The following is a 131,710-nucleotide window of genomic DNA, read 5'->3' as shown; positions in this document are numbered from 1 at the left end:
CCCGCGGAAGGGGCGGTGGCGGCGGCGGCGGGGCTCGAGGCGTTCGCGGCGGGGAGCGGCCGCCGTGGGGGGGTTCCGGTGTGGCAGAGGTGGCGGCGCGCCCGGGAGTGCTGGGAGTCCCCGCGGTGCCCTGTGAGGCGGTGCCTGGGCCCCGCTCTCCACGCGCTCAGCCCCTTCCCGCCTTCCCGCCCGGGGAAGGTTCTGCGCCGGGGTGCGGAGCGGAGGGCGCCGTCCCCGCGGGTCCGTCTGCCGCTCGCTGTGCGTCTCCACAAGGCGGAGAGCCGCGCCCCTCAGCACCGGGCGGCTCTGAGCGGGCGGCAGCGCGGCGTGCCCGGGGCTGGGATACCCGCAGGTTCGGGAGCCCTGGGAGCTCTGCGTGCGTCTGCCCTCCGCGGGGTTTCCTTTCAGCGGTGCTTCCCTTCAGGGCTCCCCCTGAGGACTCGAAAAGCGCCGGTTCTTTGCTCTGCCCTCAGCGCTGCGCTGCGGTGAGGAGCTGCCACGAGAGGCGGTGCGGCCGGTGCGCTCTGTGACTCACGGCTGTGCGGGAGGCTCACGCGTGTTTCATTGTTGTACAATTAAAGAACGCGTCTCTGGGGAGGGGAAGCGTGGAACCTCGGCTTCTCACCGAGGCGATTCACACGCGAGGCGCGGGAGCAGATGTAGCGTTAGCGCAGGAGCCGAGTCAGATCCTGTGCTGCACTGAGTCATGGCGCTGGAGGCGGGTCGGCGCATTGTTAGGAGGCTGTTGTAGAAGAAATGATACTTGTAAGTTTTTAGGAGCGACGGGAGCAGTTTCTTATTTGTGCGTAGGAAGGAACTGAGTCAAATACGACTTGAGAATGTTAATGCTGAGCGTTTATCTCAGTGCTCTTGGAATCTGAGGTCGGGGCCCGCAGTTCTCCACTGAAAACCTACCGGGTTACAGCTGGACTGTGGTTTTCCAAAAGCCCCGAGGTCTCACACCGACATCATTAAGTGTATTTGGGAAGATGTGGATACATAGTTTTAAAAAGCACACTATTCTTATCGATAATCACCTTTCACAGTTTTTGATATCCCTCTCTTTAAGCATAAACAATTCACATGGGCATCTTTTCAATAACATAGTTTCTCAGTTCAGTTTATGAAACCAAACTTGCTACAGAGGTGCAAAGCCTGGAATCAATCACCTGGAAATGGAAAATTCTGTGAAAAATGAATATGATGACAAGCATGACAGTCACACTCAATTATCTGAAAATTGAGTCACGTTTTTACAAATAAATGACCTTTGGATGGCTGTTTGAAAATTGCATGTTGGATAAAATTGTTAACGTGGTGCGGAGGAGGAAGGGGTGCACAGCTGGCAGCAGGTTGTGCAGCTCTGCAGTTAGCAGGTATTAAGGCTGAAATGAGTGCCTCCAAAGGAATGGCAAATAGCTCCTCTCAAAGAGATGTTCAGATGGATAAAGCCTCGGTTAGAAAGAGCAACTCGAGAGAAATATTTCTGTATTGGGATTCTGGAATCAAATCTGGTCAAGAACATAAAGGGAATATTTGCTTTAGAAGGTGGGGGTTCCCTGGAGCTGGCTGTCTCCACGGGGTGCTTTGCAGCACTCATACTTCAGTTACTTGCTGGGGACACGTGGAAGAAGTCAGCAACCTAGAGAGCTGTTGGCTGAAGCTCTGTTTGATTTATCAGAGAGCTCTGCATTAAAGAATCTCTGTTATTTGGACATACTTTAATGCTGTACTGCTCTGCATGAGTCACTTTCTGGATTTTGTTTACATGCTGTCTTCTCTAGTATGAAAATGTTTAGACTGTTAAAAAGTGCTTGGATAGTTCCGTGGTTTCTGTTCATGTCTGATTTGTTTATTAGGTGTAAGTATTGCTTCCATGTTCGTTAAGTATTAGCATTTAGAAGTACAAACCCAAAACTTTGTTTTGAAAGGAATGCTTCCTAGTGTTTGCTGCATTTGGACATTCACAGCAATGGAACGTGTAGGGCTGTGGGCTGACTCACTTCATTCCTGCACAGAGCTTCGTAGCTTTAAAACTACATGGCTGGCAAGATGTGAAGTGTGTGCAATTACTTTGACCTCTGCACCAGAATTGGTCTTTGCAAACGCTAATTTTTATGTGCACAGAAATTATTCTCTTAAAATTTGGTCTACCTGTTCTATTGACTTTTAGCTGATGAGGTTTAGAAATGTCGCTGAATTGATATTCTGCACCTGTGTGGTTTTGTGCTCAGAGGAAGTGAGGATGTGGAGATCTTGCTGCTAGAATCCATTTCCACACCTCTGATATGAATCTCCCACATCATTTGACTTTGGAAAATTATTTAACCAACTATTATAATTCTTTCCTGTACCTTGAGGAAGAAGAGGCTCACGCAGTTGGGAAGATGAAGTTGGCTTTGGAAATCCACCCCAATGCTCTGGCGTACTCCATGACCACGCTGGGTGCCGGAATGATGAACAGTATCTTTAATTTCTACTACGTCAAGCTTTTCCTAAACCGATACAGAATTTCAGAAGTAGCATTTCATCAAGCACAGGTACTGTACAATGGATATGTTGGTTTCATGGTGTGTTTGCATCTGTGATATTGTAACAATGGTGAAGTTTTTTGGTTTGTTTTGTGGTGGCATTTTTTTACTTATTAATTCCTTTTGAATGCAAAGCAAGTGGTTATGCAGTACTTCCTTTTAAGTTTTGATATTGCATATGCAAGAATATGTACAAATGAAACACTGTTTACAATCTGCAGACAAAAATCTCAAACTTTGATTGCTGGGAAGATTAACTTGAAGTAATCTTTTAAACTAATCTTGCATCTTAGCTCCAGAGGTACATTTATGGATTGTTCAAGTACTTAAATACTGCCCCAGTTCTGCAAGTCCTTAGCTAGGTGTGCAGCTCCTGCTGTAAATTCCAGCAGGCAACAAGCTGGCTCATGTTCTGCATCACTTGCAATGAGTGTGCAAGGTGTGCAAGGTGGGAGCTGTCAGAGGAGTGAGGTTGTAGCCATGGGGGTTCACCAAGCATTGGGCACTGCCTACTTACGCTTTCTTTTTTTATTCTATTTCATAATCACTGTAAACCTTTAAATACTTTTGATAATTTGGTCCCAAGTCTGTTTTTGCTCTTTCTTTTATTCTTCAAGTAGAGATTCTTTAAGTAGATATGGTGTTTATTACTTCTTGCCTGTATAACCTCTGCAGAAAACTCACACTGCTAAGTTGTGTTCTGTTTGTCCCAGGTTGTATTTATGATATGGAACGCCATTAATGATCCACTTTTTGGCTATATTCAAGACAACTCCCAGTTGCCATGCTGCTCCAGACGCCAGTTTTCAATTCTGTACGGAGCTCCGTTATACGCGTTAGCCTTTTTGCTTCCTTGGTTCCCTTGGAGACATTATGAAGAAGGTGACTGGCTGAGTGGGCTCCACCTCATTGTCGCATTGTGTGCTTTTGATGGTTTGCTCACCTTTGTGCTGCTCGCACAGTGCGCGCTCTTTGCAGAAATTTCAACAAGACATGAAAGCAGGCTTCAGCTTATAAAATACAACCAAGTAGCAACATTGATTGGGTCAACAAGCGTTCTCTTTTGTGGCCTGATATCAGATAATATGGAAAATTTTGCTTATTTTCAGGCTTTCGCTGTTTTGATTGCAGTGTTAGCAACAGCTTGTATGTATTACACAGGCAAATACAGTACCAGCCAGTATGAGCAGAGAGGAGTTCTTGCCGAGAGTGCTGATCGAGGAAATGGTGACAGAGCTCTCTCCTGGTCCTCGGTGATCTCATTGACCAAACAGATTATGACAGAGAAAAACTTTTTGTTTTTTGTTACTATGAACTTCTTCCAAGTTTTCCACTTAGCCTTCTGCAACAATTTTATGATGATCTTTGCGGATAATCTCATTCCTCAGGATGTCCTTTCTTCTTCTGTAAGAAGCATCATGTATGGAGCAGGCTTCATTTGTCCTCAGGTAGGCAGGATCACGTTTTGAATTTCAGAATACAAGAATGTGGTGTTTTGTCTGTCCTCGTTAGATTAAGGTATCTGTTTACACTGCTTGTTGAAAAAATGCTGTACCCTACATGAACGATTGGCCATACTGAGAAGCAAATCCAGTTCACCAAAGCTCTAAAAGAAAATGCCCATGGGTACAGTCTAACCAGGTGGAAGGCTGGGTTAGTGAGAAGGGACAAGCAGGCAGGCCAGTAGAAAATCATTTTACAGGAAGGTGAAATATGAGCATGCAGCAAGTCCTACAGGATTCATAACAACTAAGTGTAACTGAAGAAAAACGTGGCCAAGATAGAAAGTTTCTGTAAGCAAAAATGTAGAATTCGGAGTACTTTTCTCTTTGATTTTGATTTGCAATGTACGATTAAAGAATGATCTCTTCTTTGGTAAGTTTTTCAAACAAACTGCAGAAGGCACTGGAAAAGTTATTAGGTACTAACAGCACTACTGAAATATGTATCTCTGTCACAGGAACAGAACAAAACTCGCTGCTTTTGGGGGATAATACATTCCCATTTGTTTTTTTGTTTGCTGTCTTTGTCAGCTGTGTACACTGGGTATGGGGAAAGATGGTTTCATGACTCCAGCAGGGATGGGAGTAGGAGGAATTAAAGGTAAAAGAAAGGAGAACCCAAACCAGTCGTAATGTGTGAGCAAAAGAAAACAGCAAAAATGTGTCCCACAGAGTGCAAACACTCTTGTCTGCAGCGAATAAAAAAATTGGTTGTTTCTTCCCTTCTAATATCTTGCAGTGGATTTTTAAAACTTTCCTTGTGTTTACTGCTGGATTTCCCAAAAGCTGAGAATGTAGACTTGCAGCACAGGTACCGATGGCACTGGGAATTTCTGAAAATGAATGTTCTTTAAGTTGTAATGCTTTTCTGTAGGGAGAACTTAGGAGAAGGAGCAATTGCAATTCACAGTTCTATTTCAGTTACCTTTTTGGCTGTTGCACGTGTAACACAGAGTCCCTGACTTTTTTCTCTCAGGATCTTACGCATACCTTTTCTGTTCTATAAACTGAATATTAATCATCCCAACTGTAATCTTTGCCACAGGTTTTAGAGTGTTTTGGTTTTTTGTTTTTTTTTTTTGCTCAAACAAGTACAAACTTCAAAAGTAAATCAGAAACTTCAGAAGTAAGGAAAGATGAAATGCACTCAAGATATAGCAGTCATCAGTTGCTGAAATGATTGTGACCGTGTGAAGCAAACAATCTTTCAGAAGATGCATTTCTCTCTGCTCCCCAGACGCTTTGTCTCGACGGTCACTGAACCGTAGCATGTGCTGTGACCTTATTTCTCTCAGGTTTTGTCCCTTTGAGTTCAAGATATAATAAGAGAATTCTCTGGTGGCAATGTCCTGAGCTTCACTTACTGGCAGAGCACCCAGCCCGTGTAAAACAAAGCACCTTCTTACAGACTGCTCCAGAGGTCTGTGCTGCGATGGGCTGCAGCTTCTGTCTTAGGTTCCTTGCAGCAGCGGGTGCAAAGAGTACAACCTGCCTTTCAGGGTCAGCCTGTTGCTGAAACAAATCTAAATGTAAAGCATTACTAAGTTACTGTTTTTCATAGAAACATGCTGTTTTAGAAATGTGCAGGTAATAAGGGATTTCTAAATGGTGCTTCCTGGGACAGGGCCATTCTCAGTTACAGAGAGAAGATCGTGTTTCTTACAGTAACACACTTAACATCTTAGAATGCATCGTGTAAGCACAATTCTGCAAACACCAGAGATCAGCAGGGGGATGGTATGTTTAGTTTCCTACAATCAGATCTTCTTACTATACCAACTTCCCAGATTTGTTTTCCCTCTCTGTTAATGTGGGCATTCAATAATAGTTAGCAATGTGGGGAGCAGTACTTTCCTGGGGATGTGACAGTTCTTACCTAGCTGGAGTGGCAGGACCGTTCATACCTGGTAAAGCTCACAGAGAATGATCCACTAGATATTTCCCTTTGTTCAATTCTTGTGTTTTTGTTTGGTTTGTTCTTTTTAGGGAGCTTTTTTCCTTCTCCTTTGATATGTAGTAATGATTTATTTGTGTCTTTCTGTCCTTGACAGGTCTCCTAATGCTGAAACACTGTACAGTGTCTTTGCCTCATATATTTGTATTTCTTTTCAGTGCCTTGTTCTTCTCAGTCATGCTTCGTTGAAGAAGTTTGGTTACTACAGAATCATCTTGTTTTCCTTTTACTTTGAAGGAGTAGCTGCTGCTGTCATGTTTGTTCTAGGACCAGGACATTACTATCTCTTGGCATTTTATCTCACAACAAACATGTAAGTAAGTACCTTTCTTTTTTTCATACATACCAGTTAAATAATTTCAACAGAGTGGACACCTGTTTCTGTAGCATAAAGATTTTAACACTGCTTTTTTTTTTTCTTTCTGGTCTGTTTCATCTGTCAGGAAACTGAAAACTTCTCTCAGCTTTCACTTCAGCTTTTAATTTCTTCTTAAAATCCAACCAAAGAAAAAACAAAGCAACACAAAAAACCCAAACCCATGAAAAGTAACTCAGTTTTGCAGCCAAATCCCTCCAGCTATATCTCTGTTTTAACATGAGACAAATTCAGATTCAAGAGAAGCAGAACCACTTTTCAACCACAGAGACAGAGATCTCAGTAGAGAAACTCTTCAGACAGTTTGCTGGAGAGCCTCAGACCTCATTTGGTACTGAATGAACCCTTGTGGGTTGCACTGCAGAACAAGTACCAATGAGTCAAGTACCCATTAGATAACCAGTACTAAGTTGCATTTTCAGTGATAGTGGGGAAGTATGATACCAAGAAATAGAAGTTGCGTTGAGGAAGTACATTATTACATATGCAAAAATTTAATTAAAAAAGAAAAAGATCAGTTCATTTTTCTCTCTGTGTTTCCTGTTACACTGCTGCATTTCTACATGTTCTTTCCTACCCTTTTTTTTTTCCCCGTTTTCATTCTCATTTTCAGTATTTCATGGGCTACTGTAACACTGAGCTGTGTGGCCAATAAATTGCATTTCATTGCCTGCGTACTTTAAATGATGAAGATATATTTGGATTTCCCCAGGAAAATCTTATAAGGTACCTAAAGGCTGTTTAAAGTGCTAATTGTTCATAGCCTCTTGTAAGTGCAAGCTAATCACAGCCAAAATGTAACGAAATGAAGAAATTCTATTATTTGAATACAGTTTCAGTTCAGCAGTTTTACTAAGATCAGATTTGTGTATGTGTGAACATACATACATACATATATATGTATGCAAAATGTGAATGTGTGTAGGAATACATATAAGTTTTTTTTTTTTTTACTGTTCTCATTGTACTTTGTAGTTTGTCTTACATCTGATCTTTCCAATCCTCTCCAGTTGTTCAGACTTCAACAGGAAATTTGCAGTTTTTCTTTCTTCTTTAGTGTTTCTTTTCTTCATGTCATTTTAAATAATGGTTGGTGATAACATCAAGCAAGTATTTATGACTTTTTTCATCAGTGTCCAGGAAAAAAAAAAAAGGGGTGAAAAAAACCCTTTTAAGTATGCCTATTGATTTCTAATTCACAATTAAGAGCAGATCTAACAGTGCTTTCAGTTTGTTTCAAGACACATTGCCGAGTTTTAGTGTCAGCTTTGTGTGTTTCAGGTCTATGAGTGTGGTTGGGTGTGGTTGGGTGTGTGTGCCTGCGTGTCGGATTAGGCATCAATTACCATTTTTTATTATGAAAATGTATTTTTTTTAATTTTAAATGTTTTGTCTTCCTTTAGGGTAATTGTACAAGCTTCGTTTAGTTTGTTCAATTTGCCTTTGGCAGATATTGTTGATGCAGATTTAATCAAGCACAAGCGAAGGTATGTCAGTCTCAACTGTTTTTCTTGAAAGATGCTGTGTGTTTGCCATGCTACTCTTCAGTAAATTGGATTATGTCAGAGTAGAGGCAGTAAGTGATTGGGTGCTTGTCACAGAAGTGCATCCTGTGAGAACAGCATAAGACAAATAGGGAACTTGAATGAAGTTTCCTGCAGTTATTTCAGCAGAGTAACTTGAACAATTTATTAGGCCATTTCTAGTTTTAACTGCACTGCTGTGTACTCCAAGTTCTTCATGGTTTTTTTTTTTGTGTGTTTATTCACATCAACTTAAATTGAATTATTTTGTAATCCAGTGCATCCGTTGTCACCTTTCTGACACAGAAAAGAGTTTAGAAGGTTTAACCTGTGCTACTCATGGTGCAAATTCCAAAGTCTAAGTGGCTGCTGTTATCTCTCTGAAAAGAAATCCAAGATAAAACCTGCAGAGACCTTGCATACGACAACTGATAGATCTCTGGGATTTATATCAGAGTGCAAATAACTTCCTGCTGGTTCCATCAATGATTGTATTAGTGCAGATTCAATCTCGGTGAAAGGGTATTAAAGGACTTCACCCTCAAAGGTGAGAACTGGAGCACTTCCTTTCTTGGCCTCACAAGCGTATTCTTAAAGTGTAACTAATTTTCCGTGCACTGTTCAGGTTAGTTTTGTTTCAGAGCCAACAGCTGAACTTGAGTGCAAGTCATTTCAGAACTGGGGCCAAGATGTATGGAGCCCAGAGGTTTTTTACCTTCTATTTCCACAGAAAATGAGATTTCATTATGATAGCTGGTCTGTGCATGAAATGTATGAAATACAGCAGCAGTGTATGAAAGACAAAGCTAGCGTTTGCATATTAACAGGATTTAAAGTATCACTGCTGTGATGTGTATTTTTATTTTCTGAAATGTCTAGATCACCGCTTTCCTCTATGGTTTTTGGTACCAATGCTTTATTTACCAAGCCTGCCCAGTCCTTGGCTCCAATGCTTGTGGTTACAATACTGAATCAATTTGGTTATGAGAGCTTGAATAATGAAGTTGCTCAGCCTGATCCAAGGTGAGTTCAAAAGGGATACCTTAAATCAGAGAAACTAAATGGAAATAATCCTGTCATATAAAAAACACATTAATCTGCTGTTAGTTTTCATCAGCTGCACTTCAAAAACAGTTTACTGTGTGGTATTTTTTTGTTGTTAGGTAGAAATAGAAATGTTTTCTAGTTTGTTGGTTTTGTTTGTTTTTAAGAATAAACCTATCAAGCAATACATTTGAGGATACCTACCTAATTTTTGTGTGTGGGGGGGGGAAGGATACGTTGCAATATTTAACCACTTTTGGTTCTCTGTGAAAAATAAAAAGAAATGTTTGAGATTACCCAATGCTTCTTATTAAGATAGATGCAGTCCTGGCTGCTGTATTTTGTTATCTCATAAGTCTATTTCCTTACATGTATAATCTTAATAGGGTTGCAGCTTTTTTTTTTATTATTATTATTTGAGAGAAAGCAGTTTAATCACTGGAGGGAGGGAATTTCCATGAAGAAGGAGTATCATTTTGACTTCAATACTACTTACCATTCTAATGCTAATGATTTCATTGCTTTCCCTAGAGACCTTAATGCGGAGCATAAAGCTGTGGTTGCTAGCTAACACATTATAAATGCATGGGCTTTTATAAAAACAAATTATCAGGGTTTACACTAAAAAGGTCATAGGCTTTTATGACCAACAAGAAGAAGTGACAACATAAAGAATAACTGGAGTCAGGACTAAAAGGCAAAAATCAGCCTGATCGGGATTTGCTTGAAAGAACAGCACAGATATCCTAGGAACTATAGAGCTTCTCTAAATTCTGTGTACAACGTTTAAAAAATACATAGCAGACAATTGTATACATACTTCTGTGGAGGTAGGCCTTCAAGGAGAAGAGGCTGATTTTGTGTCCTCTAATGCTGGGAAAATGTTTTATATTTGAGGAATTTTCCAAAATGAAAAAAGAGGAGGAAAGTACAGCATAAAAGGACAACAGGTGGTCTTCTGAAAAGCATCCTGACATAAAGAAGGCTTAAGTTTAAGACTATGCCTGAGAACAGTTCCCTTGATTTTAATTCTGTAGATAGCCAGCCAGAGAGAAGTTGTGAAGAGGACACGAATCTCATTATAATGTCAAATTAGATTACTGATTTTTGCAGAAGAGCAAAAGATGTGACTGAGTGGATGTTGGATTGTGAGAGGGCTGAATATATTAATCTGGAAGGTTCAGAGAAGTTCAGATTTGAAGCATGAAAACTGCAGATCTGATCCAACTTAATCAGAGGAATGATGCCTTAGTGGATAGATTCAAAATCGCAGTGTTCTAATTTTTTGCCCAGTAAGTAGAGTCTGGGCTACAAGAACAATACATTTATTGAACACAGAGTCGAAATACTTTCAATGCTCACTCTCTGAAATCTGTATTTTCCATTGAGTGATGTTGAAATTGATTTATTTAATTGCAAGGTACAAAGCTGAGATTCAGAGAACACCACAAATATGCTGTCTGTCTATCATCATACCTATCCCCTCAAAAACGATTTCTTAGGCATGAAGCAGTCTGCATGCATTCTCTGTATATATCAGTGCATACATGCACATCAGCCCTGAACTCCAAATTTGGCTGTCCCAGTTTGGTCTCAGTAATTGGACTTTTCTACCAGCTAGTTCACAAATCCTGTAACCTCTCTGGGGAAGAATAAATGAAAATATTACAAAATATGACTTTCTGGGCTGGTCGTTATATGCTCACTTATCCAAGCATTCCAGAGACCTCGTCTGTTCTACTCTTCCTCCGTATTGAAACCTTTCAGCTGACCGTCAGCATTGCCTCCTTCGTACTTACCTGTGCCAGTATTCAGTTCTGCCTCACTGGCAGTACCTTAGACATCAGAAATGCCTTCTTCCTTAGGAGGAATCCAGTTCTGTGATTTTGAATGCATTATACATTAATATATTAATTATGCCACATTCTTAGGGGATGCTGTAGCTCCACATAAGTTAAGCATTTTGTAGTGGAAGCCAGCTTCAGAATTATTTTTGCTTTTGTTTTTTAATGTGATATCCTTAAAGTTTGAGGAACAGTTGGTAGACAGAGTGGCTGTTGTTGCCTGTTTGTTTTGTACTTTTACTTCATCATGGTAACATCAAATACTACCTGTCTCCTATGATTGATTTTTTTACTTATTATGTTTTGTTATGCAATTGAAAAGATATGTAGTTTCAAAACGCCCTCTTCTGGAGAGCTACTACAACAGCAGTTAACTTCTACAAACCTGCTTTTCAGCTTGTCCTTCAGTGAAGGGCTCTTAGCGGCACTTTGTTGATGCATTTGTATTGAATTGCTGGACTGCATCGCTTTCTGTTCAGACCGAGGGAAGCCTAGGGATAGACTGTGTGTTTTATTCCTGCATGTGCAAAGAATGACTGAAGATGGAAAACTTCATTAGGTACTGGTACAACTCATTACTGTGACAAAACGTGAGCTCTGCTCTTGATTTATCCCAACCCCTTAATGAAGTAGTTTTCCCATTCGTTATTTTCTCTAGATATTTGTCATAACTTGAGGTTTTAACACAGTTGATGTTATTATTTTCATAAACCAGTATTGTTCCACTGAAACCAGATCAAGATTGCATTTGTGGAAGTCAGTAATTTGGCAGACGTTCTTTCTTTGTTTGTTCTTTCCATGTTTTGTGTAAACATGGAAGAATTTAGTGTTTTAGTGTGTAGAACAGGCAAAGTGCAAACCCCACCACGCTGTTAACTGTGTCTGAGTTCTGTCTTCAACTTCAAATGGGTAAGAAATTTGTCTAAGGCATCCCGGCCAGCGCTGCTGGTATCAGTAACCATTGGCAGTTGTGATGGTGGTGCGCATGAGGCGGCCCTTCTTTATTTGTGCTGAAAATGCAATTGAATTCAGGCCAGTAAACAACTTCCAAGTGGTAAATTGCTGTCGCTGTGGACCAGTGACCTGCTAGTTAACAGTTTGCAATTCTTAAATGTGATTGCCCAAGTGATCATGTTGTTCATCTGAGAGCCTGTGGTTTTTGTTTCCTTACAGAGCATTAGCATGTATGTGATTTGGGATAAATTGTGATCAGTGTGGGTGTGGGCATGTATGTACTGAGGAATAAATCTAGGCTGTGTTGGGGTTACGTTGGAGATAGCGAGCATTCTTCTGTTAAATACAGTGAGAGATGAGTTCCTTCTTTTATGATTTAGATAAACTCTTAGATTTTATTCAAAACCCTGCTCCATTTTACAAGACTTTTGTTCACAAATTTCAAGGTTTTCTGCATCATGTCCATAGCTCTTCTGGGCCTCCAATCCTTATACCTGAATGCTAAGAAAAAAGCAAATAACAAAAACTGATCTTCTGAAAGATAATTTAGGTCCTATTTCTCAGCCTGAGTTGACTTTCCTGATATTTAAGTAAAAATTAAAATTCAGTAATGAACAGAATGTCAGTAGATAATTCTAGTTACTAGATGAATGCCAGAATGTGTGCTTTAAGATGTCAGAAACCGTACTGGATAACACAGGAAAAGTTATCATATTCTCCTTTTTGATTCATAGTTAATGATGCTTTTATTCCTTAAGATTTAGATCAAGAAATACCATTTATTCAGGAAAATGAATGAGAATCTGTGTATTATGTTAGTGGCTTCCATTATCTTGTAAAAATTTATTTCAAAACAATGAGATGAAATTAATTTTTCTATTTCAAGCAATTACACCATACCTGAGCATTAATCAGAACTCCCACCTTGCATTCAGCAGCTGTGGTAACATACTATGTAGATAGCTAGTAGTTCAGATGTGAAATAGTTCATATTAAAATATTTGTTTCTACTACAGTTTTTCTTTCTCTTCCAGAACATTCAGTGTCACTAAACCTTTTCTGATGCTCTGTTCTATAATTGAATCACATTGCTTTAAATTATTTTCTGTATTAAATAACACAGATGTGTAGTAAAGTAGTTATCTCATTTCCTCTCAGCAATTATGAGAGAAGTAAACACTATAAAATATATATCTGTATGTAGAATCAGAAAATATACTGGAAATATATTTGATATCTGAGATATTTCCTCTATTTAGAATTGATTGTTCACAGTAATGTGTATGTGAATATTTAAGATAAATGATTTAAAATAGTTTGTTATGAAATGACCGTAGAAATCAATTGTTTATCTTCTTCATCTTGAAAGCTGTGTTTTCATGTTTTTCACCAGCCTGTTTTTAGGTCTTCATGACGCCATGTTCTATTTGATCTGTCTGGTTCCACTTTGCATTGCAGTCGTACAGATCCTGACGTGGACTCCCTTTTCAATCCAGAATAGTCACATGGCAGCTGCACACTAATATTTAACTGTTGGTCATTAAATCATCTGATGAACCACACCACAAAGGACTTAGCATATTTTAAATGTGAAAAAGCAAGATTGCCTTCAGTAGACTGTCAGACCAAATACAGTTTGAGCCACTTCAATGATATTGCACCCTTCTCTGTAATGAATGTAACAATCCACGTTCAGCCTTAATGATGAGCCTATATAGAGGGGTTTTTGAGTTGAGTTATTTAAATGTATTGTGCTTTGTCCATAATTACTACTAAGGTCATTTTTGGTATATACTGGTCACTGTTACCTGCTTTGAAGAACGGATATGGCAGATCAGGTGAGGGAATCCCAACTCAGCACTTGGAATTTGAGGGATGTATGTTCTTAACCTGACTGAAAGGTGGAGGATGAATTCTGTCGTACCTGATAAAATGTCAGCTCTCTGAGGTTAGACCATAAGAGCCCAGAGGGACATCCCTCAGGGATGGCAGAGAGATGAAGAAAAAGATGGAGCTGGTGTCCTGCTGACCAGTGTCGACTCAAATCTGCCAGCTGCTACAGGAAGAGGTCCTATAAAAAATCTCTGTAAAACTAAATTAGAAAAAGATTAGAATGTTATTCAATTAGGTGTTATGGAAAAGACTCCATACTTCCTCTTGGCTTTCAAAATGTCTGCACTTGGTGGCAGGTAGATGTAGTTCCTGGCTTTTTGAATGGGAAAATTGTTTTGAGGTGCAGCGTTGTTAGCTTATAAAAAACATCACTGTGGAAAGAAGAACATATGGATATAGCAGTGTTCACTTAGTTGGTTCAAATCCTAGTACACACATTAAGTCAAACTCTATCTACTTAGTAGTTTTAGATTGGCAAATTTGTTTGTGCTCACTGTTGAATTTAATGAATTAATGATTCGTCCAGTTGATGTTAATTTCTGATTTAGCCTTACAAAAATGTCTTCAGGCAAGTTTTTGAATTGATCCTGTGATTTTTCTAGAATAAAGGTTTTTATACAATTTCAGGAACACTGAATCCTATCTCTGTTTCACACATGCAGTCCTAATACTCTTGCTATGAGGGCAGGAGAAAGAAAGCGTATTTAATCACACCCATAATCAGTCTAAAAAAGAAGTGAATAACCAGCTTTAATTGAGGTGGAAGTCTTACTATATGAAATAGTGATAGAAAGTTGACAGTATTTTATGATTGACATAATTTGTTCTCCATTTCTCTGTCATTCATTAAAATTTGTTATCCTTTGCTAAACAACATGATTGTTTTTGGCCATGAATCAAGTAAAGGATGATCAAATTCAAAAGCTCAGTGTCTTTTAACAGCTGGTTTGCCTGCTTTCTCTCCCTGTTAGCTCCTAGTATCTGAGTTTGAAGTCTTACTGCTGGAAAAATGCCACCATTTATTCTTGATAGTTTAACAGTGTTTAAAATAGCTTCATAATGATAATGGAAATGTTAAGTATGTATGAGATAGAATAGGAAGTGTTTTGATAACTTCAGAGAATGGGAAGTGTGATGCTTTAATCTCATTGCTTCATAGAGTTTCTTTATAAATTCTGAGAATTTTGATCTTAATAGAGAATATGACACAATAATACACAATAGTACAGTAATATAATATTTATTGAAAATTGATAAGTAAAGGTGTCTATCAGATTTAAAGTGATATTGTTTAATAGTAAGAAATGTTACTATGTGATTAGTTATCATCTGGAAAAAAGTAAATGACATCAAAGAGTATTTAGGTAGGAAAAAAAACAGATTCTTTTTTTTGTGGAGTTTACAGCTGGCTCTGTTCTTGTTTTGTACAAAATGTCCTTTTTAATATCCTGCTGTGACTTTGAAACTGCTCAGTAATTCATGAATACATTAGGTTGATATGGCTAGTGGGATGTTTACATTAGAGTACAGTTGTGTATCTTAATCGGAGCTGTCAGGAAAGACAAGAAGGAAGGGAGGGAACAGTTAAGATAAGCCACATCTCCACAGATAATTATGAGCTCTATCCTATCAGCTCAGGAAGAAGGTTTTGTAAAGGAACATACAACCAAGACTGGGGGAGTCTCAGTCATGTCCAGCCTAAAGAGTTGGATGGACCTGCAGACACCAGGAGGCATTTGTGAAAGAACTGGATTTCCTAGCTTACCTTATCTAAAATCCTTTCTCCTAAAGGCATCAATTTTGATTCTCTTACAGCCCACTTTCTAGCAGTCGCTTTCTTACTTGTAATAGTAATAGAAGATGAAGTTGTTATATTTCTGTGCTCAATTGGGAAAATTGCAGATTTATGTCCTGGAATACTTAAGACTGCCTTAAAAACACTCCCTTCTTAGGTAGGTATTCAAAACCTCTGGGTATGTTTTGGACCTTTTGCAGCCCAAGTATTAAATCAGCTATAGAAATACTACCTAAAAAGTTAAGGAAAAAGGAGAAATGATTATTTTAAAAAAAAATCCTCCCCAAGCATGCTCATTGCTTTGAATGATGTATACATACATAATGAGTAGTTTTCTTAGATTGTCCAGCAATTGATGCAGGGTACAGTTCCACCAGCAGATGTGCAAATAACAAATCAGAATTACTACCTAAATGTGTGCAAATAGTGCTTTCCTTATGGCCTGTCAAGAGAAAAATATGCTTATGGTCCAGCTACTGCAGCAGAATATTAATGACAAATGTAACCCCGAGCAGGAAGCTTGAAATGTCTTATTAAAACATACCCAGTTTCTGTATTAACAATACAAAGGTAAAAGCTAGTGTATCTCTTATTCAGTATGAAACTAATTATCTGTATTTTACATGTGATAAAATGTTTCCTTGTCACCAACATGTAATTAACCTAAAGTAATCTTATGTATTTATTTACACACTGCAAGTAGATGTCTGTTAAATCTAGTAGATTCCAGTAGATTCAAGTCGATGCTGTAAGCAAGCAGCAAATTTAGCGTTTTTCACCTTGGATTTTGATTATAAAGCTGTTTTATTCCTGGAGGAAAAAATAAGTTGATTTCCAAGGCTGGATTTGATCAGTTCTTGATCAGAGGGTCTCCCAGGCGGTAGATGCTGTGTCCTGTGCTGGTTTGACTTCCCACGTCTTTCTATCAGGATATGAGGATGGTGGACTTTCAAACTGGATCTGAAGGAAAGAGATTGCTTTCTTTAGTGGTTGTTAAGAAACATTCTTCTGAGGGGCTAGAAGCAATAGCCCCGATGCAATCAGATGGAATTCACAGATGGAATCTCAACTAATGAGAGAGGCTTTGTCTCGCTTTGCACTTATTTTCAGCTGGATGTGGTATTCCTCACTATCTTAGTACAAATAACCTAAGTTTGTTCAAACATAAGTGAGAAGAGTGGTGTGACATGTAACCAAACCTACAGGAACTGGGGCTTTTGTTCCGCTAATACGGTAAGAGATGATGGCCTTAAGTTGCACCGGAGATGGTTGAGGTTGGATGTTAGGAAAAATCTCAGGAGCAGTGAGGCACTGGCACGGGCTGCACAGGGAGACACGGTCACCATCCCTGGAAGTGTTCAAGAACAGCGGGGATGTGACACTGAGGTCAGTGGCAGGGTGCAGATGGTTTGGGTTGGACTCGGCCATCTTAGAGGTCTTTTCCGACAGGAGTGAATCGGTGATTTAAGGCCTGCAATGCGAACCCCGCTTTTTTCCCCTCAGCTCCTTCCCGCCTCAGCGCCTCGAGCTCCGGCTGCTCCGCGCGGGCACACGCGGGTGTGAGGGCGGGGCGGGGCCACGCACGTGCGCGCCCGAGGGAGGCGGTGCGAGCCTCGGGGAGGGACCGCCACCTTTGTGGGAGCGGCGCGGATCGAACGCCGCCATTCGCCGCTCTGCGGTTCGACAGCGGCGCCCCGCCCGTCCCGCGATCGGCGAGAGAAAGGGACGGAGCGGGTGCGCGCCGGGCCTCGGCGTGTCGCAGCGAAGCGGTCCGGCCGGGCCCCGCCGCCGCGGCGCCGCGTTCCGCCCTGAGGTGTGCGAACGGGCCCCGGCGGGGCGCCGAGCTCGGCGGGCTGCGCGCCGCCGCTGCCGTGGAGAGGGGAGGCGGCCGCGGGAGGGGGTGACTGCGCGCCCCGTCCCCCGATGAGACTGTGGCCGTGCTGGCTGGGCTGCTACACCCTGCTCCTGTGGGCGCTGAGGAGGAGGATGTGGGCCGGCCCCGCCAGGTACCTGCGGAGCCCTCTATCCAGGTCCCTCTACGCGAATATGATGGGCAGCCACGGCCCGCCGGGCGCCGGGGAAAACCACCAGGTACGGCCGAGCGGCCTCCGCTTGCCCTGCCCCGCCCTCCCCGCCCCTCCGCTCCCCCTCCTCGCGCCCGCCGGGCCCTGCAGGAGCGGGGCAGCGCCGCGGGAGGCGGCGGGCGGGGGCCGGGCGGCCCGAGGTACCGGGGCGGGGAGCGGCCCTGTGCCGGCCGAGGGGCCGCGGGCCCGAGCGAGACAAAGAGCGGCGGCGGCCGCGTCCTCCCGGCGAGAAAGTTGACGTGCGCTCCTCGGGTGAGAGGCGGCGGGCGCGGGGGGAAGGGCGGCCGGAGAAAGCCGTGTCGGCGTCCCGGGGCCGCGGCGGCGCGGCCAGGACTGCCGGCCTGCCTGAGCCGCCGTGCCGCTCGTGTCCCGCTGAGCGAACGCAGCCTGGGCGAAGTCTGCGCGGTGCGGTGGATGCGGTGGAGTTGCGGTCGCGCGGGCGCCGTGTCAGTGCCGGCGTGTCGTGAAGGAAGGACGTTCCTGTGGGTGCGAAAAGCGACAAAGCGCGCGGAAGCCTCGAGCGGCGGTAGGTGACAAAGTGGAGTTTGCAGGGTGACAGAACTGCAGTGAAAGGCCAGCGCTGTGTTTGGCGGCGCGGGCACGGCGAAGGGAGCCTGCGGGGGAGTCGGAGCCACGCCGAGGCCGTTCGGTGGCTCTGAGGTGGGATTGCTTTTCAGATATGGTCGGGTCTGTGCTACGGTTTGCTGAAATGCTATCGAAAATCCGGCAGGAGTTCAGGAGGGCAGTAACTCGTGCAGAGCTGAAGGAAGGTGTTTTATCTAAGTCAAATATGTATAGCTGAGCTGATGAAGAAGATGTGATGTAAGTACTCGAGGGTTGCTCGTACATGCTAGTTTTTCGGGCTGATCCATTACTGGAGGGTTTTCGTGCTCTGAGTGGGCAATGACAGCCAGAGCCCTGCTGCCGGTGAGCCTGGTACTGGGGTGAGGGAGCTCAGCTGCGTTTGGGTCATTCAGTGGGTGGAATGACAGAAACTGAGGCTGGGCTTACAGAAGGAACCTTCTTTCTGCTGAACAAAGAAAACTTGCAAATGTTTCCTGTTTAAAAACTGTACTGGAAAGATAAGTAGATCAAGAAAACATGCTGTGAAGGCAGTGGTGTCACTCACAGGTAGATTGTCAGCAGCCTCTGCTTCCACTTCACTGGATTTGGTTTTCAACTTTATTGTACTGATCATGTGGTAAGCTTAGTAAGACTTAGGGTTACAGACCTGGCATTATTCATGAGTTGGGGTTGCGTGTTGAGGGCCTTGGAACAGGGCCCCCTCAGCAGTTTCACCGCAGTTTCATTTTGTTAGTTTTATGTAAGTTAGTTTAAAAATATATGTTCTTGTTTTCTTTCAGTATTAGGCAGTAGTAAGTTTTATTGTGTGACTTAAAACTTCTCTCAGATTTCTTTGATATGCTGTAGTTTTTCTACCGTTGTGCTGTACCAGATTGATGTGCTTTCTGTTACGAAACTTGTGGCATTAAAAGAACTGTTGAGGAATTGGGCATGGAGGAATACAAAAGCAAGTTCTATTTTGAGGAATTAGTTCCAGAATTAAGCTGTTTTTCACCACTTATTTTATTTGAATTTTGGATGGATTTTGTTTTTTTTCTCTGTAATTTGGAATCACTTCTAATACTCATAGGCATTATATAGTTATAGGTGTTTTAGCCAGTACTGTTATTTGCAAGTTTAACCGTGAAGGAATTGGGCATTGTTCACAGCCTTCTAAATTCTGGAAATAACTCTTCTCACAGTTGTCACCATTGTTTTGCCAATGGTTATATTAATATACATCAGTGTTCAGGAGTCTTGGGGACAGGAATTGTAGGGCAGTTGGTTTCTGTGCTTGATCCTGAAACTGTCAGTAATAGAGGTCAGTGCAGAACCAAGGTGTGTGAGTTCAGGTACTGCAAATGGGCATTCATACCTCCTAAGAATTAAAGTCCGTGTTTCCCACAGCTTTGGTACTGGGATGCATTTCCTTCTCCATTGAAAATGGCAATGTGAGGAACTGCTCTGCACCTGCAGCAGCCTCAAATAACTGCTGGAGCTGACACTCATCACAGCCTGCTCCTCAGCTCCATGAATCTGTCCTCTCCTGCCATCTGCAGATGGATGGGCAAAGTATGCTGGCTTGAGTGCTTTTTCACTGTTTGCTATTTCTTTTTGGGAGTCCCTAATCTGTGCTGCAGTGAGAAAAGACCCAAACCGGTAGATAGCAGTGCTGAGGATCCTTGTGCCAGGCTCTGCAATGCAGTGTGGGTTTGAGAGGAAAAGATGACGTGTGCTTGGAAGTACTGCTGAGTACTGCTGTCAGAAGCTTAGCCAGAGTGCAAGTAGTTCGGAATAGACTTAAGCTGGAGTATATTTGCTCCTCTGCTGGAAGCTCTTGAAACACCTTGCTGCACTGACGCTGTTTGGTGGAGCCTCTGTTAATGAATCCAGCCCCACGGACCTGTTACAGCTGTCTGCTTCCCTCTGCTTGCCAGCACTGTTACTGTGGAGCAGCAGGATACTGAAAGGAGAGTCCTGCACCCTTATCATTCGTGTTACTGTAGTGACTGGAAATTGCACTGTGCTGCTCAACACTGTAAACATGCAGTAACTGACTGTTCTCTGTCATACTGCAAACGTGAAGGGACCATGATGTATTCTTCATAGCGTGGCTCCAGACAGTGCTTTAGGTGAGAATCATTGTGAGGTTACCCCAGCCAGCCATGTGCTGCCCTTAGCACTGCACTTTTAGAAGTTTCTGATGAAAATCTACACACCTTTTTAGCATACCTGTGACTTTTTATCTGCACCATAAACACAGGCAGACAGATTAGGAAGCATTACTGTGAGGTTTAAGGGGGTGATAAGTTTGTATAGGACTGGTTGTTACCAGGTAACTCAGGTTGAAAGTAACCATGAGCCTACTTTTTACTCAGGCTTTGTGTTCTGCAAATAAGAAGGTATAGAACTGTCTTTGAGCTGATGATTTCTTAGATGTGAGAACCTGATTATTTTATTAGTAGAGATAACGGGGGTAAGCCTTATTGACAAAATGGTTGTGAAAGGCTTGTGGACGTTCTTGCTGGCACTAGTAAGTGAAGTGTAGGCCAGTAGTGCAAAATGACAGATGAGCACCTCTTCAAAGTATTGATGGGATTCTCTATCTCTTCCTGGGAAAAATATTTCAAATGCACCTCCTGATATCTTTCCAGGGAATACAGTGACAAATTAGGAGCAGCGACAGAAAACAACCCTGCCCCACTTCATACTGTTTTACCGGTGTGGTGCTGTTCCATAGCGAAGTCGTTTTACAAAATTCTTTAAAGTACCATGTAGTGATTAGGATAAAATTTTAAGTGTTATTTATAGAGTCGTCTGTTCGCACTTGATTGCGGTTTGTATCTGAGTTAATTAATCCTGAAGCCTGTTTAAAAGTCTTGAAGGAAAGCTAAATTTTTATATTTATAGAAACTGATAATAGCTCTCTTTGTTTTAATTTCTTTTTAACGATTCTATTTTTATATTGCTGAACTTTTTAATGATCCTTTGTCTCTTTCTCTAGTGGTATGTCTGCAACACAGAACAGTTGTCTGAATCCCTTCAGCCTATTTTTGTGCAGAGTTACCTTGACCAAGGAACGCAGATCTTCTTAAACAACAGCATTGAAAAATCAGGCTGGCTGTTTATCCAGCTCTATCACTCTTTTGTGTCCTCAATTTTTAGCCTTTTTATGTCTAGAACATCTATCAATGGGTAAGTGAAAAGTCAATCTTAGGTAAACTGCATACGTTTTGGATGTAGGTTTTTCAGGTGTTCAGCCCTACTTCTTGACCTGTCGGCTTTCCTTAAGGTTCTACGCTTTTCCCTTTGTCAGACTAACGTCTGCAAAGCCCTACTGTGCTCTTCCCCTAAACCTCTTAATTAAACAACACCATTTCCAGTATGAGCAAGGCAGAGGGAGTGTTAGCAATTAGTCAGGAGAGAGGCAGAGTATTCTAATTGTATTTTGTAATCATTACTTAATTTTCTTCTGATTATCCTCTTAAATAAGAGAGTATTTTCTTTGTGCTAGATGATGTCCTCCTCTCTGCTTTTTTTCCCTTCTCCTTGCCCTTTATCTGCTGCCGTATCTCTAGCATTTCCCATTGTGGTTGTCCTCATTGAAGGTGGCTGTGTCCAGTTAGTTCTGCATTGCAACTAAGGCTTATGGACATACCTGATGCAAAATTAGGCAGATTTCTAAACGATGCTGAAGTTGCTGATTGAAGTCTTGTAACACTTGCATGGAATGGGATTTTATCCTCTGTCTTATCCGTTAAAACTTAATTTCATCATGGTTTGCGTAGAAGCCATACATGAACAGGTAGCTTCTGGTGTGGTGCGTTTGGCTGATGAACGTCAGTGAGGTGGGAAAGGAGAATTTTGCAAAGCATCACTCTCCTGGTCGCACTACATTGATCTCTCTGTGATTGGCTGTGGGAGAGGTTAGCTGGTCGTGGCTGCTTTCATGTTTTACCCCCAAGAAGTCAAAGTTTCTATTCACTCACTTCTCTTTTGCTCAGACGTGTGTAACAGCTTAGCACTTTTGACTCTATCAACAATGCATTTTGTTGCATTTGTCCCATTTCTCCACCATCCCCACATCTTTACATATTTCAGAACAGTCTGATTTGAGGACAGTAGCTGGCTACTAGGGCTAGGAAAATAATCTTTCTTTTCTAACCAGATGTCTCTGAGCTTCCTGTGGTGTTTTTAGTACTGGTGGGCTTATATAAAGGTTCCTTTGGCCTTCTCATGGTGTTTCTCTTGCCTTTTTTTTTCCCCCAAAGGCTCTTCAGTGCTTTGAGTAATTCCTCATAGTGCTGTTCTGCATAATAACCATGAGCCAGTTAGACAGTGTAGACTGATATGTGTGCTGCAAAGGGATTCTGCATAGATTGGTTGTATTCTGTTTGATTTTTTAATATGTTTAATATCCTACTTCAGTTTCTTCTACATACCTGTGCAGCCTGGTGGTGTTTGTTTTTAATAGTCTCTCTAGACCTCTTATTTTTCAGATTTTTTATTTTTCGTCCTTTTTATCTGTTTACCTTTTTTCCTCTTGATCATAAGATTTCTGTTCATTTTCTTTCTTAAATTTAACCTCCTATCCAACATGAGTTTAAATAATATATATTTTTTACTACCTGTAATCTGTCATTGACCCGTTCTTTTTTCCTCTGCTTGCTCTCCTAACTCTTTCATCTTCTGAATTCTGCTATGGCAGCAGCAATCTGTCACTGTGTAGCCTTCAGTCAGTTCTGGGTGTGTGTGCCGTTGCCGTGATCCATAAAGAATCCAGATGTCACCTCTACCCAATGCCTTACTGAGTCACCTATTTGCCGTTTGACGGCTGGTCGTGTTAAATGCAGGGTCTGCAGATAGCAGCAAAAGCTATTGTAACACACAATTAAGAAGTCTTTTCTTTTGCCACTCCAGCAGTGTTATCCCCATGCTTTCTTTAAATCTCTTCCCTGCCATCCCTCCTAATTCCAAATCCTGTTCCTTATTCTCTGTGCATGCTTCCGTCTGCAGTTGTTTTGCTGTCTCCTTTGCTCTGCCTTCTTTCTCCTTTTTAGGTAGGTGGGAGCGATTCAGATCTGCAAACATGACAAATAAGGCTTAGTCTTTATCTTCCCCCTCCCTGCTTTTTTGTATGCGATCATTTTCTTGCTCTGCAGCCTGCAAGCTCTTCTTTTCCTGATCAAATCCCTCCTGAAGTCTTAGCCACTAAAACTGCATGTAGCTGTGTTTGTGTGATCTCTGACGAGTAGAAGGCAAGTTGAAATGAATTTGTAAATTTCTCTGAGCAGTGACCTTATCTATTTGGTGTGACTGATTGCTGCCCAAGCACATTTTAAATTACTTCGTTGTCCTTCCTGCTCAAGCTTGTATGAAATTGAATGTTTCTCATCTTTACCTTGCAGGCTGCTGGGAAGGGGCTCAATGTTTGTGTTTTCCCCAGAACAATTTCAAAGACTGCTTAAAATAAATCCAGAATGGAAATCCCACAGACTTCTTGATTTAGGAGCTGGAGATGGAGAGGTTACTAAAGTCATGAGTCCTCACTTTGAAGAAATCTATGCCACTGAGTTGTCTGAAACTATGATATGGCAGCTTCAGAAGAAAAAATACAGGTATTGTTCTGGATGCTCCCTACGTTGTTTATATCAGACATTACTGCAAAATAGTCTTTGTAATATTTTATAAACATCCAGTATTTTCAGTCAATTTTTCTATTGTTTGATCTTTATGGAAAGGATTGAACTATACAAAAGCAAGAAAGCAAACACATCTGATGTTCCTTGTTACCAGGGCTTTTGTTATGCAAATGTCCCCTGTTACCAGTTAAGACAAAATTGGCAGCACTGTTTTGAAGTCTGTTTTTTCATAGTTTGTGTAAATTGCTTTAAACAAGACAATTAGACAAAATCTGGATACTGATGAATGAACAGTTCAAAATTGCGAGAGGAAGTGATGGACAGCAAAGCAAAGTTATAGACACAGATTGTTCAGGTATCTGTACCTAATCATCCAAAGTTATGATTGTAGACTGCTTTGTAAAGAATCTTGTATTATACTTAGCTCTCAGCATTAAGATTGATCAGTTCTTAGTAACAAAAACCTCATCACTGTCAGAACTTAGTTGTGCTCTGGTCACAATGGCTGCAAGTTCTTGTAGGCAGCAGATCTGGTCTGGTTGAATAATGGTTAGTATCCCTAAACTTCAACACGAAGAATGAAGGAACTGTGGATTTCTTTTCTATACCTGTCCAAAAGTGGACAGTTAATAGCAACTGGGTTTGCACACTGCTCAGTCAGGGTGGTTAAAATGCTGCAAACCATTAATCACATTTCAGCTTTGTTGTTACTTGAGAAGTAGTTCAGTTTTAATTTAGGACACCAGACTTTAATAATAATAGCTTGATGTTTACATGGCAGTATGAAGGTGTGGTGAATATATAGGCATGCCTATCATTGAGTAGTTTTCTATTCCATAAGACTAGAATAAAGCAACTGCTTTTCCTCACTGCCTGGTTGGCTGACCTTTCTGTGCTACCAGCACAATAATTGGGAATTTTTGTCCTCGGTTGATTCCCTCTGAATGTGGTTCTTTATCTCTTTCTCTCTCTGTAGGGTGCTTGGTATAAATGAATGGCAGAACACAGGATTTCAGTATGATGTTATCAGCTGTTTGAATTTGCTGGATCGCTGTGATCAGCCACTGACTGTATTAAAAGATATTAGAAGTGTCCTGGAGCCAACTAGAGGCAGAGTCATTCTAGCATTAGTTCTGCCTTTTCATCCGTATGTGGAAAACGGTAAGTACATGGATAGTAGCTATTTAGGCAACTAGAAGCTTTTGGAGGTTGCAATATTCTGAATTAGATGTTTTTAAAATAAGTGACATGTTTTTATTTGACTTACTTATAAATAACTTGTAGTGTGCTTGTTGAGAAGTGTGAAATGATAGGTAAATAGGACACATGAGGTAAGAGCCGTTTTCTTAATTCCCCAGCATACATTGTTGGCACCAACAAAAAGCTCAGATATTGAAGTCACATATCCTGTTCTGCAGGTTGCCACATTTGAGCTGTGTTGGAGCAACATGGGAAAACTGATCTCTGATTAGGGCCCTCTGCTGCTGTCACATAGGTAACCCCAGTTGTCTCTAGCAACCGTTGAACAAATCCATCAGAACTGTCTGTAGTATTGAGTAGAGCAGCTTACCTCAAATTGTTTCAAGCATTCCAGATGAACTACATGTAAAAATTCCTAGGGAGATAATGTTTGCTGTCCAATATGAGCTCTTGGAGTAAAATACAGACCATGTACTAATGGGAAATACCAACCATTATTAGTAGTGTACTGATAACTGGAATAAGAAGTAAAATTTGTTGCTGACATTCCATTATTTCCTGTAGTTGCATTTTAAAGAAATGCTTGAGAGTCGTTTTAGATGAATCTTTCTCTGTGACTGCACATCAGAAGAGGCTAGAAGCTTCTTTAAGGTGCCTGTGATTGTGGGGATTCAACTCGAGGCACGCTAAAGGAGGTTTGAGTTCTAAAGGCTGGTGTTCATCAGTCATTCTTTGGACATTGGATGTCCATGACTAGTAAGAATTGTCAGAAGTATATGTGCTCCCAGAAAGTACAGAGCTAATAATGTTAGCATTTTGGAAATCATAAATCAAAACAAATCTATTTTTCTTTATGCCATTAACACTGGGAAAGGAGGGGGATTGAGACAGGCAAAGGAAAAAAAAAAGTCTAAAAACAATGTAATTTGAAAAACTGCTTAAAGCATAGTATTTGAGCATGTAGTTTGGTAGGCGTTCTAAAAAGGAGTATGCCTTAAATGAGATAGGAGTTTGACTTATGCATCTGTATGATATTTTCAAGGAGATTTGGTTGCAGCTGTGTTCCTATAACGTAGGACTGTTTCATTTCCTCTCTTTAGAATCATAGGATCATAGAATTGTTCAGGTTGGAAAAGACCTTAAAGATCGTCGAGTCCAACCACAACCTAACCATATTACCCCAACTAACAACCCTCCACTAAATCATGTCCCTGAGCAACTTAAAATTATTTTAAATTCCAAGTAACAGCATTGTCTCACTAGACTTCCATGAATGTATTAGAAGCAGAAATCGAGGAGTGATTTGTGTTTGTGTGCCTTCATAACTGTTGTCATTGTGTTTTGCAATCACTGTTGCGCCCAGTATCTACTCTTCTGCGTGTTGTTGGGTAACCACGGTAGACCACATGTAACTTCCTCACTCACCAGGAGGTAGATAAATTAAGGAAGAAAAAAATACTCCAAGTCCATTTATAATCCATCATTATATGCCTGCAGCATACTGGGAATAGAGTAGGATATTAAATTTGGAAATCCTGAGAGACTAGAAACCTCTTCTCTGGTTGCTGATCTTAGAGTGGATTTCAACTTTGAACGAGAACAGCTAAGATAGCCTGTAAACTGAAGGCAAACTTTGGTTTATTCTGGCAACTTGTAAATGATTAGTCAGAATTCTCAGCTAGTGCAGTGATGGTGTTTTGTGGCTGTCTGTGACCTGCAGCATGTGACATATTAACTTTATATGCCATTATCATTTCCAGCGTTCCAGTTGGTAAAAATCGACTGAAACTTCAAAACATCTTTACTTTGTTTACCTCAGTTGTGGATATGGGCCTATATAAACATTTCTGGACAGTGCAAGTTACTAAATGCACAAGTTATTGGCTTTCCAACTTAAGATCTATTCAGCTATAGCCTAAAGAAACAGTGAAGAGCCATTCTGTGTTCATCACATACAAAAGATTTTAGATTCCAGTATTTTCATTGTTGTTCTACAAAATGATACCTTAAATGTCACATGTGTATGTAAGCTTTATAATAAGAAAAAAAATTGTATGGATCTTGGATTGCTCCTTGTATCAGCTAATTTAAAAGTTTGGACCTGCTTGGGGAGATTTCTGAATTTTGAAGTGGGGAACGAATGGACAGGGATGGGTCAGGTAGGGACCAGTTTTGAGAGTTGGAGATATGAAACATATCTGGGTTGCTACACTTAGTGTAGTTTGACAAGCAGTTGCAGAAACTGACAATGCGAAGCCTGCCCAAAGAGAACAAAGCGAGGTAGAGTGGGAGGTAACATTTTTTTCTGTGCTGTTTCTGGAATTACAGTGACACCTAGAGTCTGCAGTTGCTAAGTCATAAATGCAGCTCTTCGCAGAAGTTTTATTTTCCACATGTAGAACAAGTAATGCACTTCCTGCTCACGTATAAATTTGTCACATAAGCGGTATGAATCATATGGGATCATAACAAAACATGCTCTTGTGTGACTAGTCTAACTTAGTAATTTTGGTAGGTATCCCATTGGGTGATTATAAAATGCTTGTATTTCCTAATACAGACATTGCATTTGTGTAAAGTCAGTTCTAAATAATAGACTAGAATGGTTTAAGTTTCTCCAAAATAAAAATGTTGAACTCACCACCAAAGTTCAGAAAAGAATCAACACTATCAGCCTGGGATTGTGAAATGTTCTTGTTGAACACATTAGTTTTTATTTGATTGCTTCATAGGGATAAGAAGAGGAAGGTGCATTTTTCATTTTCCTGAAGCATTTGGTATTAAGTAGATCTGGAAACACAGTGCTGTGCTAGGTGGGGCCTTGCTTTGTCTGATCTGTCAGTTCTCATGTCACTGAAATGAGAAGTAGCACTTCAGTCCTTGCTTCATTTAAATGACAGATGCAGTTGTTCCTGAGCAGGAGGTATGCCTGGCATCAGCAGGTCACTTCTGCAGGTGCTGATTTTGTACATTAGCTGGTTAGTAACTTCTGTGCCCTTCTGTGTTCATGCCAGCATCTGTTGTGAGCAAAGGTTGGCACTCCGGATAATCCTGACTTTGGATAGTAGTGCTGGAGGAAAGGAGCTGTGTTGCTGGTGATTGATGTTCAAGTTGCTAGAGCAGCCTTTTCACAGTGACTGCCATCTTCCTTTCTTAGGTAGGCTAGGGGATGTTCCCATCCCAAATGAGCTTTAGCATGATAGTATGTGCATTTATGTTATCTGTTGTGAGTTTTTTTTCCTGCTTGCCTACCTACAGAATACATCTGCTTTGCTGTGGAAGCTGCTGTAAGACTCAGTAATTTTTCATTTGTCTATCCACTATAACTACCACACCAATATGAATGAAGACTGAACGTCACTGTGTAATGAGTTTATTTTGTTGCTGTTGATTCATGTACATCTTACACAAATGCACAATTCACATATAAGAAATGCATTGACATTCATGTAAAAATGTGTAGAATTAAATTTGAATTGAAAGGGAAGTTTTTTTGAAGCATTAGCAGTTCTCTTCTAAAAGATGAAGCCTTCTCCCGCTGTTTTTGTTCTTGTGGAATGGGAAGTAATGTGTAGCAGACATAATGTTGGTTTTGATGATCTCTTCAGCACTCTCAAAGAACACTGCCCTGTACACTTTGCTCCTTGCGTTTTAAAGGAAAGTAAGTCTGTGACAAAGCTTCACTTCTTCATCAGCCACTTCAGTTGCATCAAACATATCCAACAAATTGGAAACGCAGCAGATACTCATCTGTTCTGATAAACAGTGTCATCCTCCAAATGATCCTAGGGAAAAATGTATAAGTGTTTACCTACTGATGCAAATGATTTTGGCTTTTTTTAAATGCAGAACTTCCTTTTAGAGGTAAATTCCACCCTTTACTGTTTCAGCAAACTCCTTCCCTCCCTGTTTATCAAGTCACCTATCTGGCTGTATGGTACCTACAGGTTTCTAAACGTTTCTTTTTCCTCTTGCCTTCTCTTACTCCTCAGAGAGCACAGAGGCATTAAGACATATCCTGTATTTTCACTGTGTTCATGTCTGACACTCAAACCAAGGATTAAGTCAGCAGGGACTTGAAGTCTTTAAAGGATAATCACAGAGGAAATCAATTAGGGTGGTACAGAGGTAAAGTGAAAATGTTTAGAGGAGAAGTGCTTGACTTGCTGTTCTATTCCCTTTTTCTTTTGCATCACATCTCTGAAATAGCTCAGTGTAAGCTTAGAATAGGGAAGAATTTATAATGTTTCTCAAGAGAAGCTGATTTTTTTTTTTTTTTTGAAGGATCATTTTGAAGCCTTTTTTTTGCTTGCGAGTACATGTGGCTTCTGAAATTGCCTTCTATATCTTCGACGACATGCAAAACTTTTTTGCTGTATTGCCATTCAAGACTTAGTGCTGGAAATTTGGAATGATGAAGTAAGTTGTGTGGCTTTATCCAGTGGTACTGACTGCTTAATTTAGGCTACATGCTGAATTGAGAGAAACATCTGTAAGAATGTTACAGAGGTGTTTTGAAACAATTTTCTTATGGTTCTGTCATTGAACCACCCTGGCCTGAGGGCACAAGAGGAACTACAAATGAAATGTTTTCAAGAATGAGCCCTAATGAATTTGTTTCATCAGAGTCCAGAACAACTTGCTGGAGCAACTTCTTGGCAGAACACAAGCCTACAGAGGCTTCATTGTTAAATGCACATGTATGTGCATGCATAGATACATATGTGTAAGTACATATTATATATATATATAAAAATACAAAAGCTTGTGTATGTCTGTTTTTCCCACGTAGATAAAACTTACAGGCTGCTGGCAGTGCTCAGCATAACGCTGCTTTTGAAGTTCTTGGGCTATTGCTCGAAAAATTTTTCGGCCACTAGTGATTTTCTGTAAAGGATTTAAAACATGTTAGGTTAGTGCTACAGTTGAGTGCTACAGCTGGGAGAAGCATCTTTTGCTGCATTTTTACAGTTGTGATTATTTTCCCAATGTATGTATTTGGGAAAGTTACTAAATAACGCTCTAGGAGCTTACAGCAGCTCAAGGAGTTTAAATTAGATTAATACCACATCTCTTAACATATGTACCTTCTTTAATGGATATTTAAATAGCAAGTATGGCTTTTTATTACTCTCTAAAGTATAGGTAAAGCAGACGGTGATGACGTACACAGTTCTCTGTTCTCTGCCCTTCATTCCCACTTCTGTTTAGCAGCTTTCTTTTTAACTGGAAGGAGAGGGAATAAAAAATGATTAAAACAAGGGGATGATTTAGCAACAAGTGAAGTAGCACAATAATGAAGTATTGCCTTATTATGGTGAGAATATATAAAAGTCAACTTAATAGATTTGCTTATGTGACGTTGAAAAAATCAAGAGTTTTCAAACATATACGGCCTTTTTTGGTTTCTGTAGTAGATGATGTAAATATTTTGTGTACAACAGAACCTGCCCGAAGCACGGCCAAGTTGTCAGAAGTAAGATAGCAGCTTTTCTCCTAGTGAAAAAGACGATTGATTTTTTTCCCCTATAGTATTCAGGGAACAAAACAACAACAAGCTTCCTGTCTTTGTCTTTTGGCTTTATCTTTAGGCTGTCACTACAGCCAGGAGCCATGCTGTACCTCAGACAGCTGTAAAGTCCATATTCACATGTCGTGCTCCTATATGCATCGGTTTTACCAATGTCTGTGTTTGCACAATGGATGAAGACAATTTCTTTATACAAGTCAAGTCAGTTTACTAACGGTTAGCTCACAAATACGTTGGCATTGAATTTAAATTATTTTGCTTCTAGTGGAAGCCAATCCAGAGAGTTAATGACTTGTGGTAATTTCTAGCTCTACTTTTTGTGTGTGCATTAATAAATAGTCTCCCACCTGCTGATTAAAACACTCAGTATAATTTTAGCCTTTTTTTTTTTTTTTTTTTTTTTTGAATTTAAAGCATTTCATTTAAAAAAGAAAATGTGATTGCTATTGCAGACAGATGTGTGCAACATATGAACTTCATTCAACCAACCACATTGCTGTAACTACAGATGTTATGGAAGCCGCGAATTCGTTCTCCTTGTGGAGGTGCTGGGACTGCTTAAAGTTCAATCACAAAATCGGTTTGAGCCTACCTTGTGGGCTGCAAGGATTGTGAATGCAGTAATGCTGTATAGCAGCAGTAACGTTGAGATGATGATCATGGAGTTGAACTCTTCAGTGTCGTGCCTCTCTGCTTAGTTAGAAGTGAGTGTTAGAGTAACAAACAGTTTTTATGAGTCAAGTAATTTCCTTATAACTCTGCATATCAGCCCCCTTCCTCCGCAGAATTAAAAAACTTAATGTAATTTTTTAAAACTAATTTCCGATCTTAATTTCTTAGTATGATCACCTGCAAGGGCAGTGGAGACTTGTTATTTCTGATTATAAACACTGCCTTAGGGGATAGAGAATAAAACCCAGTATTCTGCTGTAATTAAAGAACATCTGAATGAAAGCATTTAGGCCTTTGTTTAGAAATAAAACTAGGCTGGGGAAGGAAGGATAGAGGGAAAAATAATAATCCTGCTAGTTTTCTTTTATTTAACCATGTAAAATTGAAGTGTAATGAATGAAGTCACATCATCTTTTAACTAGATGGCAAACATTGCAGAGGTATAGGACTAAAACTTTTGGCTCGAGCTGGCACTGTGAATCCCCAGTCCTGAAACCCTGTTCTCTGTTGGATGTATTTTCAATAAATGTCAGTTTCTCTACTTCTCACTTGCTACATCCTTTCTAGTAGCCATCCAAGTTTTGATGTAGGAGGGTACACAGTATGGCAAGGTAGCAAATTTCTTCCTATAGTGGAATTCTGGAGTCATTTGCATCATGTGACAGAACAGTCTAGTAAGCAAATGACACTGAGGTGCTTATTTGTAGAATCCCTCTGTAGCCTCACAATTAGTATTAAGTCATACTCCTCTGACGTTTTGGTTGGTATTTCTATCTTAAATGCTATTTTAAGCATCTAAATAGAGTATTTAGGAAAGAAAATGTACTTCTTTTGACCGCGCTTCTTTAGGAATGAATAATGAACTGACCTCTTTTTGTCAGTACTGTTCCATCTCCTGTTTGCTTAGAATGGGGTGAGCCTGAATCTGCAAATGCTATCCCACAGAAATAAAGAGCACTGTCGTTTACAGTCAGGTTGTTGATTTGAAGCCAGTAGTTATTTTCTGATGATGTATGCACTTGGAACTTCTGGCGATTCGTGCATTCAGGAGTGCACAGATCCTCATGTCTGTTAGTAAAAAAGCGAAACCATAGAACTTGAGGCTGAGATGGGGAGCATCCGTGGGCAGAGAAAGCACACGTTAGGAGCGCAGTGTGCGCTGAGTGTTCGGCTTCCTGGAACCTGGGCTGTGTTACAGTGACATGGCAGTTACCTGTAGCACCTGTTGAGAATAAACAGCCACGTGAGTGACAGTGAGATAGCAAAGCATCATTTAAAAGAAACAAAAGAGCTGCTTATGGTTCATGCAGAGAGGTGGGTGGGAATGGAGAAAAATGCGTTTCAGACTTTGAATGTTTAGGATGGGTAGATGGGGTGGGTGACTTACACATAGATACTCAGTGATGTATTTCACCAAGGGTTTCTCTTTCTTCTCCCACATCTGGGAGTCCAGTGAGACTGCCTGATGGAGGCAGCAGAAATATCAGAAACTAAGACATTTAAAACTTAGCACTTTTGTAACATTGGGAGGAATTCTTAATAATTCCTAGGCATTATTCCACTTCATTGCTCATACTGACTCTGGGTTTCTAGGGATAACAATATTGCTTGTTAGTTCTGGCATTTAAGAATATGCGTAGAGAAAACAGGAAGATTAATCAGGGAGAATTCTAATTAAGGAACTGAAATGTTAGGCTTAATATGACTGGTCTGGCAGATTTACTTTTGTTTTAAAGTTCAATAAAAACTTGAAACATTATTTAAATAATTTAGGTATATCTCATTTTATTCACATTGCTTAATTATTTTAAAAATGGAATTGAGCTTAGGCAGTGAACATGAAAATAGCTTAGCAGCATCCTCTCCTGTGCTCTAGAAAGTAACAAATTAGAATAAACTGATGTTTGTCTTAATGAGTGTGCTGATACGCCATCTGTTAGGCTCTACTGTGTACAGTCAGCACAGTCCCTTCATCATTTCTCTCACTGAATATTTTATGGACCAGATTCAAGCAGATTTGGTGTCTGGAATGAAATGAAATTCTGTCAAATCAACATCAGGGCCACTCCATCGCAGCTGCAGCAATCTGAACACTGTAGTGTAAGTCGTCAGTTACATTCTGCGTGGTGAAGAACGCTGTGCTCCAGCAGTTATCATCTCCTTTTACAGCTCGCTTTTGTGCTCTGGCCTTACAGGGCAGAACTCCATAGTTTCAGTAGCCAGGCTGCCTAAACCCTCCTCCCAAACAAACAGTGGCACTGAAGCCATGCTGCTGCTGCTGGAGCATTCCTTGCAGGGGAGTACAGTAGGATTTGACTCAAAAAATCATAGATTACAGAAGCATTTCAGACTTTGAAAGAAAAGATATTTGTAAAGAGTTATTTTTTTTGGAAGTTGCATGAATATGGAAGAAATCAACTCTTAGCAGAGCATTTTACTATACTTCCAGCTATGTTGCAGATCATAGCCACAACATTTTTAATCCTGTATATTCGGTTACATGAGAAGGTAGAAAGAAGCTGAGAAAAAAAGAAGTCTTACCAATACTGTACAGAATCCAGTCAAGTGCCAGCACCAGCAATTTTTGGAATTTGTTGACAGATGCCATTTCTTGTATCTTTCTGAAAAGTATTCTGCTCGAAGGAAGAGGAACTTAGGAAATATCTGGAGTTGCAGAACACTCTGAGTCACAAGATTTAGAACTTCCTGTTTAGAAGGGGCTTTACTGCTGCGTTTAGCAAACATGCTAAATGTACAGCACACACCAGAAAATGTTTCCACATTACTTTGAAAGTGAGTGAACGCTTCGAACTGAGAGTTCTGCCTGTAGTACTTCAGATTTATTCATTGTATAAAGCAAGTAAAACATTTTTCAGCGTAATACATGTATTCAGTTTCTTATTTTTATGTGGCCTTAAACTATCTTTGTTACGTCAGCTTGTAAGTCTCCATTCCACAACAAATTCTGTCGCCATTCCTTATCTAACCAGCAAAATAGTTTACCACTGAAAACTGCTCAGCAAATCATGATTTTTCAACGTGCTATCTCTGTGTATGTAATTACTTGATGGTAATTTTGTGGCCAAACTGCAGGCATAAAGAAAAAAATACAGTGCTGGAAAAGATCTTTGTTAAATTGCCCGTCTGTCCATGGCTGCTGAACACCAGTCTCAGTGATGGAGGGTCCTTTTCAGTTTTAGTTTTGGAGCTGCTTGTTCTTCTGAAAAACCTTAAATTGATCTATGGCTTGTCAACCTTGTATTTGAATGAATGGACTGCAGTCTATGCAGTGTAATTTCTGAAAGAAAACACAACACACAATTAAGTTTACTTTGTAACTGAAACAAAACTTGTTTTCTTTTCTCAGTAGGTGGCAAGTGGGAAAAACCCTCAGAAGTTTTGGAAATCAAAGGGCATACTTGGGAAGAACAGGTTAATAGCCTGCCAGAAGTGTTCGGTAAAGCTGGTTTTGCCATAGAGGCTTTCACCAGACTGCCATACCTATGTGAAGGTGATATGTATAATGACTACTATGTACTAGATGATGCTGTCTTTGTCCTGAAGCCGGTGTAAGCGTACATGAAGTGAATCTCCAGAATCAAAGCCAAGAAGCAGCCTCTGAAAGAGAGATTTGATCTGCGGTTCCGTGAAGGGAGGGAATCTGTGGGATTGCCATGATAACTAAGTACTATGTAAGAATTTTAATGGCCAAAATACTAATGTATTTCTTTGTAGTGTGATTAGGAAAATTTTGTTTTTAATTTTGAAATGGAGACTTCGGATGAGAATTTCTTTTTTTATCAGCTCTTAAACCAACAATGCATTCTGCAGCCCAGCAGTAACAGGGGATATTTTTTAAATTCTTACCTGCAACAGGGATCAGAACCAAACAGAAGCAATAGTTCTAGTGAGGAATCTGATACAACACAAATTGTTGTTCAAGAAATCACTTGAAATCTGGCAATAAAGTTATCCATTTATTTCAAACCTTGCTGATTATAAACTGTTTAAATGGATATTCTTCCATGCTAAGTTACTTTCTCACTTACTGTCATTCTTCACGTTTTTATTCATGCTAATAAACTTTTTTGAGATGACTTTTTGCATTAACTTTTGTGTTCATTTTTGTAACCATAGTCATGCTTGTTCACAGCAGCAGCTTTTTGCATTCAGAATTGAGCTTGCAGTGGCAACACAACCTTGAGTTCATTAAAACAGTATTTAAGTATTGCTTAAAGGGATAACAGTCCACAAAAAACTGTATCACTTTTGGTTGGGTTTCTTTCATGTTCTTCGCAGTGCCTCATAAATACTCATTGCTTTTGCATATGCCATTTTCCAGCTAAAGAGGTTGTGGTAGAGCTTGCCAGAACTACACTTTAAACTGATGGATTTGATAATAAACTTTCAAAGTGAATTGTTCCCATAAGTTTAAAGAATTTGCAGGCACTTTCTTGCAGGCGTTTTCTAAGTCAAACTGCCTCTGAGCCTTTGACCTCAGGGGACCCAATTTCAAAGGTTTAAATAGCTTGGAACTTTTTTTTTTTTTCCTCCAGGAACACAAAGTATTTGTTTTAACATGCCTTCTTTTTAAAACCCCCTTAAAATGGCTAGTTTCTGGCAGCTGGGATAAAACCTTCCTTTAAAACTACAAACGGCAACACCAGGAAGCAGTACAGAAGTGGCAGGCCTATGTCTTGTCTTGCTTGGGATGTAAGTGTTGTAAGACAGCAGGGAAACTTCAGCATGTAGATCAGCTGGTAAGTGAAGCAAGAACTGACTTATCTTTTGCTTTTCAAGTATCAACAAGATATTTATTTAGCAGTTGGTGATCTCATGCCAGGTATGATGTTTCAGCTTGTCTTTTTAAATTTATCTTTGACTTCCTTTTCCTGATGTTTAGTGATTTCTCTTGCAAAGTTAATAGCCTTTTATTCTTAGTCTTTGTGAAAGATTAAGTGTTCTGTATTAAGGGGTGAGAGCTTTCACTGGTGGGGTTTTTTTTTCCAGCAGTAATTCAGGCTCAGCATTATTCTGATTTCAGCATCTGTTACTGAATTTCAGCACAGCATGCAGTGAAACTTCTCTGTTGGAAAAATGAATTCTATATGCTTTAGAATGAATCCTTTCCTTTCCTTTTACTTTATTCAGACCTATTTAGTAATGGGAAAATAGGTTCTTGTGCAATGAATTTAGCTTCATTTAGCAAATTCTTAAATGGTTAAATGGCACTTGAAAGTTTTGCTCTCACAGGTTATAATCACATGGGAGACTATGCATATCTTTCATATCTTTTAGTTTTGTAATTTAAAACAATTGTTTGTAATAGCTTTGGGATATTTTGAGTCAGAAGATACAATGTAAAAGTATTTTTATTGCCTATTTTGTTTTCTCAATTTAAACAAGTATTGTGCAAAACTGAAGCACTGAAATGTGAGTGGTGACAGGGAAAATCTGTAACCAGAGTAAGATTAAAGTCTAAAGGACTGAGCCTTGCAGGAGTCAGTGTTGCTCTTCAGACGGCCATAAGTACTCCCAGTTTTTGGGAGCGTTGGAAGCTCTGTGACAACTTCCTTGTTTACTAACTGTCAAGGTATCTTGAGACACTTGTCACACACACACACTTGTGTGGTCGTGTTAGCTTTGTTGTTAAAACGACACGCAATATAGCTAAAGTTAAAGCACCACAAATATATTGAGCGTAGATACTAATCACAGCACTGCAATCCTGTTCTTAATATTCTCTGATAGTTTTGCCTTGTTTTCTTTCTGTAATGTAGCTGTTAAGTACACAGTCACACAACAGAATAAGAATGCTTAGTAGCTTTGTCCTGTAGAGATAATAACCTAGGCAGAAAATATGCTCTGTTTTAAGGTAAATCCAAAGTATTTTATGCATTTGGTACTTATCCTCAGAAACCCCCTTAGACCTGTTGTGCAGAGCATCCCTGAGGGATGGTACCTATACCCCTACTTTTCAGGGACTTCTTTGTGTTCTATGACCTCATGAGCCTATTAATGTGCAGCAAAATGCTTCCACATCCCATGCAAAGAAACCATTTTGAGTTCAGTTGTCATTTAAATTCCCTGAAATTATTTGAGATTTCATCCAAGGGGACAAGTGTGGCCAGTTTAATGTCCTGATACTTTATCCCTGGATTTTCTGTTCCTCTGCTATCCCTGTCCTGCTGTGAGGATGGTGATGTGTAAGTCAATTCTTAGTGATACAATGAGCAGTACTTTGCCTTGGAGAATAATTGAACTGTCTGTTCTGTCAGGGTAGCACTGGATGTGTTGCATCACAGGAGAAAAGACACAGTGCAAAAGCATGGTTTAGTCGGGAGCTTTCAGCAGAAATCTGGCAGAGATTCATCTTACAGAAGCCACAGCCCCCTTGGCTGGATGGCCCCAGGTACAGTCAGTTCCAGCTCTGCTGCCAGGAGCTCAGCATGGGGAGGTGGGAGGTACTGGGCCATACCAGCCTGTCCCAGTTTGTTGTCCTCATACATCCTATTGAAAACTCTCCATCTCAGGATAAGACGCCTCTGCTGCCTGCTGTAGGAGTCTCTCACCCTCTTGAGTTCCCACAGCAGGACCTTTCCCCTCCCCTCTGAAGGCTGGCTAGGCACCTGTAGCTGTAGGGCAGTCCCTGCCCTCCTCTCAGGGGTCCTGGCTGCCACCGCCAGCTCCTTACACTGTGGTGTGTGGGGAAGGAGACATGGCAGAAGCAGGTAAAGCGCTTGGCTGTCCCCACTGGTGCTACAAGAACTCAGCAACTCTCTTCTCTGCCCTCCCCTTTCTTCCCTCCTTCCTTCTGCAGCCTGAACCCCCTGAGTGTTCCCACGTTGGGGCTTTTTTGTGGAGATACTGAGAGCTTGGCTGCGAGGGGGAGAAAAGGCACTCGTGCATGAGGTTATCAGCAAGACTTCTGATTATGAGGTTAGTTTTCTGGTTATCAGGCTTCAGATAAGGTACTGGCTGCATCGAAGAGGTGGGTGATAAAGTGTCTAGGATTTCTTGACATGTAAGAGCGTGTGTTTTGGGAGCGAGAGCAGGAGCAATCTGCAAGCTCCTCATAACCTGAGAGCCCAGCAAGAGATGACTTGGAGACCTGCTCATAGTGCGTGCTGCCACACTGCAAAGAAAACTCTGCAGAGGGATGCTGGGTGGAAGCTGAAGAGCTACAGGCTGATTCAGGGTTGCCTAAAAGCTCCAGCGAACTTCTGCAAATGGACTGGTTTCAGCGACAAAGGAAATACTTAATCTCACAGATTCTTATCAAGCGGGGCTATTTCTCTGCAAATCCTTTATGCTCCTGCTACTTGTCCACAGCAATTAGTCAGGATAGAAGAGAACTTCTCTTAGCATTTAATCTCCTTATATATTAATTTGGTATGCCTTAATTAAAATACTCTCTGTGATCAAAGTGAATGAGTTGGAATAAAAAAGTCAGGATTGACATTGACAGCATGATTTAAACCGTGCAGAGTAATCAGACCTTACTGCAAAATTAATAGGGCAATAGCAGAAACAAACACAAGAAAGTTCATTGTCTGAGAAACCAGATACATCTGAATGAGAGAGATGTAGTACAGCACTCCCAGAGGAGTAGTTGAAAAGGTCTTCAGTGTGTGCAAAGAAAGGATGGGGCCTGGCTTCCTAAAGCACAGCGTTTCGGTGTGTTGTCATCCATCACTTTGAGTCACTCCTGTTACAAGGCTGGAGTTATGTATTTGCATTAGGCTGAGATATTGCTAGAGGCTGTTGACAGGTGTTCTTGTAAAACAGTACCTAGCAGATAGGTGAGACTGAACAGTCTGCAAAAAGTGTTTCTAATTATCAAATGTTCAAATCTGTAATTCAATCCAGGGAAAGTAAAACAACGGTGGGGGGAAGGGGAGTGTTGAAGCACAGATCCAAATTCAGCAACAAAAAGAAATGGGGAAAGTAAGCACGGTGCAGTTAAGCCCTTGAAATGAAGGAAAGGGAGAGCTCCTCCCCCCTGCCTGGGGCACCCTGCACTGATGCTGAAGGCCAGGCCCAGTGCAGGGCAGGGCAGAGCTGCAGTGGTCGTGCAGGCAACTCCATGAGCTAAAGAAGGCTGAAAGACTGGTTGGAGTTTCATTTTTCAGTCTATTTCTTTTCTGTTTCATCCGAGCTTAAAAGTTCAGTTTTTTGTTTGTTTGTTATTGCTAAATGGCATTTAAGTCATATTTAGTTGGAATGTGGCTTACCAAAGTGCAGCAAGGAAGGAAAAAGTATTTACTGAAGAGGGGGGAAAACAATTCCTGGCTGCACACACACCTGGTGGACTTGTATTTGCATAAAGTGTGTCTCCAGCCTGGAAAAAGATCTAAATTGAAAGCTTGGGAGCAAGCACTTGCAGATTATTCTGATCTCAGCCTGCACTTGGTAGCTTAGACTGGCTCTGACTTACAGCAATGGAACTTTGGGGCGAATGCTGCCTTTTGACTGCTCTTTTTATTTTCTTTTTCAATCCAAATATCTTCTGAATCTAATAAACACTAGAAGAAATGCTCAGACTTCTGAAGATGTGTTTCTTATTGATATTAATGAATCCTGCTGAGATTACTCACAGTCAGAATTCTGAAGGTAAGACTAGAAATCCTATGTCAGGAATGTATTCTGTGTGATGGAGAAAACTGTGTTAGTAAGTAGATTCAAAGTAGATTCAGTGCTGTTTAGTAAGTAGGAGGCTATTCTCTGCTCTCATGGCCTCAGGGACTATACCAAAGAATTTAGACAGAATTACTTATTATTTAATAGCTTTTTATTTTCAGCGTCCTTCTATAAGTACATTTAATCAAAGCTGCAGTAAATGTGTGACTGTAAATTATAAGTGTGTATATAGTTGTGGTAGCTGCATGAGAGACATTTTTGTACAGCAACTGAATGGTAAAATGTCCATCACCTTCTAGTAACATGATGATCTTTTACAGATTTGCCTCCACTATTACACAAAGCTGCGGTTAGTATTTTTACTTGGTCTCTCTAATAACATTTATAACATAATCTAAAAATAACTGATCACACATCTTTATTTTTTTTCTGAAGGAGGAAGTAGTGACTGGGAAATACCTAAATGGTAATGTGCAAAATTGTTCCCATTTACGTTGCTAAAAGGAATTAAAACTCGGTATCTCGCTGTAACTCTTTCCGTTCCATTTTTTACATGTAGCTCTCCTCGATGTACTTCATTTTCAGAGGTAATGTATTACTCTCACCATCTTGATTTTCAGTATCATCGTGCACTTCACGTCTGATCTGTTTCATTTCCACAAAAGCTGAAACATTATGAAATTGCTACATGCTTACTTTGGTCTAGATCTGCTGTGAGGAATATTTTGTCCTAATGAAGAAAAAGCTGTTTTTTCATGATAAAGCAAAAGGCAAGCATAGGTTGAGGCTGAGAATCTGAATGCATGCTACAGTTTTCAAAAACCTTGATAATTAACTTAGTTCATGTATTTCAGAATGGCTTCTTACTGGTGCAGTTCTAGTGTGCAGTCAGTTTCCAGTCCTGCTTCACCCTCCATCCGTCCCTCTTCCTCCAGCTCTTGGTGACTTTGTAATTATTGCCAATTTTGTCTAAATATGGAAGAGAATAAAAGCCTCAATTCCACCCTGGTGTATTTTGAGAAAATCTGGCTGTGTAAAGAAGAAACACTGGCATTAATAACTCTGCTGGGGAAAAGGCAGTAAAAATTAGTCCTCATCCTTACTTTGGATAAGCAGATCAGAAGAGGTATTACGAGGAGCCACCACACAGCTCATCTCATGCCTGGCAGCATGTCAGAAAATTGATATTATTAGGGAGGGGAAATGGATTTAGAAAAAAAACCCCAACACATTACTAATAGATTTCTAACTATTCATTGCATTCAATATGTTGGCTGTTAATCTGGTTAGGCCAAGATTACTTGTGTCGTTTAGTTGTTACTGATAGTGTTTGCTTCTCTTACTGTCTTGACTAAATCAGCTATTTTATATGCTATATTATTTTGCTGGCACTTTTGGTCCTGTTTTCTCTTGCAGTTCTAATGTATGGACAGCAGATATGGTTACAAAAGTCATGGCATATTTCCATGCCCGAGAGGTTAAGTTTACTCTTCGCAGCCTCCAGGTTTGTGTCATTTAAAATGCACTGGCATTTTTATTTAAAAAGGAATTAAAATAAGCTACTCAGTTCCGTAACCAAAGTTAAGTTGTCAATAAGAGAAGTAATTAATAGCTCTGCAGTGTAGCAGAGAGGTAGGAAAGATGAATACCTTTTTTTTTTTTTTTTTTTTTCCCTTAAAGATTGCAACATTATGCAAGGATTAAACAATAAGGTGCTTTTGTATTTCTTCTGATGGTAAGCAAAAATTTGGCGTTTCCTGTTTGTTCCTGAACTGAGTATAGGCACGCGCTTTTTCGCCATAAAATGGGAGAGTGTTTCAAGATTTTGACTGTGGCTGTAGTTTGCATTACTGCAGATGGAATGAGAGGCTCCAGAGCATCCTAAAAAAATGCTTTCATCTTATAAGGCTCCTCTGAGATAGCTTTTTAAAATTGTCACTGGGGAGGTAACATAGAAAAAAGCTGGTTTCCTTTACCCTATGCCATGATGACTGGTGAGGAGTCAAATCCAACAACCTCACCAACTGAAGTGGAACTGCAGCCACTAACCCAAATCTAGAGTCCTCCCTGCATGCACTCTGAGAGCATCTAACATGTGACCCACAGCCCTGCAGTTCCTCAAACCCCTTTTTGCTGCCACACTCTTCCAAATCTGCATGAGAGTGACCCTACTTCTTTCTGTTTGCTCTCAGTGTCTTTAGAATTCTTTTGCACAGATGAGTTTTATTAACATTTTAAGGCTGTAATCAGCCCTGAACTCCCTGGATAACAAAGACCTAACTGTGTTAATAGGTGGTGGTGGCAATGCAAAGGCAACAAAGCAGTGTCAACTTAAATTCCTAACCAATTCTGAAATAATTCTGGTGGGAATTAGAAGGGATTTTCTCCAGTCTAGTGCTAATGAACCTGTTTTCTGTTGCTATGCTAGAATTCCCCTTGGAGTTTTAAAACAGGCATGAGGTTGTTAGCTGCTAATGCAGTTTGATGTGAGAAAGGGTAGTTTTGCTTTATGACCTGGTGCAGACTTCGCCTCCTGTCTAATTGCACATTTCCTTCCTTTTTTAAGTAATAATTTTATGCCCACAGTACCTGATGTTTAGAGCTCTTCAAAGAGCTTATTTGTGCAGCTCTGCCATGAAACAGGAAAACATTAGTATATTTGTTTTTATGAAGGGAAAAACAGAGGTATTTTTGTTACATGTCTCACTGAAGAGAACTTGCTCATGATACCAGTCATAGGCTTTAAAAGCTATTGTCTTCCATCATTGTACTTAGATTATTTTTGTTGCCATTTTGTTTTGATTGTAGTTATTCTGGTCACTGACAACATGGGCAGAACAGAAAGCTGAACGCTTGTCCCTCCTTATGTGGAGATTTTCAGAGAGTAAAAGATGCATCTAGTGGGTACCGTGAATTTTATGTATATAATGCATATTTTTTTAATACTTCAGACGTCCACACAGAGTTACTTGAAGAACCTTTTATACCAGCCCAGGCAGCTGCTGTCTGCATTTCAACAACTTGATCAACAGCAGTTCCAGACTGCAATGAAGTATCTTTTCAACAGCAGAAAGGACTATCTTGTAAGTCTCTGCATGAGAAATAGAGCTGTTCCCAAAACTTAGATAAAAGGAAAAGGACCAGACTTGGGCTCTCACCATGCACGTTGTGCTGTTACTTGGCTGGCTTGGAGCAGATTGCAGGAGCCCCTTTCGGGGGGTCGGTGTCTAAAGGTTGGGTGTCAGCCCCAAGTCTGGATTTTCTGTCTACTCACTGGAGAAAGACGTGTGTCCAGAGAACAGTTCTGTGAGGTGGGTAGGAACACTTGTTCTCTTTGAGTTTCTGTTTCTTCACGTTGGCAAGAAAGAGGCAAGATGACTGAAGAAGGTGAAATTAATTATCCTGTTCAAGCACCATACAAGCAAATAATTAGGCAATTTGGAGGAGAAGCAGCATGATGTTTTTTCTTCCCTTTGTGCTGTGTTTATGGGTGACCCACCTTATATGTTTCACTCAAATCCAGCGAGTGCCACTCAATGGGGATGTATCCTGGTGCATGACAGCACTTTGCATCCTCCCTGCAGGCTTCCAGCATGTGCATCACTGCAGGGTGCAGATTAACCTGGAACAAAGGCAGAGCATTTCCCCAGCCATGTGAGGTAACTGCCCAGGACAAACTCTGGACAATGCAGAGAGCACTTCTCGAGGAACAGCGGTGCAGCTTCTGTTGCTGAAGCACACCAGATGGGTGTATAGCCTGTACTGGGAGGAGGAGCATAGAGCATAAGCCCTGTCAATAAGCGGTGAATTTTGTCTTCTCAAGTGATGGATGTAGTTCTTCTGAGAGGGGTAATAATTACAATAACAAATAACCAGGCCTGGGACTATCAGCTCTGACCTTGCTGTCCTAGGGACATTGACATCTGAGAAGGAACAACCAATGCTCTGTCCCCTGCCAGACTGGCTTTTACCTGCGCTTGTTTCTTTGATGTTGCCTGGTGTCTTGAAGGGGGTGTTTGTAATAACAGCTGACGAAATACTGCATGGGAAAAGATCCATTCTAGAGTTGCCTACATTCTAAATTACATATGAAATAATACTCATTCTATTCCAGCATCTGTTCATTTTTCCAAGTAACTAACTCCTTCGTGAGAGTACGTGCTGTAACTTGAGCCATTTGGCTTTTTCTGTTTTTCATTTTGATTTTGTATAAAGATTCAAGCTGGTCTGTAGCCAACATCAAACAGGAATTATCTGGAGAAACACAACCAGGCAGTGTTTTGCAGCTATTTTTCATGAGAATAGCACCATATTGTTTGTGGGGTGCTTTCATAAGGCTTCAAAATGAACAGTTTATGGAATTAATCAGAAAAGACATTATTTTAACCCTGTGTTGTTTGCAGGAAATTGGAAATGTTATCCTTGATTGGGAAAAGACTCGGGAGAGAATTTTCCAAATTCCAGGAGTGAACAGAACCTTGTTTCTTATAACACTGGAGAAATGCTTTCTGGCTCTGAGGGCTATGGACTGTGTAGATATCCTAAGCCAGATTTTGCGAATGTCAGCGGTGAATTATCTCCAACCTGATGTCGTTGGGAGTCTCCCAAATGATTTGCAGGAAGATGCTTTCAGAAACTTGTGAGCCATTTATTTTCCAGTCATCACAATTAGTACTATGTAGCATTTCTTCTGGATATGTACACTTAGAATAAGATTACTATTCTCACTAGTAGATTACTGGTCTCACTGTTTTATCAGCTGTAGCTTTCCTCTTTTATCTTGCTGTTTCTAAAAACGTTTGTCCATGTGTCTTTTGGGTGTTTTTTTCTTTGCTTATTCATTAGTGAATTAATATGCCACTGTGTCACTTAGATCAACTGTATTTAAGGACCTCTATGACAAAACCTCAGCAAATACACAGAAAGCTCTGTATGGCTGGATGAAGGAGATTCTACAAAAACCCTATAACAGAAGTGGTATGTTATGCATTACCTGTTCTTCTTGCTTATCATAAGAGAAAAACAGTCAACAAAAGACTTGTCTCTTGTACTGTGTTGTTTCTCATGTTTAACACAGGACTGTTATGAGTAGCTCTCTGCAATGCCTTTGCTGTGGACTACAATAAGCTTAGATTTGTTAATCACAGCAAATAGCTCCCCAGAGATGCTTGTTCACCTCTTCTGCTCAGAGTTGTACTCAAAGCCTCTGTTCCCAAATTCCTTCTCTAAGATTTAAATAGGATATGTACTGTTTACTTCTGAACTCCTGCTGAGACTAGAATAGACCTGTCTGAGAGCCTATTATTTAAAGAAAAAAAAAGCCAATCCAATTGTATGCATTTTCCTATGTCTGTTTGCCTGACTAATATATCTTACATGCCACACTGGGACAGTGCAGGGGATGCTCCACGAGAGGGCTGTAATGCCAACATATCAAAGCCACATCTGCTTCTCACTGAACATCCCACCGTATATTCTTCCTGTTCCTCTGGAAGTGAAAGGCAAAGTGCCCCCTCATTTCAGTGTAGCAACATCTGGCTCCTGGGACCACAACTACTTCAAAATATCTGCATAACGTGTAAAGTCATAGAGGGGAAAATCACCACTCTGCTGTGATGCATTCTGTCATGGGCAGGACTCACCTGATGGTGCTCAGCAATCCTGGGAAGATCCCACAGCATCAGGCGTCATGCCTGGAACATCAGTGAGCCCTCAATTAATGAAAGATCACCCAGCTCAGGAGGGACTGGGAGCTGCCAGCCTCTCTTCTGTTGCTCTTTCACGTGCAAAGCAGTGCAGGTGTGGGGAAGATATGATATCATGCTGAGTAGTCAAGTTAGGACACTTTGGGAAAACACTGTCTTTCTAGCTCATATTACCATATTATTGTATTATTACCATATTATTAATATTATTATCATGTTGTGGTCTGTAAATACTTTATTTATTTACTCAGGGATCCTGATTTCATTTAAAATACTTTTTGAGAATGTTACCAGATAAATGACATTTATTAAATATTAGGCAGTATTTTGCATTTTTGCTAACCTTTTTCCATACGAGTATATGAATAATTATTAATTTTCTGCATTATTGGTGTTGCATATTACAGAACTAAGTGGTATTATCAGTAATAATATGTAAGATACATCAAGAGTTACAAAATATTATGCCTTCCTGATTTGAATACAAATAATATATTTGATCAGGAAAACCTAAGTTTAAAAAATGTTGCTTCATACTTAATACTATTCGTATAATTTTGCCAGTCCTGTACTTAATCCATTTCGCTTCTACAACATAAAAGATTAATTGTCTTCATATGAGAAAATTTGAGACATTTGCAATACTATTTCAGTTTCATTAAAAAGTGAATGAGTTCTTAAAAATGTGGTGCTAAGAGCTAGCTAATGGAGGGAAGCTGACTGTCTGCAAAGGATTTTTCTGATTTGCAGCTATTTTGTGATCGTTTACCAATAGTAACATAGTGGGCATGATAGTGTTGGAAAACAACAACTTTCCAAACATTGTAGTAACTGTCTATTTGTTGAAAACAGATTTCAATGAATCAGCTTCATGGGTCAGTGCAGAAAACTTATGGATTTTAGGAAGATACATGGTCCATCTGCCTTTGGAAGAAATTCTGAAAATTAGTCTCAGTGAAGTAAGTAGAAGAGTGTCATTGGATGTATCACCGTCAAATGATGTCATCTACAAAAGGTGTCAACAAAATGCAAACTTAAACGTGAAAGAGGAATTTATGTATTTTTAATTTCTTAAAGATGACGTGAATTTAAATTCATTGTCAACCAATTATTCCTCTCTTACGTAATTCAGAAGGACTGATCAGTGATATTTTTCTGTAGTTATTTTTCTTTATCAGGCTTCTGTGATTTGTATTGAAAGGACCAATGATAGAAGACCCTCAAATTATTTGACAGTTCAGCAGTGTTACCTTCAAAAATACTGTATTATCCAAATCTTCTTTCTTTCTGTAAAGCATACATTGAGTCAATTAATTTATAGTGTCAAACGTTTTATTAGATGCAGTCATTCCCTAATCCTGATGAATGACTTTGTTTGCACTGATCAGATAAGACTATTCATTAGCTACGACAATGCAACAAAGCAGTTGGACACAGTGTATGATATCACACCAGAGCTTGCACAAGCCTTCCTGGACAGAATAAACTCGTCGGGATTTGATGTGAGAAACACTTCAACTGTCTACAGGCAAGACTGATGGTTTTTTTCTTGCTGTGTATGGGGAGAATGAATAGATAAGGAGAGAACTGAGGAGAATCTAAGCAGTGAGTAGCTGATGAGATTGTTGATCTGGCATAGCTTTTTTCTTCCAGCAGAAAAATACAGGCTGAAATCCAGCCCTGGTTAGCAACAGTGAAGAACTGCTGCTTTATGAATTTTGGAGGTGTGCCTAATTAGCTGATGCTTCGTCTCTGGCTCTGTAGTGAGAAGTTGTCAGTAGTAAGAGGACTACAGCAGTGTGTGTGGGACTCAATCAAAGCTCCATCAAGCTGTACAGTACAGCAGCTAAACAAACTGGGAGAGCAGGACACAAACCCTGTTAGCTGTTTGAATTACAGAAAAGAGAAGTGTGTTGTACAAATCACATTATGGTTAGGACTTAAGGAAAAAATTTAGCTCATGTCAATCAGGGCTGCAGGAGGTGTCCAGCTGATAATGTCGCCAGAGTGGTCACAAAGTGGAGAGGTCTAAAACCCATCCTGCTGTCTTCTTTACAGGTAGTCTTGCACAGCAGAGATGAGTTATGGTTAGGAGCTTGTGACTTGATGTGTGCAAGCGGAAACCTGCACTTGTAGGGCTGTCAAATCAGCACTGAACTGACTGACTTTAACAATTAAATATATATATGTGTGTGTATATATATATATATATATATATATGCATCTTGCTTTTATTCATAAATATGTAGTGAGCAAGAGCTACCTGCAGGAAAGTACTGTGTTCTACATTTACATTTACACTGTCATGTAAGTGGATGTATTTAGTCCTGAGACACCACTGTCTGGAGTTATTTGTACTTTCCTCAGAGAATGCTTCAGAGTTTTAAACTAATGAAGAATGTGGCTTTGGAGCTTCTGTCATTATTGCAATGTAACTCATTGACTTCTGTGAAGTACTGTTGATTGCTGGGGATGTAAGTGACAGAATTATGCCCACACTCTAGATTTCAATGTTAAAAATCTTAAAAGTGATTTTACCACTCATGAAAGGTGCCAGATTCTAATCAGTGAGAGAAATACCATGCTCCATAATCCTTAATATATTCAATTTTCACAACACGCTTACTTTATATTACTCATTTTAACCACTCTGACTGTTTAAATGCATTTTTACTTTTAAGAAGTAGCATTATTCATTGCTGCTAATCCCAGAGGAGATGAAGAGCTCTTGGTGGTTATGGAATAATGCATCAGGAGGTAATTATTTGGTATAAAAGTGCAGTTATAGATGTTTCTTTGATTTGTCTGTTAGTTTGATGACATCCCAAGAATTTAGATGGGCTGCTAAAGTGGTAGGTAATTATATCATTATCATAAGCTGGTTGTTGCTGAGGGACTAAAGGAACTAAAAGCAGAGGTTATGCACACAGCAGATTTTTACCATCTTTGTGATGGTGCTGCATGCCACACCTTTGCTGTGCTGGCACAACTGAGACAGTGAGCCACAGTACTGCTCTGAATTCAGCCAAGGCCCTGCTGTAGGGATACAGAACTGTTTGATGGGAAATGCAGCAGGCTTTGTTTAAGCCTGAAACTACAGAGAGACTATAATGCAATGCTCTTGCTGCTGCTCCACCATATTAATGTGACAAGTGAAATCCAAGCAGGATTTGAAATGGAGAACAAAATACTTGCTAAACCTGGATAAGAACTCAGGGAGCCGCTTCAAGACTTCCTAATAGGCCTCTATCCTTTTCCAGGCAGAGATAACTGCCAGTTCTGCCAAAGGCAGTGGAATCTGGTAGCTGGGAAAATCCAGGCGTGGTCAAATGGAACTGTGAAACTTAATTTTTTTTACAGCACAATCAATCTGAGTGGAGTTCAGATGAATACAGAGAATATTGTATGTCCTCATTTCCAAATTTAAGGCCATGTGGAGTTTTAGACCTGCTGCTTTAAAGCATTAATGACAAACAGATCACTCAAGTTTTGAGTACATAGGGTATACCATCCTGTACTTCACTTTCTTGGGAGTGACAGCTGTTATCTCAGAAGCCAGCTAATGTATTTCTTCCATATAGGCTAGGTTTGTTGGTTTGCTTTTATGATGACATGGAACAGATGGATGCCGCTGTGGCCCGGGCTTTACTTCATCAGATGATTAAATGCAATCAATTAAAAGGTTTCCAGGCCAAGGTTCAGAAGGTGGGTACTGTGCTCATACTTCCTCTTACTGTGTTGTCAGGATTGGGAAAGGACTTTCTTCTTGAATTCAGAAAGATAAGAATGAAATATTACTTGGATCTAAGAAATAATGAAATAGTTCTTGAGTGTATAATGCAAAATATAAAAGCTTTTTTTTTTTTCCTCGCTGTACTCATGCTTTTCTTGTTCTGTTTCTTCCATATTTCTTTGACATTGTTGTTCTACTTTGGGATTTTAATGAAGTGTGTGGTCACTAATTGCTTGCCAGTGTCTATTCCAAAAACTCCAGTTGAAGTTTTGGGTGGTAATTGGAAATTGGTTCTTGGCAGATTTGTTTCCCATCTGTTTATTTTTTGTTTGTTTGCTTTAGCTTAAATCTCAGCTCCTGAATATCGCCATGCAGAACCAGACATTGAACGATACCCTTGGATCGCTGTCAGATGCTGTGGTTGGGCTGACTTCAGGCCAGCTGGAATCTTTGTCACCTGAAGCAGTGCATAATGCTATTGCAACACTAAACCAAGTCTCTGGGTGGGCAAGAAGTCAAGTTATGATTTTATCCAATAAATATCTCTCTTATGGAAAGGTACCTCTGATACAGCCTTCTTATCTTCTGTTTTTGAAAGCAGAGTGGCTTTTTCCTCCCAGTAACTGTAAATTCTGAAAAGTTTAGGGCTGGTATGAGACTGCTAGAACTGTTAGTGGTCTGAAAAATTTGTTTAAATCAAAGAAAACCATTCCTGAAGTCAAATAATACTCTGGTAGTTGGGAGAATGCATATTTGCAATTGGCAATTGTATATGTTATTTTGTTTGTATCACTGCCCCACACAGCAGAATTTGCATAATCCCAATCTAGATATTCTAACATACTGCAATGAGTCAGGGTCCTCTCTGAGATTTCCAGAAAAAGGAACCTCAGGGAACAAATGGGACAGTTTCCCCAGAACTGTCTTGTCTGAATCGAAAGACGTCTGCAGCAAGTGCATCTCTGGGCAAGAAAAAGTATTAAGTACTCAAAAAAAAATCGTTTTGGTTCAGTAATGTTTGATTTTAAATAAGTATTTTATGCACAATCCAGAAGACTTTGTTTGCTCTGTTATCTCTGCAGGTTTTATCATTTTATAATGTTAGCCAAATGGGTGCACTGGTGACTGGTATTAGCACTGAGTCATTCTACAGAATGAACCCGAAAGAGCTTTCTCAGGTCATTCGAGGCACAACATCCCAGTACTCATCAGACTTATCTCCTGCACAACAGCAGGGGATCCTCAGGAAGGTAATTACAAACTGCAGTGTGTACCAGATTGGTTCTGCACAAAAGCACAATAACCAGATATGTGGAGTGTGATTTAAAATGTTACTGAGACTTGGAATAAGCTCAATGGTCAATATTTCTAGTGTTTTGTTGGGGGTTTTTTTAGTACTAAGTGTGTTCTGAAGGCTCTGTCTAGCTTACTTCCAAGGCTTTTTTAAATCCTGACATGTTTTTCTTTTGTACTCTCTTATTACACAGAATAGAAAGACAAATCCTGTAAATCTAAGCATCAGTTCTGAAGTGTCATGTATTTGTCTCTCACACTTTTTAGATAGCTTCATCTACAGATTTTTCTTCACTGGTCACAGATATACAAGGAGCTTTCTTTAGAGAAATATCTCTTTCTGATTTATGGAAGGAGAATGGATATAATTCTTCAATGATGAAAGAAAAAGAGCTAAGAAGCAGCCAGGTAAAAAGAAAAAAACAATAACAATGAATTTTCCATTCCACTGCAATTTAGTATGATGGGAGAACAGGAAAAGTGTTGTAGTACATATGTGTTGAAAGAAAAGAGGCAGAAGAAAGGAACTGCCCCAAACATGTTTTCATGTAAGCAGCCAGCAGTCACTTAGAGCCAAGGCAGGTTTCTGAGACAATGTTGTGAAAAGGAAAGTGTTAATGTGCACAGTTTAGACATCTTCAAGATTCTGACTGATGCATTAAGTTTCTTTCCAGTACTGTGTACCAGATGCCTGCATGCACAGCCAGTCCTTCGGCTCTGTCCAGATATGGAAGGTTAGACAACGTGACCTCCAGAGCTCTCTTCAAACCTTCATTATTCCACGGCCATGTGCCAGGAATGTGTTTAACATCATCCCACAGTGCAGGTCACTGATGTGAAGAGTAGGTTCACCACTGGGTACCAAACCTTGTGGTTGACCATTCTGGACACCGCTAAGGTCTTTAGATAGCATAACCTGATAGCATTACCTGATAGCATTAACCATACAGAAACCTTGCAATGGTGGTTGTATCTTTCGGCTGTGTTACTGAAGTTTTACTTTAAATGTGGTGGCTTTTATTTCAGGCCTTGTATCTGTATGAGTTACTGTCTAAGAAAAGTTCTTCTGTTGACCTCCTAAGGTATGGATAATAGTCTAGTTCTGCTACCAGAGCAACTTTAAGGTAAACTTCATGTGGCTCTTTTGTACTATTTTGTTTGTTTATTTATTTAAGTTTTGATAGCCTTTAGATTACAAAAAAAGAGAGGTAGTCATAGAAACTAAACCTTTGGTTGTGGGGAGTAAGGACTACATTCTGCTAAAAATACTGAAAAGATTGAACTTTGCTTTCCCTATCAGTACAGGACAGCTTCTGAAAGGAGTGACTTGTCAGCTGATTGAAAGTATGGGCACAGACTATTTTTTAAACCATTTTGAAGTCTTCGAAAATAATCTTCATCTGCTTTCCCCATATCAGGTAAAACCTGAAAAAGATTTTGTGTGCATAAGGGTACTCAATATCCAGACTGCAAGTAAACTGGAATTTGATCTTTTGTCAGATTTTTTTCCAAATCTTGTACATGTGAACTTGTCTGTTAACATATTTCGTTTAAATCTTGTATGCATTAATTTGTTCGTTATCATACTTCATTTTGGCAATTTCATTTGGTACTTAAGAATTGCAAGAAGTTTTTACAGTCATTCCAACTTGCTAATCTATAAGTAATCTTTTTGGACATATATAAATAGCTTTTGGGAAAATACTGGCACTCTCATCTGCCCAAACATAGAATGCTTCATCTCTGATTTCTGCAGAAGGTAAACTCGAAACGTCTGAAGATAACACACACAGTTTTCTGTATGCTAATTTACAAGCTGTATTTCCGTTTTTCCTCAAAAATAACAAATACTTAAGATCTTAATTTTTTTTGCTTTTAGGTTAATTGTTTGGCTTGGAAGTTTTGGAAAGTCTCCAACACATCTATTCCTCCCTTCTTCTTCTTGGTGCTTCCGTAAGTTGCATCTTACTGTATCTTAAGTTCCCACATCTGTAGCAGTACGTTTTGAGTTGTTCTTCTGAGCACTTCTTTTATAAACTACAATTTATAATTTTTGAAGTTCAGACTCGTCTCTGAGGTTTTCTGTCTCCACAGATGTTATGGGTGTGGATATTGGCATCTGATGGTCAGGTTTGCATTCTGAGACCATTCTAATTCTTTTGCAGGATTGAGTACCTGGAGTACATTTCAGGCCCTCTGTGTGTCCCATTCATTGAAAGCCTTGGGAAGACTGAGATGGATCTCTTGAGTCCAAGCTTTCACAAAAAAGAAGCTGTGCTGCAGAAAGTGCAGGAATGCTTGGTAGGCACAGTTATGTGAGTCAATGGTGGAGGGGGAGCTGCACAGAACCTGCTGAAAATTCCAAACTCAGTGAGAGTGGCTGATTAGTTTTCTCTTTGTTTATTGTCATACGGTGAATCACAAAGTCATACTGCCTGCTTGTAGTCTCCAGGGTACACAGGGATGCTCACGGTCTCCTGTAGATAGACATCAGATGGAGACAGTGGCTCTCCTGCTCTGTATTGGTGCAGTGAAACTGTAGCTGATGGCCCTGGCAGGCCAATAGGCAGTAACACAGCGTGGCAATTTCTTCACCATCACAAGCAGCAGCAATTTAAGACTGTAGCATCACTTAAAGGAACTCTGAAAATCTTCATGTTTCAACAGAGATGCTTTTCTTGCTTAGGATGAACTGTGTTTACTTCTTTGTACAGGGTTCCAAATTAGGTTTGCTGCCTAGAAATACTGGAAAAAATGCACATGTAATTTAAATATTTTAAAGAAATATTTTAAAATAACTCACTGGAAATACCAGTAGAGCTGAATCCTAATACTCAGTTATTGTCTTTGTTTAAAGTACAGCAAACAATGTGTGGTTTTCTGGATTGTACTTACCTATAGGCAGTGATATGCAGTTTTACCAAGCTCCTAATTTATTCCTAACAGAAGCCTGGTGTCTGTAAGAGTTCAAAGATCCCTGTTATGCCAGAGCTATGTTGCTTTTGAAACAGTTCTGCAGTGAGAGTTCATGTATTTTTCATGTAGATCAAAATAATGCCTCTGTCTGTAATTTGGTCTGAAGAAGAGAAGGCTCAGATGGGATCTTACCAATATAAGATTACAGGAGCACAAACTGAAATACAGGAAATTCCAAGTAAATATAAAGGCTTTTGTTACTGTGAGGGTGTTTGATCACTGGGACAGGTTGCTCACGGGAGTCTCCATGCTTGGAGATGTGCAAAACCCAGTGAGGCCACAGGCAACTGGCTGTAGCTGGTCTGCACTGAGCTCAGGGTTTGGACCAGGCAATCTCTAGAGCTCATCCAGAATCAGCCATCCTGTGGTTCTGCTTGCACTTACTGCTGCACTGCACTTCATACAGAGATGTCAGTTACCGTTTGCCTAAGTTTTTTTGACTTTCCTGTTTGTATTCTTATATTTTCTTCATGCACTGTTTTGATTTTGTTGTTTTCTGCCTAAGGAAACATTTTTCTTTGCCTCTGTGCATTACAAAGTATTCTCAGGAAATGTCTTTGACCACAGTGAAGTGGATGGAACAGCCTGACCCTGCCAACCCATTTGTAGCTGCAATTATTCCCTCTTGCTCCAACAACTGCCACTCCTTCAGAGCTGCATGTGGCAGAGGCAGTTGTACCAGGAAGACTTTGTGATTTCTGCTCATTTTTTTTTAAGGAAAGCTACTTTTTGATGCAGCTTTGAGTATTCATGTCCTTGTGCACATGAACCAGCCCTGCAATCCCTTGTCTTTTGGCTAGAGAAACTCTGCGGAGTGAAGTTTTGTGGTAACAAGAGCTTGTGGCCCCACAGGGCCATGGGAGGACTCTCCTGGCAGGCAGAACTGCACTGATTCTGCACTTGCTTAATGCTCACCTGGAGCCTGTGGCAGGCATTTTACATTATTTTTTATGTGTGGTTCAATATGAAATAAAAAATGCACTAGAGCTTAACAAATGTGTACTAAATATCACCAGTTGTGGTAAGAGCAAGAAGTATAATATGGCTTCAACAGAAACTGTAGATTAAGTTGCTGATGCAGACTATAGAGTCTTTGTTCTTTAAGGGGTCACCAAGCTTAAATGTGTTGTGATGCAGCTGAGTGATACAGGACAAAGAGCCAAGATTAGCTCAGTCAACAAAGTAAATTCTTGTTTCAGAATGGCTCCATTGCTGATGAATATGATGTTGACCTACTTGGAAATCTAATCTGCCACTTACCTCCAGCTTTCCTGCATGGCAGAATGTCCCTGAAGGCAATGGCAACAGCCCTTCATCAATTCAAACTCTGCCGACAGCTCAGCCACGAACAGAAAACTGAAATTAAATACAAGCTCCTCGAGTTATATGGGTAAGGTATTAGGTGGAGTACCTTGCTTCTGCTGACTGTTAAGGCAGTGCTCTCTGTTCACGAGAATGACATTTCTGTTTAAGTGTGTAATGTGATAACTGCAGAACGAACTACAGCCCAAGGGACATCCTGGATAAGTTAAACCCCGGAGGAAAAAAGAGAGAAAGCATAATGGTTGAGGAAAGGCACGCAGTAAGAACCTCTGGTGTGGTAAGAGTTGGGGGTGACTGGTGAAGTATGGCACAGGGAGCTGAAGAATTCTCACACTTGCGCACTGGTTTGAGAAGAAAAAGATGATTGCAGGCACCTGTGGCAATTGAAGAGCGCCAGAGGAAGAAGCAGGGGGATATATTGAAACAACAGAGGAAAGAGTGTGTTAGACATTGTTAATGACTCAGATTAGGAGGCTGGTTTGAACTACATTGCTGTATCACTCATGCAAAATGCAAAGCTGTCCTCTGGCAAGAATGTAAAGTTTCTCTTTTGCATGCTCTCTTAGAGATATCTTGCTTCTGAAGGCTAAGACTAACCACTTAGTTTCTAAGCATCCCTTTAGTCCCAAAGTCTGTCACTGGTGCTTCCAGTAATTTTAGTTGCTCGTTCAGCTTCCTCCTAGTTGTCAGGATTTTTCTGGTGATGTTGTCGCTGTATTTTCCAACAGATGCTGTCCCTGCATCAATCTTGATACAGATTCATTTGAATGAATGAAGTATTATTGAGCACAATGTATCATTATTCATTTCATTATTAAAATAATAAATGTTTAGTCAAATGTTCTCGTAGCAGGGCAATAAATGCAACAAAGTTTTCCAAGAGAACACAGACTTCTAACAGGCTGGTTACACTACTACCTTCTGCAGAATTTTCCATGCTGAAAATTATTTATCCAAGTGCTGTCTTAAGTTGACCCCCAAACAGGTTGGCTAACATTTGTGTCAAACAGCCCAAATACACACAGTGCAACATATATTTTGAAACACCCTGCATCACTCAGAACTGAACTTCTTAGCTATTCCTCTGAATAATTTTGCATGTTATTTCAGGAGGCATAGTACCTATCATAGAAAGGATTTCTAATACAAAAATGGCTTAGATGTCATTAGACCTGGCTCTCCAAGGTGTTAGAGCCTCCTTCATCTGCTCTTGGATCTTACAGATGAAGGAGATAGCTCTGACAGCTGGACAGGGAGATAATAAGGTACTTATTTAACTTTTCAGTGTCATCACCTGTTTCTTGTTTCCTGATTTGCTTAGTGAATTTGATCTCTATAGAATGACAGGGAAACTGTCCACTTTTCCTAAGTGTTCATGGGCCTGTTTTTTGGAAATGTTGAACACCCCAGCTCCCATTTTCATCAGGGAAAGCTACAGTTGCCCAACAGCAATGAAAAAAGTGCCTGTAAACGTGCAAATGCTTCAGTATTGCAATATATTTTTTGTTTGTAGTTTTGCTTTGGTTTTGTTTTAACTTAGAGAAGCAAGTACTCGCAAGTGTTGCCTGCCTATTAGGCAAGGTGATCCTTAGGATAAGGTACTTGGAAAAAGGATGGTTTCAGTTTTGGTTATGATGGTTCTTATTTGGATTCCATTTAGCAGAATATTATTGCAGTATGAATCTGATAGAAAATGGAAAATTTTAATTGCTCTGAAAAGAACTGTTTCTCCTTGCTTGGACACTGTAATGTTAAGAATGTTACAAACATTGAGGGCAAAGCAGTGTTTGAAGGCTTTCTCTGTATGTCCTGAGAATTCCACTAATGCTCCACATGTCTGAGAGACATGAGAAAATGCAGTCTGATGTTACAGAATCATAGAATGGTTTAAGTTGGAAGGGACTTTTAAGATCATCCAGTTCCCTGCTATAGGCAGGGATACCTCCCACTAGACCAGGTTGCTCAATATGCATGAATCATCACACTGGTGCAGGATCATCTGTCTTTGCTATATGATAAAGTATAAGAAAAACTCTGAAGTTTCAGTGCAATTTTGATTGCAAGCATTCTTCATTAATAAAATTTTCAAAAATATTTTTTCAGCTCTCCAAAGAACTGGACAGCTGAAACGACATTAGATGTTGGACCATTCATAGCTCAGTTGTCAAAAGGAGAACTAACTGTCCTTGCTGAAAAGGTATGTTCTTATTTTAATGTTTAAATGTATTAAACATTATGTTTGAATTTGGATTTATGAATGCAAGAACAGCCTAGATCATGTAACCTGAATGTTAAACTAGGTAAATAATTATTCTGGCAAGTAACCATGCTTTTATCCACTTCCTTGTTTCTGACTTCATCAGAATTTCTGAGGTTTCTTCTCTATTGTAGGCAATTATTTGCACATATACAGTGATAATTGCACACTGTCATGTAGAAAAAAACATGCTGTGTTTAAAATCATGCAGACACAAATATTTTTAGAACTGTACTCTGTGTAGCATTATTTCCCCCATTCCTCTGCCTTTCAACTAGAAAAGTTATGTTTCTTACCTGTTAATAATGTTGGCTCGTGTTGATCAGATCAGCATTTACTCCTGCAGCCCTTTGCCCAAAGGCCAGTTTAGCACACATAACAACAACTAATAGCCTCAGCACTGTGCATTGTAGTTTCTTTGCCCTCCTTAGTTCATATAATCTTACAAGTTTTTATATATAAGGGTAAACTATACTGGGTGAGGAATTCATTATTCTGCAGAAATATGTGAGCACAGTCATCAACTTTTTCTCAGGAATTAATGCTTATAATTGACAAATAGAATAGGACTCATAACTGAAAGGGAAGTGTCCAGCAGGGCAGAGAAGAGATACCAAAGCATCACAAAACCCTAAAGAAGATGCTCAATTTTTATATTTATTTGACAAATTTGAAACAAAGAAAATAAAGTATTTTCCATGTTGCACATTACAGACAGAGGAGTTTGTTGCTAGTCAGTCAGCAGTCAGGCTGCACAGATGTCACCAGAATCAGAGGGCATGGTAGAGGGGGAATCTCTCAGAATTTACTTTGGTTTTAAACACCTGCTGTTGACCTTTCAGTTAACCTTGCTAAACGTCTGCATAAAGAGGAAGGAGGCTGAGCTGTTGCTAACCTCCATTTTGCTGAGGTCTGCACAAATCTCTCTCCAAAATTATTTCTTTTAAAAAAAGGAAAGATATCTTTTTCTTTTTTTCCTTTTGAAGTTTCCAGATATTGTTTTGCGAATAGCAAAGACAATTGGGCCACTTTCTTCAGCTGAAGAGCTTCTATCAACTGTATTTGAATCTGTCTTCAATGCCACTGCCAGCATGGAACCACATCTCAGCACACCAGGTGGGTTTTACCTGGTGTCTGTGCAGAGTCAAAGTGCCAGGTTTGCAGTTCAAACTGACTTTTTGTTTTGCTTTGATCATCTTATGCATTCCAAGGACAATGAAAATGAAAGCAAGCACTCAGTAATTTAGCAGTCTGCTTGCATAAACGGTGAGTCTTTGCTCTGTTGCCCACAGTCAACTGACCAATTGCTGAAACACTTGATTTCAGTACTGCGTTGCAAGATTCAGTATCTCTTGGAATGTTTGTACTTACACTAAAGAAAAGATTATTTGAATTGATTGTTTTTGTTGATTTTTACCTTTTTTTTTGGCTTCTTTGTAATCTAAATGAAGCTCTTTGAATTGAAAAGCTGTGGAGGTGACAAGTTACTGTTGTGCCAAAAGATTACACACAGTTAATCCTTTGCCAGACATAAGCATATGTTGACTCAGCTGTTCTGAAATCTAACGTTGATTGTGGCACTCTGTTTTGTTATAATCTAAAATTTATTAAAAATCAATCTACTAGAATCTCTGGTGATAAATGGATCATTTTCTTTGTGGAAGGTTCATACGTTGATTATATTCTGTTGCAATCATTCCTTCCCATATCTTAAATTCACCCAGGCAGAATTTTTAGGCCATGTCATCTTGTGCTGTGGAGAACGACCTTGCTGTTGGGGAAGCTTCTGCAAGCGCTGATTAGCACTCAGCATCCAGCAGTTTCAGGGAGGCTGGTACTGACTGCCTTTGAAAACCTACCCATCAGTTCTGCCTAATGGTGCAAGTCCAAGCTCTCACCAGGCCCCTGTGCCATGGAAGTCCTCCCAGTTATATAGCAGCAACTCTGGATGATGGCTGTGACATCCCTTACAATTCTGCATTCATATACAGGAGATAGTGTTCTACAGAGCTGTATTTTTACATGGGCTGACAAAACCATGACCTCTATTGAGCAGAGGAATCATTACAAATTATCATGCTCTAAAAAAGCAGGATCAAGCTGACAGAGTATCAGAGCCCAGCTATATGGATCAATTTCACACTACTCTGAAGAAGTAAACTATCAAATCATTAATTATTAAGACAGTTATGTCCTTACAGATGTTTCTCTAGAACTTGGTCACAACACCACCAATCCCAAATACTCTAATCAAGCTCATGTCCAGTACAATTGCAGAGCTGTCTCATCTGCACTGTAAGGCCAATATAAACATGCCAGTGAAGCTTATGGCCTTTGTCAAAGGATGACAGGGTTCCAAGGCTGCTCACTCTGCACTCAGAGTGTGCTGGTGCAGCTGGGAATGGGCCTGGAATATGGAAAATGAGGGAATTGTTTGTGCTGGTCCAACAAGAAATATTTCTGCTCTTCAAGAATGGTGTTGAAGTTCTGTTACCAAGCATAATCTCCACACAGCTCACATTATAGTTTCAGTAAGGAATGAAGTTTTATGGCTGGTTTCTAAATTACTAAGAAATGCAGTATTAGGAGAATGGCTCGAGGATAACATGGATGCTCTGCGTGATGCCAGCCTGCTATTTAACATCTCCTCCTGGTTGTGAGCAAATAGTAATAACAGTAATAATTGCTAGTGACATTTCATACATCTGTGCCTACACCAAGGGAAAAACAAAGGTGACGTTTAAGGCAAATTGGAGGATATGAGGCAAAATTCAGGAACTGTATGTTTGAGATGCTACCAGAAAGCAGCAGCAGTAGTGGAAAAAGAATTCAGGTTGCTTAACCCACAGCACTGAGATATTATAATGTTATCTATGTAATATATTCTTCATCAAACTAAATATAATTATGTAGAGCAGAAGAAAGAATGAAGAAGCATCAGAAACAGGAAGCAAAGCCAGGACTCTACTTAGTATTTCCCTCTGTAACTGTGCCAATATAACTGGTGCACTGCAAATAATAAAATCAATGTTTTGTTTTTCCAAGAACAAAAAATCATCAACAAAAGTTTTCATAACTTGGGGAAAGGAATTGTAGTGGACAGTATTTACATGAGAAAAGCTGACCTTTTGCAGAAGGAGAAAGTGAAACAATGCAGCTTCACACTGAAGGGCACGTACAGGGAGAGCAGAATGTCAGCTGGTACAGTGCATACTGAACAACGTTTTCGCTTGCTCAACAGATTCAGTCTTTTCAATGTTCTACCCACTACTGCAGCTTCCCTTGATGCAAATAAATCCCTCCTCTGCCTGCTTTCATAGTACAAATCTACTCTATGCATCCTCACTTCAATTTATTTATCTGGGGGAGCTTAGCTCTGACACAGCATCTGTGGAATTCTTGCATTTTACTGGTAATGGCCATATAATCTCTACATATCTTCAGGTTTGGTTTAGATAATCGTTTAATAAGGTTTTCCTAAATTAGTGCCAGGAGAGAGAGAGCAGTAAGCAAGCACTTAGGACTCTAACTTCTATTTTCCATCAAAAGGAGAGGTAGATTACACCAAGAAGGACCAGGATTTGTTAAAACGCACTGTGGAAAATCTCTCATTTGATCATGCATGGGCCGGAAGTTGCCCATAAATTACATCTTTAATTGCAGGTCATCTGTCCAAACCGTTCCGCTGTAAGCGAGGCACCCTCTCTCGTTCCTGACATTTTAACAACTCGCTTGACATGGAGAACAAGCACCGTGCTTCTCTGACACATCCAGTTGCTCTCTCCACTTGTTTAAATGTCAGGCAAGTTTACAAGCTGTATATCTATCTCTGTCAGGGTACTTCAGCATGAAGGGATCTCTTGTGTCCAACAGTTTCCTGCTGAACTGGATTCAGAAACAAACTGGTTGAATGCAGAGGAGTTCGTTCAGCTGCGATCTATAAATGTATTTTAATTTTTCTGAGCAGCATTGGAGCTGGATGGAGACTTCCACTGAGGCCATCTCAGTGATCTGAGTTTGATTCCTTTAGGCAACTGGTCTTGAAAAACACTTGGAAGACCTCGTCTGCTCTCAGCATTGTATGCCTTCAGATTTTAGTTTTATTGTAGCATCCTGTATTGTAACAGTTCTGAAATACACACTACTTTTCTTTTTCAGCCTGCACTGCCTTTGAAGGACAAAGAATGTAGTTGAATCTCACAAACTGGGCAAATTATAGTTTTATGTCCAAGATATCAAGGATGCAAATACTTAAGGAAATTATTTAATTGTGAGATAATTAACATTACATTGGTTGCAGTTAATCAGTAGTCCATAAGCCTCTTAACTCTTGAATCTTCCTATTCAATTTCTTTATTTTGGTCTCTTTGAAAAATACTCCTACTATTTGACTTTCTATTTTCCTCAGATTGCCTGGGAACCAGAGCCCCTTCTTCAGATGAAATTATTAAGTTAGCAGAAGCAAATGTCTATTGGTCAGCTCAGGAGCTGAAATGCATGGATGCAGGGACTTTTGACAAAAATGTGGAACTTCTTGGGACTGTCTCTGGTTTTAACAACTCCCAACTTATGGCCCTGAAGGAAAAAGCCAAGCAGGTAACTATTTTGCATGTAAAAGAAAATTTAATCCATAATTTATCTTTCTGCTACTGAACTACACAGTTCTAAAGTAACTGTGCTACGGTGATGTCCCTACCTCAGGAATATCTGTTGCTCATTAGAAAAATAACATGAGAAGATTATTGCTTTGTTTTAAAGTCAAGAGGCAAGTTGTTTTGAGCTACTGGCTGCAGTTTTGCTTTTCAGTATCTTTTCAGTTGATTGCTTCTCACTTTTCTTTTATAAATGAAAAAAACCTGCAATCTGTGCTGTAGGTTGTTGGTTAGCCCTGCTGAGAATTCAGCTGAGAACGTCCAAGCATCTACGTTCATGTTAAATACAGTTTACAGTGTAATAAAACCAAACTGACTGAAAGAGAGGATACTTTGGTGGGTAAGCAACAGGTCTCTGCCCTGGGCCTTTGGCATGTGTGGTGACAGTGGAGCGTGCCAGAGCACAGGACAGGGTTGGGTGCAGCCACCACTGTATCCTGTGTCAGGGGCAAAGCACCAGCAGTGTGTGGGCTCTGTGCAGTGCTGACTTGGGCTCCTAGAAGCCAGACCTCACCCACTGCTGAGACTGGTGATCCATTCCTCCTGGAGGTCACCTGCTTTTTCTGCTTGCTTGTATTGTTCCAAAATAGACTTACGTTTCAGCCAGGAAAAGCCTTAGGATGCAGTCGTACCTACTGTGTTGGCTTCAGAAGAATGAGAGATGAAGAGGTTAGCATGCCCAGGCTGTCTTCAGCTTCATGTCACAAGTATCTGATGGAAGTTGTCTCCTCTCTGCCTCCATCTCTCCCTGGCTAGCTTTTCCTGAATCCCATTCTGTCAAAATGATACAATGTTTTAGAAGTCATTTTTAGGTTCTGCTGGATTGTTCTGACAGAACAAGGTTAGGAAGTGTCTACAAGTGCAGTTAGCTGCAAGTAGGACAAGTGCAGATGCTTGGAGGTCTGAAGACTGTGCCAAAGCAGGGCAGCACATCTTTAAAACTCCCAAATTACAGGTGTGTGAAGAAAAGGGGCACTGGCCAGGTGTCTGACTAACTCTGCAGCTGTGTCTCTGCTGTGACAGGACAGCAGCTCACTGCATCAAATACATTTGTCTGTCTGCCTCCCTCTGTCAACACAGAGGCATGTGGGTGGGAAAAGGAAAAATAAAAATAATTCTAGAGGATAATAAAACTAATGCTCATCTGAGATGGTAGAAACTGAACTATTTTACAGAGTGCAGCATAATAGTGTGATTACAGAGTGTTATCTGCTCTAGAGAAATTGTCAACAAGGTTGATATGCTCCTATACTCAACTCAAAGATCCACAGATCTCTAGTGCTCTGAATTTTGTATATTTGGTCTTTGTGAGTGCTGGCGAGACAGAATGCTGCTAGACAAGGACAGACTCTGTATTAATCTGTCAGATGCAACACGCTATTACAGTCAACACCAAGCATGAGAAATCAGTACAGGCAAAGGAGCTACAGCTCTTTGAAATTATTTGCAGAAGATGCTGTTATATTATTAACTAGTTTCTATGATTAAAGGTTTGATTAAGCCAGATTTAATTTCTCCTAAATTGATTTATTTCTCCTAAATTGATTTATTTCCTCTAAAATAAACTGCGTTCTACTCATGGCCACAAACTAATTCAAAAATTCTAGTTATCAGATTGGGTCTTAATGGAAGTAAGCAGCTTAACTCACTTGGAAGTGGAAGGTCTCCAGGCTCCGTGATAGTAACAGATGTATGGTTTTGTAGTCTCTAGGTGAATGAGGACAAAGGGGAGGTTCAGTTTTCATCACTGTGTTATTTATACCATTATGTCTGAGATTGCTTCAGCAATGCTATAATAGCAATGCAGATAATGCTATTTATGAAACTGCTCAGATTCTGTATTTTATGACCTATATCAGGAAACAGGCACACAACATTTTTAACTGTATGTGTTTCGTGTATCTTCTAAGCTAGACAATTAGTAGCATTAAAACGGAGGTAATGCTTTTAGCTGTGTCTTTTCTTTGGAGAAGACTGAAATTTCCCAGACTTGGGCTATTTTTGTTTCTTTATGACTCTATAAAACTGACATAAAAGATCTAGTGGATACTCAGTCAGAAGGTGAGGGTCTGGCAAAGACTGTCTTAAACAAATCCTTACCTTGAGAGTCATAGTTGAGACAGAACCTCGACAGTCCTGGGGCATCTCCCGGGTGTGTGGTGGCACAAAGAGCACACAGCCCCCAGCTCTGGGGGAGAGCATCTTATTCCAGAGATCTGGCCCTTTGTGTTCTGTGAGATGTAAAGCAAACACCAGTCCTCTGAAAATGGAAAAAATATTTGCATGGAGTGGTCAGCTCAGCCCAGGACTGTGCTTTTACATTCGTTTCTCTATCTGGAGTTGTTTGCACAATCTCATATGAGAAAACTCTCCTGCGCTGACTGACATCATGCAAAGATGCTCAGGTATCTGATACCTCTTTTTTTCCCCAGCATATTGCTGTCTTGTTCAAATTACTTCCATCAGCCAAAAGGCACTGTCTTTTCTCCACAAAGGCAATTGGCCACATCCTAAGAGATACTGACCACTGACTCCCATCTTCTGTAATTTCCAGCTAAATGCAGTCAATCGTTCTGAGCTCTGCAGGTTTAGCTCTTGATGGCCATTCATTATTCCTTATTCAGGCAGATCTCCTGAAATTACAACTTTCTTGGGGCTGGCCTGTGATAGCTTTTGAATCTGTACTGTAACTGTGCAACAAATAAAGCTAGAAGAGGAACTCATCAATACAAGTACATTGATTTTGGTATTTTAGATAAACTAACCATTATTACTTCAGTACCCACCTTCACAATATCCAATCTCTGCCTTTTGTGTGTGAAGAAACACATATCAGGTATTGGGACTTTTAAAAAGGAGTGTTTGAGGAATGGTGTACCTAGAGAAAGAGTCACAATGATCTAACAGATGTTTTAAATCAATGAATCTGTTCTAAAGGTTTGGGGGTCGCTGCTAGGCTGGAAGAGCTACCATATTGTTTCTCTGGGGCGTATAGCACTGGCACTCACTGAAAATGAAATTGAAGAGCTAGATTTACATTCAATTGACACCATTTCTGTCCTCAGTCAACAAGCAGAATGGACTCTTGCCCAGGTAAGCGTGTTACTGAATTTACCTCTGAATATATCCTTTGGGATTGAAGGCCTGGGATTGCCTAGGAAACCAATACAGCAACCCCTACCACTGCCTGCTGGCTGCCTTCAGCTGAGGCCACCACAAATAATAGCTGGTAGGTCAGCACTGACGTCTGCCTGGCCAATGAAATGTCCAAGAGGATGTAAATTGCTATTAATTGCAATAATTGTGGTCAAACAGTATTAATTCCAGTGGTGGCCAGTATTCCTTAGTTCTTGCCCAGCAAGTAATAAAAGAGGTCAGCAGCTCCTCTCACACTGGTCCCTGAAGAGATGCTGCTGGTAGGAAGATACAGGCCTTTCCTCACTGAGAGTAATCACTGAAGAGATAGTGTACAGCCCAGCCCTAGCATTCACTGAAACCTAGGCTGATAGCAGGTATGCCACTTGGATGCTATGTTCCTTTCATCTTCCTTTCTTTGAATAACTTCTGATTACATCAGGAGATTTTCATATTAAATTGAAAGAAAGTGACAGTTAAATAAGGCAAGACAACCTGATATTAGAAAGCCTAAATAATTCATATTAATCCCATTAATTAATTTGCATTTCTTTCTAGCAATTTAACTGAATTTGGCAGCTCTGTCAGGCACTTCAGTGCCCATTTCTTGTAGGGAGATAGTCACTTGTGACCAAGAGAAGACATACTGAATTCTTTTAACTTGCTTGCATTTGGGAAATGGCCATATAAACGCTCTGCTTAAGTGCCTCAAATAGGTGTTGCCAGTGCTCCTTCTGAAGGCCATGACAGAGCTCTTATTAATTATATTGGAAGGCTCGGGATTATATATAGGCCCTTTGTAACACTCTGTAGCTTCCAGTTAGCTGCTGCTGGTAACAAAATCTTCAATTATATTTACTCCATTCACACCTTTTATCTTCATATTTCTGCAGGCAAGATCTATTTTGCAAAGTTTTCTAGAAGATTCTGGGCAAACAATGAGTACACTAAAAAGCTTTGATTTAGTTGGATTGGGAGCTATTCTCTGTGCTCTGAACTCCACCGAAATCATGTCCATAAGGACTGCTGAATTCAGGTACAGCATTTGAAACATAACAGAATTGTTAGTATCTCTATTGATAAAATGCAAACTTGTTTTCCTTGAAGATTCATAGAGCCTAAAGGGCTCTTTTTGTTTGCATTCTAAATGCTTTAAGGAAGGCAGTAGCTGTTACAGAAAGCATACAGTGGCTGTTTAAAACAGAGTCATTTTAAATTTCCTCTGCCATTTGTATCCCACCACTCAAGTAATGCACTCAGAGACCTGGCAACCTACTGTAGGGAACCTGCTTTAGCAGGGGGTTGGGCTAGATGATCTCCAGAGGTCCCTTCCAAACTATGATTTTGTGAAACCTGGGTTTTTGCTCCAGGCGTTCAACATTTGCTTGCAATGTTTGTACATATATTTTAACTCAGGAATGGGTTTACATTCTTGCTACTGCAGACTGTATTCCAGGCACTTTTAGTACTGCATGCAATTGCAGCATTTCACATTAACCTTGTCTTTTGCAGTGCTGCTGTCGCAAGAATTGGCCTCTTGCTGTGTAGCACCCCTGTTCTGAGGCAGTTTAAGAAGATAACAGAGTCTGTGTTTGGAACTGCGACCAGCTGGAATGGCTCTGTGTTACAGGAAATTGGTACTATAGCAGGTAACAAATTTCAGACTGCAGATGGTGATAGTTGTGAGGCAGTGTTATTAAGTGTTGAGTGAAAGGTTCGTGTAGCGGTGTGTTTTTCAAGACTGGCAAAAGGAATTTTTTTCCAGAGAGGAGTCACCTGCTGGGATGGGCATTCAGCAATTAGCACTAAGGAAAAGTTTGTGGTAGTCTCCATAAGGTGCCTCCTGCTGCACTTTTTTTAAAGCCTTCCAGTGATTTCAGTTAATGCTCCCTAAGTCTTCCTGTTTTAGAGGAGACTATGAAGAAACATTCTCTAACGACACTGCTTATGACTTCATAGATTTTTCTCAGATCTCCCCTCAGCTGTCTCTTTTACAACCACAAGAGTTATTTAGTGGTCCTTCAGTTAGAGTACGCTCCATACCAGTGGCTAAGGACTTGTGATGTTTGAACACAGTGTAAGAAACAACAAGATTAAGAACCAGTATTCCTCAATGAAACATATGGAAGAAATACATTTATTAGATATTTTGCACAAGTGTTACCCTAAAAGTCAATCTAATAAAAAAAAACTGTATTATCTTTGCAGGTGGTTTGAATGAGGATGAATTAAAAGCTTTTGATAAAAACCTGATGCCATATTTCCAGCCAATAGCAGTAAGAAGTATGCCTGCTGAAATTTTCCAAGTAAGAGCTTTATTAGTGAAGAAGTAATTGAATTTTTATTGTTTTAACTCTGGTGTAAATAAACTGCAGCACTGGTTTGGGGTTTCAGTAAGAATTTTTTCTATGGTTTGAGAGACAGTCAGGAATCTAAAACATTAACTTTAAACTGTGTTATCTGTACTTGGGATGAGCATAAAACATGTTAAGCAAGCTTTGTTTTTTCCTCAGAATGCGTATCAGAGAAAAAGCAAAGACCTGGGGTCAGAAAGCACAGAAGGGACTCTCTTTCTTTTTACACTGTATTCAAATCTGAGTTTTCTTCTCTGTTTATTAGCATTTGTAGAGATGCTATCACAACTACAGATTTCTGTGCTGACTTAGGTAAGAGCCTTTTTATTATCCTGAAATCTGGCAACATTTCCCTGTGTTAGCTCTGAGGAACAGATTGTACAAGCAGATACAGATCAGAAAGGAATTACATCTAATTACAACCATTCTGAATGTGGACCAGAAATTAGAATGTGGATCTCGAGGTCATTGGCCCAGACTTTATTTGACTCAGTGACAAGATTAATGTTCTGCCTAGTCTGGTCTCTTTCAGATGCTCAGTCAAATGAAGTATTTATGGCCAGATGAGCTAAACAGATAGTTAACTGTGTCAGGATCCATAAATGAGAATAATTCCCTGAACAGTTACTGTTTTGCACAGTACCACTGACAGTTTAGATAAGCTTGAGATGCTCTTTGCCAAACTGTCTGAAAAACAGGCGAAGGTGAAGGTCTATGGCACCCTCTAGAATTTCTTGCGAAGAGCATACTTTCCTGTTAGTAAGAGTGGGAATAATGATACAAAATGTGCTTAAAAAACAACAGGGGATCTTCCCAGAACATTTTGCTGTATTTGAAAGACTCAGAGCAGAATTTGTTTACGTAGCTTTTATGCTATTGTAGAGCTACATATATTATTCAGGTTTTGATTTTTGAAAAACTACATTGTATAATGGACCTTAATTTAGTTTAAAAGTGGCTCATCTCAGCATCTCTGGATGACAGACATTTACATGAGTTTATGAGGTTTAAAGGAGCATATCGTTTGCTAGACAATGAAAAATTAGGAAGGGTTTGTGCTGTGGTCTGACCTACCTGGAAGGGGAAAATATAATCCCTTGTAAACTAGAACCTGGATGCAGAACTGTTGCTGCAGAGATGGCATGTTGTGCAGGAGGGCTGCAATTCTTGGGGCTGCAGATTGTTAGCTGGAATCGAAGCAATCCAGCATGGCCAATGCATGGCAGGTTAATTTCTGTGTAACATAATTATTACAAGATTATAATTTCCATATTCATTTTTAAATACAAACTTGTATGTCCAAACTTGGAGGATTTGCAGTCTAAGAAAGGAAACAATCATGAGATTAAAACATATTATTTTTCAACTCACTGCTTTCTCTACTGATACCTCCAATCAAGGGTTAAATACAGATGAAGAGAGGTTGCTTGGGTCCAGGTGTAAGAGGAAAAACACGAAAACACAAGATGAGGCACAGTGTCATTTGTCTTTGCACAAGTCAGAAAAGTGACTGGACAATGAAACTCCTTTAACATACTGAAGCGGTGTCCAATCAAGTGTTATCAAAGAAAGCTTCTCAAGCTGTTACAGCCGAGCAGCAAATGCCCAGTGAAATAAATTAACAAAGAGCTTTTTCTAAGCTTTATTGAGTTTTTTCCTGTAGAAATACAATGTTGAAGGCTATTTCTCCTCATTCCTTACCTGTCTGTAATTGGAGGTCTAAATGATTTTTTCTGGCTTTTTCACTCCCAGGCATTGTCACCAAAACAAATAGCAAACCTGGGCCCTGAAAATGCTGCTATGGTTACAGAATCACAGCGTGAGCATCTGAGTGCATCACAGCTCCAGAGCCTTCAGCTGGCACTGGATGGAGCCAGGACCAACAGCCCCGAGGCACCCACCACGGCTTGCATACCGCTGTCGAGGCGACCCCCAGCTCCAGGTGGTGAGTACAGCCACTTCCCACTCTGCTTAGAGGGGAGGGTGCTGGTGCACCAGTGCAACGTGCATCTCAGCACCCACCAGGATCACACCCGTATTGTGAGGGAGGGCTAGAGTGAATTCTGTAATCAGCTTTAACTCCTACCACCAATCATGTGCCTGACCAAGAGGAATTACAAGGATGCTACTGGATTTACCCACAGCATAATGAAGGAAAACTGTCAGCTGGCTAGTGGATGACACTGTGCTAAGCACTAGCTTGTGTAAAACAGGCTGAAACAGTGAGCTTTCCCCAGTCCTTCTTTCCCATGTTCTTTGCCTTAAAAGTTTAGAGCGGGGCTCTGGTTGGCTGAGCTGCAAATGGGAAAGGAAGTGGCACTGGGGTGGATCAGCACCTTTATCCAAATTGGACCTAGGGCCCTGCTTTCCCCCTGCTGTTCCCATCCTGTTTGGAAAGAAAGCCTAGGCTCCAGTGGTTTAACTTACTACTTCTTCATATTACAAATCATACTGGAGACAAGTTATGCTGGTGAGTATATATGGATGTTTTACAGTTAGTGATAGCTCACATACAGTCAAGCCAGCGTTGAGAGATTATCACTATCAGACAGCAAATATTATTCCTTCCACTGCTACAAGCAAGAGATAAGATGTTGAACAAAAAAGAGGAATGCTGAGGTGCTAAAGGAGACTAAATTGCTACCATGCCCTTGCTGAAATTGAAGCAGATCTTACTGGAAGCAGCTGACCTGTGCTGCCAGCCCACATCTCTCATGCACGTGGCACAATTTTCCTGTAGATATGCCACAGGGAGGAGTTTCCTGGGCAAAGATCACCTGAGTTCTTGAGTTTCTCATTCATTATTCTTGCTATACCTATTATTCCATACTACCCCTATGAAATGTTTCTCTTTGGAGCCATGCATGGAAGTTGAACATTCCAAATGTTGTCATCTTTTGAGCTGCTAAATGTAAACAGGAGGACTGAAATGCTGTAATTTGCTATACCTCTTCGGGCTGGCTTAGGTAGGATAGCACTAGTCTGAAGTATGTTGTGAAAGTAAAGCATGAAGCGTTCTGCTTTTCAGGTGCTCCCTGTCTGAGCAGCTTCAGCATCTGGTTGTGTGCTTTGTTCACACTTGCACGTGCCTTTCTGAATCCATGAGTGTTAAGCTTATGGTAAGTTATGTTTTCAGTTGGAGGGATCTTTATAAGAGAGACTTATATCACGTGTAACAGTAATGGCTTAGCAGTAACATGGGAGGGTGAAGGACTGAGACCCCCTTTCTGCTTTGAAAATGGAGGTAGCAATTTCTGAATAACTGATTAGTATTCCAGAGGTGTCTTGTAACTCTTAGCCAATCTCAGACTCTAATCAAGAGTAAAGCACCTTATCTTATCTTTACTATAAGGCCAGCCTTAACAAAAGTATATTTAAAATTCCATGTAACACCAATCAATTTGTGCATTTTTTTAGAGCATGTTGTTTGTATTAATCTGTATTTTGCTTGTTCCAGTCCACTGATAAGATTGTATTCCACAAGTGCTGTGATAACCTCCAGGTGAATGAATGTTGCCATTGAATTTTATTGAATTTCATAATTTTAACATAATAAGATTTAACAAGAGCACTGATGGGATTAAGGTAAAAATGCTAGTTAAGCAAACTAAATGCTCTAGTATTCCACTCAGTGTTTAAGGCTGCAAATCAAGGTATGTCAAAAAAATACAATATTTTTCTTTGCTTTTTGATTTTTAGTGTTCTGGAGATTATGAAAAGGAGGTGCTGAAGATCTGCAGCTTAGCACAAAGAGCAGAATGAAGAGGCGCTCAGATGCCTGAGTGCAACCTGGTTAATTTCTTAAAAGCAACACCTTCATCTGGCATCATGATGTGAAGTATCTCCTTTGCTTTACCATTAACAAGTAAGATGGAATCCCTCCAAATACTTCAGAACAAATTTCAAAATTGCAAATGCCTTATATGTGTCATGAGAAAGTTATTGGAAGATAAGCGTATATGTTAGAGAGGAGCCTGAATGACACAGAGGATGGGCAGCTGATGTATTTTATCCCAGTCCTTTTTATTCTGGTTTATTTGGTCATGCTATTTCAATCCATCTGTTGCATTTTGTTCCTATAGTTTGTAGCCTCAGGACAGAGGCTCTTTCTGTGTGGCAAATTAGAAGCCACGCTAAAAGCTACTGCTGTTGCAATAAAATAATTTCATTTCTGGGACAGTAGTTTAAATCCTGCTCAGCTAAGAAGTAGTCCTGTGATCTTATTTAAGCATTTTTAATAAATGTATTCCCCACAGCTGCATGTATACAACACAGGATTGTTACCACAGAGGGCAGTGCAATACTGTTTGTATTTGATGTGACAAAATGCACCATGGAAAGCTTATTATTTTCATCACAAGATGACCCTCCAGTTTGGTCAGGGTTGAAGGATACAGCTAGAAACTATAGGAGAAAACTGTTCACTGAGACTATGTACTACTAGGACTGTCAATCCAGCACTTTCCACAAGGTTTGTAATAATTTATCGTAACTATGAATCACATATAGTTGTATGTCTAATGCCTTTCATGTCAGATATGAGTATTTTAAACTATGGAAAAACAGATAAATTAAAAATTCGCTGCATGTAAATATACATCGTTGTGTTCGTCAGCATGGTTTTATGCCAAGAATTCATGGTACCATCTTCCATTTTGCCATTGCAAAAGTCCTTATTCTGGAATTGAAGAAAGGCATTGATCACTCTTAAAAGTTCAGCTTCTCCATTTAGGGCTGCGCTGTAGTAAATGTCTTTCAGACTTGTATTTGAATTTCTTTATGGCAAACATCAAATCTAGCTTCTTTGCACTGAAAGCAGATTTGAAAAGTTGCTACAGCTGGGGAAGTGATAAGAATAAGGCAGGAGAGAAGCAGCTGCAGCTTCTTGCTGGGGAAGGGTGAGCTTTTGCTGTTGCTGGGAGTAACAGCTCCCACCACAGGCCCAGGTGGTCTGTAACTCCTGCAGCAGCAGCAGGAGCCAACCTGATTTTCAAGACTCTGTTATTGGCAAAGGAAGCAGTGAGAGCATTGCCATTTTTCACCCCTTCTCGTTCCATCTTCCTCTTTAGCAATCTGCTGCTTTAGGAACTGCCTTTGCCTATCTCTAACCCTAAAAAATGTGACATGATGTTGAACAGTACTACATGCATTGCATTTATGAGCAAAGAACTACTATTGCTGCAAGTTGCCTTGCAACTTTTTCTCTAGCACTAATGATAAAATATCAGCTTTTTCCCCACTGCATTTCCTTTTCTGCATGTAAACAATAGATTGTGGCCTTTCCTTAAATAGAAAGAAATCCCAGCAAATACATGCAAGCACCCACTAAAGCAAAAAACGCTTTGACGGATCAAATGTATTATACTTATCTGTATTCTCATCTTAAATCGTCCTGCCTCATTGAAATGTGAAAGCACTAAAAGGTTGTTTGGTTTCCATAAATTACTTGGCTTGAATTTTGTGTACACTTCTGTGAAGATGCAGGAGAAATATTGTCATAGTCAAGAAGAGACAGCATTTCCAGTTCACTGTGAAGATACGTGACTGCCCCATACCAAGTGCTTCAAAAATCCATATGAGCTGAAAATACTCTTCTGTCAACGTACCTGGGAGTGATTCTGTCTGCAGTTATGTGAGTCGAGAGTTGAGCTTTTAATTGGAGCAGGAACGAGCTCTTTGTTTTGTGCCATCTGTGCCGTAATTTCTTCCAAGCACAAGCGCTTTGGAATAGCTGAACTCCTTGCCTGTCTCAGGATCATCACCACCCAGTTTGTTTTCCCATAACACAGCTTTCAGTCCCATCCTGTTTGACTGGGATCTTGTTAGAAGTCCCATTCTATCTCCCCACCTTGAAACAGATGTGGCCATGCCTTCCGCGTGTGCCAGCTGAAATGTGTGGGGATATGGGAGAGATCCCACTAACTCAAAGAACTCTTGTTTCACGACTCAGGAATAAGCAAGGAATTAACCATTACTTGGAGTGAGTCACATGAATAGATAATTCCATAGCACTGATCACAGGGCATGTGCTGGTATTTTGGCTCTTACCATGTTGTCGTTGTTGTAAATGATAATTTGAAGAGTCATAACTCATTCAACTGAAGTACCTCAATTCCCTTATGATCAGCCCAAATAACCTTTTCCCTCAAAAACCCTGATATTCTAGGCTGAAATGCAAGTGTAAGCAATGAAATCTCAGTGAAAATGTTTTGGTAAGTATGTGGTTTATTTGTTTTTTAGGAAGACTGTAGATACGTGGGCCTTATATCTCAAGAGAGCTAAGAATCTTATTTTACTCCCTTCTAGTCCTTGATTAGTAAGATACTCACTCCTGTGTCATATGATGTAACACATCCACATGGACTGCTTAATCCACTACTGTTGAGGTCAGGGCTCTGTCTTCCCTCCCTAGTACAGCAGGAAGGAGACTGGGTAGAAAAGACAAGTCTGCAAAGAATGCACACAAACTTTAATGAAAATTAAATTTCTCTTACCCCCAGAAATCTGAAATCATTCCTCGGAAAGAGTATTTTGTGCATTGTTATACAGTGTGTTTTAAAAAGGCCAAACTTTTCAAACAAATTACTATACCATTCAAGTATTTCTTTTCACATATTTTGGTAAAGTGTTTGGTCCATTATGAGACTTTATCTAATCAGTTCCTAAACAGAGAAATTAGGAGACTAGTTCAAATACTCTGCCAGTCCTTGTCTCTTCTAGGACCTGGAGAGTTCTTTACCAGACAATATTTTTGTCAAAATTAACATCTTGTTTATTCTACCCACAAGTACACAGTCTGGAAATGCATTACATTTTTTTCTGCTCAGAGTACCAATCAGCCAGTGCCCATCTGTCTGTTCCTGTCCTTTGCTGTTCAGCATCATTCTGCTTTTCTGGTCTGGATTAATAAGGATTTTCTTGCCCTCATGATACAAGAACACATGTCACGCTCAGATTTTGCAATTCAAGTGACTGTACATTGCAGTTTTAAGTGGAGAAATTATGATCAGTGGATTTTTTGCTTTGCTGGCAGTAGGTAACATTTATTTTCTAAAATTTTAGCTGGTATTAATTACTCTAATAAATATATAATAGCATCTCACTTAGGATCTGAAATCTTCTCTTTGGAGGACGAAAAGAAGAGACAACCAGAAATCCAGAAAGAGGAGAAATACGACAATTAGAGAATGGTGTTTTCTTCTGGTAATCTTTTATCCAAGAAGTGTTAACCATTGTATAAAAAGGAACTGTACAAAGAATAGGCATTGCTATAGTCAAAATCATGTGTTGGTTTAATGCAGAAGATAGAGCCCTGGGTTATGTCTAGCCAGAGCCTGACATGTTTTGAATTTAATCAGATGTCAGAAAACAGCTCAGACCACAAAAAAAGCTCTGGATATATCCTGTATGAACTGAGAAAATATTTATTTATTCTCAACAGTATCGTTGATGCCATTGCTTTTGAAAGAGGTGAATCATTTATGTAATTGCTTCCATAACTTGCGTTAATCAGAGGTTTTTCTGTGCAATAAGCACATTCCACTTTTTCAGGAGAGACACCCTCTTTTCAGTCTCTCTAAAATGATCATTAAGATTATGCAATTTATTTCTGTACTGGGCCCTTTTCAAAGATGAGAAGGTCATTGTTTTGAGTTATATTCAGGAAGAGATCCATGGAAGAATGTAGCATATATTTAAACTACAGGAGAATATGCGGCATAATGTGATGGCTATCAGTGTCTGAGGCAGTGTCCATTGAAATCCATGGACAGCTTCACTGGCATTCCGTTCCTGAGACCATCAAGAAAAGGTGCTGAAGAAGCCTTTCAGCTGGCTATGAAATGTGCAGTCAGTCCACTAACTGCCAGTGCCCAGGACAGCATATTTATACCAGGTAATATTTCACGCTCTATTATGTCTTTCTGAGGGGAAGATACATCTATGATTGAAGTGTTTTTAATTCTTCAAACCAGAACAGAGTGAAGGTGTGATGCTGTACAGCCTCTTTCTTTCATGAGACATTGATTTCAGGCAGTATGAACTTCAGTGCCTTGCTGTATCCTATGACAATCTTTATCCACTTCTGCAGTGCCCTTTGCATCACCTGAGTACCCAGAGCTCTGACACCAGCGTCCCTTTGAGAAGCACAGGTTCTCCAGTAGAATATCAGATGTGCTTCTCACCTTCCACTTTTTTCATTGACAAGGCAAGTGAAATGTCAGAAGCCTGGGGCTTCAGTTGAGGGCTGAAGAAAGGTGAGAATAATTTCAAGCGCCAGAGAAAGCTGAGCTTGCCCGGGGGGGGGGGTGGCAAGCCTGTTCCATGCTGCAAGGGAGTTCTGCTTCCTGTCAGCTGCAGGGAGATGTCAGGGACAGCATGACTTCCTTTTGCAACTCCTCAGTTGAGGAGGTGCTGGAACCAGAAAGTGAAGAGGTATGCCAGGTCTGCAGACACTGTGACAACATGTCTCTTGTTTGAGAGTAGTTTCTGATCCAGAGCTGAGGCTGAAATGTATAGGGCCTTCTCTTCATGGGGAGTGGAAAAGACCTGTGAACTTTTACATTTTCGTTTCAAATGCTTGTAGCTTTGCTTTTAGTTACTCTGAAAGCAGTAATATGCTGTCTTGAATGCACTGAACAACTGAAGAGCTTGTCAGACGAAAGAAAGTAAAATGAGTTAGCTTATTATTGATTCAAGTTTATCATGGCTTTACCCATTTGGTAATACTGTCAAAAGGAGAGGTTTGTAGACTTTTCAAAGAAACAGAAAAAACAAACCTGTGAAGAGGGGAGTGAAAGCAAACTAGAAAATAAAAAAATACATATCTAAGAAGCTCAAATAGAAAAAGAAACCCCAACAAAAACATTCGGAGAAGAATTAAAACTAAGCAAGTATTTTTCCTAATTCTTTAAGGGTCTTTCTCATATTTGCCCTTTTTTCAGCTAACTCCAGTCTCTGGTACAATAAGGGGGCTGTTATATTAGCCCTGTGGGCAAAGCTTGTGGCCAGACTGGTCTTGCCTGTGGCCTGCCTCACACTGCCAACACAGGGAGCTGTGTCCTCAGGTCAGTGCAGCATAGCGGTGCTGCTAGCTCTGGTGGGAAGCTGCAGCCCTGGAAGTTTTGTGCAGTCTTTACACAGCGTGGTTCTGTAAAAATATACAGGGTCTGTAGTAATGGTCTTAGCTTTCTTTGTTATTCTGATTTTGATACAGACATTGCTGTAGTATTTTCAGAGGAGATCCTTCTTTGGGCTGGATGCTTGATGGCAATATTCTCCTTCAGCAGGCTGAATGTGAGCCAGCAGTGTGCCCATGTGGCCAAGAAGGCCAAAGGCATCCTGGCTTGTGTCAGAAATAATATGGCCAGCAGGAGCAGGAGGTTTATCGTGCCTCTGTACTCAGCGACAGTGAGGGTGCGCCTCGAGTGCTGTGTTCAGTTTGGGGCCCCTCACTACAAGACACTGATAGAGTGCGTTCAGAGAAGGACAGTGGAGCTGTAAAGGATCTGGAAAACAAATCTTACAGGGAGTGGCTGAGGGAATCAGGATCGTTTATTCTGGAGGAGGCTCAGGGGAGACCTTATGGCTCTCTGTCACTCCCTGAAGAGAGGCTGTGGTGAGGTGGGGGTCAGCCTCTGCTCCCAGGTAACAGTGATAGGACAAGGAGCACCAGGGGAGGTTTAGGTTGGTTATTAGGAAAAATTGCTTCTTGGAGAGGTCAGGCAGTGGCACAGGCTGTACAGAAAGTGGTTCACTGACCCTGGAGGTGTTGAAGAACTGTGGAGATGTGGCACTGAAGTCAGTGGCATGGTGGGGTGGCGTTGGGGTTGGTGATCTTAGAGGTCTTCTGCAACCTGAACGATGCTGTGATTCAAGGACTCAGGTCTGTAAAGATGCTGACTCGTAAAACCCTAGTGTGCAAGGAACAATTCCTGTTTGTCTTTTCTTTTTGGAGGATTTGTAAGCACTCCTGGGCTGCTCAGCACGAACCAGGCCCATCACTGTTTTCACATAACAACTGCTATCAAATGTCAGCCGCAGTGTCTGAGTGCCGCATTACACGGCCACTTCCTTCTCCCACTCATAGTGCTGCTGGGCGCGCAGACCCATTCCCCCACTAAGGAAGAATCTCGAATCTATTCGTCTAAAGGGCACCTGAGGAACGCGGAGCGAAAGCGAGGCCCCCAGCCCACCCGGCCCTGCGCGCGGGGCGGCCGTAGCGCGGCCTCCCGCCACCCCCCGGCACGACTGGCGCCGCCTCAGCGCTAACGGCCGCGGGGCGGGGCCGGCGGGGCTGCTCCCTCCGCTTCCCAGCGTGCACCGGGCGCGGTGGCTGTCTGGCCACGTCCCCGGGCCACGTCGCTCGGTGCCCGCTGAGCTTGCGCCATCTTCGCTCCCCGGCTCCGGGCTGCTCCGCCGTTCCGTCGCCATGAACATCTTTCGCCTCACCGGGGACTTGTCCCACCTGGCGGCCATCATCATCCTGCTGCTCAAGATATGGAAGAGCCGCTCCTGCGCTGGTGCGTGCGGGAGGCCGCCGGGCGGGCCGGGGGAGCGCGGCGGGGCCGGGCCGGGCCGAGTCGAGGGCTGGGCGCCGTGGCCGCCTCCTCGCTGCAGGCCGGGGCCGGGAGGGGCCGGGGCTCGGCTCCGCCACGCTGCAGGGGCCGCTCCTTCCCCGAGGAGGGGCGGCGGGGCCGGGGCTGCTCGGGGCCCGGGAGGCGGCGGGGTGCGCTGGCGCCCGCCTCCTGCGGCCCCGAAGGCCCCGGGCCGCCCGCTGAGGGTGGGCTGAGGGGAGCCGCGTGTTCCCCACGTCTGCGGAGGCACCCGCGGGAGCTGCGGTTTTCCTGCGGGCCCGGCGCCCGCAGCTCTTCGTTCGAATCCCCGAGCGGCGCTGTTTCGACCGCCCCCCCCCCCCCCCACAGGGACCTCCTTCTTTATGTAAGGGCCCTGACGGCGCCGAATGAATGGGGAGCCGGGCCGGGGCGACTGCTGCCGGGCCCGGGCTGCTCTCAGCAGGAGCCGGAGCACGTTCCGTCCATTCCGAGGCGCGGCCGTGCTGCTGTGCGTGCAGAGCCGAGCGGCGCTCCCGCGGGCTGTAACGCTGCGACGAGCTGACTCGCAGTTCGCACATCTTGAAGTTTCTCTGTTCCGGGATTCGTGCAGGGCGAGCCGGCGCGCTCACCCCTTTGTTTTCCTGCAGTAAGAATAACGTGGCCACCGTACCGCTGGCGGGTCTGTTCGAGCTGCTGCGGCAGAGCTGGGAGGGAAAGTCTGGGCGCTGCGGCGCTCCGTGCTGCCGGCCTGCTGTGACGTGGCAGCGGGAAGGAGCGGCGGGCAGCCCGATGTGTCTGGTGCTGGCAGGGCTGCGATTGCTCCTCAGTCGGTGGGTATTTGTGAGGGATGGGTTTGGGCTGCAGCCCAAGAGAACTGAGAGTGGAGAAATGAAATCTCCGCTACCTTACAGGTAAGAGGGAGCATGGATTCTCTGCTTCCGAATCAGGTCACTTATTGCTAACCGCTTGATAGCGCAAAAGAAAAATCACGGTAGATGAACAGCTTTGGTTTATAGCAGTATTTTTTTTGTGTGATTTCTAACAACAAAATACATCGAGTAAATGACTGTACCGTTTAAATAGGGTGCTGTCAGAGGATGTCACTTTTGAGGCCAAGGAGCCCAAGAGGTCTTTCCTGATGATCCTTTCTGACAGGAGAGCATCTGGCCTCCAGCCCTAATGTGGTGTTCTGTCTTCTGCCACACATAAGAAATGCTGTCAGAGTTGCAACCAACCAAGGGTTAATGAGCTGGGAAGTAATATCTTATAGACTGAAGTAGGGAAATGAGGAGTTCTGGTGCAAGGCTAAAATTGGAGTAATAGTTCAGCTAGGAGACTCGTAAGTGACCTTTGGACGTGAGGTAATTTTCACAGTCTAGTACTGCGTAACCCAGTCCCATTTTTCTGTTCAAAAGGTGCTCTGACATTGTTTTTCTTGGGTCAGTTATGGCTGAGGATTGCTGTTGGTAGAGATTTATTAATAAGGAAGAGGAATCCTACTTGTCACTGTTTTTGGTACTGTTTTCTGCAGCATAGAGAAGCAGATGGGCAAATATTTGGTGTGGCCCTCAGCTCTCCCATCTTCTGACATAGCTGTATGCCTGCACTCATTCAGCTGAAACAGTGATTCATTCACCTTCCTCAGCTGAATGCTGAAATGTGGATTTGTTTGTGTGAGATTGTTGCTTCGTGTATTCTAGTTCTGCCTGAATTCTTAGGAGTAATCCAGATCCATTTCTCTTCTGCGGCATTAGCACTGGGGAGCTGACGAGCTGGCTGGAAGGAGAGCAGTGCCTTGGAAGAGCCTGGGTTCTGCTTTGGGGCTGCTACCTGTGGAAGCTTCTGGTTGTCAGCTGTCATTTCTGTGAATAAAGGCATTATAAATATATTTACCCAGAACATGTTTGTAAAGTCCACAACAACGACCCCTAAATGGTTGCCAGTTGGTGTTCGGTTCGGGCTAGCTGCCATTGTTAGAGGGCTTTCTGTGATTCGGATGTGTGGTCAGTTGAACAGTTCATAAATTAAATAAAATTACACCTTGGGGGTATTGGTGACTGAGGAGACTGAGCAGACCAGCAGGTGCTTTAACCGTGCATTTCCCTGGCAGTAGGAGTTTGGAAAATAAATTGAGGCCTCTAAGTGATTGCTAAATCGTAGGCTGTGATCCATGAAGAGCTACGAGCCGCATGGTGCCGGCTCTGCATCTCGCTGCATCTGTGTGAGCCTGCAGCCTTTGTTAGGCAGAGCTGGAGGCCTGTGAGAGCAGCTGGAGCCAAGCGGCCCGCACAGCACGCTGCTTTCTGGGGGAGGGAGATGCTGCTCCTGCTTCCTTTGGAGCAGGGCTGTGCCATGAAGCTCCCTGCATCATCAGTGCTAGACAAAATTCATCTCTTTATTTTTCCTAATTCAGTCAGTATGCTAAACAGATAACGAGGCAAAAGCAAATCAAGTTGTGATTTCACAGTTGGCAGGGTGACAGCTTTTTGCATGACTGCTTGTTTGAGCTTTTGCATCGAGGAGTGGGGAAAGCGCTCACCGCTCCAACCAGCACCTCGGAAATAATTACTGGGAGCAGTGGAGAATGCTGCAGCTAACGTGTTATTGACTCTAGTGTTGTAATTAGGGAATTTGTGAGACTTGAAGAATAGTCTGCTTTCACACGTTGTCATGGTCAGACTGTATTTTCTAATTCGTTCCAAGTTAAATTAGATTGTTTGTGCTGTGAATTACTGCCTGGGAATTGATTTGCTTCTCTCAGTGTCATTTGTCAAGTGTTAAAGGTGACCTGTAGCAAATTATATGCTGAATCGTCTGGAAAAAAAGTAGTGCAGATAATGAATGTGTAATGCTTTTGCTGGGCCATGGAGCTGTCTCCTAATTTCAAGTATCTGCTATGGACAGCACCATACATTAAGCTGAAGGTTTTACACAGTACTTTGCCATCGGCTATTGCCAGTTTGTCTATGTTTTCTCAGAAAATACTGTTTTAGGTAGGTCTGGAATTTCATTTATCTTTTTGAAGGAAAGTTTTGCCTTTTGGTCAATAGAATTTGAGTTTAGAGTTAGGTTGGTTAGTATTTCTTTAGCAGACCCAGAGGAGTTGTGGTTCTGTGGCTGACGCAGACTTCGTGCTGAACTAACTGGCTTTTATTAAGTTCTTTAAAAAGGCTGTTAGGGCTCCATGACAAAAAGTTGGCCTTCCTTAGAAAAGCTTCAGCCCGTACCTTTCATGGCCGTGCAGTAGCCGAGTGCCCTGCAGTGCCTCCATAGCTGCCAGCCCCACAGGAGCGAGCTGCGGTGGATGCTGCTGTGCTTTGGCCTGGCAGCAGGGCTGCTGGGGGCTTTTAGCCAAGCTTGGAAGCAGGAATTGAAGTTTTTCAGTGCATGAAGATAAAACAAAAAGGAGAGGTGAAAATTTGAGCCCAAGGCTCTGGGAAAAGAGGGAATGGTAATGCATGTGGTTATTCCAGAACTAGGTAATGTTTGTGGAAATGAAAAGAGCGGGAGGAGAATGACAGTGTGGTTTGTGTGTCACAGCTGTCAGCCAGCACTGTGCTGGTGTAGTGATAGTCTGGTCATCAGAGCCATCAGTGCGATGTTCACTCATGTCCTGCAGCTCTGCTCGTGGTGTGGATCTCAGCTCTGCTCATGGCACAGAGCTCAGCTCCCACCCAGCCCTCCTGCGCCATGCGGGCCTTTGGTCTGAACTCTGGACCTCGCCTGCTCTGCCCTACTTACCTTGGAAATCCATTCAGCCTTGGTTTTGTGGTGTGTTTCCAGAACTCCCGGCTATTCTCAAGATTCAAAAGTCTGTAATACTGAAAGCATTCGTAAAAACAGCAACTTCTTGATTCTAGAGGGAGATGAGGCTGCGCTTGTTGAGAGGGATTTGTCACATATATTCCATTATCGCATTTGTATTTACGTGACAACACACCTGGATCCAAACATACAGCAGTGGCCAGTAATAAATGTGTTAGAAACGCTCTGTGTTGCTGTGTGTGGTCAGTAACTAAAAGAAAACACCACGTGAAATACCCTGATGTTGCACATGGTGATATGGCATGGGCTGGAGGCTGTGCACCCCAGGACTGTGGGCCAGGCCTGTCCTGTCTGGAGGGCTGCTACAAGCACTGCTGCAGGCTGCTGCCTTGTTGGGGTTCAGAAATGTCAGATGAACTGCTGTCTTAACTTTGGAAAAGTTTGGTGGCTGTTTTTTGCTGCTGTTCTTTTTAACTAGGGCTTTTATGTGGTTGCTTTCAGTCCCCATAATGAGTTTTTGGGGTCTTGCTGTTTGCTGTACTTATTGACCACTGGGGGCTATTATGTAAACACCAGGTAAGGCTCACCTAACGTGGCTTATGGTGCAGGTACAGTGCTGCAAACAAATACCTTCCTAACTGTTACAGTTTTAGCCATTCCTGTACTTCATGTATAAATATCCAGTCCCTTCATTTGTGGCAGCTTAGTGTTTCTGAAGCATTAATCAAGGTGAAACCATAGCGTGTCGCATGCTTTTTAGTTGTTTTATGGCACTGTTAATAACACCATTATCAGAAATATCACTGTATAAAGGCAAAAAGGATTTTCAGCCTTGCTTCATAACCTTCTCTAGAGAATGTTTTTCCCTGTCTTGTTTTCCTGAGCAATGTTTGTGTGCTTAGCTAAACAAATTAATCTATTTTCACCCTGGGTGACTGAAAACAAGAATAATTGGAATAGCAAGATAAAAGCTTGGTGGTTTTACATCAGTGTTAGGGAATGATGCTTCTCCTCAGTCTTCAGAAGCTTTTAGTGGTTGATGATGCAGAACTTTTGTGGGGTGTTCAGTCAGTCAGTGGTGCTGTGGTTGTCGCTGGCTGCAGAAACTTGAGTGGCCCAAGTACTGAGGCTGGCATCTGGGCTTTGGCCTGAAGCTGAAAGCTGCTTTGGAGAGGCTGTGTAGGTGGCTGTTACTTCAGCTCATGATCCTTTTTAAATACTTTTATGTAGTAACATCTATTTTTGATTATTTAATTTTTTTTTTCCTGCCATTTGGCCAGTTGAGATTCAGAATTGAATTACCTTGAGTCTTCACATCAGACAATTCCTTTAAAGCCACACAACTGGTGCTAGCACACTTCCTGGTCATCTCTGGGTCTGTGGTACTTACATCATTCCAGGTAGAGATACCTCTTGGTAACACTGGGGTTTGAGCACCAGTGCAGCCTTGCTGTGTGGTGCCCAAGGATAATGCAGAACAAGCAGCTCATAGCTCTGGAGAAAATAGAGGCTACTGTGAGTGACTTCTAAGTAGTGCTAGCAACTTTTCCAGTACAGTAATGTGTAGGTAGCTTACAGCTGAGCTGCTGAAGGAGGTGAACGTACAGTTCTGTTTGTACAGCTTTGCCCTGGAAACTCAGATTTTGTCTTAATTTTGTGATCAACTTGCATAGAAATAAGGGATATATTCTTCCTCAGCCTTGGCATCAAGTGTTTTAAAATAATTAATTATTTCCTTTATTGCTTTAGGTATTTCTGGGAAAAGCCAGCTTCTGTTTGCACTGGTCTTCACTACCCGCTATCTGGACCTCTTCACTTCATTCATTTCATTGTATAACACATCTATGAAGGTAGAGTATACTGGAAAGTCAGAAAAGCTGGTATTGCTGCATGCAGCATGCATAACTTGATGAAGTGAGGCATCTTTAAATGCCCACTGTGTAGTTGGGTAAACAGTGTGGAAAATGGACTTGAAACTCTCTTTCTACACTCTGCATGCAGTTATTTTAAAACTTTGAGTGGGGACTGTGACATTTACAACAAATGCCTCTTTGGTTATTGAAAATAAAAGCCCTTGGCAAAATGGTTTAAATAAATTGTATTTCTCATTTGTGACATTAGAAAAGGCTAAAGAAAAATCTCTTTCTACAAGGGAAACTGGTATTCGAAGTGTGTAGCTAGAATTGCTGCTAACATTTTGTCAGAAGCTGATCAGAAGTTTTCAGGAGTTCACTTCAAGAATGTGGCTTCCATCTGATTTATACTCCTGTGCTTGTCAACTGAACGTTAGTCAGCCCAGATTTGGTTTTGTTGGCTCTATTTCTGCAAATACTGATGCCCAGTACAAGAAAATAAAGCAGCAGACTGGAAGAGTACAGCTTGTTTGGCATTGGTGGCACCACAACAGACACTGTAATCCACTTCCTTTATTCTAGGATTTTTGTGATGCTTTTCAGTTTTAGTTTAGTTCAGTTTAGTTTAGAGGGTAATGTAATTTTACCAGAAGGAAAGGCTAGATAGTTAATAATATGGATAATACTGAAGAATTAAGGGAACTTGCTTCAGAATTTCCTTCAGGTTTGGTTTTGTGTTTCTGTTTTCTTGTTGTTGTTTATGTGTTTTTTTTTTTAAAGCAGTATTAATTAAACTGTAGGTACCAGCTTGAAATGTGCTTATCTGGAAGTAGTCATTGGATATATAAAAAGTATGAGTTTGTTCTGTGCTCTGGGAGTATAAGCAAGTTGGTACTAACTGCCTTTCTTCCTGACTTGCAGACTTCAGTTTTTGTGGTTTGTAGCATTACGTATCACACAGTTCATTTCTCATAGTACCTCTGAGCGTAGGCTGCATTTCTTTTATTTTGATGTCTCTGGAAACTTTTTGAGTGCCACAGAATATACTGTTCTCATTAAGTAACTTTCAGGGATGGGCTGGGGTTCACTGGCACTTCTTAGTGCCTTCTCTGACTGCACCAATTATCATTAGCCTACAGTTGGGGTAGTTATTCCTTAGATGTGGTATCTTGCCATAGAATCACAGAACATCCTAAGTTGGAAGGGACCCACAGGGATGGTCGCATCCAGATCCTCACTCCACTCAGGACCCCCCAAAACCAAACCCCATGTCTGAAGTGTTGTCCAAACACTCTTGGAACTCCAGCATCCTGGGGCTGTGACCGCTGCCCTGGGGAGACTGTGCTACCTGCAAGCTATGATTTTACTGTTGTTTTGTTTGATTAAATCTGTTTCTTTTCCATTGTGAATGTCCTATACCAAATATAATTAGGTTTTTGGAACATTTTTCTTTATGGTGAAACTGAGGCAGATGCTAGACTGTCTAACGTATTGTACTAAATTGTCCTGGTGATGGCAGAGTGCCCTTCAGGAAGTGAGGTATTATCTCTGATTCTGGTTACTTACCTGTAAAATAAGGCTACTTACCTGTCCCATGGGGAATAAGTATAAAGTCTGCTGTGCTGTAACAATTGAAAATGGTAAGGTTTGACATCAACTGAAATTGAAACTGAGTTCCTCTTCAGTGCTTCTGGCAGTCTTTTAGCTTTTGGTTTCATGGCCTGTTGGTTTCAGAGAACACTGGCTCTGCAGATGTAGGAGATGTTTAAAGCTGTAAGTCAAATGAGCTGTTTTGTTTTCTGTTACATAGCTGAGTTGAGGTGGGGCTTGATTCAGTACCTTTTTAATTGCCACGTGAGCCACCACACCCCTAAACTTTTTGAATTTTAAAAAAAAAAGACCTCTCCCTACTGTATGTATGCACACGTAGATACGTAGCTTCAGTGTTGGAGCCGCTGCTGCCCTTGCAGTAGCAGAAGCAGTCTTCCTTTTCCAGTCAGTGCTGCAGTTGTTTCTACTCAAGGAATGAGCTCTGACAGGAAGGAACTTCTGACAGTCACTTCATCCAGAGGCAAGGTGACACTTTAAAACATCATTGGCTCATTGGTTTTGAATTATTCCCTGCTGAGAAAAGCTGAATACCACCACGTAGCATGAAATTGAAATTGCATGTAAGCAAAAAATACAAACTGAAAAAGACAGCTTATTCCTCCTAGTACCTGGGAATAGCTTTGTTCAGTGGGTTTAATGTAATCCTGCAACCTTGTGGGTATTTCTTTTTCTTTCCTCACTCTTTAGCTTATCTACATTGCCTGCTCATATGCCACCGTGTACCTGATCTACATGAAATTTAAGGCCACCTATGATGGAAACCATGATACGTTCAGGGTGGAGTTTCTGATAGTTCCTGTTGGTGGACTCTCGTTTCTTGTCAATCATGACTTCTCTCCTCTGGAGGTGAGTTGGTTATGGGCAGGAGGTTGCACTTTATTTTCCAAGATATGTAGTACATGACGGTGAATGTTTTGTAGCAGAATGAAAGATGCCTGTGTTTAGTAGGTCCAGGCCAATTCTGTAATGCATCTTTACCATCTAGTTGTCGCAGAGAACTTAAAGCACTTTGGGAGACTAATGTTATTGAGTATTTTATTAAGCAGAAAGCTGTCTTGACACTCAAATTCAAAAGAATCCCTCCTTTTGTTATGTTTGTTAAGGAAATAACCCAGAATGTGAGTCGTTGGTGTCCCCTGGTGAAACCAAAAGAAGTTTTAATACTTGTTAGTTTTGTAGAAACACAAGTAGCATAGAGTGTTAGAAGGGCCTGTTATGTTTGAGATGCAGCTAGATGTTCTTCTGTCAGAAAAGGAATATGTACTACAGAGTTCAGGTCAGTGTTTACCTGGAATAGAGATATCTTTATATGTTCTTTTTAAGTGGACTGATCTTATATTCATTGGAATTGCATGGTTTAACTAGCAAAAGAATTTGAGCAACATTTTGAGATATTGTTTTAAATTTTGTACTGCCTTAATTCATTCCTTAAATCAATCAATTGATTTAAAATTTTAGAAGAATGGGGAAGAAGAAGGACTTCATCTTCCACACAGCTTTTCAGAGCAGCAGCATTGTGAGCTGTATTTAATGGTGTTGCATATCCTGAACTGATAGATGGGTAAACTTGTATCAGCAAGCTCCCCACATACTGGGAGAGTGGTGTCTGAAGGCTAGTTACTTGTACCATTCCAGGGCTGATTATGAAGCTTTTATTTATTTTTTTTACTGTATCAAGGGCGGTCAAAGTACTGTGCCTGTTCCCAGTAGAGTGATTTTGGTTGATAGGAATGAGAAGGCAGTTCGGATACCTCCTGTGCTTCTGTTAACAGTGTGACAGTTGAATAATCTGTGTTGTTTTTTTCGTTCCAGATATTGTGGACTTTCTCCATCTACCTTGAATCTGTCGCCATTCTCCCCCAGCTTTTTATGATCAGCAAAACTGGGGAAGCGGAGACCATCACTACTCACTACCTTTTCTTCCTGGGTCTGTACCGTGCCTTGTACTTGGTCAACTGGATTTGGCGCTACTATTTTGAGGGATTTTTTGACCTCATAGCGGTTGTTGCTGGTGTGGTCCAGACTGTTCTTTACTGTGACTTCTTCTATTTGTACGTTACAAAAGGTGAGTAGTGTGATAACGTGCAGCTGCAGGTAACGAAGTGTAGCACTATGCAGCTGCATATCCGCTTCATAGACATTACTGCATAGTTGTTAATTCTGTATGCAAGTTATTACTGTAATCTGTTTAGATTTATCAGGAACACATTCTACAAGTTCAGAGATAAATGTGTAAACAGTCTGAATTTTATTGACAAATGTGAAAATAAGTATGACTAAATACAGGTTGCAGTTTTCTCTGTCAACAAGCATGATCCTCATACTTCTACTGACAAAGTACTTTTTGTGCAGGTGTTACACTTACAGACAACTTCCTACGGCATTTTAAATACTGTTGGAGCCCAGAGGTGGTTGTATGTGTCTGCAGATGCTAAGCATAGAAGCAGTTGTTTCTGTTGGATCTTTTACTAATTCTGATGTCATTGGTATTCCAGCATCCATCGTATAATCACAAAACTATGTAAATGTGGTGTTAGGCATTACTCTGAAAAGCCGCAGTCACGGGATAACATGTCCAGTGATGCTGGAAAGTGGGAATGCCAGGGTGTTGTGAGAGGGCAGGGCTGGAATTCTGACTTCATTGTCGTTTCGCTCATCTGTATTGAATAGAGAGGCAAGTCTGGGAGAACTAAGGGCAGTGTACCTGTTCTACCAAAGTGACCAGAAGGTTTTGATCGCTCTGAAGTTCTAACAGTTGTGTTTCTTGGTCACATGTTTGTATTGCTAACTTTTTAATTTTTCCTTTCCTACAGTACTCAAGGGAAAGAAGCTCAGTTTGCCAGCGTAAGTGCCAAAAAACATCACCAGCATCTGTCCTTTTGGATGCTTGGACAGAACAATCCTTATCACAAGCAAAGGTGAAGATGCTTGAGACAGAAAGTCAGAAACACAGCTCTTTATAGTGCAGGTAGTCATCAGCGGCTCTGTAAGAACGGAGGAAAAACAACCAGCAGATTTCTGTTTGATGCATCTTGCCTTTATCTTTTTTATTACTATGTATAAAGATTTTTTACATAAAGAAACTTATACTGTATTAATAAATTCAGTGTATGGTTTCAATTGGAATAATTCCAAAAGTGAGATTTTTGTGAGATTGTTTATGACCAGGAAAAAAGTGCAAACTTTTTCTTAATTTTCAAGAATTTCTTTGAAATTACTGATTTTTTTTTTTTCTTTTTTTTTTTTTCAGTGCACAAACATGTGCATCCTTGACGGATGGTAGTCATTTGTTCTTTCCCTTTGATTCAATTTTCATTCCACTATATTTATTTTTTCCAAAAGGTGAATATATGTCAACTTAAATCTAAAACCACCAATGTTTGATGTGATGTGCTGGTGCCCAATCCTTGTGCCATCTGCTGACGTGGAGTTCCTTGTTTAAAGTGTATGTTGGTGCCAGAAGGGGAGCAGTCACATTCTGTAGTTGTCCTCCTTCTAAAACAGGCTGATGGCAAGAGGGCGATAAGGAAATCTTGCGGCCGTGAGAAATTGGCCTTTCCTGTTTTGCCATGATGTTTGGGAAGGTAATCCCAACGATGATAGCACTTGGCAGTGCAGGTTGTGAAGACTGAGTTTTGGTTATGTTGCTTAGTGGCAAATGCTTGTAACTGCATTCTTTGTTCTGGAAAAGGAGGTAAAGTGGCCTGGAAGTACAGCCCTGCAACACCACTGCAGCTATAGAAATGGGAGGCTTGTAAGTTGTTGATTACAGTAATCTGTAGGTGATCATTTTTAAACAAATATCTACATTTTCTTTTTAATGAGTGCTGTATAAGCAACATCCATGTTCAGCTTCAAGTGGTTTTTGATGTCACTTTTGGACAACTAATATTTTTTTAATAGACTTTCCAAAATCAGCAGCACCAGTTACCATTCTTTATCCTTTAAATGATTCCCTTTTTTTACTGAGCTGTTGCATGATTTATCCTGTGTTACCATCCTCAATAAACACTTTATGAAATGGTGAAAATGTTATTTTTATTATTCTTGAATTAACTTTTTCTGCTAGTGTGAAACTAGAAGAGAAGTTGTGGTGAAGATTTGTTCAATATCATTGTTTGCTCTACTGAAACATGAGCTATAGGGATATGAGAGGTGTCAGTACTGATTGAACGGTGGTGAGTTGGTTCTGCTTTTTCCAAGAGCTCCATCTGCAGCCCGGGGAGCATGGTTTAAAACAGATGAATTTATTCTGCCACGTGGGGCCTGGATACGAGGATTTTGCTTCTTTTAAGCTTTTTAATCTTTATGAAATTAATTGATCATAAGGAAATAATTTCTCTTAGTTTGCCACGGTATCCCCATAGCTGGGATGGTGATCGTTCCCAGCCCCGGTGGTTCTTTCTGCAGCTCGCACTTGGAGCTGCAACGCTGGGGACGCTGGATGCAGCACTGCGTGCAGATCTGCCCGCAGCCGGGACGGTGCGCAGAACGAGACGGGACAGCCCGATTCTGGCCTAACTCAGCGACGTGCGTCAGCAGTGCCACGTTAGAGGTGACTCCTCGAACGCTGCTGCAGAGGCTCCGTCCCGGCTCTGTTCCCGCATCTCCCAGAAGCGCAGAGGGCGGCGCCGGCCGGGCTGCGGCACGTGGCTCACCGCTTCGGCTCCAGCCCTTCGGCTCGCGGCCCCGGCGGCCCTGAGGCGCTCTGCGCGCGCGCCTGAGCTTGGGCGGGGCGAGGCGGGCTTCCGGCGTCGCGCGAGCGCACGCGCACGGTTAGGACGCACGGCCCCGGCCGCGCGCGGAGCGGCGGGATGGTCGGCGCCACGCGAGGCGCGTGCGCGGCTCTGCGCCGCGAGGGCGGGCGGGGCCTCGGCGGCGGGGCGGGACCGGGCCGGCCGGGATTCGGAGCCCGCGGCGGAGCGGCGGCGCCCGGGGGCGCGGGATGCCGGGGCTGGTGGCGTTCGGGAGGCGCTGGGCCATCGGCAGCGACGACTTCGTTCTCCCTGGGGCCTTCGAGCTGTTCCTGAGGCTGCTGTGGTGAGGGCCGGGCCGTCCCGCGGCTCCGCGCGCCCGGCGGTTTTCTTCACGGCGCCGCGGTGCGTCGCCGCGATTGTGTGAGCGGCAGCTCGGCGCTCCGGGCCTGCTGAGCGCGCCGGGCCGCCGCCGTTCGCTTCTCTCGCATCGCGGAGCGGCGCGGTTCGGTTTCCGCACAGGTCGGTGCCGCGGGTCCGGGCCGTTCTCCCGCCCACGTTCGCTGTCTGCTTCCTGCAGGTGGGTCGGCATCCTGGCGCTGTACGCCGTGCACAAGGGGCGGTTCGGCTGCCCGGGAGGAGCGCTGCTGCACGGCTACCTGCTGGTGCTGCTGGCCCTGCTGGCCGCCATCATCTGCACGCTGTCCGCCCTCGTGTACGTCAGCATGCAAGGTACGAGGTTCGGGCTGACCCGGAGCTCTGCGCGTCTCGGCGGTTGGAATCGGTGCGCGTTCTGTTATTCTGGAGTTGCCACGTGTAGAAATGCTTTGTTTTCGCTTTAAAAATGCCAGGAAATCGTTACTTTCTATTTTTTCCTGGCGAAGCATCTCATTACCAAAGCAATCTGAAATCTGCACGTGGTCTCTGGAATAACGCAGGAGGCTGCAATTTCTAGTATATTGGTTCTCACAACACTCCGTAATTAGAACAGTATTTAAATTATTTAGGTAGAAAGAAGCATGAAGAGAAACTCACAGAGCTGAGGTGTGAATGATAGCATTGAACTTGAATCTCACTGCTGGTTCTCCTACAGTTTCCAGAGCAGTGGAAGGAATTATTAGCCACGTTATGCTGGTTTTAGGTATCAAAGTTCAGGTGGTGGAGTGATAAGTGTCAATAGCACGGAGAAAAGAGCCTTCCTTATTCAGTGTAAAAGTGAAGTTACAAGGCCATTATAAAGTGGAATAATCCTGAGTCTGAATCTCCAGTGGAATTACTGGTGAAATGTTCTGAATTGTGGTTATAATGTGTGGGATTTGGCGGCAGTGGTTCTTGCACCAGCACTTGGAAGTCATCGTTTCCAGACACCACAGTTTTTATCTGATCGTGCGCATGCAATCAGCTGTGCTGCTGCAGGGCAGTGTACAAAATGGGAGCAGGAATAACAGCTGTTGGGTCTGGGACTCTTCTGACAGCTTTGTTACTGGAGGTGAAGTGCAGCTTTGCAGCTGGAGAATAGTTTCAAAAGTCATTTTCATTCTGCAGTGTTTTAAATGTTTACAAATTCTGCTGCCTACACATGAGTACGCACACACTGCCTGAGTTATCTTGTCATCAGCAAACTGGTTTAAGGAGCTGAGCCAGCCAAAAATTGTTTTTTTATTGCCTAAGGGTGCTACAAGGAAAAGGTTATTATTAGCTAACAATACAGAAAATAGTCTAAGAAATATTTGGTCTACAACTGGTCGTATATTCACATTCTGGTTATGTGAATTTGTTTATTTTTTAGTGCCTGAAATGAGGGAGCAGAGCCTCATTGCATGTGGCTCACCAAAGGAGTGTCTCAGATTTCAATATTCAGCCAAATAAAAGCTGTGCAGAGTCATAATAGAAGCTGGCACTGGCAGTTATGTGGTAATGCATCTTTGGCTCTGGTGGGTCCAGCACTGCTGCCTCGCATTCGCTGCAGAACTGTCTCTGACCAGAGGGTGATTTTTAAGTGTTAGAGAAGTAGGTGGTAAGAATCCTCTTTTTATTTTCTCAGCTTCAGTGATAGCTTTCCGTTACTTTGGAATCATTTATATTTTCAGTTAAGCTTCTTATTTTCCATAGCTCAGAAAGTTCGTGTATTTATTTGTGTAGGATTTTGTGTACCTGAGATATGTTCATAAACCATTCTTGTTTTAAATTCTCATTATTTCAGGAACAATTTCTAACCCGGGCCCAAGAAAGTCACTTCCCAAGCTACTTTATACTCGCCTACTTCTCTACTTGCCTGAGTTTATCTGGGCCGTTGTAGGAGCTGTGTGGGTGTCGGACAGCAGCGTGCGCTGCGACAGCACTGTGATAAACGTCATCCTTGGCACAGTCGTTGCAAGGTAAAGTGCTCCACCCTCTGCCACACGCACACAAATCTGAGCTTGGTAGTGCACATGAGAGAACATAACGCTCACATTTGCTCTGCACATGTCCAGCAAAGACATTTCCAGCTTTGCTATTGCTAATAAATTATTTTGGTTTCTTTTAGAAGGGTTTTCTTTGTGTAGGCTTGATAACAGAACGTGGACCATTATGTCAGTAACAGATACTGTTTTATGACGTTTCATGTCTTACTTTGCTTTCTGTCTCTCAAGACCTGCAGTTGTCTTCTCTCACACGTGTGTCAGAAATGCCTGGTTTCAGCCTGCTCCCTCCTGTTTTGCAGCTGGGTTATCATTGTCTTTACCATCATCGGAGTGCTAATTGTCTTTGATCCACTCGGGGGGAAAAAGACATTTTACCTCACTGATGGTTTAGATCGGAACTTGGAAAGCAGCCAGTCGGGGCAGCTGCTGTACAATGTGAAGAACACTGCTACCAGAGTCTGGGAGAAAAGAATCCGGTTGATGTGCTGCTGTATTGTGCAGGACGATGACCATCGAGTGGCTTTCACAAGCATTGCAGAGCTCTTCCGCGCCTACTTCTCAGTAAGATGAAAAGCTTCTTTTGGTTTTGTTCTTGACTAACTCTGAGTTTCCAGATGTTGCAGAATGCATAACTGTGTTCAGCCAGAGGTCCCTGCTTGATATCAGGTTCTGAATATGCTGACTTGAAACTAAAGGATGAGTCTTGTAACAAAAGTGTACAAACAGTGGGGAGAAGAAGGTGGTTAGGTGCTGGTGCAGCCATCTTCTCTGATCCCACTGTCTCCGAGGTAAATGCAATTAGATACACTGAAAAAAATATATTGCCATGTGTGTATTCTTATGAGATAGCTCTGATGTGGTGAGTTGTGGGATAGCTTTAGGAGCTCTTTCATCTCTTTGTAACAGGACACAGATCTGGTCCCGAGTGACATAGCAGCTGGTTTGATTCTGCTCCATCAAGAGCAAGATAAAATGGAAAGCTGCCCAAAAGAGCCAGAAGAAGTCCTCTGTCACTCCCCGTCGTCTCTTGCGGTAAGACAGGGCTGTGTTAACGTCCGGTGCAGCTACTACAGGAGGTGGTGGCAGAGCAAATTGAAATGAAGTTCTTTGTGCGGATATTTGGATTTTGTTTGCTTTTACAAAATTAAACACCACAGTAAAAATTTTCTGTTTGAATTGTTAATGAGCACAGTGAAGGTGAAAATACTGCGATGTGTCTGCAAGTCATTTTTCAAGGGTACCTAATTTATGTCTGGGACAGCACCAGGAGGTGCTGGCCATCTCTGCTCTTTGCACGTACCAGTTCTCAGCGTGTATTCACTGATACCAGCAGTGCTTCTGTTCCATTAAATTTATCAATAAGGGGAATTAAGCACAAAAAGGAATAATTTCAGACAGTTGTTCATTTTTGAAGAGATGTGAGAGAAAATGAATAGAAGAATATATTTAGTACTGTTTGTGAAGAACTGAAAAGCTGGTCTTCTAGCACTGTGTGTGTAATCTATGTTTTGTACGTATACCCAGACAAAACAAGATGAAAACAGTCATTTTTTACATACTTACAGGTGATGGGTTGCAGTTTGTTAATTGATTTTTCCCTGCTAGAACACCTTTAGAAACTGTTCTGTCTAATTTGGGCCTATGTTACACACAAGTGTAATTCCATTTCAAATCATTCTATCAAATTCCTTTTGAACCTGGGCAGTGTGGAGTCATTCTTAAAATACCCCTGTTGGGGATATCTGCTACAGACTCTTTAGCCATTACTTTGAGCTGATCAGTATGTATTGGAAGAATATAATTTAATGAGAGATTTTCAAGATTATTCTGTAGCTACAGAAATGCTGTTTTCCTGGAATAGGAGTGGCTGCCTTTATTTTCTTTTAGATCCTGAGGTTTTCTGTTTAGATAGTGCCTTAATTTTCAGTAGTTTGTGTTTGGGCTTTATTCTGGGGTTGCTTAACACACCTTTCTTTCTCTCCCTCCTTCCTCTTCTTTCCCCGTGTCCTTGCAGGCTGATGACTTGGATGTTGAACTGGAGCACGCTGCTCACTACATGCTGTTTGCTGCAGCTGCCTATGGCTGGCCCTACTACATATACACCAACCCATTCACTGCGCTCTGTAAGCTCAATGGTGACTGGTAGGTTGAATCAAGAGCTTAAAAAAACACAGCTTCTTCTTAATTCACTCTTGTTTGCAGAAATGAACTGTCTTCAATAGCACTCGTTTTGTGACATTAAATTATATTACTCATGGGTGTAGATAAGCTTCCCTAAATTAAGTGGAGGCAAAATGGCAGCATGTCTTCACACTCAGAAACAGGTCAGCATTTGTTTCTTAAGAGTGGTTTGTGATTGAGATAAAACTCAGTTAGCAAAATGACAAAGGAATTGGTGGTGATTGGAGTTAAATCAAAGAATTGGAATTAAGTAATGTTTTAAAACGAGGCTTTATGGAGCTCCCATTTGGGCAGATACATGTGCAAGTGAGTGTGTCAGCTGTTTTGGAGCTCTGAAGAGGAATTAGAAAAAGTAACCTGCAACTCCAGCATCCATTTCATTCTGTTTGCCCTCTAAGTCTGTCACAGTCAGTGCTGACGTGTGCATCCTGCTGTGTGCCATTACTGTGTATCTGAGTGACCTCGGAGATTTGCGGCTCTAACTACAATTTTCTTAATAATTAACATAAAATCATTTAACCTTCTGACATATAAATGACTTGGAAATCACGCAATGCAACGCATAAGACATCAGATAAGTCTGCTGTAGAGAATTTTGTTTTAAATGTACTTTTTGCTTGTTTCTATTTTTTGTCATTGGAGTTCAGTTTTAATTCTTTTCTTACTGGCTTGTGAGCAGTGGTGATAGTCCTGTAGCAGTGGTGCTCCTGGTCCTGTGAGTGGAAGTGCTGCTCAGGCAGGGATAGCATTTCATTCATACTAATAGTAGTGCTGGGGGGAGAAGGTGGGGAAGATTAGAGGAGCTTTTGATTCCTGGCAGAAATCGTTGTGCAGATGTAATTGAGTTTGATTCCCGAAAGGAAACTTGAAAAATTTAAACATGAAAGCTTTTCTCTTCTGTGTTTCTTAGTTGCAGAAGTAGACCAGAAGATTCTGATATAACTGGAAGTGATCGTCGCAACTTTCACTTTGGATCCATCCTAAGAATAACAGGACTGCAGTACAGAGACTTCATTCATATCAGTTTTCACAACAAGGTAAGCAGTCTAAACAGGCATTGAGCAAGAAAGCCATACTGATGATAGGGGAGCTGTTAGGTCACAGCTTCAACTGTGATTGAGCCCCTGGGGAAAGGCTGTGGCTGCCCAGGGAGCACAGGGAATTGCTTGCACCTGTGCTCCTCAGGTGACCAGAAGGGGTGGAGCCCCTCCAGGCTTGATGAGGGCTGGGCACTGAGGGGAGGGCATCTCGGCCTTAGGCTGCTTCCTGGGAGTGAGTGCTGTGGAGCCAGAGATCCCCTTCACCAGCTGGGTGAGTTCAGTTCTTGTATATGGCTATCGGCCTACCTGCACATACTTCACCTGGTGTTGCCAAGAACATGCCAGAAGCAGTTTTGCTGCTTTGTGAGCAGAACTGTGATTGAGTCAGTGAAAGAAGGTGAAGTTTCTAGATTGCCTTCAGCATTCATAAAATGGAAAATACAAAGGCAAGTGAAAACAGGCCCTGAAACATGTTTTTCAGTTCTGATTTTTTTTTCATTCTTACAGAACAACCACACAGCCATTGACATAAATCTCAGCATTGCTATGAGGGCGCTTATAATAACTTAATAGTTCAGCTTCTGTTCACAGTACAAGAAATTCAGTAGGAGGGCTTTCAGAAGGTGAAAACAAATGCTTAGCTTTCTGAGAAGCTGATGTCTTTACTGAATATATTTTTTCCTCTGCAGATCTACGAGATTCCATTTTTTGTTGCTTTGGATCACAAAAAAGAAGCTATTGTGGTTGCAGTGAGAGGAACGTTGTCTTTTGAGGTATTGTCTTTCTAATGTGTGCAATTGGCTTTATAGATATGGGTGAACTCATGGTATCTAGAGGAAAAGGTGTTACACAGGTGCATTTAAGAACAACTTGAGGGTACTAGTCCCTCCAGGGTCATAAGCTATAAGCCCTCCTGTCCTTGGATGGGCATTATTCCCTTTGCTTCTGGAACAGAGTGTGGGGGGGAAGATGGTGGTAATTCTTTGGTACCGTGACTTGTGTACTTGTAATGTGTTTGCAGCTTGGAATTAGTTGCTGAAATCATAACTCTGATTGTTGTATGTGTTTGTTTGGGTGGTGTTTTGTGGTCGGCTGTATTTAGCTGCTTACAGACTTGGTGATTGTCCCTGTGAGAATGTGAATTGTAGAATAAATAAGGTTGGAAAAGACCTCTAAGATCATTTTGTCCAACTGTCCACCTACACCAATATTGCCCACTAAGCCACGTCCCTACGCACCACATCCACCCTTTTCTTAAACGCCTTCAGGGTCTGAGTCCACTTCCTTGGGCAGCCTGTGCCCATGTCTGAGAAGAATTCTTCCTAATATCCAGTATCTGATAAGTAGTAGAATATGAGCCATGAAACCTTGCAGAGGTCTGATTAAAGCTCTTGTTTGCAGGACATTCTCACTGATCTGTCAGCAGACTGTGAAGACCTGACCCTGGAAGATGTTCTGGAGAATGGCTTTGTGCATAAGGTGCGTGCAGGCTGTGGCTGTTCATCTCATGCAGTAAAAAACTAACTTAATTCTTGGGATCCTTTAAACTGGATGATTATTCTTATGACACAGATTGCACAAATGGTCTCAGTGGCTTGATTGTTGCATCACATACATCCTGGCAGTTTGTGCACCTGTTGTCTGACTTCATGTCCTTACTAAATAGTGGGAAAGCTTTCTAAGCATTTTGTATGAGACCACTTGGTTATGGAATGCTCTGTCAGGAGCATGCTAAAAGAGGGTACTGGTTTTCAAGAAGAGTTGTTCTGTGTTGGTGTTGATTTTAATTACGCATCTGCCTCTCTTCAGATTACATAATACCTTTGTCTTCTAACTTAAACTGTTGTCTTGCAGGGAATAACTCAGGCTGCAAATTACATCTATCAAAAGCTAATTAATGATGGAATTTTAAACCAGGCTTTCACAATTGCTCCAGTAAGTCGCCTTCCAGCGATTTGGTTTGTCAGAGAAGTTGTGCATCTTTTTCTGTGTTTCAGTCTTGTCTTTCTGTCTGTAGGAATACAAGCTTGTGATAGTTGGTCACAGTTTGGGTGGTGGAACAGCTTCTGTATTGGCGATCATGCTCAGGAACTCCTTCCCAACATTAAAATGTTACGCCTTTTCTCCTCCAGGAGGACTTCTAAGGTGAGTATGAGACTTCTGTTTCTTGATTCGCTAAGTGTAAAACACTTGATGACAGCTGACAAATATGATGGCTGCTCTGAAAGTAATGCCTCGGATTTTATTATGTTGGCCCACAGTGTCAGAGGCGGCTGTTGGTGGGATGGCAGCAGAGGTTGAACCTTCCCACCAACATCCCTTTACATGGTGTTGCTGTGTGATGGGCAGCAGCAGAGGGGCACTCTGACACAACGGCATCTGACATGGAAGGGTGGATGAAGCAAAGGGGTGGAATTGAATTCCTCCATGTTGAAAAAGTGGCACCCATGGATATTCAGCAACGCTTGCTGAATGTTTGTGGAGACCAAGCGGTGGATGCAGCGCAGTGAGGTGCTGGTGGTGCATTTCAGCAGTGGTGACAGTGGGTCTCCTCCACTGGTGTGGATTTTTAGGAGCACAATATGCAGGCTGTTGTTTGTCATTGGTAAAAATGCACAGCTGATAGTGGTTGAATAGTAGTATTTGGTAGCTGCAAGTTTGCTCTCTCCAATAGTGTTATGTGCCCTGTGTCTTTCGTAGGTTCCGTGGAAATAAACAGGAGGTGTTAGTTTTGGAGCATCCTATGTATGCTAAATAATTTTGCTTGGCTGTATTAAGTTTGTTTATGCATTCTCCACTAGAACTGGATTCGCTCCACCTGGAGTTACGGTTGGGTTCCTTAGGGAATGTGTAAATGCTTCAGAACTAAATGGCTCCCCTGACCAGGCTGCCTCAGCCAGAGAAACAGCTGCACACAGTGAGAAGCAGCATGGCTCTGTCCCCTGGAGTCCTGCTGCAGAACTGACTGCAAGAGCTGCAGTTGTTCCTGCTACATACCTGTATTATTACTGAATGGTAATGATCACAGTAAAATTGAATTGTGTATCTAAAGCTTGTCTTTTCTTTAAGCAAAGCGCTTGCAGAGTACTCTAAACGCTTCATTGTTTCGGTCATTCTTGGAAAGGACCTTGTTGCAAGGTGAGATGGAAATGCTTTTAATTTTTTTTTTTTAATTTATAAGTCAGATTTCATAAAATAGGAGGCTCTTCTGATTCTGTATGTGTTTGAACAGGTTAAGCATGCCCAACATGGAGGACTTAAAGAGAAGAATAGTGAGAATTGTGGCAAACTGCAACAGACCCAAGGTAACTAAATGCAGTTTGTGGTTAGAAGTCAGTGGAATTGTTTGCTGAGTTAAGCCCTGGCTTTAATGCACTGACATAGGGAGTATGGTTTTTTTGCTTTTAATGATGGGAGTTGCATGGATTTTTGGTGGTTTTAAAGATTGTAAGCAGCCACCTCTTACTACCTGCAGTTAAATCTGTAGTGCTCACAGGATTTCATTGCAGTCCCTGGAATAAGAGTCATGCAGAGAGTGTGGATGACATCCTAGATGGCAGCAGTTATAAGCTGTAGGTGCAACGAAGTTAAATATGCAATATAATCCACAGAACAATTCACCTGGATAAAATATTAATGTTTTCCATAGCGTTCCTATTGGATTGGGTTCAGTGTTGGTGAAATAATGTGCTGCCGTTGGGAAAATTCAATAAGCAGGTATTATCAAAGGAAACTTTTGACAAGTGTGTGCATCAGGCATTTTTAATCTCTCATCTGTAGTTTCAGGTGAAGCGTGTGCAAAGCACGCAACCAGGATCAGTCACTTGAAAAGATGCTGTGCTTCAGTTCAGCTGTTTTTCTTTCTGCATTCAGTACCAGATTTTGTTGCGTGGCTGTTGGTACGAAGTATTTGGAGGAGATCCAGATAACTTCCCAACTGAGCTGGATGGGAGGAACGACGATGCCCTGACGCAGCCCCTTCTAGCCGAGGAAAGCTTAATGGTGCATCGCTCACCTTCATACAGTGCCCTCGGTGGAGAATCGCACTTAAATTCTCCGCCGCAGTACCCTTGTCTGTACCTTCCTGGGAAGATTATCCATATTGTAGAAGAATCCAGCTCTAGGAGGTAAGTAGAATCACAAATACAACTGTCCTGTCTTCCTAAAGTCTATTTCAAGCTGCTTCTCGCTTTCAGAGTATGTTTCTAGTTCTGCTTCTCATCTCCATCTCCAATGCACTGATTACTACAAAATGTCCAGTTTTTGTGGTGCGTTTGTTTTTTTTTCTTTCCTTCTTCTGCACTTCCCTTTCTGCAGCTCTCTGTTTGTCTGTGTGTGCCCATGCTGGTGTGAAGATGCTAGGTTTAGCTCTGGCGTGATGCAGCTCGTGCACAGACAGCACTGCTGATGCTGCCATCTCACATTCTGGTAGTGGTGAAGCTGACAGCAGGGCCGTGTAGGTGCTGCCTGTAGTACCTGCCCAGCAGGGGAGGTCCATTTGCACCATTTGGTCAGCCTCTAGATTCCTGCCCCTTGCTTGCTACAAGCTTGAAGTGCTGGAGGGGCATGGAGTCTGGTTGCCTTGAGGAGAAGGGTGTTGTGTTGGTGTTTTGTTTTGTGGGGGTTTCGGTGGTTTTTGTTTGTTTTTCATACAAGGCTGTAATACCCTTCAGGGTAGACGAATACGTTGTGCCATCCCTTGTTTCATTCACAAATAGAAATAAGAGCATCTGTAAAGCACAAGATCATCTACAGACTGGAAAAAAGATCTCTGATTTATAACAGATAGTAAAAGAAAGATGGAAAGAGAGAGAGAATTCTTATTTTTTTCCCTCCCATTCAGTAGATCAGTAAGTATTTTATTTAAGCTTGACATTGTCTATAGCATTTAAAGATTTGAATAATGGTTTTAGAAATTAGACACTTTAGCACTTGAGACCCTGAAGGTTTTCTTGATGGCTGTTATTCTACTGTACTTTAGTGAGTTCACTTTTCTCCATTTACTCCAAAGCACAGCAGTTAATATTTGTTTTCCTTAATTAGACTACCGTAGAAAACCCTCTATTCCATCATGTACTGTTCTATAAAACAAAAATCCTACACGTGGTACATGCAGCATTATAACCAGCGCCCAGCCTCCTCCTGCAAGCACTGTGATGTACTCACATGAATTGCATTGTTTGTCCTCCCCCTTTGCTCGGACAACATCCTCTGCTTTGTGAGCAGGGTTATGGAAACCATATAGTTTGGGGTAGCTCTGCCCTGGGGGTCTTTCAGTGGCAGCATTTCCGTCTGCCAGCTGAGGGCTGCATGAGAGCTCCTTGGAAGCAGCCCTCCCCACTTCCTCGACTGTGGCTGCTCCATGTTGTATGGAGTCTTTGTGTTTGTGTTTTTTAGGTTGTGCTCTTCAGACATTAAATACTCTGCAAACTGGTCAAATGAAACAGTCTTCAGCAGCATTTTAATTAGTCCCAAGATGATAACAGACCACATGCCTGATGTTGTGCTCAACGCTCTCAACAGTTTGTCTCAAGAACATAGATCTTGTATGTCTTGTCAAACAAAATAATGGAATAGTGTGGTACGTAGCTCAGAAGAGAGAATTGCTTTAAACAAAAATGAAAAATGCAGCTTTGAGGTATTCAGGATACATTCTACTTTCATAGAGTGGATTCCAGTACTTTTCTCATCTTGTGCGTAACAAACAAGAGGTTTTGGTGCCCTTGTCTCTGCAGTGATCTCAAGCAACATTATGATGGGTGAAGCGCATATTCTGCACTGATGCTGAAGCTTGAGCTTTTCCAAAAGTGGAACAGTATACAAGTGCCATCCAAGCTGCTACAAGCTGTCACCAGAGAGCTGAGCCTTCAACTGAACGCTTGACTGAGGTGAGGCCAGCTTGTCAGCACAGAGCCCTGTGAGGCAGGTAAAAAAAGAATCCAGTTCTGCCTCCAAGTCACTTCGTTCCACTGCTCACGGGTGTCCTGCACCCTGCTGCTGCGGAGCACAGGCTGCCTGCTAACGGTGCTGTGAAGAAAGCAGTGCTGCAGTGCACAAGTTGGCTGCAGCTGAGCAGCAGGAGGTGAGTGAGGGACTGCTTGTGGTCAGGGCAGCCTGGCACGTGTGTGTGTGAAGGCAGGCCCTACCATTGTGTCATTTTTGTTTTGTTTTTAATCGGGCAGTTCTGGTTGCACTGTTTTATCTTTAAGGGTGTGTAGCATCCCTGTTGGAGGTGGTGGGAGTCATGTGTAAGTGCTGCTTGGGTTTACATGTGCAATATTCTTAATCTACCTGGCTTTTGTATTTGTTGACCAACAGGACTACTTTTAATTAATTTTAAACTGAACCAATACTTCAACTATTTAATGAGGAAAAACAATTGTTCATGCTTCACCTTCATCCTGGTAGTCACTGGCTCTAATGAAAACAGCAATTTGTAATTCTGCAAAAAATATATATTTGTACAGTGAAACTGGTTTTAAGAGTGTGGCTTGTTTCTAGTGTGTAAGTACTTGAACAACTTTTTGTTTAAGTCAAGAACATTTCTTTCTTATCAAAAGAAATTGCAAGAAATAAGTAACCATATGACATGGTTAAGAACAGCCCTGTGGTGTTCTTGCTGTGATACTTAATGAGGAAGAAAAAATAAAACACGCTGTAAAGAACTTGTTTCCTTATCTTCGCGTCTTCTGGGCGTGAGACAGAAAGTAATGGTTGATAACTGGTTGTGCAGTGAGCTGAGTTCCCCCTGCTGGGGCAGGGCTGCTGCTTCCTTCCTGGCTGAGCTGGAGCACCCACAGGCACGAAGGCAGGCGTGTGACTACAGGTAAACGCAAATGGCTGAACTCCAAGAGCGTTAACTGCTCACTGGGGTGGGGCCGCCCTTTTACAAGCTTTCAGGAACACCCCAAGTACCAAGAGGACAAAAACAAATCAACTTTTGTTTGCATATAGTAAGCTGAATAACTTCTGTTGTGTGCATTTTTCCCCTGGTTCTCACAATCTTTAAAACGCTGTGGGACAAATAGCAACTCAAATGATGGTGCAGGGCTGAAGAAGCAGGGGTAAGTACTGCATTTAATTCTGGTTTGTAACATCAGAGCATCACTGAAAGTGCCTGTGGCTATTCAGCACAAATAGACTGAGGACACACACAGCCCATGTTGCTGCTTGTGCACAGTGCTACAAGCGTGAGAAAGCTTGCCCAAAAACTCAACACTACCACATGTGATTCAAGGATTTATTAAGTCATACATGCAAAACATACTGCTAATTGCATTAGCAAAAGATCAATGTAAAAACTTCACAATTTTGCAACTTTTACGTTTTGCTTTCGTGGTCGAAAGGGTGTAGTTCAACACTGTATTCCTGCCAGCTGAGGATGTACAGAACATTAGCACTAGTTTACAGAACCTCACAGACCCAAGTTACCATTACTCAATCTATGCTGCACATGGACATGGAGGTGACAACACTTGTCTGCATTAGTAATGTTACAGTGTTGGGGACATCTGGCAAATAGTGACATCTGAGAAGGTTCATAGATTATAGAGGTCTAAAATATAAGAATTGCTAGGATGTGTAAAGCTGCTTCACATGATTTGTACACCTAGTTAATAGACTAAAAGCTCCTCAGAAAGCTTAACTTACTGGGTTGGAAATAACAGAAACAGAAGAAGGCTATGCTTGATCATTCTACTTAACTAAAAAAAAAAATCTATCATCAGAAAGGTTTTAAAATACAAGCTCTATTGCTTGGTAAGAAGAGATTCTACAAGAAAAGCATTTACTACACAAGGTGTGGGAATGACTGTTCAAAACTAGCTAAATGAATGCCCTATGTGAACGTCAAAGGAATTTACCTATGAACACCAACCTCTCTTCCACTACTGCACACCTGGGGAAGCAGTCACCAATTTTAACCTTAAGTAGAGTTGACTCAATTTCAACTACTCTGGCAGTGTAGTGTAAATTGATCTGTACAGTGTCAAAATACTGTCTGGCACTATCAGTTGATCCAAGCCACTGTTTCATCACGACACAATGCTGTCAAAAGGACTAAATATACTTCAGTAAGAACAGTTTTTGTTTTTGAAATCACAGCAGCAAGAACTAGATTGCAACCAAGCCCTTACCAACGATAAAGCATTTTACACTGTGACTTGTCAGTCACTGTCAGTGACTTGGGTTCACTATACAATGCTATGCAATGACCCTGGGTTGAGAAAACATTTAATAATAAAATGCTGGACTGCAGTGTTTTGCTAATTATACGGTACTGTCACTGTGAAAAACTAGAAAGTGTTTTTGCATTTCCTAACAGAAATTAGAGTCATCTTCAAGAAGAATCTTTAAAAAACAGTTTAGTGCTTAGTGTTCGTTCCTAGCACAATACAACTTAGTTCAGCAGATAGTTTGGCAACGCTTAAGTAATTGAGCAAGAATAAGATTTTAAAAATAAGGCTTTATATAGGTTTGTCTTTTAGGATTTTGCTTTTAGTAGAATGAAAAGGAACTTTCATACTTCAAACAAATGAAACCGTGGAATTATTGATTGGTTCAAAAATTTATGGAAGAGAACTAATTTATAATAGACAAACTTGGCATTGAATGTGAATGCTCCATTGTTCTGAGCAAAGCACAGGGTTTGGAGGGGTGGGGGAGGGTGACTTTACAGCAGCAGACATTTTCTCTTCCTCTTCTTTACAGGCGGGGGGCACAGAACCGCTCGGATAGCTTCGTCAAACACTGTCTTGAGGCCTCGCTGTGTAAGTGCTGAGCATTCTAGGTATTTCACTGCACCTGTGGGAAGCAAGGGGGCAATTACAAAGCACTTCTCCACAGTTACAGAAAGCACTGCTTCTGCAGTGAACTCCACAACAAAAGCCTGGCGTTTCTGTTAATTACGCTGCAGTAGCTTCCACAAACAAAAGTTAGACCCAAGCCCCCGGTAACCCGTTGCAGCCATACCTATCTCTTTTGCCATGGCAAGGCCCTGTGGGTAGGTGATAGGAGTCAGCTTCTTCTCCTTCAGTTTTTCAATAGTGTCTTTATCATCTCTGAGATCGAGTTTGGTACCCACTAAAATGATGGGAGTGTTGGGGCAGTGGTGCCGCACCTCAGGATACCACTGCACAGAAAGCAGTAACAGTGTCAGTGTGCAGGTTCTCAGACATTACACCTGTGAAGCTCAGAGCCTTTCGTGACACTTTCAGGTGTTAAAGAACAAAAGGGGAGAACATAAGAGCTCTTCAAGACGGAATTAAAAAAAAAAAAAAAAGCATACAAGTGCAAAACAATTCTTTATTCATTCCAACAGGTATTTCCATATGCTTAGAAATGATCCCATTAAGGCTGTATCTTTTCTCCGTGCTGGAAAAACCTCGATCTGCATTTCCTCCACCCATGGCAACCACCTCTCCTTTGTGACCAAGTGCCCTAGGCTCAGATGTCCAAAGGACATGAAGCAACGTAACAGCAGCAGAGCAGGTACCTGAACGGTGACCGACTGACAGAACAGTGCTCCCAGCCTAACTGCTACATGCACTTGTTTTTCCTTCAAACCACTGTAAAATCAACAATACATTTAAATGAAATAATGCCAGCTTATATTTACCTTAGCACGGACATTTTCAAAGGAAGCAGGACTCACAAGGGAAAAGCAGATTAAGAAGACATCCTAAAAAACAAAGCGGACAGAAGTCAGCTCGGCAGATCAACCTGTGGAAAAACTGCATCACCGTGAAGAGAGGAGCACCCCCACCATCTGTACCACAACTTGCAAGGAGAGGTCGGACACAGCTGGATGCAACAATCAGAGGCAGCTTCCCTGTGGAAATCCATTCCCAGACTGCTACAAGCAGAGGCAGAGAGGTACGTGGGGAGGGAAACACGTAGATTGTAATCAAGTTTACGATCAGCTATTGCAGTAGCCAACAACCAAACTAACATCACTGCACTGCAGGTTTATTGCCCTGAATGTTCCTTCTCTCTTACTGACATTTAGAAACACTTGAGCTTCCCCACAAACACCGCAGCAGAGAAGCAAGAGACTGGCTTCTGAGCTGGGGATGGCTGCTCTTACTGACCTCTAAGCAATTTAATCCTTAAAAGACACCTAACTTCTCAGCGTAGGTTGTTATGAAGCATTACCAGCAGCACCAATTTCTGAAAAAGAATATACTATGGATGTACTCCAAAGTAATCTTAAACTGCAAAGGCAGTGTATTGCTGTGAGTGAAAAAGCAAAATCACAACATCAGCTTCCACAACAGTTACTCCCATGCTAAAGGCAGAAGAATCTGTTACTACTGTCGATTCTATCTAAGACTTTTAAGGACTTCTCTGTAACAAAACTAGGATTGAGAAGGGTATTAAAAATCTCACATCACAATACCTCTTCTCTTCCATTTCCAAACTATGAGGAAGCATAGACAGAAAAATGGGCTCCTTTTAGGGAACTTATGCATCTTGGCTTTTACTTGAAAGCAAAGATGATAAATAAGATGGTGTGAAATTATCACGCAGCAGATGTCTCTGCTAACTGCTGTACAGTACATTAAGAAAACAAAAAGCAACAGAGTCCATTACAGTCATCTACAAGCACTCCAAATAACCACACAAACTCACTCTATGCAACTAGATGAGGGCAGTTCTGCTGTATGACCCCAAATTCAATAAATACATCTCAAACAGGCCCAACTTTCTCCAGCCTTCCTCTGCACCCATACTTACTTACTCCAGCATCAGACATGCTAAAGAATTAGGAATTCAGAATGTTAGTTGATTGCACTGCATTTCAAAGTATTTTTTGTTAGGTCAGCATCTAACATCTGCATTGCTAAGCACTTGCAACCCAGTTGTTCATGCATCTCCCCCACAAGTTTCCAAAGCAGCAACCCAGAAAAAGAAAGAAACAACATCAAGTAACGTGATACTATGGCCACTACTTCTGTTTTCCAATTCTGCAAGTTTGTGGTGATTGAAGCTCTGCACACTGCAGACTCTCTCCTTTACTATCTCCAGAGATCAAACATTATTGTGACCCTGAGGACTTATTTCAAGATTTCAGGTGTCTCGCATGCTACCAATCTTAATAAACAGGAACAAGTGCTTTTTATTTGTGAGAAGTGCTTTAGTCTTAGCAAGCTGTAAAGAGATGCAGTAATGGGAGTTCTCAGATCTACAAATTAGTTCCAAGAGAAGTAGTTTGTTAAAAAAAATAGGGGCCAATTTATCACTGTCGTAAGCAAGATGAGATGACAGAACTTGGAACTGAAGTTTACTTGTGGAGTTACATACGGCAATAGGTTGATCTGTCAGACTGGAAGATATATTCTTACCATTGGTTCCTCCAACCTAATAACAGTACGAGACAGCGTTACTCCTAAAATGATGTCAGGGAAACTCTTCTCTTCACCAGCGATTGGTGCTCACAGGTATTTACAACGTGCCTCTCTGCCTCTGCTCTGTAATTCAGCACAACCTGCACCCAAACCTGGCTGCCAGGCTTCCCATACACCTGTGTCGGTCTGCACTCTCAGCTGTGACTTGGAAGAGCAAACACCATACAAAAATTCATTGCCTTTTGGTTTCTTCTCTTGAAAAGAACCAAGGTTAGCCATCTCTGTTGCTTGTTTGTTTTAAATGAGAGTTGTGTGGGTTTTGGCCTTTAAGTGCTGCTGAATATTGCCTCACTGCACAGCTGCAAGAGCTGAGAACTTCATCATGAGAAGTTCAAGACCTAAACACTCTTTCCACTTTTTGCTGTAGAAAAGCATACAAGCTGGGTAGTGACAGCATTGCAGACCTTTGTTTATCAGTTTAGTGTGCATGTACAGAAGAGATTTCCAAAAAGAATGTTTAGATGGCATGGAATTCTTTTGCAGACTGTTAGAAAGCCACAGTTATTTCAGCAGGCTGACAACACACGTGGCCTGGGGAGGAACAACATCGTCCTTTGCCATCAGCTCTTCCACACTGCTGAGTGATCTTTCAAGACACTTTTTTTCTACCCTGCAATACTTTCTGATTGAAGGTTTTAAGCAAACCTGAAGTTCTTCTAAGTATCCAAAATTAGATATATTTTAGTGAAATTTCCCATTTATTCTCTAATGACGAAAGGCAGACAGTTCTAACATTTCAGTCAGAAGTGCCTACAGCTGGCAGCTCACATCCATCTTGGTGCCAAAGGGAAAGCCTACATTTATGAGTTAGTGAGCAGTGAATTAAGGAAAACTGAATTTAATACAAGCTTACTAAAAAAAGAATTCCAGAGTTCATTAAATAAGATTCTAATTATTCAGAGGAGCAGTTATGCTGTAGAATAACTAGATTTGCATTTAATGTTATTAACACTGAATTATTAACTGTCAATGACAGTTGACAACAGCAGTAATCAATGCTGATAACACCTACAAGTTACCCCCCTTTCTTTACTGAAAGGATGCCAGCACCAGATGAACATAACTGCTCTAATCTGACCAGAAAAGCGACCTCTGCAAAGACCAACTGCAGCTGAAGTCACACTGGAAAGAAAGAGCAGATTACTTCAGCATTTTCTTTGTAAAAAGAAGAACAGCGCTCAGACAGGATTTAACCAGTTGCAAGCACTGCAAACAGAAACACGTTTGTATCGATGTTACAGCAGGAACTGCAGTAAGAAAGAAAGTAGCCATGGGGTTAAGTAGATTTGAAAACCACAACCCAGCCTCTGTCAGTACCATAAGATCTCCATTCAGGACTGCCTCTTTCACATTTAGTGCATCTGCACAGAGGCTAAACATCATCAAGTGCTTAGCAGTGACAGTGTCAGGTTGCATCATGCCTGAAAACAAAACAAGCCCCACTTTTGGCAGCCATGCTAACTTTAGTATTGATGGCTCACTGATGGGACCGCTCTACTCACTCAGGTTTTTTTGTTGTTGTTCCTCCACCCTCCCCCTTTTTGTTCCCCTCTTTTAATCAAGAATTCTGGTTAATTCTGAGACTGCAACTACATAAAGCCAACATGCATCAATGTACACAGACACCCAAGAGTGCAAATTTCAACATTTATATAGTTGTACACACAAAGATTCTTGCTACAGCAAGCTACCGTCCTTCAGCCTACGTGCAACAAGTACCTTAATAAAGTTGTAAGAAATACAGCTCCAGATGTAACATCTCTAGAACAGCTTCAAGCTGTCCATCTTCTTAGGCTTCACACAGTACTTACTGTTTGGGGGTAGGAGAGTGGGCGTAGTCTGTCATAGTCCTCTTGACCAGCTGTATCCCACAGGCCCAGATTGACCGGTTTGCCATCAACCATTACATTAGCAGAGTAGTTGTCAAAGCTAAAAAATAAAAATTAAAAGCTAGCTGCATCTGCCTGCAGTAAAATTGGGCACCTTGAGCATTTCTTCCTGCAGAGTCCTAATTAGGAAAGCTATAAGAGAGTACACTTATTGCATCTTTCTGCTCCCCAGAAAAAGTTTTTAAATACTTCAAATACCAGGAGCCAGTAGAAGTGTGATTTTAATCATTTCTGTAGACACAATTGAACGTTTTAGGGCAAACCAACTTCAGCAGGAATGCATGCATAATATAACACGAAAATTTAAGACAAAAAAAAGGGAAACAGGAGTAATTAAGACAAGAAGGCCTTAGAGTTACTAAAGTCATCCGAAACCTCTCATCAACACTTACAGAGAACAAGCGAGATAAATGCACTTTACAGAGACATCTGTTAAGGGTAGGGAAGCTGCTCGTGTATGAAAGGCCACCCAGCAGGCCCTCACAAAGGGAACTGCACTAATACTGATAGCAGCAAGTTCTTCCATGCAAGATAGAGGGAAGCACCAAAAATAGATGAGTTCCCATACCAATGCGTGAGGAGCCACTGAGCTGCAGCCAGCTCAGCACAGGACTGGCACTAACACATACACAAAAGGGGAAGGAACAGAAAAATCTCACCTGTAGTCACATAAAGCATAGACATAATTGGTTTACAAGCTGTTATTTCTGTACTAATAGCACGGTCAAACATGTTATTGTAAGAAAGAATGGTAGCTGTCAAAATGCCACTAAATACCCGTCCCAGTCGAGGCGGCCTTGTGCTCAGGTAGAGCCAAATCTACTCACTGGAGGAAGTGCTGCCACAGCCACGCTAAGGGCAGCCCGGCACACTGCCCCTGCAGCACACGCAGATGCTCAGCCAGATGTTCTGATGGCACTGAGTGGTGTGCAGGTATTTCAGGCAGCTCAGCGCGGAAGCTGGACCAGCAGTAAGCACCACTGTGCTGACAAATGTTTTTAGAATTTTATAAGTACTTACACTGTGGGTATGTATTCCCCAGGAAACGCATTGGTTGTGTAACTGATGAGTAGGCATGTCTTACCTACAGCACTGCAAAAAAGAGAAAGTTTACATGTAAAGAACATTCATCTTAAATAGCGAGCAATAATATTCCTCTTAGGGAAGAAAACTAATTACACCCAGTCACCTAAGGAACAATTGAGAGTGCCAGTAGAAACTATTGCACACAAAAAGAAGTAAGAGGCTGTAGCCCTAAGGTTACTGCTAATGGAAGCACAGCTAATATAAACATCCATTCTATTACCTTTAGTTTTATTTTATACAAATTTGAAGAAAGCTTGATGTGATTTCTCAGCATATAATTATTTTTGCCTACGTGAGAGCAATACAAATGGCAATCTCCAAAATGTTTACTGCTACTGCAAAGTGACTCCCGGCACGCATTCACCAACCACCCAAGCACCTCGCTGGCTGCCTTACAGATAAACTGCATTCCAACACTGTGGAAAGAGCTCCCAGCACCAAACCCAGCAGCTCCAAAGAGCCCCAAACCAGCAGAAGCACCGTGAGCTGCCCCAGCCCTCTGCCACAATGCCGGCAGCAAGCGCTTCACTTTCCTCCCATCCTCACATCTCACCTACACTCAGACATCAGAGGAGGGACCACACCTGAACTTCTGTTTCAGTTACAACTGAAGGATCAGAATGCTTGAAATTGGATTTTTTTTTTTTTTTTTTTTTTTTTTTTTTTTTTTTTTTTTTTTTTGATGGGCTGCAGCTTGGTTCCTATGCTGGCTTCTCATTTCAAGCGCAGTCCTTTGGTGGTGTGAGGGATTCCAGGTCACTGTGCCCACAGTTCCTTGCGGAAGACAGCACCCAAACCACCACATCCCACCCACCTGCCCTTCTCAGATGCTCCTGCCCAAACAAACAGCTTTCTCTCTGCACACTCAAAGCAAGCCACTGGGAACTTCCCAACCTTACTGTATGTACAAACCTTGCTGCTAGCAGCAGGTTGGACTCTCAGGCCTCCTGAATCGAATCTGTCACAAGCTGAAGGAAGCTTTAGTCTAGAACCACAGCTAGTATTAACAACAAAAAAATACTACCAGAAACCAAATGCTACTGCTAAAAATACCCTGTAATCCCTTCGCTTGTGCAGAAGACAAAGACAACTCACAGAAATGAGCATTAGTCATGGGCTCATAGCTCCCCTCCTGCAAACAGCTGAGGCTGTTCGTATCTGAATTTTAGCAACTACTTTACATTTGAATCATAGCATTTCTTTTCTTTCTGGAGAACCGTGGATGGCTACTTCTTATACCAAAGATCAACTTCAAAACACTATTTAAAATCATTTGACACTCTACGTTAACCAATCAGCCTTACCTAGTGACTCACAGTCTAAGGCAGGTTAAGTACCTTTGTCATAGCTGAGCCTGTAAGGAGCATGTAAGCCCAGTGCCAGTCAACCCAGGAAGGCCATGGCAACCCCTCACAACAGCACCACACACATTCAAGCCATGTAAGAGGAGCTGCTTCACTGTGCACAGTAATGCCACAGATTTTATCCTCCATGCCCATTTCTTAATTGTGCTTTTGTTCCTGAGCAGAATGTCCCACCTGCCGCTCTCTAATCACAGCACACAGTGGCAGTTTCTTGCACTGTTTTTCACACGTGCTCTGAAGAAACATGATCTGACATTCTTCTTTTCTTCTACCATATGAACCGAACGCCAGAATATTCCTCTGCTCTAGAAAAGTACAACCTGTGGATGTTTTCCTGTAGCAACATGTTTGACACACTCACACACAGAGCGGCACAGACATTTACCACACAAGAACTTCTGTGGGAGAAATCCGGGAGCAGTGTGCCACACAGCTAAGCTGGCTTAACAGCTGCCAGCAGAGGAGATCCCATGCTGTCCCCCTTGCAGGGGCACTCAGCTGACTGCTAACAAGCCACTACATGGCAGGGAAGCTCTGCACTCCCCCCTAAGGACAACCTGCTGCTCAGATCCTTGGGCTGCTTCATCCGCCACAGCGAGCTGCTGAATGCTGTCATCAAGCTATAGAGCAGGCTCTGCCAGTCTAGCCGACTAAGGACAAACAGGAAAACCCTCAAACACTGAGAGCAGCAAGGCACACACTCCTTAGGAAACTTCCTGTGGCTCCAAGCTACATGCTCATGAGCTTCCAGAACCTGTCTGGTCTGATGCTTCACTTTCCAGCGTTCATTACAGACAACATAAGCTTCCAACAAATTCATGTGGAACTTAACACTTTCAGCAGAGGCCCAAGAAGCTTTGGCTTCTTTGCTCACCCTGCTCTGAAACCGATGAGTCTGCTCTGGCCCCTAGAACAGCGCAGGGAGGTGGAGACAGGTTTCATTCCACGCTCAGAAGCGCCTGCCTGCAGCTTGTATCAGCAGCACAATCAGGCAGTCACTTAAACAAGAAGAAACACGTTCAACAACCCTGTTTCAGGCTTGCTCCATTCCAGGCTTCCTGCTTCCCTTGCCTTCTGGCTCACTGCCCACAAATCAGATATTACAGTTACCAATCTTCAAAATGAACTCCAAAATCTATCTTTGCAATGAAGTTCAACCTCTAAGTGCTTACAGCTTTTCTCTAAGCTGACCAAGGTCTGTGATAAGGAACTTAGAAAGAACTGCACTTGTTTGGCAAAGTATAAATCTTTGCACATGAAGACTAAGACACTCAGATACTTCCAAACCAAACTTAGTCATAACAAAATTTCGAGCAACTACTTAATCACAGCTCTGTCCACCCACGATTGCATCAAACGAAACTGGTAACATTTGACTGCAATTAAAAACACGGCCAACAGAAATCCAGCATTTTAATGACTTTACACTAAGTGAAGGACTTACAAACGCTGCAGTGAATTGCTTTCTGACACCCTCCAGGAACCAGTCTTTGTAAAACCACACGCGTGTTCCTGGAAACAAGGCATGCCATCCCTTTCTTACTTACACCAAGCGGTTCTGCAGAGCTCCCCACGTTACTGCTGCTGGCAGACACGTACGTGACATGCTCAGAATGCCATCAGAGGACCTGTGCCAGCATTTCCTTATCCTGCAGGCAGCAGAGCCACACAGATGCTCCACTCTCCTCCTCTCCCATGACTAAAACCCAATTGTGTGAATTTAGTTGCTGTTTGCAGCCCCAGGAATGGAGGAGGTGGCCAGCTGAAGTAATTGCTGTTTTAATTCCAAAAAATGCTGATATCTGCAAACAGGTGGCAGCCTTCTGAAAGCCACTGACATCATTCCTTTATCTCTCAGCTCTGTGAACCAGCTCCACCCCAGGTATGCTGCACGGCCCAGTTCTCCACTCACATCAAGCAGTGGACGGGACATCACCAGCACTGTCCTTGGACAGTCAGTGCCATATTTTTGCTACAGCAGAGGTTTAGATACATGCTGCTTTTCCAGATGAGCCGCTTTTCTCACTGTGACGCCCATCTCCCAAATATGCCGCTCAGCATTTCCAATACTACGCAATTTTTAATTTAAACCTTAGAAGTGCAATAACAGAAGTTCCTCCACTTGGAGTCTCTGCACTCTCCGCAGGTGGCACTGGAGAGCGGAGGAGCTCAGAACCTCGCCCTGCACTGGTAAGGAGCCCATCACCCCCTTCCTCTTGACAAGTTGTCAGATCAAGCAGCACGGCTTTAGCCAGCAAGGCCTCAAGGCGAGCAGAATTCCAAACATGGACTCTTAATTCATCTCTCTCGTTCTTACAATATTTTTACAAAGAAAATCACATCCAAAAGAGCACGAAGTCGACCATTTCTCTGGCATCTAATAATTGTTTCTCCAAAGCGCAGGACTTCCCCTACATTACACGAGATCACTTGAGATTTCGTACCACTTAACAGCTGCTATTTCAGAGTGAAAACAAAAGCTGCTAAAAATAACTTCTAGCAGTGCTATTCACAAGTGTCAGTCAGCAGCAATCCCTGCAGTTATTATCCAGGCACAGTGCTCATCATCCCTCCTGCATGTTCCTATTGCTCTGCATCTTCAACAAGCACAAGCAACAGTTGCCATTTATTTTCCTAACAATCCTCACAGTGAAGAGGAAAACAAGGGCAAAACGAAACTGCACAACCAGCATACATGCTGTGTTTTTCAGCCAAACTAGAGCTCTGAAAACTTACCAGTCAGAGCCCTAAGAACAAACAGGGCTTACGGATCAGAACCCTCCTGCTCACTTATAGATGTTAAAGGCTGCACAGGTACATCCACAGCTCTGCTTTGTTCCCCGTGGATCTCCACGGGGTACATGCATCAGCACCTAAGTTTCATGTCATACAAGCAAATCTTTAACTTGAATTGTTTTCCTGAAGCACTAAAGCTTTAGCCTTATCTAAGCCAAACATTACACATTTACGAGAATGCCTGTAATGCCTTCACTTCTGAAGCAACAACAGAGAAACACCATAAAATATTTTAAAATCCCAGCAGAGGACAATTAACAGATACCAAAACTGAGCAATCATTTCTAGATGGGATCCTAAGAGGTCTGTGTTTGTACTACAGAGGAAGGAAAGCTCACTAAATCCTGTTTTGTTTACACGTGTGTATAAGACTTGGGTAGGACTACACACTTTCATTTCCAGCACGAAGAGCAGGAAAAGCATTTGGAAAAGGAGTAGTTTACAAAGCAAGGAACAAAAAAGAACTGCTTTGCTGAGTGAATCACTGTGTAATGCATGGTCTGCACTGAGCTCTCCAGCCCAGTGGAGGAAAGAGGCTGAACTTTTTCCCCACCCAAACTTGATGCACCGCATTTATTTATGGAACTGCCACAGACATTAATTAACGTTAAAAACTGACAATAAAATAAAGCTATTTTAGTTGTTTTAAAAATCAACGCAACCAAAAAATTAGCCTGCAGTCATGCTGCCCACCATCAGTTAATTACAGGACTATGAAAAGCTCTGTCAGATGATCAAGCACTCAGTACACTCACGTTCGTACTGCTCAAAACCCTGCACAGCAAGAGCAGGCAGAAATTTGCTGCATGAGTTAAGTTTATCTTTCTAACAGCTGTCTGCTCAAGGACTCCAAGTCTTGTTGAAAAAATACAAAAGCACACACAAATAACTTGAATTTTAATCCACCACATTCAGTGACAGAGACAGCAGCAAGGCCATCCAGTGACACTTACAGCCCTCTGTCATCCGCAGAGCTTTGCTGTGACACCAATTCTGCTTGGCCTACACTGGGATTTTTGTTTCTACCAAGGGGGAAAAAAACCCGTGGAACCGCACAAGCCACGCCTTGTTCAGCCGCCCTGCACTGCTGCCCTGAGCTCTGGCATCCAGCAAGAGAGAAAGGACGCCTCTGGGTCAACGGCAACACATGGCAGAGAGCACTGAGAAGCAGCAAACACAGCTCCTTCCCCATCACAATTCCAGAGCTTATACTGAAATCCAACAGGTAAGCCTAGTGCTAGCTGACCTTAAGAAGTTGTTTCTAACTAATTTATAAGGACCATCACATTCAGAGTGCTGCAGGCATAGCAGTCATTTACAGATGAGTATGATGTTAATTAGTCGGGTTTCAATTGCTTTCTCAGCCTCTTGCAGCCAGGAACCTCACCAGACAGGAGCCATGGGAGCAGGAAAGCGCTCTGCTAACGCGTGTTTAAGGTTTGATCGGAGCGTAACAGATTTCACTTCGTTTTGCAGCAGAAGGCAGATCTAACCACACAAGTGCGTTACTTCGCCGCTCCCGCGTTAGCGGTTTCACGCGGCACGAGCCACCTCCCGCCGTTCCGCCCGCACCCGCCGTGACGCGCTGCCTCCTCCTCGGCGCGGCCCCGCACAGCCCGCAGCCCCGCAGGGCCCCGCCCGGCAGCGCGCACCCCCGCCCCGCCTCGGCCGGCACCACCCGCCGCCACGGCGCGGAGCGGGCTGTGTTCGGGCTGGGCTGGGGCCGCGTTCGGCCCGCGCTCCGCCCGCCCCTCCCGGGGCCACCATTTGCCGGCAGCGGCCGCCGCCCGGCCCGCACTCGCTCCGCTCCCCTCCCCCGCCCGCAGGCGGCCGGCGCCCCCCGCCCGTCCCCGTGCCGCCCCCGCATCCCCCCCGGAACGGCGCCCGGCCTCGCGATCCGGCGGGGCTCGGGCCCGGGCCCGACCGAGGGGATCCGCGCCGCCGCCCGCCGCGGGGCCGCACTCACCCGTCGCCCACCACCACACACTTGATGGCCTGCATCGCGGCCGCTGAGCGGGGCGGGGAGCGCCGCGCGAGAAGGCAGCCGGCGGCGGAGCGCTCCGCAGCGTGTCGCGGCCGCCTCCGCCCTGTGCCTGCGAGCGGGGACGAGGCAGCGGCCACCACCCAAGGCGGGGAGAGAGAACTGCGGGAAACAGGAAGCGGCCGCTCCGCTCACATCCGGCCGGGCTCCGTGCGGCCGCCGCCCCGCCTCCGGGCCCGCTTGGGGCGCCCCGCCCTCCCGGGAGCGGCCGCGGCGCTGCTGCTGGGGTTCCTCCGTCCGTCGGAGCGGGAGCGGCCCCGCTGCCCAGCCGGGCTCCCCGCCGCCTGCTGCTCTGCGCCGGGGCGGCCCGGGGCCGATCCCTTTTTATTTCTTGCTGTCGTTGAATCGCGCGGAGCCTTACAGAAATGCGGTGTCACGCAGCGGTGTGCCGGGACGCGCTGTGGGCGCGGGCTGCTCGCCCACCCGGCAGGCTGTGCTGCGGCTCCTGCCTGCTCTCCGTGCGCCTGAGTCCGTGGGGCAGAATCCCGCCTGGCCCCGGCTCTCTGGTGTGGAGGCCTGGCAGCCGCATCGCCTCAAACTTCTCAAACCAAACGCTCCTTTTGGACACCATTTTGGAATCTCCGCTTTCAACACTCCTAAGGCCCGTCTGCCACGAGGCTTTTGTGCACACACCGATGCACGGTACTGTAAGAAACGTGCCGATGTGGAATTAGGTTCACTGTACAGATTTACTGTGCAGATGCAACTCAAGCTAAGGACAACCTGTGGCATTCCATGTGCCTCCATGGACAGGTGCCCGTTTCCCGTCAAGCTGGTCCCTCTTGCTCCACATGCCGGCACAATGCAGAGCCAGAATGCTTCCTTCCATCGATGGATCCTCCTGCTGCCCTCCCTCCTCCTGCCATGCTGTGACATTAATTAAATCTGTCGGCAGGTTTTAGGCCGCTTCAGTACACAGCCAGCTTCTCCAGGCAGGGCAGTCTGGACCACTCATACTGGGGCTGCCAGGCTGCACAGAGCCCTGGGTTTCTTTTTTGCCCTAAGGAAACCATTTATTTCCTGCAACTGTTGAAGTAAAAGTCAAGCAGATCAGGCCCGATGATCCCAGGAGCCTTTTCCTTTCTACAGTTGCTGTTCTTCTCCTTGGCAGAGGCTGCTGGTTGGACTGACACACACATCCACCATTCTCTTTGTGTTGCCATCCATCAAAAGAAGCATGAGGAAGAGGCTCGAGCACAATCTTCTTGTGCCAAGCGACCATCAATGCACTGAAATCAACAGAGGTGCCATCCCAGGGGGTTTCCAGTGATTCATCTCTTGTTAATTTCAGAACATGTCTAAATTATTTGGAATATACAAAACAAAACCTCATCAGTGGATAGAGCATCCCATGATATTTACTCTCTTCCATTTTCCTTTGGTGAGCAAAGATAATTCTCAGATATTTCATGTCAGTGGGGAAAATATGATAACTATCACTGAAAAAATGAAAGGCTATTTTTATAAAACCTGTATGTCCACGTTCCCCCATGCAGACGGAGGCTGAAGCGATTCGTCATTCAAGCTGAATATCCTGCTCTGCCAATGACTTGGCAACCTTTCCCTACCCGGCCCCAGGAGCTCAGAGGAGAGGTGTGGGCAGTGGCACAGTGCTCCTGCTGCTCTTGGCTCATACAGCCGCGTCTGGGGCCTTTCAGATACCGCACAGAAACAGAGCAGACCTGAACGCTGTCTGATTTATGTAAGGGTCCTGAAGAGATCAGAGCATGGAAAGATTCAGGTGACGTGTAAAAGTACTTCTGATTTCCCCACCTCCCAATCCTCTGCCGTTTCTTTTTTACCCACACGGATGATGGGAATTTGTTTCATGAAAAAAAAAAATCACAATGAAATTTACAACATCGTTACAAAATAGCATAGAAAGACAAGGATAAAGCAATCATGGAGGAAACACTGACATTAGCACAAATGGCATTAATGATCCTGTCATGAAACAAGCAGTATATTTTAATGCACTTCCTTCTCAGTGCTCCAATTCTTTTGAGATCAGTTAGTTTAAGCATTGACAAGAATGACTTACTTTAAAACACAGTATGCTTTGAGTATGTTCTAACTGACAATTCTAATTGGATGTGTAAATGCTGATATTAGAAAATATCTAGATGAGCATTTACTGTTAGTTATTACAAAAGTATCACAGTTTGGATAATGATGATAGGAACAGTCATGTGCTGTTTTTCCCACATCTGTACACATTTATTCACTCCAGAATTGTTGATAATTTGAATTTGAAATCCTAACCTCTTTCCAGGTAAGAGTTCTGTCCCTGCCCTGGAGGACAAACTGCTTCTTGTGTGCATGCTCCTTACGGTACACAATGCACTATTATTTTACTACTAGGCTTTAATGCATTTCATCTAGGCTTCAATTAATTCTTACATCATTTTTGTTTCACCAGTAAGAAGTGTATTGGCATTTTAAAAAGAAAAAAGCTCACTTATGTGGGGCATAATGTTTAGCACTTTGCAGATATGTTGTTTGTTCCCCCTGAGACTGTAAGGAGAAGCGGACACAGAAACAGTTTGACAAAGTAAAAGAAATGTAGAATTAGAGAACAGGATGGAAGACGGAGCAGGCGAGTAAGAGGTTACTAACAAACATCTTAATGCAAAAATGATCAGCTTAGTAAGTGTGATTGCTCTGCTGGGTTGTATATAGAATAGTTACAGGTGCAATTCACAGAGGAGCATGCAAAAAGCAAAGAATGAATGGCAGTAGCTATAGCCAATTATAAACCTTTCCATAATTCTGATAAGGTCATGAACCATAACTTTGAGGCTTAGGTCAGTCCTAATATTGTTCACCTTATCATCCATCACCCATTGCAATTGTTTCAAGTGTTTTTCTTAGACATTGAGAGGAAATCATCATTTAAATTGTTTGGGAGCCTGTCTGAATGTGTGCATTGTGCATGTGCTGGCACTGAAGGAAGATTATTATCCTTTGTGGATGGGGAGTGGCAGGGTAATCACACTGATGCAATACTGGAAAGTTTTACTCATCATGACACCATTACAGAGACAATAATATTTTGTGCTTTTATAACCATTGCTGTGCTCTTTATCATATTAGTTTATTAACAAAGCCACAAATAAATAAGCAGAGCAGCGGGGAAGTACCAGTACACACTGTGCATACCAGGAAACATGTCAGGGAAAATAACAGAACACCTAAGAGTGATTCACAGATGCATTCTCCTACTCCTGGATGGCAACTTCCTGCTGACAGCAGGTCTGCTCGATTGCCTTCAGGAAATAGCATGTTAAAATATCTGCGTCAAAAGTGAAGTTGTGCCCTTCTGGAGAGCGTTACAGCTCCTGGGGGGGCAACAAGCTGTAACTGTGGCTCACAGATACTTGAAGTTAGAGGTCAGACTGAAGAAATGCAGGAGCCAATTTTACAGGGAGCAAAGGTGAATCACAAAGTATAAGAGGGTGGAGTAAGGTTTTCAGCATGTGCTGCACTACTGTCTCTTTACATATTTGTATTAAAATCAGGCGCAAAAGAAAATCCAAAACAAACAAACAAGCCCATCAACATATGACACAAAATGATGAGATTTCTGACTGGAGAAAAATAGGGTTTTCAAATGCTTTTTTATCTCACAATCGCTAAAAGATTTATCCAAATAAATTGAATGTAAGTATTTTATCCTCATTTGACTTGGTGGTAAAAGTCAGGTCATTAATGATACAGTGTTAGGGATACAGTAGCTGGTAGAAGGAAATCTCGATTCACAGGACCAGGCATCTGAAATTCCCTGCTGGACTCTCATTCCATCCATGAAGTGTCTGCCTCTGTGTCCTGCCTGTCACTCACTGAGCTCCTTTGCTTTTCCACTTTTCAATCAGCACAGAACTTACTGAGCCTGTTCGGTCAGCAGTTAGCACCTCACATTCACACCTAATACAATTGCCTAAGATTCTGAAGGTTTTTGCTTCACGATCTTTACATTCTTTAGTTATGTACCTGTGCCGTGCTAACTGAATACAGTACTGATAACAAGACCATCACTGCAGAGATCATTGCAGTTGGAGAGATACAATGACATAATATTCATGTTAGAAAATAATATAATCTGCAAATAATAATGCACCATTTTGTAGATGTTCTAGGCAGACATTTTTGGCATGATTAGTTTCCTGAGCCTTGAAAAAACCCTGCAATAGCATGTGATGTGTACGCCGTTCAGATTTAGTACTCAGTCTGCTCTAGAGGAACCAGTGCCAGCAATAAAAAAGGAACCACAGCTTTAAATGTCAGCATTTGCTGCAACAGAGTGACGAGATTAAAGGAATGTGAAAATAAAATGCTAATATAGAAATGTCTTAATAACGAAGCATTGTAAAATAAATGCATCACATTAATGTGATGTTAGCGTAGATGATGTAGCTGGTACACACATACAACTGAAACAAGCCCTGTACTTTCCTCAGGTAGCTTCTGACAAATACCTCTTCTGTGAAGAATTTCAGTTACAAGAACCACATAAGGCTTTGCATTCACTTCTGCCTACCCTGGTGTTTAGCAAGCACTAACAGGCAGTGATCACCACAGTGAGACCTGTTGTTGAAGGCTGTGGGACTGTAAGTTTTTTGGAATAGAGACACCATTATATAGTAATTAACAAGATCTGAGTATTCTCAGTGCTCCTTCAGGTTTTTTTATTGCTTGTAAATACCTTAGCATAAATAAGGGAACAAGCCGTTCTGCCATCTGAAGGCAAATCATGTTGTTAGGTGAGTGAGCCATTGCTGAACTACATAGATGTTAAAGCTGGACATTCCCTCCTAAGTCCACCTATCTTGGCATCAAGCAGTTCACATAAATCAACCTCCAGATACTGAGGAGGAGGATAAAGGTTTAACCATGACTGAAGCCCATTCAGTGTTACCAGTTTAAAGGATCAGGCCTTCTGTGGTCAGTTTCCTCAGTTTCTGTGAGGACGGGGAGTGTTAAGAAGCCTACTTCTCTCTTGAAAGAATTTTTATCTGAAAAACTTCCCTTTTTTCCAAGGAATGTAGGCTGGTACGCTGCTAAGTAACACTTCCTGTGAAGAGGAAGATGTCCCAAAATAAGCTGCTTGATTTATTCTGCAGTTCCTAAATAACAATTAGAAAGTTGTCCTTTCTGTGTAACGTTCCAGGTTAATGGTGGCACAGATCAACCACAACTGCTTCGGCAAGAGATGCAGTTGGGTGACTGGAATTTCTGCATATTGTTGGCAGCAAGTTAGTTTTATTCAATGTTAGTCTTGCATTTATTACACTGATGAAAAATACCTGCTTCAAATGTGGTCTTGTGTCTTAAGACTGTATATGTTGGAGTACGAGTGCTCCTCAGCACATCTCTGCACAGTGCTCCACAGCACACAATAGATTCTGCAAGAGTTGTTTGTGTTGTCAGTATCCTCACTCACATCTGCCACTTGACAGGACTGCTGCTAGAATCTGCAGTTTGCTCAATACATGATTTTCTGAAAGATTTTGTAGAGAGGGGGCTCAAAGCCAGGCAACAGCATGAACCAAAAGAATGAGCCGAGTGCTTTTGTCAGCAGGGACAATAAACCCTGAGAGGAGTGCCTGGGGTGCGCAGTGCCAAGGCTGATCACCAGTGGGGAAGGCAGGCACTGCACCAGCACACAGCCTGCCGAGCTGCTGACAGCTCTCCCTGCAGCCCTAAAACACCCACTTACAAGAAGAGGTTTGTTAGAAACCAGCTGGCTTTTTTCTTCTTTTTAACAGAACTTTCAGTCCAAAAGAGCACAGAAGATTATAGGAACAGAAGGGAACAAAATGGTTTGTTGTCTAAAATATCAGACTTCTCCCTTTTCCAAGTTTCTGTTATGATCTCAGTATTTTGCAATCATTTTATCAATTGTTCTATGCAGTTTTTGCATACATAGCAATGGATATAAAAATACAGCATAAAGAAGCTAAGTATAAATACCTCTAAGCTCCCTCTCCTTCAAATATTGAGCTCACAGTATATTTGCCTGGAGAGCTGACCAAAGTCACGAGGGTTATTCTGTGCACACACCTGGCTACAAAACCAGCAGGAAGACAGGCAGTTAAACAGGAGGATGCTGGTAGATAATAGTGGTCTATTGTGGTAGGCACATCTGGGATCTAACTTTTCCTCTTGTTTTGGAAATATGGTAGCTTACGAGCCTTAAGGGAGAACAGAGAAATCCTTACAGAAAGCCCATGAGAAACTATTCCTCATCATAACAGATGTAAGCTGAGAAGGCTTCAGAACACCTTTAGAAAATATGACGTCAGTAACGTTGATTAACAGTATTCTTTCTTTGAACAGAGGAGTTAATACTTGAATTCCTAAGGAGGAATTTTAGGCAGAATGAAATAAAACATGAAAGGACTTAAACAATAAGGGTGCGTTTGTCAGATGCATGAGAAAGTGAGTCAGGGTTAGGGAGCAAAATGGAAAGATGGCACTGAATTGATGGGAAACGACTTCTGCAGCCTTCAGCTACAAAGTGCACGTCAGTAGTTTTGAACTCGTGCACATTAATCCGTGTCCTGTCTAAATTGAAAAGGAAGGATTTCTACCACCATGACAGAGCTGAAATCAAAGCAGAACTTGTGGGGTGGCTCTGGGGATCTCACTGATTTCCAAACCCCGATGCGACAAACTGGCAGAACCCTTCAATTGGCATTCATTTGCATTATTGTTGCAAGTTGCATTTCTTTTCTGGAAAGATAAAGTTTATTTCATGAAACGCCGTTTGGAGTTAAATAATTAGATCCAAATCAACGCTGTTGCTAGCTTGCTGTTATGGGCCGACTAACGCTAGGACTTATTTTAGCGAAAAAAGGAACCTGACAGCATTTTCTGGAGCATATCCAACGCTGTATCGGGATTTTTCTCGATTCTCTGGCAATTAAACATTATTTACTCATGAATTTGCATCCACAGTCAGTTGTTCTGTTTCACGTTGCAGTTACTCCAAACCAGTTGAGTGAAAGCCAGTTGTGAGAAAAAAGGGCCTTTTTTTGCTCTCGAGATTCCACACCTTCAAACACGGCACTCGCCGTTTCTGGGCTCGTTACCCACAGGCGCAGCGCCAGCGCTGAAGGACCCGCGCGTTCCAACGGCCGCGCCCGCTCCACCGGTCAGCGCGCCCCGCCCCGCTGCCCCTCCGCCCCGCCCTTCCCGCGGACATGCGCGCCGGGATCGGCGGTGACGTCACACTCAGGGCGCCGGCGGCCGCGGGTTCCTCCCCGCTGGCGACACCCAGCGCCGGGCGCGGGGAGGGGGCGGCGGCGGCGCAGGGCCCGGGCGTTGCGGCGGGGCCGCGGCGAGGGTATATGGCGGTGACACTGTCCGCCCTGGCTGCCAGGCTCTCCCAGTCGGCCGCGGCCAGGTCGTACGGCGTGTTCTGCAAGGGGCTGACCAGAACCCTCCTCATCTTCTTCGACCTGGCCTGGAAGCTCCGCATCAACTTCCCGTACCTTTACATCGTCGCCTCCATGATGCTCAACGTGCGGCTGCAGGTGGGCGGCTGGGCCGGGCGGGGGCGCCGCGGGCGGCTCGGGGCTTCGCTGGGCTTCGCTGTACGCGCCGTGACTCTCGGACGCGTCGCACCGCGCAGCTGCTCGGTTTGGAAGGGACCCGCAAGGATCGCAGAGTCCGGCTCCGCGCGGGGCCCCCCGCCCTGTGTCTGAGAGCGGGGTCCCAGCGCTCCCGAGCACCGGCAGGGCGGGCTCCGGGGCAGCGCCTTCCCCTGAACCCTGCCTAAATCTCCCCTCGGCTGCTCCTTGCTCCTCGGTCGTTGTTCGCGTAAATGCATCCCCGGCACGCGCGTCTTGACGTGTGATGGAACAATTTCCTGCTACAGCTTCTGTTCTCAAAACCGAGAGCAAGCAGAACAGAGAAAAAACGGAGGTAGCTTTAAATAATAATGTCACTGCGTACAAATGACAGCTCAGATTTAATTTGTGTCTCTCCTGTGCTGTGCTTCCACACCACATGGGACTCCCTGAACAAGTTCTGACCTAAAGACATTAATTACTAGCTCCTGTACTGTAGAGAACTTCTGTTGGTTTTGCTCTGAAATGAAAGCTTTGCGTTTTACTGGTAACAAAAGCAAGCTGTGGGCTTTCCCAACCGGCATCAGCTGCAGCCAAGAGCTGATGCTTGCTTTCTGCTCATAAATACAGCTGCAATGCAAGTTTTGACATCTGGCTGGTGGGTGAGTGCTGAAAGATCAGTCTGGTGGCAGTCTGTGACTTGTGAAAGGTAAGCTGAAAAAGGAGGTCAGAATGCAGTGTCTCATATTTTTATTTTTGGGACTCATTTGTCCTACAGTGCTGAAGTTTGATCCTGAGCCTCACTGCCAAGAGTTACACACGTAGCATAGTAATAACCTTGGTGGCTAAAAATGCCTTGCCTTTGCTTCTTATCTGTGCTGGTATGGAATAGCTCTCTTGTAACGACATCAGCTCCCCATTTGGACACAGTGAAAGCAGCACCCTTCCCTCTGCAGGCAGGTGCTCTGACCTGTTCCTTTGGAAGCTCTTCACACCATGTCCCTGATTCCAGCATGTGCTTCTGTTTACAGGAAGATAACTGGTGTTAGCCTTTAATATTATGCCTCTGATCAACCACAGACTGCGTTTCAGTTAGTAGAAGATCATACTGTGGCACAATGAATCTTTCTAGATTCTCATTTGCTGACTCACTTGGATGCTTGCTATAAACTCCCTTTTGGTAAGAGGTTAAACTGAAGCTGCAGAAAGCAAACTTGTGTCGGGTATACCTCCTGCTCCTCTAGATGTGTTCAAAGCAGGCCGTAAGGAAAGCTGTCTTTTCGGAATACTTAACATTCTGCAGTTGGGCTACTCTTTATATTAAAGAATTCTTATTTTCGATATCCTGGCACTAAGACACTGGGATCTAGAGAAAAGATGAGGCATCTTGCAAGATGAGCTTGGGATGAAAAAAAAAATGGGGTGGGGATTTCACGTAGTAACTTCCTGTATTCTTTCTCTTTAGGTCCATATTGAGATCCACTGATTTGTCACTTGTGCTGCTTGTACTATTTGGAGTCAATCGTGTTCTTCAAGCTCGTTCTGCTGTGAAATAGCAAAGCTATGCTCATCTTCTATAGGAATATGAAGAAAGAATATTTAAACCTGGAAAGAGTATGTGATGGTGGCCGAGATCGTCACAAGGCAGCAGCGCACTTGGCACACATACATTCCGTATTGAACAACTCTCAAAATCACAGTGGCAGTTTACAAAAAGAATTATTTTATTTTAACATCAGGAATTGTTCTCTCTTTAATAATATACCTCTGCCTTACCTTGGCTCAGAAATGCCTTTGAATTTGAGTGAATCAGCAGGGAGAAACTCAAATGTAGCGGCTTTATGGAAAGATTCATTGTGTCTTTGTTTTTATTCTGGGAAGGACAGGCTTGATGGGGTTTCTCACTGCATTAATAGCATTTCAGTAGTGGGCTGGCTGGAGAAAGCTTGTAGTTTTGCTGGAGACTTTAGCTCATGCTGCCCAGGAGACAACACTGCATATTTTGCACACGTGTGGCTGGGAAAGTTGCAGTGTAATCAAGAACTGCAGTTTCTGGAATTAGAAGCGAGCAGCATCATAGGGAATGAATTGCAGCTTGCACTTCCTGGAGAGCTGGAGTTGGGTGGACTTCCTGATCTCTCTTCTGCTCCAGTTGCCTCACTGAATGGTTTTACAATGGGACTCTTAAACAACTGTATTTTTCCTTATTACTTAAACCCTGTTACTTCAGAGCAAACACTTGGATATAAGAAGATGCTTTCAGATGTACTATATGTGACTAACAGTTTTTACATCGTGCAGCTAGTAATGCCTGTGCTAGCTTTTGCACTAGCAGGTCTCTGGTGTGAAGTGGTAAAGATAAAAGTGTACTAAAATTTTAATAATGACGATTTTAAATGTTAATAGGAACTTAATTGAGAGACAGAGGCAAGGCTACTGTTCAGGTTGTAGTGATAAGTAGATAGCTAAAGTAAAAATTGCATTTGTGTAATTGCTAGTAAAACTGTCTGTTGGGAATAATAGGGACTTTTTTTTTAGTACAGAATATCTGCCTTTGAGTGGAAAGAACTTCTTAATCTCAAAACTTTTGGGGACACCTCAGGTGTCCCATTAACATGAGGGTAGAACTCAATGTGACTGTTTAACGCAAATCTTTTGTTTTCTTCAGATTTTGTACTTGCTGAGTACTCTGGCTACTGTTTACAACCATTTCCAATGAAGCTACTGCTTACAGAACTGAATTCCCAGCACGAAACCACAAAGTATCAGTCCTTAAAACACTTTGAATAGGAAAGCCACTGGGGTGATGGTTTTCAGTACAGCACAGCTCTCTCCAGTGGTCCTTTTCAAGGGTGTTACTGCTCCAACTTGTACAGGAATTTGTTAGCTCCGTTGGGCTACAATAGGCACTATAAATAATTTCTAACAAAAATTCCTTGAGACAGCAATTGTTATCAGTGAAGCATAAGTAATCATTTCTGATGACTTTGGCATAGACTTCTGATTACAGGATTTAGCAAAGAATGGAGACAGCATGTTGAAATGAATACAGCTGCTTCTGAGTAAGAAACTGTAGAACATGTTCCCATGCACACATCAGTGGAGAAACTCATTGTGCAGAAGGTCAGAGTTTGAACTCTGTGTCCAAATTTTCAACGAAGGGAGTTTTGTTACAGGTAGGCTCAGGGTGCTCTGTGGACCTTCCTGAAGAGGGAGGTACTGATGTGGTGGGTTAGCCTGTGTCTGCAGCTAACTCTTCACTCTGAGTCACAAGTAGGGATTGGATGGGGACGAAACTCATGCCAGTGACTGACAGGCTAAGTGTCACTTTTGTTATCTAACTTCTCTTCAAAGCAGATGTGGTATTTAGTTTGAACTGCATTCATCTGAAAAGCTAGGGGTGTTTCTAAGTATTATTTTTAAGCACACCAGCACAGAAAAGTCCTTGACTATGAAGGTGAGATGCTGGTTAGCAGTGTGATAGGGAGATGTGCTGGACTAACTACTGGAGTGCTGAAAGTTAGGTACACTAATTCCTGTGGTGTGCTGTGTTTTTATTATCCCAGCTGGCAGATTATTTCTTCTGGATGTTAGAAGAAGTAAAAAGCCATTTGCTTTAATTTAGAAAGTAACCTTTTCCCTCGTGTCTACTTTTAATTGTTAAACTTCTAGACTTTTGGCTATGACTCCCAGTCTCAAAATTACCAGAAGCTGTAAAGTAACAATGGGTTGTGTTCTGTAAGTAAATACCTTGACAGCAATAGTTTCCTTCTAGTCAAACAGCTCATCCTATTCGCTCCCATCTCCACTACTGCAGTTTTTCATGCTTGCAGTGGTAGTACTGCAAGTGTTTATGAATCAAGATTGCTTAAGTAAATGTAGATCTAAAACCCCAAAACATAAGGCACAAAGACACTTTTCCCCAAAAGCCTGTAGCTTATTTGAATGATGATGTTAACAGTTATCTATATACAAATAAATCCTAAAAACAGCAGGCAGAGCTGTGGGTAAAGGGATGAAGATGGGGAGTGGAGCCTCTTAAAGCTGGCTTGGCTGCTTAAAGAAGTAGAAATTGTGTAACTGCAATTTGATTTCTCTAAGTAGCTGTACTGGTACAGAAATACTCTCTTGCTGCGTCGTGGGTTTCTTGTTTGTTTTTGTAAAGCTGTCCCCAAACACAGTCCACAACTGATTGCTTGAACTTCCCATGTAGAGAATCTACAGCCTGGAAGATTCCCTTCCCTGCTGTGCATCATTTGGGAGCTACGTATTTTTGGGAACCAGAGTTACGTAAAACAGAAGTTTCTTAGTACTGTAATGTTAATAGGCAAGAGGAACAGCTAAAGGCATAACATCCAGTTTTTAAATTGTCTACTATTAATGATCATATTATTATTAAAAAAAAAAGGAATAATGAGGGAAGCCACTGGTAAAGTGAAATGTGTGCGCAGCACAGCACACATTCATTTTTAGGATAGGTTATAGTACTTTGTCCTGGATTTTATTGCTTAAGGCCTAAAAGGTAACTTTTTAACTCGAAACATTCCTTTTGAAATTCAAATAAATGATACTTGTTAAGCTAAGATCTCTCATAATATACTGCACTTTAAGCTTGGGAAGGCCATAAATGGAAAACACTGTTCTTGCACTAATAGAACTGTTTCACTGATGGAGTCAATGCTCAAATGGATTTTTTTTTTTTCCTTCTCTAGGGAAGAATAGTAAGCCAAAATGATACCTGTCCTTTGCAACTATATATCAATAAAACACAACCTGTGGTTTAGGCCACTGTTCTCCCCAAAATGTTTTGATGTTAACTCATCTCAGAAGGCAGAAAATGTCTCAGAACCAGGTTTGCATGGAGTTTTGTGGCCTCAAAAAGTCATGTGTGGAACTGCTTTTCTGAGTGCATGCGGTGCTAGGGTTGTTTTGGGATGATTATAGTACAGAAAAATAAGTTTTAAAAGGGGCAGGGGATCACTAACTGAACCAGGAGTTGCCTTTTTACTTCCAGTTCTCACGCCTTGCTGTTCTGTTGCTGCAGAAAAGAGCATTTCTGCTGAGCAACTCTTGTTTTTTAGAAGTTCACTGGTCAGTGTCCAGATCCCTCCTGCACCACACAGCAAAGAGTTCTTTCTACCGCTAGAAGACAAATTAAGAAAATATGAAGTATTTAGCTAATTGCCTAATACTTTTCCACAAACATATGCTTAATGGCAGTTGACTGTATGGTATACTGCTTAAAAACAGAAAATACACTTTTAAATGTGTGCACAGAACTCTGCATGTGGGTAAAAAGCCGTATTATCGCAGTATGATGTTGGAATGCTGATGTAAACTGTTATTTACTTTCTGGCATTACAATGCAAAATGAAGCAGAGGTGTGTTGTAATTCTCAGTGTGGTAACAGCCAGTGCAATCTTAGGAGTCGTTTGTGTGCATCATCTTGCACCATGAGACAGTTTTAACTGTAGATAGTTTTCAGCCTTTTGCTTTTTCAGTGTTATTGTTTGGTGGTTTGTTTTTTTTAAGGTTGTAAAGACTGCACTTTCTTAAACTTTGCCAAAGTTTGCCTTTTTTCTCCTCCCTCGCCCCTCCTTATGTGTGTATGTGTAGATATACGCTAAAAGTATACGTTCTTTTAATTTCTGGAAGAAGTCTGTCCCTACTTGCCCAACATGTCAGCTTATTGCCAGGCTTTCTGTTTGTGTTTTTTTAATTATGGCCTGGGCCTACCTGTAACTGCCTTCTCCTCCCTTCCCATAAACTCCAACATAAGCATATGCTGAAATTCTGTTCCTTTTCAGAAACACTCCCCTGCAATTAATTATGAATAACAAATTGACAGAAACCATGCAGAGATTTAAGTATCCACAGGGTGACTGGGCTGTATGACAAGCAGTGTATCTGGCAGAGCAGTAGGGAGTCAGCATGACACTTTCCTGCTTTTTCCCTTCAAAGCGAGATGTGTTACCTCTGTCAGATGAGAACTGCGGCTGCAATTTGGGGCTCATGAAATACATTGTGGCTGATGTTTAAAAAAGCAATGATTCCGGCTTCAAGGCTGATTTATTTTTTTTCTTTTTAAGTCAGAGATACAACTTTCTCAAAAAGGCTTGCATGAGGTTTTAAGGTTTTAAGAGTATGTTCAAGAGTGTGTATTACAAAATGATGCTTCTTTCTGTGATGCACAGCCTAACTAGGAAGAAAAGGAACTCTTCAGGATTGTTTTAAATACTTGTGATTAATCCCCTCTTCGTATCTCAGACTACAAAGCCTCTAATCTTCAGTGATGAGCTGCACTTGGCTGAATTTTCAGATAAACAACTTGTTTATGAAAATATTAATACTGATGATCAACTCATATACTGAATACAAGGACACAGGTAAACTATCTGCTGGCAGTTCTTGGGAGAATAAATAATATGGCAGTGTTAGAATGATGCTATCCTCCTTTACTACCCTGCATTAAGTTAACCCTTGTAAAGTGAAATTAATTCTGTACTGCATTGCAAAATCTCAGTGGTCTTGGTGTCTTTGGAATTGGTCACACAAGAGTCAGATCAAGTAAGCAGAATGTGAAGCCCAAAAATGGTTAAAAATCAGATCAGTCTACAAGTAGCAGTGTTCTTTGGTCTTCTGGTTGTAGTCAGTTTCACCCATCAAATACAAAAATACCTGAGTGTAACACGTTTTTGTTCTTATAAGCAGGTAAATGCAGCGCGTAGTGCCTGATGATGGTGGATGAGTGTTCCATGAACCGTCTTGGCGATGGGTTGTGCTTCCCGCTGCTGAGTAACACTAATTGTAAATGCTGACACTGTAATACTTCCTGCAAACTGTGATGCTACCCGTGAAAAACAATTTCAGTCTATAGTCTTTGGCCTAACTTTTTTTTCCAGTGTGGGAGATAGAGAAGGTTGGCACAAACCATCTTTATGTGTGTCCCAGAGAAAAATGTTTACACCTTTGTAAGTATTCTAGAAATCTAACACTTTTTAACTTCTGAGTTTCCACAGTAAGCTTGAAATCTGTTGTCCTACTGCAATAAGTACAGGCATTTGGTTATTGGAGTGCTGTCTGTGCTTCCAGAAGCTGGTTGTGATGCTGCTCACTTACACCACAGGAGGGAGTTGAACATCTTTCCAATATTTTCAGTTATGGCATTGTTTTATCTTAGTGCAGTGCATTTCAGTTTATAAATATGCTGAATTTGACTGGTCTTATGGATTTCACTGCAAATAGTTTGATGTACAAAATTAACACACAGTGGTAACTTACAGTAAATGTTTACATTTTAACTCTGAATACCAATTGTGGGTTTTATCAAGCTATTTAAAAGCAGAAATAAATGTCTTTAAAAAAAAAAAAAAAGGATCTTTTGTCTGTAGTAAACGAAAGAACTAATTGTGCTGCTGCTCATTCCAGTGTTGCAGTCTATATATCATATAGATGTAACTTAAAAGTGCCTGTTTCTGATTAGAGAGGGGGGTGTTTTTTGTTTTGTTTTAGAGATGCAATTGAGAGATGTGTGTTCATCATATAGCAAAGAAATTAAAAACCTTTGTGAGGACACAGGTGTGTTTATGCTTGGCCTTGGAAGTCTGCTAGCTGAGCTCTGGGCTAATTATACCCAGTGCTTTTTACACTTTTTTTTTCTTGACATGCCTTAATCAATCAATCAATCAATCAGATTGAATCTAATTCCAAAGTATTTCCTGACTGTCGGTCTAGTCTTGCATCACAGTTTAATTTTAGAAGAGGAAAGAAAAACATGCTAAATGCATAGAAAAGATGTAATTTTCTTTCTTTATAAGAACATTTTTGGAAAGTATGTGGTATGCTTTGCCTTCCATTAAAAAAAAAAAAAGAGAGAATGGATAGGGGTCTTGTTAATTAGTGCAACAGTGTGCTTGTAAAAGCATACTGTAAATATTGTGAGCCTCAAGAAGTGCTGTCTATTTGCTTTCTAGCCATACCAAAATCTCCTTTATTTATCTTTATCCTCACAGTTCAGAGGAAATTATAAAAATGTTTCAGAATTCTTTAAAGCATGATGCATTGTTAAAAGTATCCCAGGGGCACAGAACCAAAGCCAACAGAAAAGTCCAGTGCTTCTCTCTTGCTCACTGAAGAAAAGGCCAGCAGCAATAACAAAGCAGGATGTTTCTAATACATTTTTTAGGTTGGGTGGAGGAGCTGGAGACTGAAGCCCTTAATCACTTAAGCTGGAAGTTATTCACAAATGACCCTTTAAAGTTCAGTGTTCCTGTCTGGCCT

General features: G+C 42.0%; 8 protein-coding genes across 9 annotated transcripts; 6 read left to right on the top strand and 2 right to left on the bottom strand.

Annotated features, from left to right (window-relative positions):
• Positions 1 to 2,366: 2,366 nt before the first annotated feature.
• On the top strand, positions 2,367 to 13,251 carry LOC306952201 (transmembrane protein 180-like; the record flags this gene model as incomplete). Its single annotated transcript, XM_079542862.1, has 6 exons — positions 2,367 to 2,540; positions 3,245 to 3,979; positions 6,146 to 6,300; positions 7,767 to 7,850; positions 8,766 to 8,909; positions 13,122 to 13,251. Exons 1-6 carry the CDS (start codon positions 2,388 to 2,390, stop codon positions 13,249 to 13,251), a joined length of 1,401 nt encoding a protein of 466 aa, XP_079398988.1. The 5' UTR covers positions 2,367 to 2,387.
• Positions 13,252 to 17,339: 4,088 nt separating this feature from the next.
• METTL9 (methyltransferase 9, His-X-His N1(pi)-histidine) lies at positions 17,340 to 34,681 on the top strand (the record flags this gene model as incomplete). Its single annotated transcript, XM_079542697.1, has 5 exons — positions 17,340 to 17,507; positions 21,069 to 21,259; positions 23,473 to 23,682; positions 24,683 to 24,867; positions 34,476 to 34,681. The coding sequence occupies 5 exons, from the start codon at positions 17,340 to 17,342 to the stop codon at positions 34,679 to 34,681; spliced, it is 960 nt and encodes a 319-aa protein (XP_079398823.1).
• Positions 28,653 to 33,716, bottom strand: IGSF6 (immunoglobulin superfamily member 6; the record flags this gene model as incomplete). Its single annotated transcript, XM_079542908.1, has 6 exons — positions 28,653 to 28,691; positions 29,710 to 29,793; positions 30,076 to 30,132; positions 31,029 to 31,126; positions 31,977 to 32,330; positions 33,650 to 33,716. 6 exons carry the CDS (start codon positions 33,714 to 33,716, stop codon positions 28,653 to 28,655), a joined length of 699 nt encoding a protein of 232 aa, XP_079399034.1.
• A 4,961-nt stretch (positions 34,682 to 39,642) lies between the features above and the next one.
• OTOA (otoancorin) lies at positions 39,643 to 70,281 on the top strand (the record flags this gene model as incomplete). The annotated part of the gene is made up of 28 exons (XM_079542779.1): positions 39,643 to 39,721; positions 40,069 to 40,097; positions 40,184 to 40,214; positions 40,308 to 40,335; positions 41,165 to 41,252; positions 42,700 to 42,831; positions 44,152 to 44,387; positions 44,622 to 44,725; positions 46,306 to 46,412; positions 46,842 to 46,981; positions 49,035 to 49,158; positions 49,529 to 49,744; positions 50,269 to 50,436; positions 50,747 to 50,887; positions 51,506 to 51,561; positions 51,780 to 51,897; positions 52,359 to 52,432; positions 52,645 to 52,794; positions 54,630 to 54,845; positions 56,882 to 56,975; positions 58,022 to 58,151; positions 61,444 to 61,631; positions 64,625 to 64,780; positions 65,716 to 65,858; positions 66,335 to 66,471; positions 67,031 to 67,128; positions 68,929 to 69,121; positions 70,205 to 70,281. The coding sequence occupies 28 exons, from the start codon at positions 39,643 to 39,645 to the stop codon at positions 70,279 to 70,281; spliced, it is 3,453 nt and encodes a 1,150-aa protein (XP_079398905.1).
• Positions 70,282 to 77,605: 7,324 nt separating this feature from the next.
• On the top strand, positions 77,606 to 87,806 carry KDELR2 (KDEL endoplasmic reticulum protein retention receptor 2; the record flags this gene model as incomplete). Its single annotated transcript, XM_079542851.1, has 5 exons — positions 77,606 to 77,696; positions 83,244 to 83,344; positions 85,646 to 85,804; positions 86,771 to 87,023; positions 87,772 to 87,806. The coding sequence occupies 5 exons, from the start codon at positions 77,606 to 77,608 to the stop codon at positions 87,804 to 87,806; spliced, it is 639 nt and encodes a 212-aa protein (XP_079398977.1).
• Positions 87,807 to 89,903: 2,097 nt separating this feature from the next.
• DAGLB (diacylglycerol lipase beta) lies at positions 89,904 to 100,847 on the top strand (the record flags this gene model as incomplete). Its single annotated transcript, XM_079542694.1, has 15 exons — positions 89,904 to 89,998; positions 90,233 to 90,384; positions 91,856 to 92,030; positions 92,357 to 92,618; positions 92,964 to 93,089; positions 94,072 to 94,199; positions 95,149 to 95,275; positions 95,968 to 96,051; positions 96,680 to 96,757; positions 97,133 to 97,213; positions 97,296 to 97,423; positions 98,348 to 98,416; positions 98,511 to 98,583; positions 99,152 to 99,405; positions 100,676 to 100,847. The coding sequence occupies 15 exons, from the start codon at positions 89,904 to 89,906 to the stop codon at positions 100,845 to 100,847; spliced, it is 2,004 nt and encodes a 667-aa protein (XP_079398820.1).
• Positions 100,848 to 103,949: 3,102 nt separating this feature from the next.
• Positions 103,950 to 115,819, bottom strand: RAC1 (Rac family small GTPase 1; the record flags this gene model as incomplete). Of its 2 annotated transcripts, XM_079543027.1 has the most annotated exons (7): positions 103,950 to 104,080; positions 104,249 to 104,408; positions 104,895 to 104,957; positions 106,580 to 106,636; positions 108,495 to 108,612; positions 109,593 to 109,664; positions 115,785 to 115,819. In XM_079543027.1, the coding sequence occupies 7 exons, from the start codon at positions 115,817 to 115,819 to the stop codon at positions 103,950 to 103,952; spliced, it is 636 nt and encodes a 211-aa protein (XP_079399153.1). The 2 variants fall into 2 exon arrangements, with proteins under 2 accessions (XP_079399153.1, XP_079399154.1); XM_079543028.1 differs by lacking the exon at positions 106,580 to 106,636.
• Positions 115,820 to 123,208: 7,389 nt separating this feature from the next.
• Positions 123,209 to 124,916, top strand: SMIM10L3 (small integral membrane protein 10 like 3; the record flags this gene model as incomplete). Its single annotated transcript, XM_079542868.1, has 2 exons — positions 123,209 to 123,394; positions 124,896 to 124,916. The coding sequence occupies 2 exons, from the start codon at positions 123,209 to 123,211 to the stop codon at positions 124,914 to 124,916; spliced, it is 207 nt and encodes a 68-aa protein (XP_079398994.1).
• Positions 124,917 to 131,710: the final 6,794 nt, after the last annotated feature.

Source organism: Tetrao urogallus, assembly GCF_951394365.1.
Source record: "Tetrao urogallus genome assembly, chromosome: 15".
NCBI lineage: Eukaryota > Metazoa > Chordata > Aves > Galliformes > Phasianidae > Tetrao > Tetrao urogallus.
The sequence above is the reverse complement of the archived record's forward strand: the minus strand, read 5'-3'. Positions and strand labels throughout refer to the sequence as shown.